This window comes from Sphaerodactylus townsendi, linkage group LG03 (genome assembly GCF_021028975.2).
Source record: "Sphaerodactylus townsendi isolate TG3544 linkage group LG03, MPM_Stown_v2.3, whole genome shotgun sequence".
In the NCBI taxonomy this organism is placed as follows: Eukaryota; Metazoa; Chordata; class Lepidosauria; order Squamata; family Sphaerodactylidae; genus Sphaerodactylus; species Sphaerodactylus townsendi.
The window spans coordinates 179,015,272-179,158,200 of NC_059427.1; the positions used below are offsets into that span (position 1 = coordinate 179,015,272).

Genomic DNA, 142,929 nt, shown 5'->3' on the forward strand with positions numbered 1-142,929 from the left:
CCTGCAGTGGGGAGGGAGGAGGAACCCCGCGCTACTCTCCTCAAGTAGCGCAGGGCTTAAGGTAAGTGGGGAAAGGCCTGTAGAAACTCAAAGGTATTATTCTTTTCAAAGTAATGTAACAGCAACAACAAAAAAAGGTATGCGCCAGCAACCAAGGATTTTCCTACGATGCCATGTGCGATGCGGCTTGCAACTGTTGTATGGGTTTCTCCTTCCTGCAGTCTAGAATGGTGTGAGCTTGGACAGGAGGGTGCATAATATAGATGTTTCTCCTGGGACTGAAATGGCAGGCTAGTTAAAGTGACATCTGGCTATCCCGTTTATGGCCCAGAAAAGAAGCTACTGGCTGAGAAGAAGAAGAGTTTGGATTTAGATCCCCCCTTTCTCTCCTGTAAGGAGACTCAAGGTGGCTGACAAGCTCCTTTCCCTTCCTCTCCCTACAACAGACACCTTGTGAGGTAGGTGGGGCTGAGAGAGTTCCGAAGAACTGTGACTAGGCCAAGGTCACCCAGCAGGATTGCAGAAGTGTGGAAACCCATCTGGTTCAGCAGGTAAGTCTCTGCCACTCAGGTGGAGGAGTGGGGAATCAAACCCGGTTCTCCAGATTAGAAGGTGCTTCTTGACTCGCTGTGCCGCCTTCTTCCCTTTGGTGTCTCCGTTCTTGTTTGGGTAAGCATTCTCAGCCGTCTTTCCTTGCAAGCCAGCACTTCATCTTGGCAGCGAGGACTTTGTATGTCTCAGAGGCAGCCAGCTGCCCTGAGTAATGCTCTCCAATCTCATCCTGCTACATATGCGTTGGTTTGATTCAGTCCTTGGCCCTGGACAGACAGCGAAGCATTATACCCAGATGGTTGGGTCCTTCTGCTCCACAGTTTCCTAAGCAGAAACCATAAAAAGAGTTCTCCATCAGGCACATCTCAGGGCAAGTCATCCCCCACCCCCCACCATCATGACAATCTGGTGTTTGAGAATAAGGATGTCCATCCTTTATCACAGGAATAAACCAGTTTTCACATTCTCAACACACACTCCCCCCCCCCTCCCAAGCCTGGTATTGAAATCACCAAGTCGGTTCTTGTACCAAAGAACAAGCTGAGCATTAATGCTTGTATGGAACCCTTGACAGATGACAGGTTCTATTCACACTTAGGTATTTGGCATAAGAATATTTAGGGTCTTTTCACACGGAGGTTTCTCCATGATTTTGGCTGCTGAGCTTCCTTAACAGTATTGCTTTTTTCTGCTTGTCTTTCAAGGGCTGCCTTGTCCTTCTTCAATGCTTTTGCAAACCGTCTTTGACCCAATATGGAAAGCACAGAGGGACATGGAAGAATCCTCAGAAAGAAAACAAATGGGATATTATATAGAGGTCTAATGCTAAGATTGACACTCAAACCACAGGGAAATCATCTGCGAGGAAAGACCTCCAGTCCTGTACCTTAATCAGTCTCTTTGCTGAATGTTTCCTTAAACCTGCTGGTATTTGGATCCCCCCCCCCCCCAGTTGCATCCAGAAGAAACTACCACAGGCTCAAATGAGGCAGGATAATTCTACCCTGGTGGTGGAAAATGCCGTCAAGTCACAGCTGACTTATGGCAACCTACACAGTTTTCAAAGGTGGCTTGCCGTTGCCTACTTCCGCATCATGACCCTGGTATTCCTGAGAGGTCTTCTATCCAAATACTTACTAGGGTCAAGGCTGAGAGTGTGACTGACCCAAGGTCATCCAGCAAATCATTCACTTTCCACGGCAGAGTGGGGATTTGAACCTGAGTCTCCCAGATCTTTGGGCGTTTCCCCACTGCACATGATCCCCCCTATGCCGCCTGCTGCTCTCAGCGCGCGGCATCCCTGGCACACGCCCGGGCGTCCCCATGATGCCCTTTGCAAGAGCGCCAGGGATGCCTCAGCTGAGGAAAACGCTTGTGTTTTACTGATGGCAGCGTTAGGAAGGCTGATAGCTGTCGCCGCCCTCTGCGTGAAGAAGTGCTGGGGGACCCCGTGCTACTCTCCTAAAGTAGCACGGGGCTTCAGGTAAGTGGGGAAAGGCCCTCTGACACCTTAACCATTACAATGAAATACAAATACAATTCACTCTCTGCTGCACACAACGAGACAACCAATAAATGTTTATGAAATTTATAATGAAGTGTCAACAGTGCAATCAAAACAATAATCCCCAATTATATAAAAATTGCAATAGAACTCAGAACACAGGAAGAAAGGCACATCTCAATTCAAGACAACTTCTCTTGATATTCTAATATCATCTTTCAGACGCTGAGAGTCAAGTATAATTAGTCCAATTGTAGGATAATTTTCAGCAATTTTCAGTCTAGCTGGCATAAGAAAGTCCAAACCACCATACAACAGATGGGACTCTCCATACAAGCTCTAATAGCCATGGGAGCTGATAGGGCCCGTATACAGGTCAAGCAGAGAATTTTTGATATTGAGAGACAAACAGATCTCCTAAAAACACCTAAGTACATTGCACCGGAACACCTAAGATGGCAAGTAACAACAGCACCATATCTGTTTTTCCTTGAAAACAGCAACACAAGAAGAGCTTTCTCATTGGCCAGATGTAATTCTCTTCCCTCCTCGCTGTTAAAGGGGAAATACAAGAAAATCCCTTATGAAAAGAGGCGCCCTCTAGGCGAAATAGATACATTAGAACACATGTTATTTAGATGTCCCACTTTTGAAAAGCCCCGAAAGGAAATCCTCAGCCCAGCCATGACAGGTCTAATAGGCCTAAACTATAAAGATGTACTGGCCTACATATTGACAGGTAGGGACCAAGAAAAATTACACGGACAACCTTGGCCCGTTTTTGTTCTTTAATCTACAAACACAATAAGAGACATCTGCCGGCTGAATAGTTTAGGGAGGGAAAGACTGAAGAAACTGTGATCCTTAGAAGATATGGTCGGAGGCCGGAGTTTTCTAGCAATGTCACTATAGGTTTTAGCAAGACTGCACAGGCACTTTACAAGTGTAATTATATTAACTTTTTAATCTTTTGACATAATCAAATGTATTTTATCTACTACTTGCTTTTTCGCGAGTTGACCTTTTAGTAAACGGTCACCGACTGTGTATAAGCGCACTTCTCAGTTTGTATTAATATGTGCTGGTCTTTGACTGCAATAAAGAATTTGATTGAGTCCAATTGTAAACAAGACTCTGGAAGCCCAGCACGAGCAGTTTTCAAAATAAGAAGTCCGCTTTCAAAGGATTTTTCTTCAGGCAAAAAGCCTCCTTACCAACGTAGCTCGAGTTGGATCGCATTCCTATGCTTTCTTGAGTCTGAGACTGTAAACCATGCTTATAGCCAAAGTGCCTTGTGTTGAATCACATTCCTATGTATTTCTGGCAGAAATGCCACAAGGAGTCCTGGAAAGCAAATGTGCTTGGCTTCCAGAGTCTTGTTCTCAATTTGGAACATCTCCTTTCGGAGGAGAGCAACAGGCCTTCCTTCTCCATGCCTTTGGCCTCTTACCGTGATCTGCTGGAGGTAGGACGCAGCGTCGTGAACGGTGACAAAAATCTGTTGTGGGTGCAGGTGATGCATGAGGCCACACAAACTTAGGGTTCGCAGGACATTTGCTGGAAGGAGAAGAGGAAACAAAGGGAGCTGTCATTGTGGGCTGGCGTCACATTTTTCAAGTGGGCGACTGGCATTCGCAAATGAGTTGCCATCAATCAAAAATCCGCAGATAGCGTTTTCCTAACACAGAAGGCTTCCCAGTGAAGACCACTCACATATTTATCTATGAGGCATCAAGTGATGAAAAAGTCAGGTGTGATTTACAAGCAGGTGTGAATTGTCCCTTACTCATGCCACAGACCGCCCACCACATTCAAGAACCTTCTCTTGGAGGACTTAAACAGATGAAGTAAAGAAGATAACTGTTCATAAAATGCAAGCAGCCAGCTTGTGCAGCCTCAATTTGCCTCGTGGCTGGGCACAGAAGAGAGTGTGTTTAACCCTTTAACCTCCACTCAGTCCCCATGTTGTTCACTTTTTAAAGGAGTGAACACATCTCCCTGCCCCCTGCCCCCACTTGGTGGGGAGGAGCTAGTTTTGAATACCAAAACAGAGGTTGAAACCCCCACTCTCTTCCCTCTTACAATATTCAGCACAGCAATTTAAGAGACGAGTGAGACCAACTTTAGTGTGGGAAAGAAGAACGGTGTCGCCAGCATAAAGTAACGTGGGCACGGTTTAGCGCTTAGTTTGGGAACATGCCTTCTGGAGGGTTGGCACTAGATCACTAAGGAATATATTGAACAAAGTGGGGGCCAATGTACAGCCTTGTTTGACCCCTCTGGTTGTGATGATATTTTCTGTGAGCGGTCCTTTTGTTGCGGCTCTTATTCTACAGCTAGTGCAAGTGTATAGCTGTTTTATGAGGAACAGTAGTCTGGGGTCAATATGTAACGCCATCAATTTTCTCCACAGTAAGGCTCTAGATATGGAGTCAAATGCCCCTTTTAAATCCAGGAAAGCTGCAACACTCTCTTCCCTATATAGTGCAAACTGAGGCTGCATTTTTCTACCTGCATTTCAGACAGAGCAGTGTAATCTCCACCTGGTGGTCACTTTGAGCCTTTCGCCTGCATGGAGACAAAGGCTGGCTTCACACATAAAATATTTCAGGGTGTCCCCGATTGAAAGGATACAACTGAAAATAAAAACTGCAAGAACTCAACTACATAGAAGAGTGGAGTTCCAGAATCCAAACTGTCTCTATATAATGCGGTTCTTTAAAAACAGTCATTTCCCCCTCCCCAGATCAATATGGATGGAGGCATGAGAGGGGATGACCCCTGAGAAAGGACTCACAACCCCATAAATTGTTTCCCTGATCTAAAAATGGTCCTATTGAGCTGCTTTAACTTCTAGTAGGGAAAAATGACATGAATGTGATTGCCATCCTCCAGGTCGTTGCTGAAAGCCAGTGTGGTGTAGTGGTTAAGAGCAGGTGGATTCTAATCAGGAGAACTGGGTTTGATTCCCTGCTGCTCCCCCTGAGTGGCGGAGGCTTATCTGGTGAACCAGATGTATTTCTGCACTCCTACATTCCTCTCGGGTGACCTTGGGCTAGTCACAGTTCTTCAGAACTCTCTCAGCTCACCTCACAAGGGGCCTTTCCCCACTTACTGTTTGCGGCGCGCTACCCGCAGCGCGAGTCATTTCTGGTGCAGGGTCGTGTTCCCCACTGCCCCGCGGTCATGAAACGTGCCGTTTTATCAGCGCCAGAAATTACTCGCCCTGAGGGGGTGGGAGAGCGGCAGAGTAGGGCCAGCTGCGTTGTCGCCGCCCGGACTCGTGGGGAGCGCCGCTGGACCCCGCGCTATTTGGGCAGAGTAGTGCGCAGCAAACAGTAAGTGGGGAAAGGGCCAAGGTGTCTATTGTGGGGAGAGGAAAGGAAAGGAGCTTGTAAGCCACCTTGAATGTTTTATTACATCACGCTGTAATTTTTTCTCTCTTTCTCACAATACTAGAACCAGGGGGGATACATTGAAAATGCTGGGGGGAAGAATTAGGACTAATAAAAGGAAACACTTCTTCACGCAACGTGTGATTGGTGTTTGGAATATGCTGCCACAGGAGGTGGTAATGGCCACTAACTTGGATAACTTTAAAAGGGACTTGGACAGATTTATGGAGGAGAAGTCGATTTATGGCTACCAATCTTGATCCTCTTTGATCTGAGATTGCAAATGCCTTAACAGTCCAGGTGCTCGGGAGCAACAGCCGCAGAAGGCCATTGCTTTCACCTCCTGCAGGTGAGCTCCCAAAGGCACCTGGTGGGCCACTGCGAGTAGCAGAAAGCTGGACTAGATGGACTCTGGTCTGATCCAGCTGGCTTGTTCTTATGTTCTTATGTTCTTATCATTTACTTTCTTCTCAAGCACATGCAAAAATACAACGTTGCCTTTAAAAAGTCAAATGGGGAAGGGACAAGATCACCCACTCACCATTGCAAGCGGCTAAGTGCATCTGCACACCTGCTTTTTGGCATTCAATGCACACCTGTAAGGCAAAGCAAGCCATTACTGGGAAATCTTAGAGATGCCTTTAATTATAATCCACCCTCATAGGTCCCTCACAACACCTCCATGATTGTCTGAGGATCTGAGATGGTGTGCTTGTCTCCCCTATAGAATGTCATAGCTGGAAGAGCCATCCAATCAAAGGATCCCTCCAGACTGATCAAATGGTGGCTGTTTGCAGCTGGAGAAGATCCACTCTTTATATCACATTAGGGCTGCCAGCTTTGGGTTGAGGAATACCTGGAGATGTTGGGGGTGCAGCATGACGAGGATGGGATATGAGGAGGAGAGGGTATAATGCCATAGAGACCACCTTCCAAAGCAGCCATTTTCTCCAGGAGAACTGATTCCTGTCACTTGGAGATCAGACACAATGGTGAGATCTCCTGGAGGCTGGCAAGCCTATGGCCCCTTCTGCACATGCAGAATAATGCACTTTCAATCCACTTTCAATCCACTTTGCAGCTGGATTTTACTGTGCGGAATAGCAAAATCCACTTGCAAACAATTGTGAACGTGGATTGAAAGTGAATGATTCTGCATGTGTGGAAAGGGCTTATGTCACATCCTGGCATTATGGGCTACTTCCTGTTTTTTATTTTCACCCAAATCCTTGGATTTCTAATGAATAAATTAAATAAATAATCACCTGTCCCAATACTGATCCTTTGGGGGACTCCGCTCCTCACAACTGTCCATTCATCTTCTTGTAAGTACACAAGTTTAACTTGAACAGCAGTCGTATTTTATATTGAGCCAAGGCTGATAGAGCCCAAATCAACACTGATTGATTCATTTCTGGGCCAGGTGAGACACAGGTGAAGAGCTCTGAGGTCTGACTACACATAGAATCATAGAGTTGGAAGAGACCACAAGGGCCATCAAGTCCAACCCCCTGCCATGCAGGAACACACAATCAAAACACTCCCGACATATATAGGTAGGTTTCCACCCTGCAGGGAAAAGTGGCTCTTTGGAACCATTTTGACTGGGCAACCTAAGCAGTTGGGAAGGCTTAAGTCTTACTCTTCCCTGAATTGACCCCCTGCAAAGCTGACAAAAGTGTCAATCTGGAACAAGATTTGGGGTGGACAAAAGGCAGAGGGGTGGACAGTTCAATGTGCAGCTAGATCCTCTTCCTCTTCCTGGCATCCAATTTCTTTTTGCCTTATGTGACCCCCACACAACAAACCTTCCGTACAAAAGAGTAAGCTTAAGATCTATTTGCACATGTAAAAGGAGTTGACAGCCAGTGAGGATATCACCTTTGGAAAGATTTTCTATTTTATTTTCCTCTGTAAGGAATTAATGGAGCACATCCTACCACTCCACTGAGCAAAGTTTATTTATTTATTGCCCTGACTTGACTGGCCCAGGCAAGTCTGATATGGTCAGATCCTGGAAGCAGGGTTGGCCCTGGCTACAGTCACCAAGACATTTCAGGGCCATTATGCAGAGGAAGGCAATGGCAAACCAGCTCTATTAGTCTCTTGCCTTGAAAACCTATGGGGTTGCCATGTCAGCTGTAACTTGGTGACACTTTAAACACACACAATCATTTATTTAAAAGTTTGCACCCAATCCTTTTGGTTCAAGTCTGAAGTCCTCCTCCAACATAAGGGGTTCTTCCATTGGAGAAAGAGCCACTTAAAGGAGCTCATTTTAGCTTGGAATAAGAGTCCCTGGAGGATGGCTGAATTTACCCCAGTGCTCACAGTTAAAATCCACTGGCAGTGATTGTAGCAATGGCTATTAGCATAGGCTGATTCCGCACGGGCCAAAAACAGCAGTGTGAAAACGGTGTGAAAACAGTATAAACCCTTTTACATCATTTTAAACCCTTTTACACCATTTTCACACTTCTGTTTTTGGCCCATGCGGAATCAGCCATAGAAAGTGAAAGAGGATCAGGCAGCCTCATGGAGAAAAGGTCTATTAACTGGTACTAGCACAAAGTGACCAAAGGGAAGCTCTGAAAACCAGTGCTCACAGACAACAGCAAGGAAAGTCCTTGGCCTCTGTGGTCTGTTTGCTGGCCCTCCAGGGCAGCTGATTGGACAACTGTATGAAGCTGGCCTAGGGAAGTGGTGAGCTCCCCTTTCTCTGGAAGTCCTCAAGTAGCAGTTAGAACAGAGATGCTCTAGGCCAGGGGTAGGGAACCTGCGGCTCTCCAGATGTTCAGGAACTACAATTCCCATCAGCCCCTGTCAGCATGGCCAATTGGCCATCCTGGCAGGGGCTGATGGGAATTGTAGTTCCTGAACATCTGGAGAGCCCACCAAACACTACCAACAGCTCAGCTCCCTCGACCCAAAGGAGAAGAAGAAGAAGAGTTTGATTTATATCCCCTTTCTTTCTTTCTGTAGAGGATCTGGGCATTGATTACCTTTCACTCTTCATTAACAAAACACCTGTGAAGTAGGTGGGCTGAGAAGCTGTGACTAGCCCAAGGTCACCCAGCTGGCATGTGGAGTGGCCAGGCTAATCTGGAATTCCCCAGACAGCCTCCATTGAAGCCAGGGTGGCAGAGCTGGGCATCAAACCCGTTCCTCCCAGATTAGATAATAATGCTCTAACCCTCCCACGCCACTGCTCTCTCAGCTCCCATCCACCTCACAGGGTGTTTGTTGTGAAGGGGAAGGACAGTGTGTAAGCCCTTTGAGTCTCCTATAGGAGTAGTTCTCAAGTCACTAGAGTTGATAACTTCAAAGGAAGAAGGGTTTTATCAGCCCGCCCGCAACAAGACCCAAGGGTGGGAAAGGTCAGTTGTTTTGAGAAAGAGCTCTGCCGCTTTCTCACTCACCTCATCCGCCAATTCCTCTGTCCCAGGCCAAATCCTGACAGATCGCATCTCCACCGGAATTTATTTAATTTATTTCATTTCTTTGATCCCCCCCGCGGACAAGTCAAATTCCAGCTTCCATCACTGAAGACACAGATGCATTATTCGGCAAGAAAAGACCAGCTGACTCTGGTAGGGTTTTCCATTCATTTGTTGGATTGCTCAATAAACCTGACAGAGTTCCACTTCTACTGTAATTGGACGCCATGAAGGTTCATTCTCTCCCTTCCCCGCCACTTCTCCAGGTACCGTCTGATGAAATCGATATATAAAAATTTGTTCAAATGTTTCGGACCCATGCTGCATTTATCATCCTTATGGGGCAAGGACCACATTAGCGTAAACAGGTATTTAGGCATGCCAAGCTAATGGAAGGAACAAAGGAAGCCGTCATTCCCGATACAGGTAGACTGGCTGGCTCCTTTTCATCTCAAAGTTACCGGTCAGTGGCTTCTTTAAGGCTACCGCTAGAACTCATCTCTTGTTTTTTTCCAAACCACCACCCATCTAGGAATGCATTCCCGTTCTTCAGCCTTGCCATCAGAAGTCCAAACCCGCGCCTTGTGTGTGGTGTAGTGGTTAAGAGCTGGGATTATAATCTGAAGAACTGGGTTTGATTCCCCCACTCCACCTGAGTGGTAGAGGCTTATCTTGGTGAACCAGGATATGTTGCCTCACCCCACGCTCCTTACAGACCTTGCTAGTCACAGTTCTCTCATGAATCCTCCTCTCAGCCCCACCAACCACACAAGGTGTCTGTTGTGGGGGGAGGAAGGGAAGGGAGCTTGTAAGCCACCTTGAGACTCCTTACAGGAGAGAAAGGGCGGGCATAAATCCAAACTCTCTTCTTCTTCTTAATACCGCCTTCTCCCTTTGCAATTGAACCTTTAGGGTTGCATCCTGCAGACCCATTTTGCTAGCAGAGATGCATTCCTCTGTGAGAAACCTTCTGCATGCAAGGAGATGTGTGGGATAGCCTCCCCCTTCACTCTAATCGCCATCCAGTTCCCTCACATTAAACTTCCTCCACAAGATTCACTTCTTTTTGCAATATTATTTGTGAATTAATAAATCAACATGATACATTAGGTGTGCATTATATATGTTTGTTTTGTAGTGTGTGTGTGTGCATTGTATGTTGAACTGCCACACAACTGATGCATTTAACCCGTACAATGCACACACACCATACAAAGGAATATGATAAATAATCTGATGACTCTTTTATGAATATGGCCATTTGTGGATTTGTGGTCTCCTCTGCATTGAGCATACATTCCCTTAGAGCTGTATTCTAAGAGCAGCAGTGGCGTAGTGGTTAAGAGCAGGTGCATTCTAATCTGGAGGAACTGGTTTTGATTCCTGCCTTGCCAATTTGAGCTGTGGAGGCTTATCTGGGAATTTGTGATTAGCCTGTGCATTCCCACACACACGCCAGTTGGGTGACCTTGGCTAGTCACAGTTCTTCTGAGTTACTTCTAGCCCCACCCACTCCTACCTTCTGTTGTGGGGGGGAAAGGAGTTTGTAAGCTCCCTTTGAGTCTCACAGGAGAGTAGTGGGGATATAAATCCAAACTCCTCCTCCTCCTCCTCCTCCTCCTTGCCTCCTCCTTCTCCTCCTCCTCCTCCTCCTCCTCCTCCTCCTCCTCCTCCTCCTCCTTCTTCTTCTTCTTCTTCTTCTTCTTCTTCTTCTTCTATTCTCAGTTACGCACATGTTTCCCCTTGTCAGAACTCACTGTGCACTTAGATCTGACTCTCCCCACTGTTTCTGAAACGGGCCAGAATGCAATTTTTTCCCTTCCCTTGGAAAGTGAAGGAAAACAAAGTGGATTCAGACTTCTAGAACAGGAGTGATAGACCCCCCCCCCCAACCCTGTTTTTTTTAAAAAACAAACAAACCTAAAGCAAATGGAGCAGCCCAGGCAGAGTTTGCTCACACAATGGGGGTATCTGTGTGTGTGGACAAAATGGCTGCTCAGCTCCACAGTCCCTAGACCTAGAGTGAACAGGAAAACACAGGAAAACACCACAGCAAAGCAAGCAGCCGCAAGGAAAACACTGCATGCAGAAATGGCCTATCATTTCAGATTTCAGAATCATTATACTGCTTGTTTTATGACTTGTTTTGCAATTTATAATTCCTCACACACACACACACACACACACACACACACACACACACACACACACACACACACACACACACACACACACACACACAATTTTATTGCAGCGTTTTCACCTCCAACAAAAGAGGTTTCACTCCAGGTTCCTTCCACTCAGGATGCATGGCCAGAGCAGGGACTTCATAGTGTGGAGTGTGAGCACCACAATTTTGTGAGCACCACATTGTATGAGCACATTGTGTGAGCACCACCATTTTGGAACAGCTTCCTGTTGGGTGTTTTCAATTTTACGTAATTTCACACTAGAGGTGCAAATGTGGAGGTTCCTGTTTAAGCACTTATAGGAGGAAGAAGAAGAAGAGTTTGGATTTATATCCCCCCTTTCTCTCCTGCAGGAGACTCAAAGGGGCTGACAATCTCCTTGCCCTTCCCCCCTCACAACAAACACCCTGTGAGGTAGGTGGGGCTGAGAGAGCTCCGAAGAACTGTGACTAGCCCAAGGTCACCCAGCTGGCGTGTGTGGGAGTGCACAGGCTAATCTGAATTCCCCAGAGAAGCCTTCATTAGCTCAGGCGGCAGAGCTGGGAATCAAACCCTGTTCTCCAGATTAGATACACGAGCTCTTAAGATCCATTTATAAATTAAATATGATCTTGGGAAGATGCTCAAAGTTCTTGGGGAGAGGATACCTTGCACTCCTAAATTTGCAGGTGATTTTTTTAAAATGACTGCTTCTACAAGAAACCTGTCAGATTTCAAGCATCTATCAAATTCTGTCTAGCTTTTCTACCTGTGTAGCCCTCTTCGCTCAGCCTTTGGAGACAAGCGAGGGCAACCAAAAAAATAGTAATACCCTTGGCACAAAATTGCTCAGAGGGGTTCGCACACACCTGATGCATAGTTAACGCATTTTTTAAAAAAAAAAAAACTCTAATAAAATAATGTACTGTTTTAAACTCCTTTTTGCCCTGATTTAATGGTTCATTTAAAGCTTTATCTAATTGAGGCTGTAAGTGATTTTCACTGATTGCAGGAATGGTTGATTGCATTGATTTAATGTTGTCGAAAGGAATAACCACCTCCATACCCAACACACACACGAGACTTTTTGTGCAATTAAAACAGAGAATCTCTCACCCTTAAGCAGTTTTATTGCTAGGGTTGCTCCGAAGTGGCACACAACGGCAAAACCCCTCTGAACTCTGGCTGTCTTGAAAACCCCATGGCCAAGTGGCCATGCTGGCAGGGGCTGATGGGAATTGTAGTCCATGAACATCTGGAGGAGGTTGGTCACCGCCCCATGGGTTGCCCTCCTGCTGACTCTAATTTGACTTGACTTCACTTTACAAACACACACACATATCCACCCATTCACAAACTGTGCAAATCAGGACTTTTTCAGCTCTGGTCCGTTGACCCCCCCACCCAAACTTTGTTCTGGGGTCAGTACAGCCTACAGATCAGGGTGGGAGTCTGAAATTAGGGAGGGAATCACTGTTCTCTTCTGAAGCCAACAGCAATGTCATTTATTGGTGGAAATGCAAAACTGCATACAGTCTATTCAGTCATATAAGACTCTTTTTTTAACCAGTGTGTGTCCCCTGCAGTTAACGAAGAACTGGTTTAGGGGCTCTGAGTGGCTTACTTTATTTTGGAACATTTAGATTTTGCTTTTCCGTAGATATTACTCCCAAAGCCACTCACATTAAACAAAGCGTAAAAGCCACCAAAACCAAATAACAATAAAATTTAAAATGCTTAAATCAACCAGGGATAACATTTCTAATCCAAAGATCTTCCAAAATACTTTTAAAAGTTTAAAACTAAGGCCCAAAGAACCTGAAGCAACTCTTAATATATAACCGTTCAAACTTCAGTCAGACTTTAAGTATTTGAGAATAAGAATGTTACCAACCTAAACGAGTCTGGTTTGATACCAAAATTGGAGTTTCGTTTAGCATTCCTTTGCCTTTGGGATGAAACTGGAGCTGTCTTTCCTCCTCAATCAAAGTAGTTAAATCCTGTAGTAAAATAGATGTTAAAAATCAGCATCCATTTGTGAATACTGTGGTGTAGCGAGGGACTAGCCATGGCAAATCAATGTATAGCCGAAGGCAGTGGTGGGATTCAGCAGTTCGCACCAGTTTGGTAAAACTCGTACCTAATTTTTTGTTCAGTTCGAGAACCGTTGTTAAAACTGGCTACTACAGTAGTTAAAGTTCCACAATCTCCTCCTCCCAGGGTGGAGGGGCTTAGCAGTATGGCGCGGAACTGTTGGCTCCACCTCCACCCCACAAGAAGTTCCCTCTGCAGGTAAGGGCAGAGGGTGGCCACAGCGGAGGGGTGAGGGGGGGGCTGCAAACTGGTTGAAGGCTTTCAATGGCGTATCACTGGTGTTGTGTAGTATCTGACAGGACAGAAGTTTAGTAGCATTTTCCGAAGATGCCACAGATGCAGGCTAGCCACAGATGCAGCCATCAGGAGAAAATGCTACTAGAACACAGCCATAGTCCAGAAACCACATTAACACTCCTTAAATGGCAAATCACCTGAATGTCTCTTGCCTTGGAAACCCAACCAAGGGGTCACCATAATTCAGATGTGACTTGACAGCAAAATAATAATGATAATGATAATGATAATGATGATGATGATGATGATGATGATGATGATGATGATGATGATGATGATAATAATAATAATAATAATAATAATAATAATAATAATAATAATAATAATAATAATAATAATAATAATAATAATAATAATAATATCTGGGAGATCAGAGGCCATGAAGTCAGGAAACCTTTAATGACACCCCTCAATAGCCTGACCCACCCCTCAAAAGTTGTTGTGAGGATACAAATGGAAGAGAGGAGAATTCATATAAGCCAATATCCCCATTGGAGAGAAAGGTAAAATAAATCTTCACCGATAATAAAGCTAAGAGATGGAACTGGACGATGAACCTCCACCAATATGAGCAGGACCATAAAGTGAGTCCTGGTTCTATCATTGGCAGAGGGACATTCCATCTCGTCTGGCTGCGAAAGCCCTCCAGACTCTCCACCCCACCCCGGGTAGCCCCCCCCAGTCCTCCAATCAGTCCCCTGCCCTTGCCCTATCTAGGCTTGCTGTATTGTTTACCCTACAGCGGGCTTTACTGCTAGTGAATATAATAAAATAAACAGATAAATAGAAAGGGTGTAAAAACTACACATGCCTCAAGCATAAAGATAAACTGAAATGCGGAATGTAACAAAGAATACAAGCGGATGAAAAATAAAAATGCTCACTGCCAATCAGCACAAAAAGAAATGAAAGACACCCATACTGATACATCCCAACTGAGAAATCTAACCTAGGATGAAACTGTGCAGATGGAGAGGCGGGGCTATGCAAATTGACCAGGTTTGATTCCCAAGAGTCGATGTCACTAAAAGTGATTTCCTCACTGGCGATTAATCCTGGGATAGTCACCCAAAATATCCAGGGGCCCTCGAGATCTCCTCACAGCCGAACACAGATCAGTCTCATTTCTTGCGCCCCCCCCCCCCATCACGGGATTTTCCTGGACCTGCTTGTATATGCACCTTTTTGAAAAAAACACTCCAATGGGAGGTAATCAGAGATGGGGGCTACACATTTGAGAGTCCATAACTTTGGCCCCCATGAGCCAAACTTCACCAAATCTGGGTGGTATCATCATGAGGGTCTCCTAAAGACACTCTGAAATTTTGGTGCTGCTAGCTTAACAATTGCACCCCTGACAGCAGGCACCCCCCCCCACCCTGCTGGGCAGGCCTAGATGTGTTCACTAGAAACATGCTGCAGCGAGGATGTTGGAGCCTGGATAAAACTGTGCCAATTCTTTTGAACCTGTTCATTTCGCACATGCAGAATAATGCACTTACACACTGCTTTCAGTGCTCTTTGAAGCTGTATGAATAGCAAAAAATCCACTTGCAAACAAAGGAAAGTGGTTTGAAATCGCATTATTTTGTGTGTGCGGAAGGGGTTGGTTGTACCTAGATTAAATTTTCAGTGGGAATTCGGCCTGAGATCATTGGGGGTAGCCTTCAACTTGATGTTTTCCTGGAGGGCAGTCCTCTATGTGCAAATGTGGAAAGTAAAAATGAAAGACTCTAGGAGCTAACTTTGCTGGTAAACCCCACAGGCAGGTGATTCAGCCAACCCTGAGAGGGACCCCACCCCACAAACGTGCAATAAGGGATGAGCAAACATTCCCTGCTTTGTTTCCTACCGTATTCATTTACACTAATGTCAAGCATTTCATTTCTCCACTGGCACTGTTGGTTTTGTCAATTTGTTTGTATTGTGACCGTGTGCGGTACATTTTTATAAGTCATTAATATGTGCAATGGATGTCTAATAAGATGCAGATTGGTGCAGGAACGGGGTTGGATCCCAAGCCAAATTTCAGCAAAATGGAACGGCAGGTGCAGTTTTTGCCAGTTTCCCCCCTCCTGCTGCTGACCTTCTCCATCATGCTGTGTCCCTCCCCAGGAGCACAATTTTTGGGAACATTTTGGGCTGTAGCAGGAGGCTGCAGGCAAGGAAAGTCTGCTCCACTGACAGACATCTCTTCCATCAGTGAAATCGTTCCGCCTGATCAAAGCCAATAGGAACAAAATCCATGCAAAGAAGCAGGACACTGAGAAAATAAACACTTTTCGTTTTGAATCATACCAGGGAGAAGTGAACTCAACACAGGGTGTTTTTTTTCAGGTTAAAACAAAAGGGATGAGACATTCAAGACCATCCCCAGCTCTGGTGCGTCCCTTTGCACTCTGCAAAACCCACAACCACATACTGTTGTTGTTAACTGCAGGAACCAGAACACATTTTTTTCTTTTTGTATTTCTGTACTGCACGCCGCACAGTGCTCGCCGGGGCTGAGTTTGCAGCCGCTTGTGAGGCCTGTCAATCTCTTCTTAATACAGCCTCCCTCGGCGGGCTCTCTGATTTATTGGGAGCTTGAACTGAAAATCCCGCCGTGGGTTTCTTTAGACTTTGTTCCTCTCCTGACCCCCGGGTTTCAAAAAGCTCTCCCTCTCTTAACGTTTGGATATTGTCACTTGCCATTGTTGTGAATCTGGTAGGGAAACGGAGAAAAAGACTCTTCTTCAAGAGGTGGAAAGAGTTTCAAATTGTTCTTTGCAGGAACAGGGTCTCTCAAGGAGCTTGAGACCTGGAAACTCAATCAAGTGATCAATAAAACAAATATCATAGCTAAGGGAGGCAACATTGAGATGTTGAGAAGTCCCAACATTGCTATTTTTGCCTCATTTCAAGTTTCAGATGATGTTGTAGGTTTCAGTCCGTCTCACGTTCATTGTTTCTCCACTTTATGGAATGCCACATTGTGCAATGTTTACTCCACTTGTAGGCCATTAATAAGCAGTTGATAGAAAAATATAGTTGGAACAATGCTGTTTTTTAACAGAAAAAAAATCCAGCATGAAGCAGCAGCAAATGGTAGTGGGAGGTACCCCAGATTCTTTGCTCACCAGGAAGACACAAAAGCGAAATGATACTGGAATCAAAACAGCAAGAATGCAGAATTTGGCCTTAACCCTGAAGCCCCAATCCTGTTTCTAGTTACTTCAGCCCAGCTCTATAACTTCAAAAAATAAAGTAAGGGAGTTAACTGATGGGCTTAATTTGAACAGCTGTGAAAGAAACCCAAGGGAGAAATGACCAATCTGCTATAAGGGACTGTGGGTGATAGAAGTAGAAATAAAATCCAGAGGATGCTTGTATTTTATCTTATTTTTGCCTTTTAATTCATTGTGCCTCTCTGACCTATCCACCAAGTAAACTGAGTACAAAAAAAACTTTTGACTGGACCCGGAACAGGGGAAAATATGGTGCCAGGGTGGAACATGTCTACTTAAAAGAGTTTTGAAGTTTGATGCTACCACTGTACTTTTGTTGCTAGCTTCTATCTCTAGCATAGGGCTACAGACAAGAATCTTCCTTTCCTTCCTTCCTTTCCTTCCTTCCTTCCTTCCTTCCTTCCCTCTTTCCTTCCTTCCTCTCTCTTCCCTTCTTCCTTCCTTCCTTCTTCCTTTCTTCCTCCCTCCCTTCCTTCCTTCCTTCCTGCCTGCCTGCCTGCCTGCCTGCCTGCCTGCCTGCCTGCCTGCCTGTCGCTCCCTCCCTGCCTCCCTCCCTCCCTCCCTTTCCTTCCTTCCTTCCTTCCTTCCTTCCTTCCTTCCTTCCTTCCTTCCTTCCTCCTTCCTTCCTTCCTTCCTTCCTTCCTTCCTTCCTTCCTTCCTTCCTTCCTTCCTATTCTTGTGTCAGATTTCGATTTCGAATAATTCCTTTAATGGCATATAAATAGTTTAACCTTAACATTGCAAGATAATAACAGCCTTTACAACTTCTTGACGAAATAAAATGACACCATTAAAAAAATTTAGCTAACTGCTTCCAACAGTCTATAGTTGCATGTTTAAAAAGATATATAACCCTGTTTATCTGTAATGCCTTCTACCCATGGCAGGAAGGGGATTATGTGTTTCTTCCCATCTATCTCATAAAAGGGACACCAACAGCATATGAGATACTGTTTCCACAGAACCTATGCCACACTGGCATTTCCTTTATGTGTTCCAAGGTGGCGTCCATACAAGAAGAAGGCAGGCATTACACCTAGCTAAGGTGATTGCTCTAATGCCAATCGGCCTCAACCATAGAGATAAAGGTACTGGCTACAATTAATCTATCCATTATGGTATTCCCAGAGAGATCGGGAATATGCTTTGTGTCTTCTATTCCTGTTCTCTGATATTATTTTCCTTTTTTTTCCATCTATTCCCTCCTTCAGGTAAGAGGACGCCCCAGGGTGTGTTGTTACCCTGCCTATGGAGTGCTCAGGCGCACAGCCTGTCTGCACTGTGGGGAACCGTTTAGGGGGGGAAATCCCAGTGCTTATTATGGCATATTCACAATGCAAGCTCTTCATTTGAATCCAAAATCATCTCAAACCCTGAACTGGCTTGTAAGGAGGCTAGGAAGTTTCAGGATCACTCGCGTCGCAGCCCGGGCTTCCAGGGAAACTTGGCAGGCTGGACTGCATTTTCCATTTTAATCTTGCAAGTCAACCTGACTCGACTCTGTTTTATAACGGAGTAATAAGCAAAGCAATGGATGCTTTTCACCATTGCTAAGAGCTATTTTCCTCTCCTCGATTCTTCCAAGCAGTTTTGTCCCCACTCTGTTTTGCTGCACGAAATGCGCTTGAGCAGGGAAATAGCCACAGGTGTGCTCTCTGTATGCCATTGCTGGTAGGAGCTACTCGAAATGGCCCTCATTGAATGTGTGGAGGAGAGAAGTCCCCTCGGCTGGAAAACCTGAAAGCTTTTATGCGGTACATGATTGTGCAAATCCACCCTGTGGCATCGGAGTATGAAGCCTGGCCTCCCACCCTTCTCCAAAGGAAGGTTATTTATAGTTTTCATTTTCTAACAGTGTCTCCTTCCCGACCTTGAAGCCGTGCTTATGAAAAGTAATTCCACTATCATTTATCAATTAGCTGGCTGGGGTGGGGGCTGGGGGGGTGGGAGTGGCTTTGCAATACGACCTGAACATTTATGATATTCTTAAAAACCAAGAGGTGATGCTTAACTAGAATATCTGATTCTGTCTCTCTCCAGGTTACTCATATACACGTCCATTAAGTATGGAAGCGCCTCTTAATCTAGACTCAGGTGTTGAAATATGATGGGGGCGGGAAAGGAATCACTTTTGCCGTTTTGAATGTGAGTGTGTGGCCATGCCTCAGAACTGGTGTTGTTGAGATGATTTGGCCCTGTTGATGTTCTTTGATTCTTGTCTGAGCGCTGCGTTTGGTGGTTCCTATGTAGACTTGCCCATAGCTACATGGTATGCGGTAGACTCCTGCAGTAGCTAGAGGATCCCTCTTATACTTTGCTGAACGTAGCATTTGTTGAATTTTCCTAGTGGGTCTGTAGATTGTTTGTAAGTTATGTTTCTTCATCAGTTTTCCTATGCGGTCAGTGGTTCCCTTGATGTATAGTATATGTATATGTATACATATGTATATGTATGATGTATGGAGAGAATGCTGCTAGAACACGGCCATACAGCCCGGAAACCGCACAGCACTCCAGTGATTCCGGCCATGAAAGCCTTCGACAATACATTGAAAAAGTCATGCTTTATCCACTTTCGGAAACCACGGGGATGATCTGATCTGTAGCACAATGAGTGCGGGAGCGGGGAAAGCATGTGCATAACTGAGAATCTGACCTGAAGGGAATATATACTCACTATCTGCAGGGCAGACCACAAGTACATAATGGCCTATATTTTCTTAAATCAAATCCAGCTTTAGACAGTCTCTGTCTGTCTGTCTGTCTGTCTGTCTGTCTGTCTGTCTGTCTGTCTGTCTGTCTGTCTGTCTGTCTGTCTGTCTGTCTGTCTGTCTATCTATCTATCTATCTATCGAGTTTTATATGCCGCCCTACCCCCGAAGGGCTCTGGGCGGTGAACAACATAAATATATAACATATACAATTAAAAACCCATTAAAATAAACACAGCGGTCAATATATTAAAACGGGCGGCCAGTACAAAAAACCCTGATAAAACCTCCCAAAGAGAGGGGGGAAAGGGTCCCATAGATGGTAAGGGACCCCAAACACAGGAGAGTAAAATGGGGAACTTATCAGCGGCTGGACACTCCAAAAGCCCGGTGGAACAGCTGTGTCTTACAGGCCCTGCGGAACTCGCCAAGGTCCCGCAGGACCCGGACAGCTGGAGGAAGAGTGTTCCACCAGGCAGGGGCCAGGGCTGTGGGGCGTCCGCCCGAGGAGGCCAGCTGCATCAATGAGGGTTAGACTATGTATAAACTGTTATTCAGCATAAATGTAGGGGGGGGAAACAGTGTTTCACCGATGCATAGCATGTGCTACTGCACATGATGTGCTTTGGTGAAACATCACAAAAAAAAATTCATTAAGCAACAGGTACATGCAACTGTGCATTCAGGACTACTCCATCCACCTACCTTCTTGTATCAATAGTATAAAGATAAGGAAGATGCACATGCAGCGCAAACACACTCTGTGGAAATGCTGGAAATAGAAAAACCTGAATAACTGAGATTCCTAATTCATTGGTTCTAATTTCGAGACAACGCCGCTTCGCAGCAGCGGTAACATATAAACGGAGCTTAATTGGCTTTGAAACAAAAGCAATGCAAATAGGAACAAACAAATTCACAACACCAGCAACAAAAAAACTGGTGAACAACAAAACCTCACACAAACAACATATGGAAAGAGACAACTAGGCAACAATTCTGCACCAGAAAACAGATAAGGGCAAAACATGCTTTAAATTAAATGTAGAACAAAATAGCAATGTACATCTGCTTCATTGGCACAATTTTTTTCAGAATGCAGAACTGAGGCCCCTTCTGCACATGCAGAATAACGCACACTCAATCCACTTTCACAATGGTTTGAAAGTGGATTCTCTGCGCCCACAGTAAAAAATCCAGCTGCAAAGTAACTGGAAAGTGGATTGAAAGTGCATTATTCTTGCATGTGCGGGGCCTTAGTGTCTCTGTGCACGATTCTAGAGGTCATACAGAATTCCGATGTAAATGGGATTTCATTTTCAGTGTTGTTCCCTGGTTAGTACTTGGATGGAAGACCACCAAGGAATACCAGGGTTGTTATGCCGAGGAAGGCAGTGGCAAACAAACTTCAGTTGTTATTCGCGACACGCAGGAATAGTGCACTCCAAACCGTTTTCAGTGCTCTTTGAAGCTGTGCGGGATAGCAAAATCCAATTTGCAAACAGAAGCTGTGGAAAGTGGTTGGAAAATGCATTGTCATGCAGCGGAAGGCCAAAGTCTTTGCCTTGAAAACTCTATTGGGTTCTCATCAGTTTGCTGCAACTTGACAGGACTTTACACACACACACACACCCCACACACATGCACAGGTAGTAGTTTAGGGTAACCAGAAGTGGTGGCTATTTACTGCTTATGTTGATGGGAAATAATTTCTACTCCAGTTGCCCGAGGATCAGAATGCCCTCTGTCACCTGCACATTACTAAACGACGTTCCTAAAATACAGCCACTTCCCTCTTAAGATTTTATTTCAGTAGACAATGAAAAAGCCACAGGTGTACAAAACAATCCAGAAATCTATTGATCTTCCCAATGGAGTGCTCAAAACTGCAGGGAGATACAATATGCCCCATGAGGTTCCCTCCCCCCCCCAAAAAAACTGATCCAAACAAAAATATTTAAAGAATGTAGGAAAGGTAACCCTCCTGTTGATCCCCTGTTCATAAAAGATACCTTTCACAAACGTTACTGACCCACGAGGTGATGTCACATCATGATGTTTATTAGGCAGACTGTTTTCAAGGTGGTTTGCCACTGCCTTCCCCAGTCATCTACTTTTTACCCTTCTCATATCCCCGGAGGGGATCTACCTCTTCACAGATGCTTTTGGGGTAGCAAAATATCTCAGATCCACAATTATATATGTTAAATGATGGTCCTTTCAGCACAGACACTTTAAAACGTTTGGAGGCAGGAAACAGAACGCTTCCTCTGTGGAGTTCTGCATTGTTTCTACACCAAAACATTTTATTTTCAGCCTCAAAACGTTTTAAATGGGTGCCCTTTTAAAACAATTCTTTAGTTGAAACGTTTTCAAACTGGGTTTCACTCTGTCTGTGTGTGATTCTTTTTTTTTAAGATTGTGGTGGTCCCAGATGTTATGGACTATTATTCCCATCAGCCCCCTGCTAGGGATGGCCAATTTCTGGCAGGGCTGGACATGGGAATTGTAGTCCATGACATCTGAGTGCCACCAGCTCACCACTGTTTTAAGATACCCCTACACCTCTCTGCCTTCCCGCCTTCCCTCCATGCTATTTTTTTAGCTCATTCCTGCCTCTCACCTGGTTTTCCAGGTCTTTATTTGGGTGGAAACGAATACCATTGAAGGAGGGGACTGCAAAGATGCAAAGAATTGCAGTAACTCTTGCCATGTAAACATAGAAACAAATATTCTTCAACAAAGCAGAGGGAAGAGGAGAAATAAATAAAATGGCGTTTCGTGGAAATCCCCATTTGGAGGGGATGCGTATGGCTATACATCGTGGTAAGTCATGATATATATATAAAAATAAATAAAGGTTCGCAAAAGGGTCATCTCCTAGTTAGCAGAAGTTTGCCAACACAGCAAGGCCGGAGACAGTAAGTCTAGGGTGAAGTAGCAGCTAACCTTTAACATGATTGCGAGTTCATCCAGACTTAGACTGGTTCAGAATCATGGTGCCCAGATGTCTTCATGGATTACCTTTCCATCAGTTCTCGCCAGCATGGCCAATTGGCCATGCTGGCAGGGGCTGATGGGATTTGTAGTCCATGAACATCTGGAGAGCCGCCGGTTGCAGACCCCTGCTCTAGACCAATGAGAGGCTGTTGCTGGGGCGGGGGGGGGAGGTATCCTTTTTGAATGTATAAGTACCAAAGCATTGTATATGCTAAGTTCAGAGATAGAGAGAGTTGAGTTCAGAGTGTGTGTGTTCAACTTTGTTCTTGCTGAAGAGTTCTGTATGGCTTTATAGTCTTGTATAGAATAGACTTGTGTAACCGTGCAACTGCTAAAGTAAAACCTTCCTATGGAAAGAACATCTTGCGTGGAGAGTGTTCTTTTCCAACAGTGGTGGGAGGCTGCAGTGAGTGCAAGAAGACTACTAGGCCTTCTCATCTTACCAGAGTAGCTCCGTTTTAAACTCTGCTGATATATACATCGTGGTAAATCGTTGAAAACATTTTACAAATGTCTTCGGGGACTCGGTCATAAAGGGACAATTTCTGCTTGATGAGGAAGCGCATTTTCGGGTTCTGGGTGTCTGGGTATTATGAAACACAACGTCTTTTGCGACTGTGTGTGCGTGGAACGTTTCTCTACTCCAAGAAGGCAAATTAGAATTTGGCATGAATGTGGTATGAAAATACCCCAGCATACAATTTGGGGAAGTTTTTCCCCCCCCCTGAGCACGTTAGCAGCGTTAATTAAGAAAACCTCAACGGTGTCTTACAAACTGACATCCTAATATACAAATGACTTCCAACTTCTGGTGATCACGGCATCTCGAAGACACTAAACCACCATTGCTGGGAGAAATGGGGGGTTTGTAGCAGATGTGGGAGGCTAAAGAAGACCAGATAGACTTCAGATGGGAACATGGGAGTCGAGTTCAAAGATTCACAATCAAGATAAAAGAGGATGGGGGGAGATTCTAGTTCTTTGTGTGTGTGTGTGTGTGTGTGTGTGTGTGTGTTTGCTTGTAATATTTCTTATTTTAAACAGATATGCCAGGGCATAAAACAAACTGCAAAAAAAGCAACATGCAGCAGCCTAAAATTATCTCCCTAAAATTGTCCTCAGGCCAGAAGCAGACCACAGAAGAAGAAGAAGAAGAAGAAGAAGAAGAAGAAGAAGAAGAAGAAGAAGAAGAAGAAGAAGAAGAAGAAGAAGAAGAAGAAGAAGAAGAAGAACATGAAGAAGAAGAAGAAGAAGAAGATGATGATGATGATGATGAAGAAGAAGAAGAACATGAAGAAGATGATGATGATGATGAAGAAGAACATGAAGAAGAACATGAAGAAGAACATGAAGAAGAAGATGATGATGATGATGAAGAAGAAGAACATGAAGAAGAAGAAGGAGGAGGACGAGGAGGACGAGGAGGAGGACGAGGAGGAGGACGAGGAGGACGAGTAGTTTGGATTTATACCCCACCTTTCTCTCCTGTAAAAAGACTCAAGGTGGCTTACAAGTTCCTTTCCCTTCCTCTCCCCACAACAGGCATCTTGTGAGGCAGGTGGGGCTGAGAGAGTTCACCCAGCAGGAGTATAGGAGTGTGGAAACACATCTGGTTCACCAGATAAGCCTCTGCCACTCAGGTAAAAAATTGAGGAATCAAACCCGGTTCTCCAGATTATATTCCCCTGCTCCAGAGGTGGGATACAGAAGAAGAAGAAGAGGAGGAGGAAGAGGAGGAGGAGGAGTTTGATCGGTATCCCTTCCTGTAAGAGACCTGGGGCTTACAATCTTCTTCCCCTTCCCCCCTCACAACAAACACCCTGTGAGGTAGGTGGGGCTGAGAGAGCTCCGAAGAACTGTGACTACCCCAAGGTCATCCAGCTGGCATGTGCTCAAGCTAATCTGGTTCCCCAGATAAGCCTCCACAGCTCAAGTGGCAGAGCAGGAAATCAAACCCGGTTCTCCGGATTAGAGTGCACCTGCTCTTAACCACTACACCTTGCTGGCTCCCAACAGCTGCAAAAGATGGAACTCCCTCAATTAAGAGCCTAGGTAAAAGAAATGCCTTGGGGCGGCACCCAAGGACAGAAAGGTAGGTGCCATGTAGGCCTCCCATCTGGAAACATCTTTGGGGAGGAAGTAATTCCTTAGCCTCCAGGAACACTAGCGTGGGTAGTGGTTACAAGCAGCTGGACTCTAATCTGGAGAACCAGGCTTGATTCCTCACTCCTTGACATGACGCCTGCTGGGTGACCTTGGGCTAGTCACAGTTCGTTTAGAACTCTCTCAACTCTACCTACCTCACAAGGTGTCTGTTGTGAGAAGAAGAAGAAGAAGAAGAAGAAGAAGAAGAAGAAGAAGAAGAAGAAGAAGAAGAAGAAGAAGAAGAAGAAGAAGAAGAAGAAGAAGAAGAAGAAGAAGAAGAAGAAGAAGAAGAAGAAGAAGAAGAAGAAGAAGAAGAAGAAGAAGGGAAGGAGTTTGTAGGCAGCTTTGAGATTCTTCAATCAAGAGTAAAGCAGGGTATCCAAACACCCTTCCTTATCCAGGTGCTGTAGGCCCTACGGGTTCCCACCAGCGTTTGAATCCTGTCCTTTCTCAACCTCTTTATCCCATCATTTCTTCTGCCCCTCACTGATAGAAGTAAGACCCTTAGAACCTGGGCTGGGTATGGCCCATCAGCAGAGGTGGGATCCAGCAGGTTCTCACCAGTTCCCGAGAGTGGGTTACTAATTATTTGTGTGTGCCGAGAGGGGGTTACTAATTGGGTCCGCTTTTCCATTAGAAATTCCATTAGGTCCAAAAATCATAAGTCCCGTTTGCTCTATGTGGCTGGTTAGTCATGTAGAAACGGACTATCCTCCCATTGGGCTGTTTTAAAAACATGTTTTAGAAGATGGTAAAGTTCCTTGTTTAAGGAAAGTATCCTCCTTTGATTTCTAGAAACAAAATTGAGTATTTGAAAGTATTTGGCATTTGACAGGCAGTCAATTAGAGGAGAAGTAGTTGTTTCTGTTGGCACTGTTAGACCTAGAATGAGTTTAAATTATGGACAGAAAGATACCAGCTGGAAATTAGGAACTTTTTTTTATAGGAAGAGTTTTTTACAGTAACAGAGAAATTATTAATGCCCCGCCCCCAGAATGCCCGGCCACGCCCCCATTGTGCCCCACCTAGCCCCATTGGTGCTACGCGACTGTTTGAGTCCCACCATCATGGGAACCTGTTACTAAAATTTTTGGATCCCACCACTGCCCATCAGTGCTGCCCTTCACACACCCACAGACCAAAGCATTCCTGTATGAAGATTCTAAGAGCAACTTGGACAGTGTGCGGCATAAATAGAATCAACACATCATCCCGGCAGAGGCGAAGCGCCAAGGGGACAGGGTGTGTGCATGTTGGTGCTGAGCGCATGGGCGCAGGCACAGGGCTTAATAATAGGTTCTGGACACAGCTCCCCTCACTCATGGTTCTGCACCTGGCCTGGGTTGCACAGCGTGGTGGGCGGCACAAACAACCCAGAGCGTCAAGTGCATCAAATGTTTGGAAGCTCTGCAGAAACCTTTCCTACTACTTATTGCTGCTCTGTAGCCCAGACTATTTTCACCTTGCTCAAATTTGCAGCAGCCGCCACGCTGGACAGCGACAGCCGTCGTTTCCATGAGGAGGATGACCTGTGGAGGAAAACCTTTGTGTTTGATTGAGTGTAAATAAAGGAAAGGGAAGAACTCACCCATCAAGTAACCGAAGTAAGTGCACTTCATCGTGGACTGACAGCCCATTATGGTCCATAGGCTTCAGGCCCTTCAGAGAGCAAGAGAGACAGAGAGAGAGGGAGAGAGAGAGAAAGATCAGATTACTGGGAAGTTCCAGCTACGGTCAGGCCCAACTGCCTTTGCTATGCAGAGCTAGTGTTCTGCCTGACTACCCAGGCAACCAATTTATCTGCTCCTGTTTACACAGCAGCACCCGTGTCTGTCTAATGATTATGTTGCTTTTCCTGAGAGCTAGCTGTTATTGTACCAAGGGAAATACATGAAATGCATTAATGTCACAGAGCAGACCCAGGATCGCAGGAGAAAAACACTAACTTCCCAGTAGAAATATGCACTTTCTGACTTGAGAACTGAGAGAGAGAGAACTGAATTTGGACTTTCCCCCCAAATATGATCCTGCATATGAGTTGAAACTGTTGCCTGGAGGTAAACCCAGAAGCAGCCAAGAATTTAAACAAGAAGGCAGAGAAAAGAAATTCAAAACTTCAATCAGGGTAAGGCATGAGAAAAAAAAGTTTGACTCCAGTGGCACCTGTAAGACCCAGGGAGTTTTATTCTCAGCGGGTACATTACCAAATTTTGCTCAGATGCAGTAATTAAACCAAAACCTAGTTATCACATAACCCTCCCACTGAAGATGGAACTGCAGTCATTTCCCCCCCTCCCAACTAACAAGATTCAACATATTATCATGCAGACAATCGAAGGAAACATTTTTCCCACCATTGGAAAGGACTGAAAGAAAGATTCACAATTGTTGTCGAAGGTTTTCACAGCCGGAATCACTGGGGTGCTGTGTGGTTTCCGGGCTGTATGGCTGCAGTTCTATAGTGCATTTTCCTCTCCTGACGTTTTGCCTGCACCGTGGCTGGCATCACAGAGGATCTGATGTAGTGGTGGAACGGTGCCATGGGAGTATACATATACTTGTTGGATGTCCAGGGTGGGGAAAGAAACCATTGCAGCAGGAAGGAGGTTAAGAGCTCATGTATCTGGACCTTGAGGGAACTGGTTTTGATTCCCAGCCTGCCACTTTGAGCTGGGTGGAGGCTTATCTGGGGAATTCAGATTGGGGCCTGTGCACTCCACACCAGCTGGGGTAATCTCAAGCAAGGCCCAGCTTCTGAGCTTCCTCTCAGCCCCACCCACCTCACAGGTGCTTTGTTGCGAGAAGGGGGGAAGGGCAAGGAGATTGTAAGTCTCCCTTTGAGTCTCCTGCAGGAGAGAAAGGGGGATATAACCAAACTCTTCTTCTTCTTTCCTACTATCAGATCCCTCTAGCATTTACAGCCACAGATGCTTAAAAAGTCAGGGAGAGAATGCTGCTAGAACATGTGGCCATACAGCCCGGAAACCCCACATACAGCACCCTACTCACAAATTGTTGTTGAAATTCAACCTGTAAATAGTGGAGAGAACCTCTATGTGTCCCCCTCTTGAGGTCTTTCAAGAAGGGTAGAGGGCAGAGAGCTACTAGGGGCATCCACCTTCCAAAATATGGATGTGGCAGGCAGGAGGGGATTCCTCCGCCAAGAATTCTACCAGTATTCTAACGGCTTGCAGGGCTAATGGAATCCAATAATCCACCATAATTAATCACACCTTGCAGCTGTTCTTGGTAGCTACCCTAGGTTTGTTCCGCAACTCACTAATTCTAGGCTTAAGTGCAACTCTGTGCTTTCTCTTGAGGTACCAAATCACAGAGCTCCAACATTCTGATAATGTTTTATGTGCAAATATGCCCTATTGTTGCAGGGGTTACTGCCAAAATGCACGGGAGAAAATGTACCTTGGATTGCAGCAGCCGACAAGTGCAGAAAACCAGCAGCTCACTCTGAAGTCTGAAAGAAAACCTCCATAATGCCGCTTAATGGTTTTCTAAAGGACCTAATCTGTAGCTTAAATGGTTGGTGACAAAGAGCCTAGAAACGCCACTGCCTGCAAGGTTTCTACCTATCTTAGTAATGCGCTGGGCTCAGTTGGAAGAAGTTCACAGCCTCTAAATACCCATCTGTCAGGGCCATTCTCCCAAAGTCAAGCTTGGCTGGAACCAAGAAAGATTCAGTTTTAAACTCCGCCACAGTAACTCCACTTCAAATCAAGTCCCTGATTGCTAGATAGATGAGGAGGCAGTGCAGGGTTTAGAGGTTGGCAGAGCTCGTGTATCTAATCTTGGAGGGAACCGGGTTTGACTCCCCAGCTCTGCTGTCTGACCTGTGGAGGCTTATCTTGGGAAATTCAGATTAGTCTTTGTATACTCCAACACACGCCAGCTGGGTGACCTTGGCTAGTCACAGCTCGAGCTCTCTCAGCTCCCACCCACCTCACAGGGTGTTTGTTGTGAGAAGTGCAGGAGATTGTCAGCCCCTTTGAGTCTCCTGCAGGAGAGAAAGGGGGATATAAATCCAAACTCCTCCTTCCCCTTCTCCTCTTCCTCTTCCTCCTCCTCCTCCCTCCTCCTCCTCAGCTCTCTCTCTCTTCTCTTCTCTTCTCTTCTTCTCTCTTCTTCTCTCTCTCTTCTTCTTTCTTTCTCTTCTCTCTTCTTCTTCTTCTTTTAAAACATTGGCAATTTAGTTGTCAGTGTTTGGCCCCAAAGTCTCTGTGACCTTGGGATGTACACCCCTGCCTTTGAGCGGTTTGCCTCCCCAGAAACTGTAGATTGCTAATGTCCTGCACAGTACGCTTGATCTTGGATGGTTGTCAGGCTCCTCTCTGTGGCAGACTACTGCTGTCTCCATCTGAGCAACCTCTCGCTTCCAAAACTGGAAACACAACCCTGGCCCTTTTTGTTTCTCCCCACACTCCTCATCCATCCATTTTGTGTTACAACCCAGCAGGTGCCTCAGTGTTGCCTCGAAAGCCAACCACAACCCCACCCTCACCATTTCCGAGACTTGTGCTGTTCAGTTTTCCTGTTTTTAAAAGTCTTTTAGTGGCTTCTTCAGAATGTAATTCTATTTCAGCAGAATCAATACACAATCGCAAAGCTGTTGTTATTTCATTACTGTGGTTTTTTTTCCGGCAGAAGGATAAATTTTCTCTCCCCCTCTCCCGTTTTTGGAATGTATTTTGACGCACTGTCAGCACAATGTTCTCGCTGCAAGACCAAGCTGAGCTGTGTCAGTAGATACCTCCCCCCCCCCCATGTGGAGTCCAGAAACCATGAAAAGAATCCTGCCAGGTCATCCTAAAGTCCATCACGGCCAGTCTACTGTTTCCAGTACTGGCCAGTCACAAATAGTCTTCATAAGAACGTAAGAAGAACATAAGAACAAGCCAGCTGGATCAGACCAGAGTCCATCTAGTCCAGCTCTGGTGCCACTGCAGGTGGCCCACCAGGTGCCTTTGGGAGCTCACATGCAGGAGGTGAAAGCAATGGTCTTCTGCTGCTGCTGCTCCTGAGCACCTGGTCTGCTAAGGCATTTGCAATCTGAGATCAAGGAGGATCAAGATTGGTAGCCATAAATCGACCCTCTCCATAAATCTGTCCAAGCCCCTTTTAAAGCTATCCAGGTTAGTGGCCATCACCACCTCCTTGGGTAGTATATTCCAAACACCAATCACACGTTGGTGTGAAGAAGTGTTTCCTTTATTAGTCCCACTTTCCCCAGCATTTTCAATGAATGCCCTGGTTCTAGGTATTGTGAGAAAGAGAGAAAAATTTCTCCCTGTCAAATATTTTCTGCCCCATGCATAATTGTATAGACTTCAATGATATCCCCTCAGATCGCCCTCCAAACTAAAGAGTCCCAAACGCTGCAGCTCTCCTCATAGGGAAGGTGCTCCAGTCCCTCAACTGATCCTTTTGTTGCCCTCTCTGCACTTTTCTATCTCCAATATCCTTGAGATGCGGCCACCAGAACTAGACACAGTAATTCCAAGCGGTCGTGATCACTGTTTTATATATATGGGCATGACAATCTTTGCAGTTTTATTCTCAATTCCTTTCCTAATTATCCCCAGCATTTTGTTTTGTTCCTAGCATCCACCATTCTGGGGTATACTGTCTCTGAATATGGAGGTTCCTTTTAACTCTCATGGTTTAGACAGCTGTTTACATGGTCATTTCTATAGATTGACATCTGACAAAACAAGGTATCTACTTAGGGCCAAACACTGTTGGTATTTTGTAAGAGTCTGGCCCACTTCAAACGTGAAAGGGTGAACTGTGTGCATGCTAATTTGTTTCTGAGGTCATAGCTTTATGACCAGTCTATATTGATTGCTAATTGGTCAGGCCTGTCTGGCATTACTTATGTGGAACTAGTCATGTAGACAGAAAGTTATAAAGTGAAATCTGTTCTTTGTTTGGAGCACATTGCAGAAGCCATTGCATCAATTATAGCACCTGGTGGGCTACCATGAGTAGCAGAGAGCTGACCAGATGGACTCTTGGTCCAATCCAGCTGGTTTGTTCCATGTTCTTGCTGCTCTTAAGACAGCAAAGAAAGAAGAAGGAGGAAGAAGAGAAGAAGAAGAAGAAGAAGAAGAAGAAGAAGAAGAAGAAGAAGAAGAAGAAGAAGAAGAAGAAGAAGAAGAAGAAGAAGAAGAAGAAGCAAAGAAGAAGAAGAATAGTAGTTTGATTTATATCCCTTCTCTCCTGTGGGAGACTCCAAGGCTGGACAATCTTCCTTTCCCTTCCCCTGTGAGGGTAGGTGGGCTGAGAGGCTCCTGAGAAGCTGTGACTAGCCCAAGGTCACCCAGCTGGTATGTGGAGTGCAATAGGCTAATCTGAATTCCCCCAGGATAAGCCTCCACAGCTCAAGCGGGCAGAGCTGGGAATCAAACCCAGTTCCTCCAGAGATCAGAGAGTGCACCTGTTTCCAACCACTGGGCAGCCATTGCTTCTCTGTTTCTGGCCTTTGAGCAGCTCTGCGGCTGGGATGAGCGCTCCCAGACCAACTCCTGCTACTGTCCCACTCATGTGGGGAGGGAGTTGCTGCAACATATGATCAACAGTTTTGGCCTTTCACCAACTGTCTTCCTGTCTTCTTTCTCCTGTCTTCACAAAATCCTTGAGCCCATCAAGTGAGATATTGTCTGAACGTGGGAAATTGACACATGTCCATGTTGTCTCCTCCTGGTTACCAATGGTCTCTGTTTTTGCACCATATTGGGGGAACGCTAGGCGTCTCCCATCTGTAAATGTGGAATCCCCTAATGGTGCAAATATCCTCCACATACCATTAAGCTGCTCATAAACAGTGAGGGAGGGGAAACATGGCTCAGACCCCAAACGGCACACCTGTAGTCACCTCTAGCATGGGATCTGGAAACACACATCTGAACATGGGTTCCTGAGGTCTTGGGGGGGGAAAATGTTACCTGCATCTGGAACAAAAATAAAACAGGTACCCAGATGACCCACGGAGGGGGGAAAGCATTCAAGGCAAGGTGCCACCACTGAAAAGGTCCCATTTCTAGTCATCGCCCAGGTGATTTCTGGAAGTGGGGTACAGAATACAAGACTTGGAGGATGATCTTAACTGGCAACAACCCCATGCTCAGAATGGGTTGAACCAGAAAGTGGGTGGAGACTCAAAGCAGCAGAAGGCTGCAGAGCTCTTTGAGGAGACAAGGCTACCACACTGACCTTGATTTCTATAAGCCCTTTAACACCTTGTTAAGTAATTTTTTGTGGCTGTAATGGGTGAGAGTTCTCCTGGAAACCTTCACCATGTTGGAATGCTGCTCACCAAGCCCTTGAGTCTTCTAGGAGCCAACCCACTTGCAAGAAGAATTGACTTGGCATTACAAGACTGTAACTAGAAGGGACTTAAAATGCAACCTTGAACAGGACCCTGAAGTGTGATGTTAAATGTTGATAAGCTTAATGTTATGTGTTAAGAAAGTAAACCATTTTGTTTTTTTTAAAATTGTTGTTTCAACTTCACCCCAAGTTCTGCCCCACAGAACACACAGATAGAGGTTACACAAGCTGATAGTAGTATGGGAGGAGACAGTTCCTTCAGGTACCCTGGCCCCCCAAGCCATTTAATGCTTTCCAATTTCTTAAACCAGCATTTTGAATTGCATTTGGAAACAGATGGTTAATCATTGGAGATCTTTCTGCAGGGGTGGATGTGATGCCTGTAACCAACCCTAGCCCTAGTAACTTGGATGGGATCAGAATATGGATCACTGTGACCAGATCAGCTTTAAGAAACAGTCATAACTGGAAAACCAAGTAGAGCTGATAAGAAGCCAAGGCAACCTAAACCATTGGTCAGGAAGCAGAAACCACCAAGCAACAAATTGGTTCTTCTCCTAGAGAACGCAGCCTCCAGGAGGAGCTGTCTCTGCCGCTTCCTAAGTAGGTTCTCCATTGACCAATGGAACCCCAGTCTTTCTGGATTGAGCTTCAGTCCTTCATCTCTCCCACTACCTCTCCTGGTACCTATTGTGGAGAAGAAGAGCTATGGGCCAAGCAACAGCCCCTCAGCACCACCCTTCTGAAATCCAAAGATCAAGTAAGAAGAACCGCTAAGGTGCCCCACAATCCCAGCTCAGTCGCTCTCCCAGAAAGATGTTCAATGGCTGATGGCAACTAAAAGCCACTGAGATGCCAAGGAGAGAATCAAATAGGGACACACTCCCTCTCCACACTTTGGTTGGCAAAGGTCATCAGCCAAGGGGACCAAGGGCCATTTCCACCCCAAACCTGTGCCCCCGGGTCCAGCCCTTCCCTCATTAATTCTCCTCTCGCCCCGGAGATTCAAGGAAAAGACACTCACCTGGGATGAGGATCGTCTGAAGGGGCCGTACTTCCACACCTTGAGCTGGATACTCCAGTGGAGAGTTGGCTCGGACAATAAGGAGTTGGTCGGCTGGGGAATGGGACCTGGGTGGAAGTGAGAGCATAAGAACAAGCCAGCTGGATCAGACCAAAGTCCATCTAGTCCAGTTCTCTGCTACTCGCAGTGGCCCACCAGGTGCCTTTGGGAGCTCACACGTAGGATGTGAACGCAATGTCCTTCTGCGGCTGTTGCTCCCGATCACCTGGTCTGTTAAGGCATTTGCAATCTCAGATCAAGGAGGATCAAGATTGGTAGCCATAAATCGACTTCTCCTCCATCAATCTGTCCAAGCCCCTTTTAAAGCTATCCAGGTTAGTGGCCATCACCACCTCCTGTGGCAGCATATTCCAAACACCAATCACACGTTGCGTGAAGAAGTGTTTCCTTTTAATAGTCCTAATTCTTCCCCCCAGCATTTTCAATGACTGCCCCCTGGTTCTAGTATTGTGAGAAAGAGAGAGAAATTTCTCTCTGTCCACATTTTCTACACCATGCATAATTTTGTAGACTTCAATCATATCCCCCCTCAGCCGCCTCCTCTCCAAACTAAAGAGTCCCAAATGCTGCAGCCTCTCCTCATAGGGAAGGTGCTCCAGTCCCTCAATCATTCTTGTTGCCCTTCTCTGCACTTTTTCTATCTCCTCAATATCCTGAGGAGGAAAGAGTAAGGGCGGCCGGCGGTTCTGGCTTGAAAAGATGTTTCTGGCGTTGGCGAGCATGGCAAGGAAGCCTGGCAAGAACAGCCATTCCCACTGAGGGGACAGCCTGTGCCCACTAAGCATCTCCGCACCGTATGGCAGTGTGAGGACACGGGAAACAATGGATGAAGATCACAGCTTATGTCCTGCCACCACGCCCAGCAGAGACTGAAGCTTTCTTCTAGAGCCGCTCCCACTGAAAGAAAGTGCCTTAATCTGGAGCAGGGGTAGGGAACCTGCGGCTCTCCAGATGTTCAGGAACTACAATTCCCATCAGCCTCTGTCAGCATGGCCAATTGGCCATGCTGGTAGGGGCTGATGGGAATTGTAGTTCCTGAACATCTGGAGAGCCGCAGGTTCCCTACCCCTGATCTGGAGAAAGGAGGGTAACGTTGATTCCCAGTTCCTTATTCACATTTCCTAGTTCTTATTTGTGAATCCAAATCTGTCTTTGGGGCAAGGCGAGAGAGGGCAGGGGAACGGGAAGAGTGGTAGCAAGGCAAGCCACCACAGCCTGGTCTTTGGGGCAAGGAGAGGGCAGACAGGGAAATGGGGAGGGTGGTGCCGGCAGGGCAGTGGGGGGGCAAGGTTACAGCTGGAAATCAGTCCTGAGCGCCAATGGGTGGGAAATGAGTCGTTCATTCACTCCATTCCTTAGCAAATTATGACTGAGGATTTCATTCAGTTTATAGGCCACCCTTCCTCTTATGGGCTCAAAATGGCTTCCAACCATAAAAACACAGTAAAACTTTTCATTCAACACAACACTGACAACATCCAGTGGGTTTATAATAACTGATTTATGCTGTATAAACTGCCATTCACACCATGCAGCCAGTGAAAAGAGAGGAGGGAAATATAAAAAGGAAAAGGGGGAGAGGCCTGCTAGATGGCCCTGCAAAATTGTACCAAGTCCTGCAGGGCCCGAATCTCACTCGCCAAAAGCATTCCACCAGGCCACAGCCAAAGCTGAGAAGGCCCTGGAGGTGAGCAGGAAACATTACACACCTATTCACCCTAGGGCCGTGGTGGCGAACCTTCGGCACTCCAGATGTTATGGACTACAATTCCCATCAGCCCCTTCCTGCATGGCCAATTGGCAGGGGCTGATGGGAATTGTAGTCCATAACATCTGGAGTGCCAAAGGTTCGCCACCACTGCCCTAGGAAGTACAGATAAGGAACTGGGAAGCAGCTTCAGCTTCCTCTCAGCAATGTCGTAGGAGAGCCCAAAATAGTTCCGTTAATTCGTCTTCAGTGCCTGCACTTGCTGTTAACATCCCAAAGGTAAGCATGCCCGTTATGATTTCCTGCGTGAGTTTATATTATTTGATCGTGTGTTCCTGCACTGCAGGGGGTTGGACTTGATGGCCCCTGGGGTCTCTTCCAACTCTATGATTCTATGATTCCCCCTTCTTTCTCTCTCTCTCTCTTGCAAATTCAGCCTCCAGGACTGCTTTACTAAGGAAGACAACAGCATGGAAAAGGGAAAGGGAAATTTAACTCTTTCCTTCTTGCTGGAAAAAGCCACCCAAGCTGCTTTTCGCTCCTTCCTTGCGGTCTCTGATTCTTGCAAAAGGAATCTGGCTCATGCCGTCAGACTACTGCTGCAACTGTCTTTGTGGTCTGTTAGAGCAGCTGAGAGAGAAAAGAGATCAGATGGTCTCCTCACTGAGGTCTGATGGTGGAAAGTGCCATCAAGTCACAGCTGACTTATGGTGACCCCACAGGGTTTTCAAGGTAGGAGAAGAACAGAGGTGCCTACAGTAACCTGGGATGCCCTTAGACGTCTCCCATCTAAGGATCAACTCTGCGTAGCTTCTGAGATCTGACAAGATCAGACTAGCCTGGGCTGTCCAGGACAGGGCCACTGAGGTCTATGGAAAGGTAAACTTGCTGAGGTCTAGTATCTTAAGACCAACATTAAGCAGTATAGATCCGTCATTGAGTGATAAAAACAAGAGGCTGTTTTACCATTGACACTGATTTACAGTACAATGGAACCTCGGTTTTCATTGCCTTCGGTTTTCATTGCCTTCGGTTTTCATCGATTTTTTCAGTGAAAAATTTATCTCGGTTTTCATCGATTTGCAGTAAGGTGTAGGGGTTTGTGGAGAAAAATCACCCGGACAAAGCTGTTGCAGGCCATGTCTGCAACTTGTTTAATGACAATGTCTTGCGCCATTTCAGACAAATCTTAAAGAGGCATCAGAAACAGACCTCTTTGGACAGCTTTCTGGTGCGACATTGGTCCACTGGCTCTGAAGCTGGTCCTAGTGTTATTGTTTGTTACTGTTTTCAGCATTAAACACTATGTTTATTCACCAAAAATGTGTTTTGGTATGTTTTTTGGAGTGCCTAGAACACATTAATTGGATTTACATTGATTCCTATGGAAAAGTTTGCCTCGGTTTTCATCGGTTTTGGTTTTCATCGATTCTTTTTGGACGGATTACCAACGAAAACCGAGGTTCCAGTGTAGTAGTTTTGCCTCTGTGGGCTCCTAAAATGAAGAAGGAAATTCTTTCTCATAATATTGAGGACATTTTTTTTTCTATTGGCACTGGACTACTTAAAATATCATTTGTTTTGCAGTATACCAATATCTAAATCACAAGAGTGCTATTCTTCAAGTATTGTGGAATGTCTGGGAAGTCATCCAGAAGTGAATTTCACATGGTACATGAAAGTCCAAAAGAGCTCTCTGAAACTCCTTTGAAGAGCCCTGCATTGAAGGCCTCTGTTTGAGACACAGAAAAGCGATGGAAAGATCCCAAGTCATTATCAGATAAACACTCTCCCCAAAACTGTTTCAGCAATATGGCTAGCCAGCTGCCAGCATCAGAAAGCACTAGAAAATCTCTTGCTTATCTTAATTTCTTGCTTGCACATTTGACCAATTGAGACTGTGGAGAATTTGTTCGTACTCCTCAAGAGCCAAGACTTCAGTATATACCAGGAAGCTTTGGTTTTTGTGAACTCTGCTAAAGTTCAGAAGTGATGTTGTGAACCATCAAACCATAACACAAAATACAATTTATCACAATGTTGAGACCTGGATTTGTCCTGGAAGCCTTCAGAAATTAGAAAAACGTTTTGTTGAGGGTAGGGAAAGAGCCAGGAGATAGAGAATTTTGCTAGAAATGCTTGGTTCTCTTGTGAGCAGAGTTGTGAAGTATAATACCGATTCTTAATTATGCTCACTGGCTCACAATTAGCTTCCAGTGTGATGGGAATTATAAAAACTGCAAGACCACAGTTGAGAAATATAGCTAAAAGTACAGTTGTACAATCACAATTGGGAAATCAGTCATCCGGATGAGTGACAAGCTGTTTGAACCGCTGAGGTTGTTATTTTGCAAGAATCAGTAGATACATTTGCTTATGTGTATGAAAGGTCAATATTGTAAGAGCTGCCCTAGGGATATATGACATACATAGTCGCCCATTTGCTGATTATGCTTACTTGACATAAAAATATATATAGTTCCATGAGTGACCAAGTTATGCTGAATGTATTTTTTAAACATATATAGGAATGTGCTGATTTGCAAAATGTTAAGATTGTGAGCCTGAGTGGACAGCCCTGCCCAAAGAAGCCTGCTAAGCAACTTTATTTTGTTTTCACACGGGAGGCACCTGAAGGTCTTAGATCAGGGGTAGGGAACCTGCGGCTCTCCAGATGTTCAGGAACTACAATTCCCATCAGCCCCTGTCAGCATGGCCAATTGGCCATCCTGGCAGGGGCTGATGGGAATTGTAGTTCCTGAACATCTGGAGAGCCGCAGGTTCCCTACCCCTGCTCTAGGCCCATCAATACAACATCAATACAACAACCTTTATTAGGCATATTAAAATAGGCTCCAGAGCATTATAGAAATTTCTGAAGTACAAATCAAAAGTACATTCAAAACACAGACAGATAAACTGTATCTAGCATTGGACGTTACTTAGAGAATTCTGTCACTTGTAAAAGAAATTTTGCTACTTTTCCCAAGGACATAGCCTCTATTGCTATTCAGTAACAAAAGCTCCACAACAAATTTGTATCAGAGTCTCTTTCAGATTTGTCTAAGACCTGCCCAGGAGAGGAGGCTACAACCCACATATTTCGGACAGTCAAGTATAATGTGAGTAAGAGTCTCCACTTGGTTTTTACAGTGGGGACAGACCCGATCCCCTGGAGAGAGGATAGATAGAGTAGCGACCCTTTGTAATGGCCGATGGAAAATTATTGCATCTGGCCTTATGTCATAATCCATCTCTATTGTGGGGTTTAGTTAGTATGGATTCAAGATATTTGGCTACTTATGTGCCCCTGTTCTGGTACTATTCCGACAGAAAGGGGTGAGCACGATTTATTTGCTTGGCCCAGCAAGATAAGGTATTCCTGTTCTAGAAGTCTGCTTTTTAAGGTTTGCAGAATCTCTCTGGGTGACAGCATACAGAGATCTTCAAGTATTAAACCTAGAGAGTAGATTTTTGATTTAAGAAGATGCTCTAGGCCAGGGGTCTGCAAACTATGGCTCTCCCGATGTTCATGGACTACAATTCCCATCAGCCCCTGCCAACATGGCCAAGTGAACATCTGGAGAGTCATAGTTTGCAGACTCCTGCTGTAGGCTGATGGTCAGAATGATTCTAGCCAACTCTGTGATTCTGGGATGCTGCACTAAATGCAGCACTGGTTTTCACAGTGCCAATGGCCATTTATGCCCTTGTGGTCTCCTTCGCATTGGGTGTACATTCCCTTGAGGTTGAATTCTCGGTTACACACACGTTTCCCCCTCTCCCAAACTCACCACGCCTCAGAGTATTCCGCAGTTTCTGAAACATCTGAAAGTGTGACTTTTCCTCTCCGTTCACAGGGAAAGTGAAGGGAGAAAGCATGCGTTTGACTTGCATCAGGGTTTTTCACTCTTCCCTGCCTTCCCCTGCCTAACCAACAGCAGTTTCTCCCACTGTTTGAGGCAGCCATTCAGAGCAATTGGAAAAGCTTTTTAAAAAAAACCAGTAACACCCCAATTAACACTGCCACTCTATCGCTGGAGCAGCAGACTGGTGAAAGCTACGTGAAATTTACATGGTCTAGCAAAATAACGCTGGACTCAAGACGGCACACACATAGACACAAAACCAGCAGAGAGCAATCTCCCCAGCTCAGAGGCGTAGCTGGGCCAGACTGTGCCCGGTGCACATTCTATATTCCCCCCATGGTCCCCCCGCGGTGCCCCCCTTCCCACACTTACCTTAGTTCTTTTCCTTTTTCTTGAACTTTTTCAGGCTGCAAAAGGCCTGTTCACAGTAAAAGCCCACAGTAGAGTTCCATATACTTCCCAGGAGACAGCAGCGAACTAAAGGTCTCCTGAGAACTATGGACTCAGGCTATTTTTACTGCAAACAAGCGTTTTGCGGCGCTGTTCATATCAAAATTCAAAAAAAATGAAAGGAATGAAGGTAAATGTGGGAAGCGCGCTCCGCCACGGGGGGGGACTAAGATAAGTATGGGAAGAGGTGGGGGGCACCACGGGGGAGGGGAAAGGGGAGGGGCCTGGGGGCGATTTTCTGCACCCCCAGGCGTGCGCCCGGTGCACAGTGCACCCCATGTTCCCTTGTAGCTCCACCACTGCCCCAGCTGGAGGTTGCACAGAGAGAATTGGTGGGTAAAATGGCAGACTGGCTCTGTTGAGGGCACTTCACAGAAGGAGAATCCTGTTTAAACAAAACATATTTAAAAAATGGGAAAAGCCCACTATGAAGCCAACAGCTGTGGGGCAAGCGCAGAATGCATAAAGGGCCAATGAATGTAACAGGGAGAATCCATGCCATGTGGATGCAGCCATGATTAGAAGGAAGAACATCTGGTCAGCAGGATTCTGGAGCTTCATAGCGCATTCTTTTAACTGGAAGCATTTCCCCTCCCTCTAAATGTACAGATTTCCCTTTGATACCTGAATAAGGAGACGTGCCCCAGCTGAGTCAACAAAGGCCACTCCACTGCAGTCAAGAACCACGGCCTGTATAGCTGCATCTGGAAGCACAAATGAGATGGACCACATTATCAGCCACAATCCAAGGTGGATCCACAATCCTGCATCCAGTAGCTAAAGGGGGAAGTAAGTCGTGCCACTCTAAACATGCTCTGAGGTGCATGCTTCTCCAACCAGTTTTGATGTCTAGGAAAACTTTTGCAATTGCGGAATTCTGTCTCAAAGACTCGTCTCCTCCCCAAAAGCCACCTTTTGATTCAGCCCAACACAAAGGTCTCAGTCCCTGAATTAGTGACTGGTGTCACTAATTTAGTGAACTGTGTGGCTACTACAGTGAGATCTTGTGCTGAATTCAAAAAAGGAACAGATTTTATTCCCTCTTGACTGCATGGGAAACGCTAACCTGACAGATATTTGACCAAAATGAACAATATAAAGTAGGGGTAATGGTGGGCCATATATCTCCCTTTCTGTTTAGTCCATTCTCACAAGATGGCGGGATGCCTTCACTCGGTATATAGGTCAGTCCTTTTCTGTGCCTCACATCCTCCTCTTATGTTCTACCAATGGACTGGGTCCCATGCAACATTTCCATTTTTGTCGACGGAGCACAACCTTCTTGTCGTCTTCTTCCTTACTGATGTCCAAAATGCCCACCAAAATGTTTGTGTGTAGGGGGTCCCCTGTTTTCATGAAGTAGTATTTTGGAAGCATTTTGGAACTGTACTGGGAGGAGGAGGAGGTGGAGTTTGGATTTATATCCTCCCTTTCTCTTCTGTAAGGAGACTCAAAGGGGCTTACAATCTCCTTTCCCTTTCCCCTGCCCACAACAAACACCCTGTGAGGTGGGTGGGGCTGAGAGAGCTCTGAAGAACTGTGATTAGCCCAAGGTCACCCAGCTGGCATGTGTTGGAATGCACAAGCTAATCTGGTTCACCAGAGAAGCCTCCACAGTTCAAGTGGCAGAGTGGGGAATCAAACCCAGTTCTCCAGATTAGAGAGCACCTGCTCTTAACCACTACACCATGCTGGATCTCTAGGAGAGAGTCAAGAAAGTTGCCATCCATGGATGGAAGGATTTGTAGAAAATACTAGTGGTTTTCAGTCTGACCTTATTCTCCTCCAGCTCCTGACATCATGATTCCAAACTCTCCTTCAAAACAAGACATACAACTCTGCAAAATTCCACATTTCCCCACAACTATTCTGCTGCTCAACAGTGGAGGATGTGACATGCTTGTTTGGTACACGTGAAGGCAAAAGGGAGCGTAACCCCTATGTTCAGAATGGGTTGACCCAGAAAGGGGTGGAGACTCAAAGCAGCAGAAGGCTGCAAAAACTGGTGAAGTTGGAGGAAGCAAGGCTACCAGGCTGGGACCTTGATTTAATTCTTTATAAGCTCTTAACACCTTGTTTCAAGGCTTGCTATGTATGTAATTGATGGGAGTTCGTTTGGGGACCTTCATCATCTTGGATCCCATTCACCAAGCCTCTGAAGTCTTCATAAGCCAACCACCAGCAGGAAGAATTGGACTGGGCATTTATCAGTAGATTGTCAAGATAAGGACTTGAAATGCAACCCAGAAGGACTGTAAATTGTTAATGTTAAATGTTAAATGTTAAAAGTGTTATTTGTTAAGGAAGTAAACCATTTTGTTTTAAAATTTAGCTCTTTGCAACTCCTTCCAAGTTCTGCCCCACAGAACCCACAGTTAGAGGTTACAGGAGCATTAATTATTTTCCCTGTCTGCCATTTTTTCTACTCCAAATCACCTCCCACTGCAAAGATCAAGTGCATTTCACCAGGGTGATTCTCCAGGTGTAGGAAGAAAAGAATTTTGAAGTACCTGAGCCAGGCTTCTTGTCTATGACAGAGATGCTGCTTTCCTAGGGGAGGGGAAAGAAACAATTAAACTTCACTCAGGAAATACATGAAGAAGCTTCCCTATTCTATCTCCAACCCATGACCTGCTTTACATGATCATTTATCACGGAGTATCAACCCCACTTCTGTTTTGTTAATAGACTGCAGCTGATCAGAGGGTGAAACACAGCCAGTAACAAGATTGGGGCTGCATATGGGGTTTGGATTCAAATCCTTGATAAGATCACCTAAATAATAGCCACAAGTAGAATTCACAGTCTGCTAGAAACATTTGCGTTTTCCATAATGTAAAAAGGGAAAGTGCTTGTGTGATGCTGGTATCCTTTAACAGAAACTCCAGATGCGTCTGGAGGTCTTCCTTTATAAAGCAGTTTGGGGTGGGGAAGGCATTATTGGCAGGGGCTATAGAGTCTGGGTCTTCAGTTCTGCGTTTTTAATCCTTTGTGTATCATTAATGACTTTCACGGTGTTTCACGTTTCATATCTTTTTACTCCATAAAGCGCCTCAAGGTCTCTGACAGTTTATCAAAACAATGTAATTTAGAGAACTGAGCACATACAATCACGCACAACTATTCATAAAATCAACTTTGAAAGCTAAACGAATCCTTATGTGGGAGATCTGTCAGTGCTCTTTACCCCTGCAAAGCCACCCTGAACCATGAGGGAAGGCAGGGTATGAATGTTTTAATAAATAATTAAAGTGATTGCAGAGGTGGGTTCTGATATAAATTGGGGCCATGGTGTCAGAATCCTTAGTACCCCCCTCCCACTAATCCATCTCAGTCTCCCCCCTCCCCCCCAGAATGTTACCACAGTGCTGATGTGCATCTTGATATCTGGGCCTTCATCCTCCCGTGACTCTCGCTCCTGACTTAGCCCTACTAGACGGCTCAGGGTATCGCGGAAGAAACTGCGGTTCCCATAATAGATGGGGGCCTGGTAGCTCAAAATCTTCACCCCGGAGATCTCAAAACACTGCAAAGCAAGGATGGGGTAGACAGAAGGGACGTGAAATGCCTAACTGTATAAATGCCTCTGAGACACTATGCTTCACAACCTGCCACTCAGGCACAATATTTTGACATACATTTTTTTAATATTGCTTGTTAAAGTACGCTCAGTGAAAGAATACTTCTATGAAAAATAATCTAAGGTTTTGAAAAACAGTTGGGGATAGCCTACTGTGCTTCCCTGAATCAATGACAAAAGAAAAGGGAAATAACCCAAAATGAATTGAACCAAAAGAATTAAGACAATATAAATGACAATATTTTTAAGTAAAAAGCATATCTTTAAACAAATACAGGAATATATATATATTTATTACAATATTCCTTAAAAACAAATATCCTGGCCCCAAATAATAGCTTCACAAATGTGCACAAATGTAATGGACCAATGTTGATCCTGACCAAATTTATTTTGGCCAACTGGCCTTCTTCAGTGGTCAAATAATGTTCATATTCATCATCCAAGAGGATCAGACATTAAAAAATAATACATTCAAAAGTTCAAAATTAGACCAAGATGAAACGTAGTAGTAATACCATCAACAAAGGCAGAGATATAAATCAAAGGCCTCTTGATCGGTATCTTGCTGCCATGGTCAGATAGACATATCCTAGATGGTAATTCAATTGTGTGCCTTTCTATACTAGTCAAAAAATGAAGTGATGTCTGGAGCCAATATTCATATATTTGTGCCCTCTGGTTTGTATTTAATTTCTACAGTTTGTACTTCATTCCTTTACATCGAAAACTCATTTATCCTCCAGTTAATGCAAACCAGTGGTGCTGACAAGCATTTAATACAGACCCGCTCTGCATATTTTGGAAGTCCTCGGTTGTCATTCTTTTATAGAAACAGAATTCTGCACATATTTAATGATATGGATATGAAATCCTATATAGATGTCAAGTTACTGTACTTCTGGGATTTCCAAAAAACTTGACAGGCAAAAATTATTTATGAGATTTATGAGCGGGCGCGGGAGACGCCTTATGACAGACGTGCTAAAGCGGAATTTTATTTACAGAGCATCAGAATGCTCTTTTTCACCAGTGTGCACTACTGGATATATTGTTTTCTCTGATCCTACTGTTAAACTGTTAGGCACAGGGCTAGGCCCTGTGCTCAGAGCTAAGGCTCTGTCCGGTTACTCACAAATAACCATCCATAAGCTTCTTCAGCGTTCAGAGTTTTATTGTTTCAATTTTGCGCAGAAGAGGGAACCCAGACTCTCTGTTAAAAATCAAACAGGGAGCCGGTTCCAAGCGCTGCCGCCTGTGTAACATAATTTATAGTTACAAAAACATACCTCCCCGCTCCTTGCTCATTGGGTTGAGTTAAGTAGACGTACAGACCTGGTCATCTTATCCCACCTCTTACCACACCTTTCCATCTCATATTTTTTAATGTAACGTGAGTCTAAAACACTTCATGTACAAAGTTTCTATAGCAATCAAGTCTTCTGCTAACTCTTATCTATTTGTGAATTGCTTGCTAGCTCCCTCATCTCTGAGAGGCCTCGTTTCTCTCAACTTAGAGCCTGTGTCAGGCTGCTCCCTGGCACCCCTCCGCATTCCTCCGTGTTTACCTGATTTTCAGCAAACTCAATTCCAAGCCTCATCAGGGATGTTAGCTAAGATGATTTTATATAACGTGCCTCACTCTTTGTGCAGGCTAACTTTTAAGGCTACCTATATGTGGCTATATGGCTTAAAACACTATAAACTATATATGTGTACATATCAAAACCTTTAGTCAATAAACAGATTCTTGATTCTTGATCAGTAGCGTGTATTGAAAGGCAACAAAGCACCCAGCTTGAGAAAGCCAGTTCTGCTAGACCTGGCTTTCGCTAGTCCCTTTATCCCCAAGGAGTCCCCCTCCCGTATTTCCGAAGAACGAGTGAAAAAAGTTATTTTGGAGCTTAGCAGCCCCAAGGTCGGTGATAGGAAGAGATACAGCTACCTGGCTTGTTTACCCCCACAGGGTAACAGACACATCCTGTTTTCCCCTGGGAGTAACTTGCCAGGGTCAGCCTACCTATCTGCGATCATGTGAAGCCATAAAGATCAAGACAGAAAGGAAAGTGCCATTACATATACCAGACTGGTGACATACATCTCGTAACAATTACACTGAAGTGGAAGTACACCTTCGTCACCCAGATGCCACCCCTGTCAATATAATTTGTTGCAGAATCATTAAGCTAGGAATGGCCCTCAATCGCCAGGCGCAATTCCTGACACCTACTCACTCAGGACAGTCATAACCAGGGGGCATCCATTGAAAATGCTGGGGGGAAGTATTAGGACTGATAAAAGGAAACACTTCTTCACGCAACGTGTGATGGGTGTTTGGAATATGCTGCCACAGGAGGTGGTGATGGCCACTAACCTGGGTAGCTTTAAAAGGGGCTTGGACAGATTTATGGAGGAGAAGTCGATTTATGGCTACCAATCTTGATCCTCTTTGATCTGAGATTGCAAATGCCTTAACAGGCCAGGTGCTCGGGAGCAACAGCCGCAGAAGGCCATTGCTTTCACCTCCTGCAGGTGAGCTCCCAAAGGCACCTGGTGGGCCACTGCGAGTAGCAGAAAGCTGGACTAGATGGACTCTGGTCTGATCCAGCTGGCTTGTTCTTATGTTCTTATGTTCTTAACCAGCCTGGCTCTGGTCACTACACCATTTGGATCTTAAAACAATTTCTCCAGTCATAAAAAAACCCCTGCATTGTCAGACTTCATGGCTATTGAGGTACACTCAGTCCAGTAAAAGTCCTCTCAAGTTGCCCACCTCTCTGACCTATACCCTCAACATTCAGTTTTCTATTAGGAAGAGGCTGAGCTGTCCCAGAGGAAATTGGGAACGCTGCATTTGTTCCCAGTGACCAGAAGAATGTGCTGCTTTTGTGGCTTGGCACCTTTGCTGCATCAGCCATTTCCTGCATTTACCTGGCGCTTCCTTCTGTTACCAACCCCCAGAGGGAAGAGCCTGGTAATGCATATCTATCATCAACTGAACCAGGGACTGCAGAGTCTGCTAGATCAGGCAGGTATCCCTACAGCTGCATGGCCTATGTTTTGTTCAGCCTTACCTTGCTGTTGTCCTTGACAGGCCTGTAGATCTCCGTATCAGCTGCTCTGCCAAGCACCAGGCATTCGGCCCTGTGAGCAACACCAAGAATAAAACCGGGCTTGAATGTGGGCAGAGCTTCCCCAACACCTCCAACAGGCACAGGCGCTTCAGGAACCATAGGGCGTTTCCCCACTCACCCCGATCCCCCCTATGCCGCGCGCCCTGGCGTCCCCACGACGGCGCCCTTTACAAGAGCGCCAGGGATGCCGCGCACTGAGGGGGCACAACAGCGGCAGTCGTGGGGAGTGCCCTGGGACCCCGTGCTACTTGAGGAGAGTAGCGCGGGGCTTAAGGTAAGTGGGGAAAGGCCCGTAAGCTGCTCCCAAGCGTCCTCTGCACAGGCCCATTCTGAAGTTAACTTTGCAACATAGGCTCTGCTTGCACTATGGCCTCTTCCTGCACTGCTATATTTTCAGTGATGAAATGTGTAACCTCAGTGTTTCCTACTGCAAGGAAAATGTGTGTGCTGTTCTAAGAGGAAAAACATTACCAACTTGATCATAGCTCGATAAATCTAATGGATTCTATCAATGAAGTAGGCAGACAATGCTAAAATACCTCTGTTCATCTCTTTCCTTGAAAATCCTATGGCATCACTAGAAGTCAGTTAAAACTTGATGGCACTTTTCACTGCCGCAGCTAACAATTATAGCAAGCCTTTATTGGCATAGACAACAGTACAACAATAATAAAAAACGGATTAAAAGGCATATACAATACAGGAAATAAATGTTAGGTTGAAGGAAATCTACTGGCGTTTAGTAATTTCCAGGAGAAAGTCTGCCACTATCATACAGAGAGAAGGATCAGGATTGTCCAACAAGTAGTGTAATCTAATTAAATTGGGGAGATCGGGTAAATGTAAAGGAGTAAGATTCACATACTTGATTTCCTTGAATCTGAGACAGTGTAGTAATTGGTGGGCCAGAGATTCAACTGAGCCATCGTTACATGGGCACAATCTTTTAGCCTTTTCTTGCTTATTAAATCTGCCATGTAACAAGGCAGAAGGCACAACATTAAACCTGGCGAGCATTATGGCTCTCCTTTGAGCAGGGTTTATTAAGCAATACAGGTAGTGTGCCAAGTGGCCCCGTTCAAATGGGAGAGTAAAAAACAGGGGGGAGCACGTTTTCTTGGCTGCGGTGATTAGGGTAGAGAACTCTCTATCCAATAGTTGACCTTTTTATTTTCTATAAGCTTCTGAATAGGACAAAGGGCAAAGTGAATCCACTGACAGTCCAATAGAGGCCATTTTTTCTTCCAACCCCTGGTTTTCCATAATTGAAGAAAAAAATGGCCACAGCTAACAAGCCAAACCTGGTCTATCGCTTAATGCTATAGCAACACATCAGTTATAATTTTAAAGTCTCCCCCAAAGTCCTCTGGGGACGTGGAAGGGAGCTGAGTCCAATAAAGTATGAGGGAAAACCTCACACTTACAGACACTCTATTGCCACTGTGAATGCCTCTGCTTGGGAGCCATACAGAAGCAACCCCATTTCTTGGGGTATCACCACACCATGCAAGAACCTTTCTGCATGGACCAATAAACCCAGGTGAGAGACAGGTTATATGAGCCCATCCTCGCCCGGGCCGTTCACATGGACAGTCAGCCATGTGAATGGTATACGTGCCTTCGCATGGAGGAGTGTTTTATTTTGGGTCCCTGCCTCCCTGCAAAGTGCAGCTCCGCAGGGAGGCAGGACTGCGCCCCAGGGTCATGTTATGACCCTTTCACCTGCGTAGCTGCGCAGGTGGGAGTTGGGGACTGTGATTCTCTAGTTTGATTGCAGCCCTTGAACGTGCCTCACAGCTTGGCCGTGGCTGTGTGGCACATTAAGATAAAAGAATAAATGAAAATGCGATTCTCAAAAAAACTACCCTGCAACCAATAGCACAGGTGAGGGGCAGGTTAGATTCATGTTAGGGGCAGGAACCATGCGAAGTTCCCACCCAACACGGGTTTTAACCCGCCCTTCACCCATGTTTGTTGGTCCGTGCGGAAAGGCCCTGGGAGAAAGGGAAACGGTATGCATAATCAGTGCAATATGTTAGAAACTAAAGAGGAATTTCATAGGGATTTAGCTATGACTACAAGTGTGACTACAAGGAAGTGGATATTGTAAATGGCCCGCGTTTTCATCAGCTTCAGCTTGAAACTACCTTGTGGCTCTCCAGCCATTCTCAGTCCCAACAAGTAGGCATCTGATTCTATTAGGTAATCTGACATGGGCCAGAGGACCGGGCCCAGAGGGAGGGGGTTGACATGCAAGTACCTTTGTGTGCGGCATACCACAGTCATCATGGAGAACACCACTCCCACCGCCAAGCCGAGGTCTACATTGATCACAACCACTGAGAGCCACGTGACCACCCATGCGGCCTATAAAAGACCAAAAAAAAGGTGTTAAGAGAGACACAGGGAAAAGAAAGAAATGCTTAGAAGTTTGAAAGTATAAACCTGAGACAGCGGAGCACTCCACAGAGAAGCAATCTCGTGGTCTGTCCCAACTGTTGATTCTACCCAGGGAAGGATTTTTCAAATTTCAGAGCAAAAGGTAAAAACATAGAAAGCAACATGGCAGCCACCATGCAGCTATGTTATGTTTCCTTGTTGGAGTTTTACAGATTTAATGTTATATTTTATTTAATGGTTTACTTTTTAAAAGTCCTTGGTAATTAATAACAGGGCAGGTAATCCCTGTAATCCAACTGGAAGACTTATATTTGTTTTGGAATAGTAGAATATCTATGGGAAGAGCAGAAAGCCATTAAAGCATTTAGTGGAGATAAAGTTGACACTTTTCAGTTGCTTTGTAGATTTGAGGGGGGGGGGGTCACAGTGGCTGATCTACATTCGTCCTATGTTTTTTCTCTCAGCTCTTTACAAGGGTTCATAGTTTGCAGCCAATATTTATGAGGCACTTGAAATAGAACACGACTGGGAGACGGAGCAAGATTTAGTAACAGAATTAGAATTACAGTCCTGATTTCTGCTAAATAGCCGCTTGTGGGAACTCTCCCAATTTATTTGGGGTAGATATCTTGTGACACTATAGAATGCAGCTGTGATATGAATATATAAAGGAACCTGACAGAGCTCTCCACCCAAGCTCTATTATCAGTTTTGACCCTGACATGGGAGTCCAATTTTTTGCTGTTCCACCTCAGGTTCAATTCACTACTTTGCAGTGGCGTACCTAGGCAAACTGGAGCCCTGGGCAAAACCTGAGTTTGATGCCCCCCCCCCCCATGGGCAGCCGCCCTCCCCCACCGTGACCAAACAATGATTTTTTTACACCAGGTCGTTTCAAAGTCACCATCACATTATAGAACATCCCCCAACTCACAAATCTGAACACAGCAATGGGCCATGCCACACAGCAGAAATATTTTTTTGAAAACAATTTCAAAATGCTTTCAAAATGTTTTATTACTGCTATGAAAACATTTTATGGTGTTGTATCCAGTCCCCCCAATTGGGGGAAACAGCATCACTTTCAATGGTTATTTCTAAACCTGGGGACCCCCCAGATTCTCCCTTTAAGGTGGATTTAAAAGGAGAATCTGGGCTCCCTAGCAAACAAAGTGATGCTGGAATCCACCCCCAAACAGCATCATTTTCAATGGTGTTTAAACTAGGGAGCCCAGATTCTCCTTTTAAATCCACCTTAAAGGGAGAATCTGGGGTCCCCAGTTTAAACAACATTGAAAGTGATGCTATTTTGGGGTGGATTCTCCCCCACCCTGAAACAGCATTACTTTCAATGTTTAAACTGGGGACCTCAGATTTTCCCTTTAAATCCATGGCGAAGGGGGTGGGTTTAATAATAGTAATAGTAGTAATAGTAGTAATCGTAGTAATCGTAGTAGTAGTAGTAGTAGTAGTAGTAGTAGTAGTAGTAGTAGTAGTAGTAGTAGTAGTAGTAATAATAATAATAATAATAATAATAATAATAATAATAATAATAATAACAACCACCTTTATTAGGCATTGTGAGAATAAAAGAAAGAAAAAAAACAAGCATTGGCAGGAAGGGGGTGGATTTAAAAGGAGAATCTGGGGAAATTTAGGGGGTGACTGCTGTCAGGGGTGCAATTATTAAGACAGCAGCACCAAAATTTCAGTGTATCTTTGTGAGCCCCTATTGATGATACCACCCATTTTTGGTGAAGTTTGGTTCAGGGGGTCCAAAGTTATGGGCCCTCAAAGTTGTAGCCCCATCTCCTATTAGTTCCCATTGGGACTCCATAACTTTGGACTCCCTTAACCAAACCTCACCAAACCTGGGTGATATCATCAGGAGAGTCTCCTGAAAAATCCCTGAAATTTTGGTGCTGTTAGCCTAAAAACTGCACCCCTGAAGGCCACAAACGGAAAAAACACTGAAAATACAAAAAAATCCCACAAAGGAACCTGCATTTTTGGCGCCCACCACAAGGGGCCCCCCTGGGCAACTGCCCACTTTGCCTAATGGGAGGAACGCCTCTGCTACCTTGGAGTGTGGTGGAGTCTCCTTCTTTGAAGGTTCTTAAAGAGAGGCTCGATGGGCATAGATACTGATACTGACACTGAGATTTGGATTCTGAAGCTGTGGAGTTATTGGATGTTCAAACGGTTTTCACTAAGATGTAATTTATGTTTTTATTGGGGTTTGTTTGTTTGATTTGGTTTTGATATTAAATTGCACACTGCTCAGAACCCTTAGGGGATGGGGCGGTATATTAAATCAAAATAATAAATAAATTAATAAAATCTGTCAGGAGTGCTTTTGATGTTATGTTCCTGCATTTCAGGGAGTTGGGCTTGATGGTCCTTGGGGCCTCTTCCAACTCTATGGTTCATGCAACCACTTCCTTTTGCCACAGGCAATTTTTAAAATCCCACCTGGTGAGATCCTCATGGAGCTTGGCTTTATGAAAGTCTCTATTGCTCCATAACAATAAAGAGTTTTTAAAATCTGGTCTCACTCACCCAATGGCTAAAGAGTTTTCCTTTTTAGAATTCCACATGTTTCCAGTAGAGGAGATATTGATCTGTGTGGCCCCTGTCTGCACCCACAGCATAAACATCAAAGAGTCCTGTGGCACCTTAAATTCCAACAAACTGGAGAGGCATCAGCTTTTTATAGGCAAAACTATACTTTGCCAGACGTATCATGCATCTTGGTTATTTTTACTGCAACAGGTTTGACCCTAATAAATGGAATCTAAAATCCTATAATTAAAAAAGTAAATTATATCTAAGAATATATTCAACCTGTGGGCACTTTTTGAATTTTGAAAAGGCAGTGTGTGCTATTACAAAATGACTGCCATGGGGTACTGGAGCCAGCCCACAAAATGACTGCCATGAGTTACTGTGACCAAACCGATTCATGAAGTGCTTGGGTCAATCTACAGAACATTGTGAGGTTGCAAGCCAAGCATTATCCCACAAAGGCGGGCAATGCTTCTGAACAGATGCCCCCTTCAGACCCAAAGGCTCTTCTGAAAAACCTTCTGCATCAAGTTAGCAGGGAAAAACTGGGATCTACCCTTTGCTTTGGGGGAAAGACATTGTCTGGATTTAGACTGCAAAGGGAAGGAGTTGCTCTCTGAAAAATCACAGAAAGAGGTGAGAAAGGCTGCCTCTATGGCCAAGCCAAGAGTGACTGTCTGGATTCATTCAGTACTTTGAGAGTCTTCATATTTTCCATTCAAGACTGTCTGGATTTTATTCACAAGATTCAAGAAGCAAGATGGCACTGGGTAAACTCTGGGGGACACCAGGACAACCCCGGGCATCCAGAGATTACTTGTCTGTTTCAATTGTAAAACACTGACATTTATGTATGCACTTTTTGGGTAGAGAAGAAACACACACATGGCTTGATTTCTAACAGTTATTGTCCCATTCCCTGCTTACAAAGTCAACATGACTGATCCTCCACAGCTCAGGCAGGTCCTGGAACTGCAAAAACATCTGACGAAGGCTGGTGACATTGATACATGCAAGGACAGCCTAGACAGAAAAGAGAGGCCCACTGTAATATTCATGCATTTTTTAATCACATCCATCCTCCCAGAAGCCCACGGAGATATCCCTGGTTTCCCTCCTCTTAACTCTACAACTGAAGTTAGGCTGAGAGAAACTGCCTAGTCCAAGGGCACCGAAGGACCTTAGTAAGCAAACAGAATCAGAACCCAGATCTCCCCAGTCCTAGTTGGACAATGTAATCACTTCCCCCCAAAAAGGAGCTGAAGCTTCCCCTTACAAAGCCTTTATGTTTGTTGGTGAATGACATTTGGTGAATGACACAAGGACTTTGTATCAGATAGTTTTCTAATCTGGAGAACCGAGTTTCTAATCTGGAGAACTGGGTTTGATTCCCCACTCCTCCACCTGAGAGGAAGAGGCTTATCTGCTGGTGAACCAGATGTGTTTCCGCACACCTACATTCCTGCTGGGTGACCTTGGGCTAGTCACAGTTCTTCGGAACTCTCTCAGCCCCACCTACCTCACAAGGTGTCTGTTGTGGGGAGAGGAAGGGAAAGGTAAGCCACCTTGAGACTCCTTAGGAGAGAAAAGTGGGGTATAAATCCAAAACTCTTCTCTCTTCTTCTTTTGTGCCTTCCAGAAGCATGCAGGCTATTTTCTGCTTGTGACTATAACGTTTGGGGAGAAGCAGCTTCAGCATTCCTTACTGAACCATTTCTACATCCTTCAACTGTTCCACAGAGTTACCATCAACTCTGCTGCAGAATCTCACGTAGCTACAAGTAATTTTCATGACAGATCCAGCAGTAACTCCTTGCACGATTTGCAAACATGAAAATGGGGTTGGAAGAAGACTGGAAGAACTTTAGTTTAATTAACAACTTAATTAATTTATAGCCCACCTGCCTCCCTAAGATTCAAGACCTATTGGGGGTGAAAAGTTCCATCAAGTCACAGCCTATGTACGCAGGTGCGTAGCGCCAAGGGGATGGCAAGGTGTGGAACGTTTGGGGTTTGGAGGGGCGCGGGGCGCACACACTGGGCACACTTCCCCCTCGCTCCATCTCTGTATATACGGCAACCCTATAAGAGTTTCAGTGCAAGAGACAAACAGAGCTAGTTTCTCTGTGTACCAACCCTGGATTTCCTCAGTTGTCTCCCATATGCTTAGTTTCCAGGATTTTATGAGATTGGCCTAGCCTGGCCTCCCCAGGTCAAGGCTAAAACAGATCATACCAATGCAAAACAGTGCAAACAAATAGGACGAGGCATCCAAAAAACAATGAAATAACTTCTCCCTCCACACAAGCTAGAAGGGGTTGGAGTGCATCTGGAGGCATGAAACTCCCATCGGATGTCTACTAAAAAGTTCTGTGTCATCCATCAACAAATGAAAGGACTTTGTAACGTGTATCAAAGTTTTCACTTTATGAAAGAACTCTGCAACACAATGCGCCATCAAGACATGAAAGGCCTTGTGGTGCAGTGGAGAGAAATTAGCTAAGCACTAGGGTCAGAGGCATTATCTAGGGACAATGTAGCCCAGTGCAAAATCTGAGTTTTCCGTGCCCCCCCCCCCCCATTGGTGGCCGCCCTTCTCCACCACGACCGAACAACTTTTTTTGCACCAGGTCTTGAAGTCTGTGTATGGACTAGGGTGAAGGAGGAGGGGTGAGGGAGATGATTTTTCTGGGGGGAAGGAGGAGGGGTGGGGCGGGGGGCTGCAGCCCGGGGACATTTGACCCCGTATGTCCCACTCAGTGGTACGCCCCTGACTAGGGTAAGAATGTTTTCAGGAATAACCAAACAAGGTCCAGCATCTACTGACCAGATTTTGGGGGGACTGGTATGAAAGAGTTTGAAGTCAGTTGCTCAGTCCTTGCTGCTGAGGATGGCCCGGCATGTCAAAGGCGCATTGTCTGCTTTTCAGCGTAGGCAGAACAATTCTACGCAGAGCCAGAGGCATCTCAGCCCACCAATTTCATTGGCCTTAGATGGGTCTGTATAAGACTGAATGGAAACCTAGCATCCATTGTCAGTAACGGTCTAGCAAAGATCTATCAAAGAGGATAGGCCTTTATTTTAAAAAGAGAGAAAGAAATATCCCTCAAAGGCATCACGAGGCCGCCCTTAGAATTAGATGCAAAAATTGGTTAAAGTTTCCTGCAAATCGCTGACAGGCACAATTATTCTCGGACTGGGGGATAATGAATGGCCTTCTGGATCCTTTCTATCCCCATCCCCCTTACTGGCTCACCTTGGGCAAGTAGTAGAACAGTGGTCCGATCCACATCAACACAACCAGGACCACAGCACTGGTGAAAAGGCCAGAAAGCTGCAGGAGAGGAAAAGAGGAGAAGTTATATTGGAGTTGAAAGAAAGGCCACGGAAAAACAAACTTAGTACTCCGTGGCCCCAGGGAGGCAAAGAACACTGGTGAGTGTGTGCGTGGGGAGTCCTGTGTTGAACCAGTTACTCTGAATTCCCCACTATGCTAAGAAGAAAAAGAAGAACAGTTTGGATTTATATCCCCCCCCACCCCTTTCTCTCCTGTAAGGAGACTCAAAGGGGCTTACAAGCTCCTTTCCCTTCCTCCCCGCCACAACAAACACCCTGTGAGGTGGGGCTGAGAGAGCTCCGAAGATCTGTGACTAGCCCAAGGTCACCCAGTTGGCATGTGTTGGAGTGCACAAGCTAATCTAGTTCACCAGATAAGCTTCCACAGCTCAAGGAGAAGAGCGGGGAATCAAACCCGGTTCTCCGGATTACAGTGCAACTGCTCTTAACCACTACACCTCACTGGCTCTAAGTACTTTAAAGAGAAGAACATCTAAATTGGAGCCCCTCCCCAGACTTTCCTTCCTGCCATACAGTCATGACAATCAGCACCCCAAATTTTCTTTTGCCATGCTGTTACCATTCTGCAACCACTGTGTGTTTAGGAACTATGTGACAGCAGAACTAAACTAAGGACGTTCTTTTCCCTGACATCAGATATCCATGTACATGCTGTCCAGTCACAGATGACTTGGTTACACCTACTCTAGCAAGGGGCTGTTAAGGCAACTGAGAAGCAGAGATGGTTTGCCATTGCCTGCCTCTGCAAAGTCTTCCTTCCAAGTCCAGTCCCAGCTTAGCTTCCAAGACCTGATGAGATTGGCGCTATAGTCTGCAACCTGCGGCTCTCCAGATGTTCATGAACTACAATTCCCATCAGCCCCTGCCAGCAAGGCCAACTGGCCATGCTGGCAGGGGCTGATGGGAATTGTAGTTCATTAACACCTGGAGAGCCACAGGTTGCAGACCCCTATGCCATACTCAAGGCCTTGTGTAGTATTGGACCCACAGATCTTCGAGACCGCATCTCCCCACATTGCCCTCCAAGGCCCCTCCGTTCATTGAAGGGGAACCTTTTGTAGACCCCCAGACCAAGTGTTAGGCACAGGGCAAGGCCCCGTCCTCAGAGCTAAGGCTCTGTCCGGTTACTCACAAATAACCATCCATAAGCTTCTTCAGTGTTCAGAGTTTTATTGTTTCGATTCTGCGCAGAAGAGGGAACCCAGACTCTCCGTAAAAATCAAACAGGGAGCCGGTTCAAAGGGGCTGTTGCTTGTGTAACATAATTTATACCCTCTTACAAACATTCCTCCTTGTCTTCTTGCTCATTGGTTTGAGTCAAGTAAACGTACAGACCTGGTCATCTTATCCCATCTCTTATCACACCTTTCCTTCCCATATTTCTAATGTAACTTAAGTCTAAAACACCTCATGTAGAAGGTTTCTATAGCAACCAAGTTTTCTGCTAATTCCTATCTGTTTTGTGAACATTTCGCTTAGCTCCTTATCTCTGAAGAGGCCCCTATTTCTTTCAACTCAGAACCTGTGTCAGGCTGCCCCATGAGTTTCATTTCTCTATGCCCGTTGTGGCGAACCTTTGGCACTCCAGTTATGGACTACAATTCCCATCAGCCCCTGCCAGCATGGTCAATTGGCCATGCTGGCGAGAGGCTGATGATCCACACTGTATCTAAGATATAAGGTTCCTCCCTACTCTATGCCCTTTAACTCACCCCTTTCGCATTTCTTCAGCAAACTCAATTCCAAGCCTCATCAGGGATGTTAGCTAAGATGATTTTATATAACATGCTTCACTCTTTGTGCAGGCTAACTTTTAAGGCTACCTATATGTGTCTATATGGCTTAAAACACTATGAACTATATATGTGTACATATCACAAGGGATATCCGACTGGCTTCTACAAGAGCCAGGGCTTTTTCAGGCCGGGCTCCAGCCTGGTGGAACAAACTTCCAGGGGATGTCAGAGCCCTGCGAGAGCTTTTGCAGTTCTGCGGGGTCTGCAAGACCTGGCTGTTCCACCAGGCCTTTCCCATCTAGCCAGCCAGATCAAACAAATTATAGTCATCTTCTTTCAGTCTCTGGTGCGGTGTGCAGCAAGGGGAGAAGGATGAGTTGGAAGGGATTATGCTACCATCTACTTTTGTAATAATCCTGTAGTGTATATTGTTATTGGCATTTCGTACTATTGTTTTTAATTTTTGTACGGTTCTATTTTAAATGTTTTATGGATTGTTATTGATTGATTGTTGTGACCGGCCCTGAGCCCTGCAAGGGTAGGGTGGGGCATAAATTCAAAATAAGCAAATACTACATCCCAAACATGAGCTGTAAGGACCAAAAAGTTACGCTGGCTGATTATGCAGCTATTAAAAGCACTGAGTTTTGTCATAAGAAGAACATAAGAACATGCCAGCTGGATCAGACCAGAGTCCATCTAGTCCAGCTCTCTGCTACTCGCAGTGGCCCACCAGGTGCCTTTGGGAGCTCACATGTAGGATGTGAACGCAATGGCCTTCTGCGGCTGTTGCTCCCGATCACCTGGTCTGTTAAGGCATTCGCAATCTCAGATCAAGGAGGATCAAGATTGGTAGCCATAAATCGACTTCTCCTCCATAAATCTGTCCAAGCCCCTTTTAAAGCTATCCAGGTTAGTGGCCTGATATCACCACCTCCTGTGGCAGCATATTCCAAACACCAATCACACGTTGCGTGAAGAAGTGTTTCCTTTTATTAGTCCTCATTCTTCCCCCCAGCATTTTCAATGAATGCCCCCTGGTTCTAGTATTGTGAGAAAGAGAGAAAAATTTCTCTGTCCACATTTTCTACCCCATGCATAATTTTATAGACTTCAATCATATCCCCCCTCAGCCGCCTCCTCTCCAAACTAAAGAGTCCCAAACGCTGCAGCCTCTCCTCATAGGGAAGGTGCTCCAGTCCCTCAATCATCCTCGTTGCCCTTCTCTGCACTTTTTCTATCTCTTCAATATCCTTTTTGAGATGTGGCAACCAGAACTGAACACAGTACTCCAAGTGCGGTCGCACCATGGCTTTATATAAGGGCATGACAATCTTTGCAGTTTCATTATCAATTCCTTTTCTAATGATCCCCAGCATAGAGTTTGCCTTTTTTACAGCTTGTCCACATGGTTCAGCAAGGAAGCCCATCTTGCAAATCACAATTGGGACTTGGATCCTTATTGCTTGTAGTAAACACTCAACACTCACAGAATAAGGCCAGGGCACATTTCACCCATTCCCCACTCTCACTGCAGACCCTTCTCTAGCACACTGACCCGCCCCCTTCCATAATGTTCCTGGGAGTTGATGGGAACACATTTTCAATAGGAAGAAGAGCCTGAAGCAGGAGGGAGAAGAAGCTGCTGATTACGCAGCACACTTCTGCTTGCTCTGGGCAGTTTCCAAACCCCCACGTTTGCCAAGTCATTTCCCCCTCCACATGTGCATCGGTACAATCCAGTAAAATAACTCCTCTCTGGACCAGCACTGGACCATCCTGTGGGTGCAGGGACAGAGAGAAAGGAAGTTTCTCTGGTGAAGTCCTGCCAGAGGAAAAAGTCTGCCTTAATTCCAACATGCAGCTGCTCTTGGGTTCATTAAAGTTTCACATCCAGCCATAGACCCATTGAAACCTTCCTGAGCTCTGGTCAGCACTCTTAATCCACCGTTCTAAGCAGCAGAAACAAATGTATGAACTAACATTTTCTAGGCCAGGAGTCTGCAACCTGCGGCTCTCCAGATGTTCATGGACTACAAATCCCATCAGCCCCTGCCAGCATGGCCAATTGGCCATGCTGGCAGTCTTCGAGAGCCAGGATTTGTAGTCCATGAACATCCTGGAGAGCCGCAGAGTCCTGAACCCTATTCCTAGCAGAGACGTGCTCCTCCCATTGGGCAAAGTGGGCAGTTGCCTTTCGGCAAACCACCTTAGTGGGGGGTGCAAAAACTGCACAAGTTACGTTTGTGGGATTTTTTAAATATTTTTAAGTGTTTTTTCTGTTTTTTGCCTGCTGGGGGCGCAGTTTATAGCAGATGCCCAGCACCAAAATTTCAGAGATTTTTTCAGGGAGACTGTCCTGATGATATCACCCAGGTTTGGTGAGCGAGGTTTGGTTTAGGGGAGTCCAAAGTTATGGACTCCCCAAGGGAGAATGCCCCCCATCCCCCCATTGTTTCCAATGGGGAGCTAATAGGAGATGAGGGCTACACCTTTGAGGGTCCATAACTTTGGACCCCCTGAACCAAACTTCATCAAACCTGGAGTATTATCACTGCAGTGGAAGTACCTCCACAAAGGTACTCTGAAATTTGGTGAGATATATTAATGTAGTGCACCCCTGACAGCAGGCACCCCCTGACAGCAGGCATTTCCCCAGATTTTCCTTTTAAATCCACTCCCTTCCTGCCAATGCTTGTTTTCTTTCTTTCTCAGGTTTTGTCCAGGGCTCCAGTTTGCCTAGGTATGCCACTGTGTTCTAGGCAAGGCAAATGCATAGGAAAAAAAGCAGAGTTGGCCAAACCCCAAGAAAAAAACTTGCCCAATGCAAGGAATGAGGGCAAATTAATTATTCGTGATAGAATGTAATATTCCTAGGTTACAGACAATAATCAAAGGTCCATACAGTTCTCAGCTTCACCATACTTTGAGCTAATTTCCCAGTAAATGTGAATGAATGGAAATATAACAAGACGTTTGGATTGACTCTATGGATACATGACAGTATTACTGCATTTCCAGCAATTTGGCGGTTGCCTACATATTGGCACGTTAAGCAAGAATCGTATGGACCTTTGATTATTGTCTGTAACCTAGGAATATTACATTCTATCACGAATAATTAATTTGCACTCATTCCTTGCATTGGGCAAGTTTTTTTCTTGGGGTTTGGCCAACTCTGTGCTTTTTTTTCCTGATTGTATTCTTGCCTGTGTTTCTTTCTTTCAAGGCAAATGCATAGCCAAAGTATACATTTGAATCCCTGTGATATGGGTCAAACAGGACCTGAGGCCGATGGGGATTCCTCAGAGGAAGAGGGGTGCTGTATAGCTAGGCTGGAGCCCGCAGAAGGCAGCCAGCAAGGCAATGAGGTAGGCACAGCATCATGACCCAGTCCTGAGCTGTCCAATGAAAGACAGGCAAATGGTGCCAGCCTTCTAAGATTACCTGCACCTTTGGAAGAACGTAGGGAGAGGCTGGGAATGGAGCTGCAAGCTAGGTGGTGCCGTGCTCATCTCCTGGCCCAGCGTCATCTGGCAGCTGACAGAGAAGAGGTTGCAGGACTGGCGTAGTGGCTAAGAGCAGTGGCTAAGAGCAGGTGCACTCTGATCTGGAGGAACCGGGTTTGATTCCCAGCTCTGCCGCTTGAGTTGTGGAGGCTGATCTGGGGAATTCAGATTAGCCTGGGCACTCCCACACATGCCAGCTGGGTGACCTTGGGCTAGTCACAGCTTCTTGGAGCTCTCTCAGCCCCACCCACCTCACAGGGTGTTTGTTGTGAGGGGGGAAGGGCAAGGAGATTGTCAGCCCCTTTGAGTCTCCTACAGGAGAGAAAGGGGGAATATAAATCCAAACTCTTCTTCTTCTTCTTCTTCTTTGACTGAAACCCTGAAACTCGACCATGGGCCAAACTTCATTGTTTGTGTAATTCTCCTCTCTGCTTTGAGCAATTCTGCCTCCTGGGAAATCCCTTGTTGGGCTCTTTCGCACGTGCAGAATAATGCACTTTCACAACCGTTTGCAAGTGGATTTTGCTATTTCGCACAGTAAAACCCAGCTGCGAAATGAATTGAAAGTGGATTGGAAGTGCATTATTCTGCATGTGCAAAAGTGCCCAAGTTGTTACTGTTTCTAAGAACCAAGGAAGGCACTGTAACCTGATACTTGCAACCGGCAGACCAGTACACCTTAAGGCTTTTGCCACCCGAGGGAGGGATAGGCTAACGTGATGAACGAAATACATTTGAGGTGAAATAATACGCAAACACTTTATTGTGGTAAATAAAATTGGCCATAGCCACTTGAACTTATTGGCAAGAAAGAACAGATGAGCGTAAGGCACAGCATGGGGGTCTAATCTAAGAGCTGGGCAGCCAAGCAGGCTGTCCCCAATGCCCGTTTCCCTCAAACCCGGCTGTTTGAGGAAAATAGGCGATAACCCTGAGTTAAAGGGAAGCAATGAAGGGGGGAATTCCAGACAGGCGGTGGGCCGCATTCTGAAGATTCCCCCATTTGCTGAAAGGGGGCGCAAGCGGTCTCGGCCGAGGCCTGGGCTGCCAGACCCCTGGCTTACTCCACCCCTACCTCATAAGGAGGTTCCCAAAAGGGGTCAGCGAGCAGCTTACCCCAGGCAAGATCAGTCCTGCATGCGCAAATCGCCAGATGGCTGTGACGAGAAGAACATTTAAAATGAAGCCCCTCAACCCCTGCCAGCAGTAAGGGAGTGGTGGGTGGGACGAATTCGGACAGCGGGGAAAGAGGGGCCTGCTTGTGTCTGTCCCCGCCTTATATAGCAAGGGGGCGGCCCGGGCAGCTGACGCCGGGATTCTGCGGCCCGGCGCCAGCTGCCAGCCAGTCAGCTACGTGGGGCCGCACTGACCTCATTCCCTTGGGATGGGACCCACCCCCCCCCCCCACCCCGTCCAAAGCAGAGAGGGAAGGAGCAGCCACGCCACCCCTCCCCTGCCAGCAAACAGCGGCCACGGTAAGTCCCTGCTGCCCCCATGGTGGTAGAAAATGCTGTCAAGTGACAGCCAACTTATGATGACACTGTACATTTTTTTCTAAGCCATAGATGAGCGGAGGGGGGCTGCCATGGCCTGCCTCCACATAACAACCATAGAGTTCCTTGATAGCCTCCCAATCAAGTACTAACTGGGGCCAACCCTCTTAGCTTCTGGGATCTGACATCCAAGACAGGGAGCTAAGGTTTATACCTGTGTGTATCCACCAGCAGTCTCCAAGATGTTGGTTGTAGCCAGTGTGGCTGAGTTGGGGAAGCAGGTGAACAGGGAGGAGACCAGGTTTGAGAGGCCATGGGCCAAGAGTTCCTGTAGGAGAAGACAAGAAAATTAAGACAAGGAAGTCAGGTCCATATCGGGGGGAAGTCTCCTGACAGAAGACGAGAGTAAGAAGGGACAAAGGAGGAGGAGCTCTTGAACTATACTACAACAGGTGTTTAACCTTGTTTTCCTTTGTGACTTCCCTTGATAAAGGACCTGATATCTAGGGCTACCTCACAGAACTCCAGTTTCTAGGGTTCCCTTCAATGGTGGGATCCAAAAATGTTAGTAACAGGTTCCCATGGTGGTGGGATTCAAACTGTGGCGTAGCGCCAATGGGGCTGGGCGGGGCACGGCGGGGGCGGGCATTCCTGGGCGGGGCTGTGGCAAGGACGCAGCTGCTGCGCCAGTCCTTGGGCAGGAAATGAATGCACGCAGGAGCAGGCTGCCACGCACGCCGGTGCACCTCCTGCTAGACTGCTTCAAGTTCTGTGCGCTACTGCTGAGAGGAGGGGCGTAATTAAGGCAAAAATCCCGTGGCAAAATCACCAATTAGTAACCCCCTCTCGGCACACACAAATAATTAGTAACCTACTCTCAGGAACCTGTGAGAACCTGCTGGATCCCACCTCTGGTTCCCTTGCATTGAGGGTGAAAGATATAAGGAAAAGAGGGATTATAACAGGCAAAGATATCTAGGGCTACCTCACAGAACTCCAGTTTCTAGGGTTCCCTTGCATTGAGGATGAAAGATATAAGAAAAAGAGGGATTATAGCAGGCAAATCAGTGCTACTTTGTTTGCCCTGGAGCTAAAATGGTAGAAATGTGGTGGTCAAAGTGCAAAAATAAGAGGCACGTTTGATGTTTCAGAGAACTACACCAAAGGGAATGTTCAGACAACACCCCCAAACTATGAGACACCTGATTTCCTCTGGGGTGCAAGAAATTGCTAAGAGATGACAAAAACAAAGGCAAGTCATACTTAGGCTCAAATCAGACGTAATGTTCTTTAGTGAGTCCCACCTGAGTTCCTGACCCAAGTCACTTTCCCCACAGTGACAGTGGGAACTTATTCCCCCAAGTCTTGCAGGATCTGATGAGGATTGGGACCACAGATCCAAGTGCCCCCCCCCATTATTTTTCCAAAACCAAATGGACCCAGAGGATGTTATTTGCACTTTTGTAGGGCTGTATGTGCATTGATTAATCCATGGGGCAAAAAGAACTCCGCCGGCTGTTTCTGGGGAACCCAGACCCGACTCACTAAAAAAACTAATGTTTATTTGGACCTTATAACAGAGGCGTAGCTGGGCCAAACTGCATCCGGTGCGCAGTCTATATTTTCCATCCCCCGCGGTGCCCTGCCCCCCCCCGCAGCGCCCCCCCCCCGCCCACACTTGTGAACCCCAAGGTCTCCTGGGGACTGTAGTTCCTCAGGCTGTTTTTAGCCTGTACTGTGAACAGGCCTTTTTTCAGCCTGAAAAAGTTCTAGGAAAAGGAAAGGAACTAAGGTAAGTGTGGGAAGGGGGGTGGGGGAAGCACTGTCGAGGGGGCGCCGCGGGGGGCAGGGGGAGGGGTTTGGGGGCTATTTTCCACCCCAGGCATACGCCTGGTGCATGGCGCACCCCCTTGTCCCCCTGTAGCTTCGCCACTGCCTTATAATATCCCAAATATGGCTAAAAGAATGCAGTGACAACCATGGTTACAGAAAAGACTGGAGTAATATACTCTCATTCGCTATTGAGAGATACCATTTGCAGAGGACAAAAATAATATGAACAGGGCAGTAATGGCGTCATCCTAACCCTGACCCATTTATCTAGCTTGGGCTAACCAATACAGGATTGCAAAATAAAGGACTGCCGTGCTAGTCTGTCATACCAAAATAAAACCAAAGTCCAGTGGTACCTTTCAAATGCTCATATTGAAATCAATGTTGTTAGTCTTTAAGGTGCCACTGAGATTTGTTTTACTAACCAATACACCCCAGCATTCAACTCTTGGTCCACAGAATCCTCGCTGACGTGTCGTTCTTGTGTTCCCCTTTCCCTGTCTCTTTAGTGACCACTGGGAGGGGGGTCCCATGAGCTTTTACACAGGCAAAAGGTGGAAGAGAGACACCTTTTCATCAGCAAGAATGTTAGACAAAAGCCACCTACCCTGTTTCCCTGAAAATAAGATCTACCCTGAAAATAAGACCTAGGATGATTTTTCGGGATTTCTGGAGGATGAAATACAAGCCCTATTCCAATACAAGCCCTATTGAAATACAAGCCCTATTCCAAAAATAAGCCCTAGTTACAGATTCCCCGGCGCAACTGATCTGGTCACGTAAGGGGTGCAAAATCATGGGGGAAAAAACCAAGACATCCCCTGAAAATAAGCCCTAATGCATCTTTTGGAGCAAAAATTAATATAAGACCCTGTCTTATTTTGGGGAAAACACAGTAGGATACGAATCACAGTGAATCTGAGCAAAATTTGAGTCCAATAGCAACGAAAGACCAATGTGATTTCTGAGATTATAAGTTTTTGAGATTCAAAGTTTCCTTGGCCAGACCTTTGAACCTCGAAAGCTTAAGCTCTGGAAAACGTGTTCTTTTAGTTGCAGCTGGTTTCAAACCTTGCTCTTCCACTACACACCAACGCACCTACCTAGCTGAAACAGTGAATCTGGTGAGCTTGATCCAAAAAGTTAGTAGGATCCAGCAGCCCTAGAAGTCAGAGACCACTGACAATCCTGCCTGGGTGGTCAGATTATGCCTCCAGATTATATTTCCATTGGAAGTGTGGTTACAGGGAAGATGACGAGAAGTTGAGACTCTCTGAGCGCAGGGAGTGGTGGGAATGGACCTAACAAAGAAAGGGGGCAGAATCCGCAGCTGAAAATGCCCAGGTTCTACCACCCCACCCTGAAGCAACCCTAGCTTTCCAGGCTGAGGCACACACCTGGTTGGGATCAATGGTATAGTGGTGCTTCTCAGCGTAGATCATGGCCAGAGACACTGAGATGGCGTAGGCCACGAAAGTGAGGGCCACCGTGTCACCCAGCATTTGGGGCAGCAGATGCAGGTCTGGGAGCTGGGGTTGTGGGAACCTGCACAAAAGAATGGGGGGAACGGGAATCACTGTGGGTCCGTGACACAAACCGTTCCCAACCTCCCTACCGATCTTGCCCCACCCCTCCTCCACCAGACTAGGTTGGCCTCACTGTTATCTCAACACCGGGGTTCAGGCATTAGAAGTCAAGCCAGGAAGCTGAACTTCCTTCGCCAGGCCAAAATGACAGCTGTGACTCTCCCTCAACCAGCATGGAGAATGGGGAGGGGGAAAAGAGAGAGACAGGAGGGACCCTTACCCTGCTGGGAGGTGTCCAACAATCTGTACGTTGTAATGGGTGTTGAGGGATGAGGCAAAACAAACGCCAGTGGCCAATAGTACCTGCCAGGAATGAGAAATACCAGAGGATTAGCCTGCAGAAGCATATGCCACATCCATTTTAATACCACCCTCTCTTACCAGCACTTTAAAACACCTGCTGTAATATTTACCCAGATGGCACACAGTTTAAACGTGCCCTAAAGGGAGCCAGCGTGGTGTAGCGGTTGTGGATTCTAATCTGGAGAGCTGGGTTTGATTCCGCGCTCCTCCACCTGAGTGGCAGAGGTTTATCTGGTGAACCAGATACGTTTACGCACTCCTACATTCCTGTTGGGTGACCTTGGGCTAGTCACAGTTCTTCGGAACTCTCTCAGCCCCACCTACCTCACCTGGTGTCTTTTGTGAGGAGAGGAAGGGAAAGGCGCTTGTAAGCTACCTTGAGTCTCCTTACAGGAGAGAAAGGTGGGGTATAAATCCAAACTCTTCTTCTTCTAAAGTATGGTACGTAGCCCTCATCGGTTGTTTCCACACTGGCTGTTAAGTCTGGAACGGATATCATTTTTCTCTCAGTTTCAACACAGAATCCAGATGTCATAGGCAACTTACCACATTCCAGAGTTTCGCCTGTTGTCTTCCCAACTTGTTTCTAGACCACATTTGTGGTGATACATTAAAAAAGGAACTTAAATTGCAATCGCAGTGCCACGCTGTCCAGTGTGGACAATCAACGTAGGAATGAACTTTTTTAGGGCTACGATCTATTTGATATTGAATCATATTTCAATTATCAGTTCTTGTTCAAGAAAAGTTTGTAGCAAAAATCTAATTACTCTTTGCAACCAAAGCAAAACCACATCTTTCATTTTAAAAAAACACAAGTTTTTATGGCTATGAACAAAAGAAAAAAGTATTGTTTTTTCTGCTGGACATATCAGCTGACTGTCAGAGTGATGTAGTGACTCAAGCTATATCCTTCAATTATTACATTCCAACCATGAGACTCATTCTATTAAGTTTCAGAGATGGGTTAATCGGAGATGGGTCTCTATCCCATTCAACATGACTACAATTATTTCCCCATCTGTTATATCCAACATTCTTCTGCCCTTCCTGCTTACTTCCTGACATTCTTAATAGTGCAGATATATGAATTCTTTGACAGCTTCCATCTTGGAAGCAAAAGTCGGCAAAGGAAATTGACAGGATTTGCAACGTTTCTTAGTGTAAAATGTGCATATTCTCTGCCCAGGAAACCTGGTGCCAAAAGATAGAACAGGGCTAAGATGCCGCACATACCATGATGATCTCTCCTGGAATGGGGACCCACATCCGGTTACGGTAGCGGCTGTTGATCTCCTTGATGGGCACCAACACAGCCAGGCAGAGGCCTGAGATCAACAATTCAGCTATGTTGGTTAAGGAAAAGGCTTCCACCACAGACACCAGTGTCTAGGCATAATACACAGACAGTAACATATGATAACAAGCAGCAGTCAGGCCTTCTATCAAAGGGTCTGAGGAGAGGTGTACCGGCAATAAATGGTGCCCAAAACAACCCCCTCGTGCCCCCTCCAGCGCCCCCCCCATGCCTCACTTACTTCAGCCAGCAGAGCAGGGCAGCAGCAGTCTGGGGATGCTTAATGGGGCCAGGCCTGGTGGGCCTGCGAAAGGCTCCTAGCCCAGACGCTCCTTCAGCCGGCGGAGGAGGGCGGCAGTGGTCCTGGGCAGCCTGGAGGGGCTAGGCCAAGGGGCGCCAAGCGAGCCTGCAGCAGGCTCCCAGCCAGGGGTGCCTCTCCATGGGAGGGGTCTGGGCAGGCTGACCAGATCGTCTCACGCTTTTGGCGGGACAGTCCCGCCTTCAAACAATTTGTCCCGCGTCCCGCGGGTAATTTAAATTGTCCAGATTTTTGGGAGGCTGCAGCACTGCCTTCTGGGGCGCAAGGCAGTCTGGGCAGCTTCTCCCGCTACGTCAGAAGCTTACGGCCTTCCTCTGGGGCTTGCTACGTTTCAGCCCTGTGACAAAATTCTCCGACCCCGGCCGCCTACCCCCCGTCCCAGTTCACAAAGGTGACCATCTGGTCACCTTAGGTCTGGGGGCGATTTTACGTGCCCCAACACGTGATCTAGTGGGTGGCACCCGGGGTCAATTGACCTCCCCATGTCCCTCTGGCAGATACGCCCCTGTTGCAACTTTGGGAAGGAGGGAGCAGCTAGGCTTACTGAGGCTTGCAAGGAGCAATGAACTAGGCAAAAGGAAGTTAATCCTCTGACTCTCAACACTGTTTGCTAAAAGCACCCTTAGATGATGGTGGTTGCCCCCACAGAAAGACAGAGGGAAACCATGGCCACATGGCTACATATACTGCCAAGTGCAGCTGAATGCATTGTCAAGATTGAGAAGCAGTGCCCCAGGACGCCCCCAGTTCTGCATCCTGCTTCATATGATAACATACCTTGAAGATGGTGAACCAGCCATCAGGACGCGTGAGGGGCAATCCCAGTAAACTCTGGAGCTGAGATATCACTACATGCAAAGCGGCACCGCTGGTAAAGGCCTTGACCACGGGCTCCGAGAGATAGGTAGACAGGAAGCCCAGATGAAAAGTGAACATCGCTATCTGGGGATGAAAAGCTAAAAGTCAGCTTTAGGGGCACGAAGCATGGATGTTCCCAGAACTACGGCTGGGTGTTTCTTGCAAAATTCCCCAAGAAAAGCCACAGAAAATTATATTGGGTGCAGAATTTTGCTTCCTGAAAGCTCAACTTTCAGGTTTCTAGTCCTTACATTGTAATGATTTGGGGGTGGGGGGGTGGGGGGAGGTGCCAATGGCTTTCAGGAACTGGTAAGACAAAATTCACGGAGGATCGCTTTGTCAGTGACTATTAGCCATGCCAGATAAATGGAACCTCCATGAACAGAAAATATATGTATTTCTAAATACCAGATGCTAAAGGCAGTCAACAGGAAGTGCTTCCTATCCTGCATGTAAGCTTCGAGAGTGGCATCTACTTGGCCACTGTTCAGATTTGTTTTCTTCTCAGCCAAATGCAGAGGTGGGATCCAGCAGGTTCTCACCAGTTCCCGAGAGTGGGTTACTAATTATTTGTGTGTGCCGAGAGGGGGTGACTCATTGGGTCCACTTTTCCGTCTCCACACCCTCGCCTCCCCCTCTCTTCTTCTTTCTCGTAGCCCGGAGCTTGTGGCTAGTAAGAGGAGGGACCCTTTAACTACTGTTGGGTCCAGGGGACTCTTTAGTTGTTTCTGTTGGAAATAGACGATAGGACTTGCTATAATGAGTTTAAATTATGGACAGAAAGATACCAGTTGGAAATTAGGAACTTTTTTTTTACAGTAAGAGTTTTTTACAGTAACAGAGAAATTATTAATGTCCCGCCCTGGAATGCCCGGCCACGCTCCCATCAGGCCCCGCCCAGCCCCATTGGCGCTACGCCACTGTTTGAATCCCACCACCATGGGAACCTGTTACTAAAAATTTTGGATCCCACCACTGGCCAAATGCTTCCCAAGATATCACAAACATACCATTATTTCGAGCTTCTCGGCCAAGCCGCTTATTGGAGTCTTTTAGGGAAGACCTCTCTGCTTCATTTGCCTGTGCTCCCAGGAACCCCATCAAGTTCTGGTAGGGCTACTTGACTCACCATGAGGAGCCCTGTAAGGAAGGCCATGGCAGCAGCGACCCCGATGCGCTGCCCCTCAAGCAAAGCTGCTTCAGCAGGATCTGTGTCATTGGACTGCAGAGGCACCGGAACCAAACGCTCCACCACAGAGCCTGTCATTAGACTGACCACAGCAAATGTGCCTGTGAGTTAGAAAGAGACAAGAGGGGTGGAGTCATGGCTCAATGCTAAAAGTATCTGCTTAGCATGCAGAGGATCCCAGGCTCAATCCCGGGCATCTCTGGTGCAGTGGGGTAGTGTCGTGTAGTGGTTAAGAGCAGGGGAACCGAGTTTGATTCCCCTCTCCGCCACCTGAGTGGTGGAGGCTTATCTGGTGAACCAGATGTGTTTCCGCACTGCTACATTCCTGCTGAGTGACCTTGGGCTAGTCCCAGTTCTTCAGAACTCTCTCAGCCCCACCTACCTCACAAGGTATCTGTTGTAGGGAGAGGAAGGGAAAAGAGCTTGTAAGCCACCTTGAGTCTCCTTGCAGGTTGCTTTCTATGATACCTAGCGAGCTGGATGAACTAAACAGACTATTGTTCTTATTAAATAATTCTGATGCTACATTCTGTGAAATGGCTGCGAACTTTCTGCTGGAAATATCCCACAAGCAACAGTATGTATGAATCAACTTAAGTTGTTATATGTTGCAAGTTTGTATTTTGATGCGATTTAGATGTGATTTTATACTTTTTATACTGTTTATGCCAAATAAAGGCTAAATGAATGAATAATCTGAATTCCCCAGATAAGCCTCCACAGCTCAGGCGACAGAGCGGGGAATCAAACCTGGTTCCTCCAGATTAGAGTACACCTGTTCTTAACGACTGTGCCCCTGCTGCTATATCGGAATACTGAGATTAGTGCAACCCAAGCAAGAACCCACAAGACTTGCAAGAACCCATCCATCTTGTCCCTCCCTTACTGGGGCACCCGCATGTCCCTTCCTCCGTCCTGTAGAACTGCCATCTGCTTGGCAAATGCAGCTCTGGATCCATATTTTGCCTTCTTTCCCCCTCCCACTTGAAACTGACCTCATGCCTCAGGGGGGAAATTTCATCCTTACCCCTCCTCTGTAAGTGAGCCACTCAACCGGAGTTTCATCAATGCAGCCTCGACCTACTGGACTAATGTATCAGCGGCAAGAGGAGGGGCTCGGAACCTGGCCCCATAGGTGAGCTTTACTGATTTGTATTGGTTCCAGGTTCAGAATGATGAGTGTGGATCAGCATGAGAACATTACATAAGAACATAAGAACATAAGAACAAGCCAGCTGGATCAGACCAGAGTCCATCTAGTCCAGCTCTCTGCTACTCGCAGTGGCCCACCAGGTGCCTTTGGGAGCTCACATGCAGGAGGTGAAAGCAATGGCTGTTGCTCCCGAGCACCTGGTCTGTTAAGGCATTTGCAATCTCAGATCAAGGAGGATCAAGATTGGTAGCCATAAATCGACTTCTCCTCCATAAATCTGTCCAAGCCCCCTTTAAAGCTATCCAGGTTAGTGGCCATCACCACCTCCTGTGGCAGCATATTCCAAACACCAATCACACGTTGCGTGAAGTAGTGTTTCCTTTTATTAGTCCTAATTCTTCCCCCCAGCATTTTCAATGCATTTTCAGCATTAGTCCTAATTCTTCCCCCCAGCATTTTCAATGAATGCCCCCTGGTTCTTAACGACTGTTACACCAGGCTGCCTCCTCACAGAGTCCTGTGATTCACTCACCTGTGGACACATGACGCCCTGTGCCAAACAGCATGTAAAGGAGAGCCGGGAAAAATGAAGTGTAGAGTCCATAGACTGGGTCCACGGAGGCGAGCAGAGCAAATGCCATTCCTGTGGGAAGCAACCGCAGGAAAAGCCACGTAAGAGACTGGATGGGCTTCCCATGATTTAAGAATAGGAATTCTGACCTGAAAAACACAAGCTGACCTCGACCCCGCTGCCCGGCTACGAACCAACGGAACTGTCATGGAAAGAAACGATGTGCCCCACCCACGTGGCTGCGCATTATTTATTTATTTTGTTGTCAAGTCACAGCTGACTTATCCTGGCGTAGTGGTTAAGAGCAGGTGCATTCTAATCTGGAGGAACCGGGTTTGATTCCCAGCTCTGCCGCCTGAGCTGTGGAAGCTTATCTGGGGAATTCCGATTAGCCTGTGCACTCCCACACACGCCAGCTGGGTGACCTTGGGCTAGTCACAGCTTTTCTTCTTCTTCTTAAGGTGTGCAAGGCAAGAGACTTTGCCGTTGCTGGCCTTTGTGTCACCTACTATTCTAGTATTCCTTGAAGATCACCCATTCAAATACTTCCCAGGACTGAGGACGTTTGACTGGCCCAAGATCACCCAGCAAGTTTCCATGGCAGAGTGAGGATTTGAGCCTGGGTTTCCCAGATACCAGTCCAACGCACTGGCGTAATGCCCATTGGGCAAGGTGGGCAGCTGCCCAGGGCATCACCTTGTGGGGGGCATCAAAATGCTGGGTTCGTTTTTGGGTATTTTAGTGGTTTTCCATTTTTGGCCTGCAGGGGGCGCAGTTTTTAGGTTTTTAGGAGACTCTCCTTATGCTACCCCCCCCCCCCCAAATTTGGTGAGGTTTGGTTCAGGGAGTCCAAAGTTATGGACTCCCAAAAGGGGTGCCCCTATCCCCCATTGTTTCCAATGGGAGCTAATAGGAGAAGGGGGCTACAGTTTCGAGGGTCCATAATTTTGGCCCCCCTGAATCAAACTGCACCAAACTTGGGGGGTATCATTAGGGCAGTCTCCTGATGAGACCCTGAAAGTTTTGAGACTGTGCCTTCAGAAATGTGCCCCCACAGCCTGCAACCCCCATTGACTGCAATGCAGAAAACTCAATGCAGAACAAAGATTCTTGGGCAAATTTCTAGGATGTTCCTGCAGGGGGTGCATTTTTGGATGTATCGGCACCAAAATTTCAGGGTATCATCTGGAGATGATGGAGTGGCCGCCCATGGGGGGGGGGGGGCATCCAACTCAGGTTTTGCCCAGGGCTACAGTTTGCCCAGGGCTTCCTCGTTACGCCCCTGGTCCAACGCCTTACCACTAGACCATACTGGCTCCCACTCATTATATACATTACTGGAAAAGAAGGAACAAGAGCAATTCAGAATAATGGAGGAGGAGGAGGAGAATTTCTATCCCCCCTTTCTGTCCTGTAAGGAGACTCAAAGGGGCTTACAATCTCCCTTCCCTTCCTCCTGCCCAGAACAAACACCCTGTGAGGTGGGTGGGGCTGAGAGAGCTCCAAAGAACTGTGACCAGCCCAAAGTCACCCAGCTGGCATGTGTTGGAGTGCACAAGGTAATCTAGTTCACCAGATAAGCCTCCACAGCTCAAATGGCAGAGTGGGGAATCCAACCCGGCTCTCCAGATTAGAGCGCACCTGCTCTTAACCACTACGCCACTCTGGCTTTCAGAATAAAAATGGAAAACCATATTATCAGGACTATTTCCAGCGGGTTGTTGTCCTCAGCTGGTGGCTGAGTCAAGAAGCCTCTACAGAGCTGCCAGTGCCACTGCTGCCCCAAATCAGACCCAGGCTTCAATAATGACAGCACCATCACTGAGGTCGTTTCCCCACTTGCCATGACCACCCTTTGCTGCGCGCTACTCTCAGCGCGCGTCATTTCTGGCGCGCTCCTGGGCTTCCCCACAACCCTGCGCTCTGCACGGGGTCATCAAAAGGCACCGTTTTGAGGAGCGCCAGGAATGACGCGCACTGAGGGGGCGGGAGAGCGGCAGCGTTGGGGCGGCTGCGTTGTCACCGCCCCTGTAGTGGGGAGTGCAGCACTACTTTGGTAGAATAGCGCGCAGCAGACGGTAAGTGGGGAAACGACATGAGATATGAATCTGAGCAGAGATATAAAGGGAAGGGCAGCTGGCGAACATTCCCGGTTATATCTCCACACCCGACAAGGCTAGAGACTTGCTCTTTCAAAACAAAGAAAGCTAGGAATTCAAAACATCGTAGTGGATCGTGGCCGTACATCACTATAATGCAGCGCAACTCTGATTACTGATTTTTTTCAAGCCCAAAGAAAGCCCCCCCCCAGTAGCACAAGTGTGTGTAAAGCGTTGTTAAGTCACAGCTGACTTATTGTGACCCCGGAAAGGGGATTTCAAGGCAAGTGAGAAGCAGAGGCAAAGGCAAACTCTATGCTGGGGATAATTAGGAAAGGAATTGAGAATAAAACTGCAAAGATTGTCATGCCCTTATATAAAGCAGTGGTGCGACCGCACTTGGAGTACTGTGTCCAGTTCTGGTCGCCGCATCTCAAAAAGGATATTGAGGAGTTAGAAAAAGTGCAGAGAAGGGCAACGAGGATGATTGAGGGACTGGAGCACCTTCCCTATGAGGAGAGGCTGCAGCGTTTGGGACTCTTTAGTTTGGAGAGGAGGCGGCTGAGGGGGGATATGATTGAAGTCTATAAAATTATGCATGGGGTAGAAAATGTTGACAGAGAGAAATTTCTCTCTCTCACACACAATACTAGAACCAGGGGGCATTCATTGAAAATGCTGGGGGGAAGAATGAGGACTAATAAAAGGAAACACTTCTTCACGCAACGTGTGATTGGTGTTTGGAATCTGCTGCCACAGGAGGTGGTGATGGCCACTAACCTGGATAGCTTTAAAAGGGACTTGGACAGATTTATGGAGGAGAAGTCGATTTATGGCTACCAATCTTGATCCTCTTTGATCTGAGATTGCAAATAACTTAACAGACCAGGTGCTTGGGAGCAACAGCCGCAGAAGGCCATTGCTTTCACCTCCTGCATGTGAGCTCCCAAAGGCACCTGGTGGGCCACTGCGAGTAGCAGAGAGCTGGACTAGATGGACTCTGGTCTGATCCAGCTGGCTTGTTCTTATGTTCTTAGAGGTGGTTTGCCATTGCCTGTCTCTGCAGGGTATTCCTTCAGGTTTCCCTTCCAAGGTCTAACCCTGCTTAGCTTCCAAGATCTGATGAGACTGAGCTACAGAATACTGCCTTCCATCCCCTTCAGTGCCATAGTGGGGAGAAAATGCAAGGGGAAAAAAAGGCTGATGTGCACAAAACTCTGGTACGGAGTTGCTAGTGTGAATAACTCTGTGTTCACAGTAGCAATGACAAGGAAAATGGAGAATATTTGTTATGTGGATGCAGCTTCAGGCTCTGAGGACTGTGCTATTATCACCAAGCCGCTTCCAACTCATGGCCACCCTATGAATCAACGTCCCCCAAAACATCACATCATTTAGAAGAAGAAGAAGAGTTTGGATTTATATCCCCCCTTTCTCTCCTGTAGGAGACTCAAAGGGGCTTACAATCTCCTTGCCCTTCCCCCCTCACAACAAACACCCTGTGAGGTAGGTGGGGCTGAGAGAGCTCTGAGAAGCTGTGACTAGCCCAAGGTCACCCAGCTGGCGTGTGTGGGAGTGTACAGGCTAATCTGAATTCCCCAGATAAGCTTCCACAGCTCAGGTGGCAGAGCTGGGAATCAAACCCGGTTCCTCCAGATTAGATACACGAGCTCTTAACCTCCTACGCCACTGCTGCTCCTCCTTACAGTCTTGCTCGGGTCTAGTAGACTGAAAGCCGTGGCTTTCTTGATTGGGTCAATCCCTCTCATGTTGGGTCTTTTTTCCTGCCGCCTTCCACTTTTCCTAGCATTATTATCTTTTCTAGTGATTCCGGTTTTCTCATCCTGTGACCAAAGGACGATTGCCTCTGTTTAGTCATTTTTGCATCTAGGGCAATCATGGGGAATGCTAAAAGAAGAAGAAGAAGTTCTTCCAACCTGTAAGAAACCCTTTGAGACGGATGTGACAGCGGGCATGTTCTGAAATCTGTAGATTGGAGAGCGCTACTCTTTTTGGAGTCGGAAAAAATTGTGTGACAGCACAGGACTTTATGCCGTCTCAACATAAAATGGGTTCTCGAGAACAGAGACCTATTGAAATGAGTGTCTCAAATATTTTTTGGCAAGTCTCTTGGAAGCCTCTTTCTTTTCCTCTGTCAAAGTCGGAGGTGGCAGCCCTGACAAGGAAACTACTGATGCATGCTCCATTAAACCCAGCTAAGGCTCAGCTGCTGATGGAGGCAGAAAGGCTCCACCTTAAGGGAGGGAGAGATCACGGGAAAGCATCCAGTAATTGTTGGATTTTTTTCCCCCTGCACCTCTTCATAAGTACTGTAGCAAAAGAACCAGGGAGATAGCAGACAGAGAGCAGCTCCTTAAGAAAGTCAGCGTTCACAGTAGGAAACAAGCAAAAAAAGAGGAAGCGACAAATTCTTCAAGGACTGGAAAAGTATGTGAATCCGGGAGGGGTGGGTGGGTGGGTTGGCACCATTTGGAGGAACAGATATTGGGGTTTAAGGGGAAGGTGGATAGAGGATACTGGAAGGCATGGACAAGGTCAGATAAAGTTGCGGGGAGGCAGAGATCAAAAACTTAAGACGTACACAAAAAGGGGGACTGAGATTAAATCCACAGGAAGGGCATGGAGTCAAATGGGGACTTTTCAGCCCCAAGGAAATCTAGGCTTGTATCAGAGCCTGGGGTGAGTGGTTGGGGAGGAAGGCAGGGAATAGAAGGCGGGGGAGCAACTGGAAATCTCTGAACTTCTTGCAGGTGGGAAGCAGAAGTCCAGTGTGAGCAGACAGGGATCACAACAAAGATCTGGGAAAACCTGATCGAGCAATTGCATTTACAGGGACATACAAGGAAGGAGGATGATGCCTAAGAGTGACACGTCCCCTCTCCCCAAATTTCCCACTATCGCCATTTTTTTGCTGATGCCCAGAAGGGGCAGGTCTTTCCAGATGGGGAAGAATCACCCCTCTGTTAATTTTCCAAGAAATGGTTTTTGCAGCAAAGGATTTGCTTTCCTAGACATTGCTTTAAGATGTGTCTTTCCGGATACCGACTGACCCTGCAAAGTCTCTGCACCCATACGCCCCAAACTCACCTTGTGGAATGTGCACAATGCCCACAGTTAGTCCTGCAAGCACATCCCCCAGAAGCCATTTCTTGAGCTGGTACCTGGGCAACCAGCTTGCAATGGGAAGCCTGCCTCGGAGGAAGTGCAAAGCAGAGGCCCTGGAGCAGTGGCAGCAACGGGCCAGCCTGCCTCTCAGCACCTCTCGCAGGCTGCTCTCCGGCTCTTCTGGGCCCCCGTAGGCCTGCTGGAAGCGCTCCTCCGTGTAAATGCCCCGGTACAAGGCCAGGCTGCTCATGCTGATGGCTGCCGGCAAGATGTTCACAGGCACCTTTTTATCTCCAGCTGGGCTCAACTTCCCTGCCCAATCACAAGGCTCGGCTAGCTGGGATTCTCCTCCCTCTGGGAAGCGGCAGAGAAGGGGGTCTGGACGGGAAGGGGGAAGGAAGGTCAGGGTGCTAAGGGTCAGACGCTGGGCGGCGAGACTCCACTGGCGCTGTCCAAAAACAGTAGCAGTGTAATATCTTTCCTCGAATCAAGCAAAATGTGAAGGCGCCAGCTTCTGAGCTCCTCAGAAGTCTTTCTCAGGCTGGATTCAGTTTGGGTGGCTCACAAACTGTGCAGGCTGGTCAGTCCACACCGTATGTGCATTCGGGCCTTACACTTCTGATCTAATCTGGTAGTTTGTATTATTTGTTTATTTTTAAGCTGCTTATTGAACTTCTGTTGTTAGCTGCACATCTCTGGCAGCCACAAACATTGGACTGGGTTCTAGCGACATTCCACTGACAAAAGAAAGATCTTACTTGATTCCTGTCCTCACTGGAGACAGCTGCATGGCTGTTTTGTCTGCTAGGGTCCCCTAACCCCTGGCAATGCTGGGGGGGGGGGGCAGATCATAGGGGGCTGTTAATGAAGGGGAAGTTGGGAAGAAACAGCTTCCTCCAGCAAACGTTTCTAAGATTCCATCTTAATGCCAAGAGAGGCAGTGTGGAGTAGTGGTGAAGTGAAGCAGACTCTAATCTGGAGAATTGGTTCAGTTCCCCACTCCTCCACATGAAGCCTGCAGTGTGACCTTGGGCCAGTTTAGTTCTCTCAGAACTCGCTCAGTCCACATAGAGGGAGGCTATGGCAAACCACCTCTGAATGTCTCTTGCCCTGAAAACCCTACAGGGATACCATAAGTCATAAAGTGTGTCTGGACAGCATACCTACACACACTTTAAAGACTACAAACACTTTAAAGACACCTGGCTTGACAACACTACATGCGAAAGAGATCTGGGAGTTTTAGTAGACCATAAACCAGTGGTTCTCAACCTTCCTAATGCCACGACCCTTTAATACAGTTCCTCATGTTGTGGTGACCCCCAACCCTAACATTTATCCATTTTACAGATGGAGAACACTGATGCAGAGAGTCTTAGGAGACCACCATGAAAGGGTTGTTCGACCCCCAAATGGGTCCCAACCCACTGGTTGAGAACCACTGCCATAAACTAAATATGAGTCAGGAGTGTGGTGCGGCAGCCAAGAAAGCCAATGCGATTCTGGGTTTTATCAATAGGAGTATAGTGTCAAGATCGAGGGATGTAATTGTACCTCTCTATTCTGCATTGGTTAGACCTCACCTGGAATATTGTGTACAGTTCTGGGCACTGCAGTTCAGGAGGAATATTGACCGGCTGGGTCCAGAGGAGGGCAACCAAAATGGTAAATGGTCTGGAGTCCATGCCCTACAAAGAGAGGCTTATGGAGCGGGGATGTTTGGAGAAACGTAGGTTAAGGGGTGACATGACAACCATGTTTAAATATTTGAAGGGAGCAAGCTTGTTTTCTGCTGCCTCAGAGACTAGTAGGACATGGAGTAATGGATTCAAGGTGAAGGAAAAGAGATTCCACCTAAACATTAGGAAGAACTTCCTGACCGTCAGGGCTGTTTGACAGTGGAATTCACTGCCTCGGAGAGTGGTGGAGTCTCCTTCTTTGGAGGTTTTTAAACAAAGGCTGGATCAGCATATGTCGGGAGTGCTTTGATTGTGTCTTCCTGCTTTGCAGGGGGTTGGACTTGATGGCCCTTGGGGTCTCTTCCAACTCTATGATTCAAATATATTGTGGTATGATCTTCTCTGGGCTGGAGTTTCACTTTTCAGGTGCATGAGCAGGCGTGCTTCAGGGTCTGGTAGGGAAGCATGATTCATGGCAAGGGATGCTGCAGAAGCTCAGATTTAACAAACTGTCCTGGGAGGAATTCTAGCTGCGTTAGTTTGACTGATAGACTGGCAACTGAGCAGTTGCAAGCAATATTGACCGTTCTTACCAACTTCCCCACTAATATTGGAAAGTAGCTTCGTTCGGTAGTGGACTAACACTTTGCGTTAGTACTAGTTGCTTCAGACACACAACCAGAATGCCATATGGGCAAGATGATAAACTTTCACCCCACTATCACTAATCTGGCTACATAGCATCCCATAATATCTAAAATATGTAGTGATGTACAATGCAACCCACTCCTCAGATAAGAACATAAGAACATAAGAACTAGCCTGCTGGATCAGACCAGAGTCCATCTAGTCCAGCATTCTGCTACTCGCAGTGGCCCACCAGGTGCCTTTGGGAGCTCACATGCAGGAGGTGAAAGCAATGGCCTGCTGCTGCTGCTGCTCCTGAGCACCTGGTCTGCTAAGGCATTTGCAATCTGAGATCAAGGAGGATCAAGATTGGTAGCCATAGATTGACTTCTCCTCCATAAATCTGTCCAAACCCTTTTTAAAGCTATCCAGGTTAGTGGCCATCACCACCTCCTGTGGCAGCATATTCCAAACACCCATCACACGTTGCGTGAAGAAGTGTTTCCTTTTATTAGTCCTAATTCTTCCCCCCAGCATTTTCAATGAATGCCCCCTGGTTCAGTATTTTAAATAATATTTTATTTATTGTATTTTAAATAATATTTTATTTATTGTATTTTAAATAATATTTTATTTATTGTATTTTAAATAATATTTTATTTATTGTATTTTAAATAATATTTTATTTATTGTATTTTAAATAATATTTTTGTGTGTTTTAATTGAAGTATTTATCATTTTAACTGTACTGCTAATTAAATGTTTCATGAAGATCTTGACTGGGTGAGAAGGAAGCATTAAAATGTTTTAAATAATAAAATAACATATTGTCAAAGGCTTTCACGGCCGGATTCAATTGGTTGTTGTGGGTTTTCTGGGCTGTGTGGCCGTGGTCTGGTAGATCTTGCTCCTAACGTTTCGCCTGCATCTGTGGCTGGCATCTTCAGAGGTGTATCACAGAGAGAAGTGTGTTACATTCTGTGTCCAGAGAGAAGGGAAAGTTTAGTGGGGTATACATTGTCCATGTCCCAGGGTGGGGAACCAATCAGTAGGTGTTTGGGTGGAACTTGCTATCTGGTTCACCAGAGAAGCCTCCGTCACTCAGGTGGAGGAGTGGGGAATCAAACCCGGTTCTCCAGATTAGGACCCACCTGCTCTTAACCACTACACCACTCTGTATCCTGTCCTCATCTTCCAGACTAGATTCAAGGTGAGTCCATTTGGAAGAGGTACAAGTGGGTGCTGCTGCTACCTGATTCTGCAGCCCCTTGGAGGCAGGGCAGTACTGTGTTGCTGTCAATGTTCTACAAGAGCTACAGAGGCTATAGAGGCAGGAGGACTCCTATATCTCCAGATGTTATGGACTACAATTGGGGGGGGGGTGGGGGGGGGGGGGGGTGGGGGGGGGGGGGGGTGGGGGGGGGGGGGGGTGGGGGGGGGGGGGGGTGGGGGGGGGGGGGGGTGGGGGGGGGGGGGGGTGGGGGGGGGGGGGGGTGGGGGGGGGGGGGGGTGGGGGGGGGGGGGGGTGGGGGGGGGGGGGGGTGGGGGGGGGGGGGGGTGGGGGGGGGGGGGGGTGGGGGGGGGGGGGGGTGGGGGGGGGGGGGGGTGGGGGGGGGGGGGGGTGGGGGGGGGGGGGGGTGGGGGGGGGGGGGGGTGGGGGGGGGGGGGGGTGGGGGGGGGGGGGGGTGGGGGGGGGGGGGGGTGGGGGGGGGGGGGGGTGGGGGGGGGGGGGGGTGGGGGGGGGGGGGGGTGGGGGGGGGGGGGGGTGGGGGGGGGGGGGGGTGGGGGGGGGGGGGGGTGGGGGGGGGGGGGGGTGGGGGGGGGGGGGGGTGGGGGGGGGGGGGGGTGGGGGGGGGGGGGGGTGGGGGGGGGGGGGGGTGGGGGGGGGGGGGGGTGGGGGGGGGGGGGGGTGGGGGGGGGGGGGGGTGGGGGGGGGGGGGGGTGGGGGGGGGGGGGGGTGGGGGGGGGGGGGGGTGGGGGGGGGGGGGGGTGGGGGGGGGGGGGGGTGGGGGGGGGGGGGGGTGGGGGGGGGGGGGGGTGGGGGGGGGGGGGGGTGGGGGGGGGGGGGGGTGGGGGGGGGGGGGGGTGGGGGGGGGGGGGGGTGGGGGGGGGGGGGGGTGGGGGGGGGGGGGGGTGGGGGGGGGGGGGGGTGGGGGGGGGGGGGGGTGGGGGGGGGGGGGGGTGGGGGGGGGGGGGGGTGGGGGGGGGGGGGGGTGGGGGGGGGGGGGGGTGGGGGGGGGGGGGGGTGGGGGGGGGGGGGGGTGGGGGGGGGGGGGGGTGGGGGGGGGGGGGGGTGGGGGGGGGGGGGGGTGGGGGGGGGGGGGGGTGGGGGGGGGGGGGGGTGGGGGGGGGGGGGGGTGGGGGGGGGGGGGGGTGGGGGGGGGGGGGGGTGGGGGGGGGGGGGGGTGGGGGGGGGGGGGGGTGGGGGGGGGGGGGGGTGGGGGGGGGGGGGGGTGGGGGGGGGGGGGGGTGGGGGGGGGGGGGGGTGGGGGGGGGGGGGGGTGGGGGGGGGGGGGGGTGGGGGGGGGGGGGGGTGGGGGGGGGGGGGGGTGGGGGGGGGGGGGGGTGGGGGGGGGGGGGGGTGGGGGGGGGGGGGGGTGGGGGGGGGGGGGGGTGGGGGGGGGGGGGGGTGGGGGGGGGGGGGGGTGGGGGGGGGGGGGGGTGGGGGGGGGGGGGGGTGGGGGGGGGGGGGGGTGGGGGGGGGGGGGGGTGGGGGGGGGGGGGGGTGGGGGGGGGGGGGGGTGGGGGGGGGGGGGGGTGGGGGGGGGGGGGGGTGGGGGGGGGGGGGGGTGGGGGGGGGGGGGGGTGGGGGGGGGGGGGGGTGGGGGGGGGGGGGGGTGGGGGGGGGGGGGGGTGGGGGGGGGGGGGGGTGGGGGGGGGGGGGGGTGGGGGGGGGGGGGGGTGGGGGGGGGGGGGGGTGGGGGGGGGGGGGGGTGGGGGGGGGGGGGGGTGGGGGGGGGGGGGGGTGGGGGGGGGGGGGGGTGGGGGGGGGGGGGGGTGGGGGGGGGGGGGGGTGGGGGGGGGGGGGGGTGGGGGGGGGGGGGGGTGGGGGGGGGGGGGGGTGGGGGGGGGGGGGGGTGGGGGGGGGGGGGGGTGGGGGGGGGGGGGGGTGGGGGGGGGGGGGGGTGGGGGGGGGGGGGGGTGGGGGGGGGGGGGGGTGGGGGGGGGGGGGGGTGGGGGGGGGGGGGGGTGGGGGGGGGGGGGGGTGGGGGGGGGGGGGGGTGGGGGGGGGGGGGGGTGGGGGGGGGGGGGGGTGGGGGGGGGGGGGGGTGGGGGGGGGGGGGGGTGGGGGGGGGGGGGGGTGGGGGGGGGGGGGGGTGGGGGGGGGGGGGGGTGGGGGGGGGGGGGGGTGGGGGGGGGGGGGGGTGGGGGGGGGGGGGGGTGGGGGGGGGGGGGGGTGGGGGGGGGGGGGGGTGGGGGGGGGGGGGGGTGGGGGGGGGGGGGGGTGGGGGGGGGGGGGGGTGGGGGGGGGGGGGGGTGGGGGGGGGGGGGGGTGGGGGGGGGGGGGGGTGGGGGGGGGGGGGGGTGGGGGGGGGGGGGGGTGGGGGGGGGGGGGGGTGGGGGGGGGGGGGGGTGGGGGGGGGGGGGGGTGGGGGGGGGGGGGGGTGGGGGGGGGGGGGGGTGGGGGGGGGGGGGGGTGGGGGGGGGGGGGGGTGGGGGGGGGGGGGGGTGGGGGGGGGGGGGGGTGGGGGGGGGGGGGGGTGGGGGGGGGGGGGGGTGGGGGGGGGGGGGGGTGGGGGGGGGGGGGGGTGGGGGGGGGGGGGGGTGGGGGGGGGGGGGGGTGGGGGGGGGGGGGGGTGGGGGGGGGGGGGGGTGGGGGGGGGGGGGGGTGGGGGGGGGGGGGGGTGGGGGGGGGGGGGGGTGGGGGGGGGGGGGGGTGGGGGGGGGGGGGGGTGGGGGGGGGGGGGGGTGGGGGGGGGGGGGGGTGGGGGGGGGGGGGGGTGGGGGGGGGGGGGGGTGGGGGGGGGGGGGGGTGGGGGGGGGGGGGGGTGGGGGGGGGGGGGGGTGGGGGGGGGGGGGGGTGGGGGGGGGGGGGGGTGGGGGGGGGGGGGGGTGGGGGGGGGGGGGGGTGGGGGGGGGGGGGGGTGGGGGGGGGGGGGGGTGGGGGGGGGGGGGGGTGGGGGGGGGGGGGGGTGGGGGGGGGGGGGGGTGGGGGGGGGGGGGGGTGGGGGGGGGGGGGGGTGGGGGGGGGGGGGGGTGGGGGGGGGGGGGGGTGGGGGGGGGGGGGGGTGGGGGGGGGGGGGGGTGGGGGGGGGGGGGGGTGGGGGGGGGGGGGGGTGGGGGGGGGGGGGGGTGGGGGGGGGGGGGGGTGGGGGGGGGGGGGGGTGGGGGGGGGGGGGGGTGGGGGGGGGGGGGGGTGGGGGGGGGGGGGGGTGGGGGGGGGGGGGGGTGGGGGGGGGGGGGGGTGGGGGGGGGGGGGGGTGGGGGGGGGGGGGGGTGGGGGGGGGGGGGGGTGGGGGGGGGGGGGGGTGGGGGGGGGGGGGGGTGGGGGGGGGGGGGGGTGGGGGGGGGGGGGGGTGGGGGGGGGGGGGGGTGGGGGGGGGGGGGGGTGGGGGGGGGGGGGGGTGGGGGGGGGGGGGGGTGGGGGGGGGGGGGGGTGGGGGGGGGGGGGGGTGGGGGGGGGGGGGGGTGGGGGGGGGGGGGGGTGGGGGGGGGGGGGGGTGGGGGGGGGGGGGGGTGGGGGGGGGGGGGGGTGGGGGGGGGGGGGGGTGGGGGGGGGGGGGGGTGGGGGGGGGGGGGGGTGGGGGGGGGGGGGGGTGGGGGGGGGGGGGGGTGGGGGGGGGGGGGGGTGGGGGGGGGGGGGGGTGGGGGGGGGGGGGGGTGGGGGGGGGGGGGGGTGGGGGGGGGGGGGGGTGGGGGGGGGGGGGGGTGGGGGGGGGGGGGGGTGGGGGGGGGGGGGGGTGGGGGGGGGGGGGGGTGGGGGGGGGGGGGGGTGGGGGGGGGGGGGGGTGGGGGGGGGGGGGGGTGGGGGGGGGGGGGGGTGGGGGGGGGGGGGGGTGGGGGGGGGGGGGGGTGGGGGGGGGGGGGGGTGGGGGGGGGGGGGGGTGGGGGGGGGGGGGGGTGGGGGGGGGGGGGGGTGGGGGGGGGGGGGGGTGGGGGGGGGGGGGGGTGGGGGGGGGGGGGGGTGGGGGGGGGGGGGGGTGGGGGGGGGGGGGGGTGGGGGGGGGGGGGGGTGGGGGGGGGGGGGGGTGGGGGGGGGGGGGGGTGGGGGGGGGGGGGGGTGGGGGGGGGGGGGGGTGGGGGGGGGGGGGGGTGGGGGGGGGGGGGGGTGGGGGGGGGGGGGGGTGGGGGGGGGGGGGGGTGGGGGGGGGGGGGGGTGGGGGGGGGGGGGGGTGGGGGGGGGGGGGGGTGGGGGGGGGGGGGGGTGGGGGGGGGGGGGGGTGGGGGGGGGGGGGGGTGGGGGGGGGGGGGGGTGGGGGGGGGGGGGGGTGGGGGGGGGGGGGGGTGGGGGGGGGGGGGGGTGGGGGGGGGGGGGGGTGGGGGGGGGGGGGGGTGGGGGGGGGGGGGGGTGGGGGGGGGGGGGGGTGGGGGGGGGGGGGGGTGGGGGGGGGGGGGGGTGGGGGGGGGGGGGGGTGGGGGGGGGGGGGGGTGGGGGGGGGGGGGGGTGGGGGGGGGGGGGGGTGGGGGGGGGGGGGGGTGGGGGGGGGGGGGGGTGGGGGGGGGGGGGGGTGGGGGGGGGGGGGGGTGGGGGGGGGGGGGGGTGGGGGGGGGGGGGGGTGGGGGGGGGGGGGGGTGGGGGGGGGGGGGGGTGGGGGGGGGGGGGGGTGGGGGGGGGGGGGGGTGGGGGGGGGGGGGGGTGGGGGGGGGGGGGGGTGGGGGGGGGGGGGGGTGGGGGGGGGGGGGGGTGGGGGGGGGGGGGGGTGGGGGGGGGGGGGGGTGGGGGGGGGGGGGGGTGGGGGGGGGGGGGGGTGGGGGGGGGGGGGGGTGGGGGGGGGGGGGGGTGGGGGGGGGGGGGGGTGGGGGGGGGGGGGGGTGGGGGGGGGGGGGGGTGGGGGGGGGGGGGGGTGGGGGGGGGGGGGGGTGGGGGGGGGGGGGGGTGGGGGGGGGGGGGGGTGGGGGGGGGGGGGGGTGGGGGGGGGGGGGGGTGGGGGGGGGGGGGGGTGGGGGGGGGGGGGGGTGGGGGGGGGGGGGGGTGGGGGGGGGGGGGGGTGGGGGGGGGGGGGGGTGGGGGGGGGGGGGGGTGGGGGGGGGGGGGGGTGGGGGGGGGGGGGGGTGGGGGGGGGGGGGGGTGGGGGGGGGGGGGGGTGGGGGGGGGGGGGGGTGGGGGGGGGGGGGGGTGGGGGGGGGGGGGGGTGGGGGGGGGGGGGGGTGGGGGGGGGGGGGGGTGGGGGGGGGGGGGGGTGGGGGGGGGGGGGGGTGGGGGGGGGGGGGGGTGGGGGGGGGGGGGGGTGGGGGGGGGGGGGGGTGGGGGGGGGGGGGGGTGGGGGGGGGGGGGGGTGGGGGGGGGGGGGGGTGGGGGGGGGGGGGGGTGGGGGGGGGGGGGGGTGGGGGGGGGGGGGGGTGGGGGGGGGGGGGGGTGGGGGGGGGGGGGGGTGGGGGGGGGGGGGGGTGGGGGGGGGGGGGGGTGGGGGGGGGGGGGGGTGGGGGGGGGGGGGGGTGGGGGGGGGGGGGGGTGGGGGGGGGGGGGGGTGGGGGGGGGGGGGGGTGGGGGGGGGGGGGGGTGGGGGGGGGGGGGGGTGGGGGGGGGGGGGGGTGGGGGGGGGGGGGGGTGGGGGGGGGGGGGGGTGGGGGGGGGGGGGGGTGGGGGGGGGGGGGGGTGGGGGGGGGGGGGGGTGGGGGGGGGGGGGGGTGGGGGGGGGGGGGGGTGGGGGGGGGGGGGGGTGGGGGGGGGGGGGGGTGGGGGGGGGGGGGGGTGGGGGGGGGGGGGGGTGGGGGGGGGGGGGGGTGGGGGGGGGGGGGGGTGGGGGGGGGGGGGGGTGGGGGGGGGGGGGGGTGGGGGGGGGGGGGGGTGGGGGGGGGGGGGGGTGGGGGGGGGGGGGGGTGGGGGGGGGGGGGGGTGGGGGGGGGGGGGGGTGGGGGGGGGGGGGGGTGGGGGGGGGGGGGGGTGGGGGGGGGGGGGGGTGGGGGGGGGGGGGGGTGGGGGGGGGGGGGGGTGGGGGGGGGGGGGGGTGGGGGGGGGGGGGGGTGGGGGGGGGGGGGGGTGGGGGGGGGGGGGGGTGGGGGGGGGGGGGGGTGGGGGGGGGGGGGGGTGGGGGGGGGGGGGGGTGGGGGGGGGGGGGGGTGGGGGGGGGGGGGGGTGGGGGGGGGGGGGGGTGGGGGGGGGGGGGGGTGGGGGGGGGGGGGGGTGGGGGGGGGGGGGGGTGGGGGGGGGGGGGGGTGGGGGGGGGGGGGGGTGGGGGGGGGGGGGGGTGGGGGGGGGGGGGGGTGGGGGGGGGGGGGGGTGGGGGGGGGGGGGGGTGGGGGGGGGGGGGGGTGGGGGGGGGGGGGGGTGGGGGGGGGGGGGGGTGGGGGGGGGGGGGGGTGGGGGGGGGGGGGGGTGGGGGGGGGGGGGGGTGGGGGGGGGGGGGGGTGGGGGGGGGGGGGGGTGGGGGGGGGGGGGGGTGGGGGGGGGGGGGGGTGGGGGGGGGGGGGGGTGGGGGGGGGGGGGGGTGGGGGGGGGGGGGGGTGGGGGGGGGGGGGGGTGGGGGGGGGGGGGGGTGGGGGGGGGGGGGGGTGGGGGGGGGGGGGGGTGGGGGGGGGGGGGGGTGGGGGGGGGGGGGGGTGGGGGGGGGGGGGGGTGGGGGGGGGGGGGGGTGGGGGGGGGGGGGGGTGGGGGGGGGGGGGGGTGGGGGGGGGGGGGGGTGGGGGGGGGGGGGGGTGGGGGGGGGGGGGGGTGGGGGGGGGGGGGGGTGGGGGGGGGGGGGGGTGGGGGGGGGGGGGGGTGGGGGGGGGGGGGGGTGGGGGGGGGGGGGGGTGGGGGGGGGGGGGGGTGGGGGGGGGGGGGGGTGGGGGGGGGGGGGGGTGGGGGGGGGGGGGGGTGGGGGGGGGGGGGGGTGGGGGGGGGGGGGGGTGGGGGGGGGGGGGGGTGGGGGGGGGGGGGGGTGGGGGGGGGGGGGGGTGGGGGGGGGGGGGGGTGGGGGGGGGGGGGGGTGGGGGGGGGGGGGGGTGGGGGGGGGGGGGGGTGGGGGGGGGGGGGGGTGGGGGGGGGGGGGGGTGGGGGGGGGGGGGGGTGGGGGGGGGGGGGGGTGGGGGGGGGGGGGGGTGGGGGGGGGGGGGGGTGGGGGGGGGGGGGGGTGGGGGGGGGGGGGGGTGGGGGGGGGGGGGGGTGGGGGGGGGGGGGGGTGGGGGGGGGGGGGGGTGGGGGGGGGGGGGGGTGGGGGGGGGGGGGGGTGGGGGGGGGGGGGGGTGGGGGGGGGGGGGGGTGGGGGGGGGGGGGGGTGGGGGGGGGGGGGGGTGGGGGGGGGGGGGGGTGGGGGGGGGGGGGGGTGGGGGGGGGGGGGGGTGGGGGGGGGGGGGGGTGGGGGGGGGGGGGGGTGGGGGGGGGGGGGGGTGGGGGGGGGGGGGGGTGGGGGGGGGGGGGGGTGGGGGGGGGGGGGGGTGGGGGGGGGGGGGGGTGGGGGGGGGGGGGGGTGGGGGGGGGGGGGGGTGGGGGGGGGGGGGGGTGGGGGGGGGGGGGGGTGGGGGGGGGGGGGGGTGGGGGGGGGGGGGGGTGGGGGGGGGGGGGGGTGGGGGGGGGGGGGGGTGGGGGGGGGGGGGGGTGGGGGGGGGGGGGGGTGGGGGGGGGGGGGGGTGGGGGGGGGGGGGGGTGGGGGGGGGGGGGGGTGGGGGGGGGGGGGGGTGGGGGGGGGGGGGGGTGGGGGGGGGGGGGGGTGGGGGGGGGGGGGGGTGGGGGGGGGGGGGGGTGGGGGGGGGGGGGGGTGGGGGGGGGGGGGGGTGGGGGGGGGGGGGGGTGGGGGGGGGGGGGGGTGGGGGGGGGGGGGGGTGGGGGGGGGGGGGGGTGGGGGGGGGGGGGGGTGGGGGGGGGGGGGGGTGGGGGGGGGGGGGGGTGGGGGGGGGGGGGGGTGGGGGGGGGGGGGGGTGGGGGGGGGGGGGGGTGGGGGGGGGGGGGGGTGGGGGGGGGGGGGGGTGGGGGGGGGGGGGGGTGGGGGGGGGGGGGGGTGGGGGGGGGGGGGGGTGGGGGGGGGGGGGGGTGGGGGGGGGGGGGGGTGGGGGGGGGGGGGGGTGGGGGGGGGGGGGGGTGGGGGGGGGGGGGGGTGGGGGGGGGGGGGGGTGGGGGGGGGGGGGGGTGGGGGGGGGGGGGGGTGGGGGGGGGGGGGGGTGGGGGGGGGGGGGGGTGGGGGGGGGGGGGGGTGGGGGGGGGGGGGGGTGGGGGGGGGGGGGGGTGGGGGGGGGGGGGGGTGGGGGGGGGGGGGGGTGGGGGGGGGGGGGGGTGGGGGGGGGGGGGGGTGGGGGGGGGGGGGGGTGGGGGGGGGGGGGGGTGGGGGGGGGGGGGGGTGGGGGGGGGGGGGGGTGGGGGGGGGGGGGGGTGGGGGGGGGGGGGGGTGGGGGGGGGGGGGGGTGGGGGGGGGGGGGGGTGGGGGGGGGGGGGGGTGGGGGGGGGGGGGGGTGGGGGGGGGGGGGGGTGGGGGGGGGGGGGGGTGGGGGGGGGGGGGGGTGGGGGGGGGGGGGGGTGGGGGGGGGGGGGGGTGGGGGGGGGGGGGGGTGGGGGGGGGGGGGGGTGGGGGGGGGGGGGGGTGGGGGGGGGGGGGGGTGGGGGGGGGGGGGGGTGGGGGGGGGGGGGGGTGGGGGGGGGGGGGGGTGGGGGGGGGGGGGGGTGGGGGGGGGGGGGGGTGGGGGGGGGGGGGGGTGGGGGGGGGGGGGGGTGGGGGGGGGGGGGGGTGGGGGGGGGGGGGGGTGGGGGGGGGGGGGGGTGGGGGGGGGGGGGGGTGGGGGGGGGGGGGGGTGGGGGGGGGGGGGGGTGGGGGGGGGGGGGGGTGGGGGGGGGGGGGGGTGGGGGGGGGGGGGGGTGGGGGGGGGGGGGGGTGGGGGGGGGGGGGGGTGGGGGGGGGGGGGGGTGGGGGGGGGGGGGGGTGGGGGGGGGGGGGGGTGGGGGGGGGGGGGGGTGGGGGGGGGGGGGGGTGGGGGGGGGGGGGGGTGGGGGGGGGGGGGGGTGGGGGGGGGGGGGGGTGGGGGGGGGGGGGGGTGGGGGGGGGGGGGGGTGGGGGGGGGGGGGGGTGGGGGGGGGGGGGGGTGGGGGGGGGGGGGGGTGGGGGGGGGGGGGGGTGGGGGGGGGGGGGGGTGGGGGGGGGGGGGGGTGGGGGGGGGGGGGGGTGGGGGGGGGGGGGGGTGGGGGGGGGGGGGGGTGGGGGGGGGGGGGGGTGGGGGGGGGGGGGGGTGGGGGGGGGGGGGGGTGGGGGGGGGGGGGGGTGGGGGGGGGGGGGGGTGGGGGGGGGGGGGGGTGGGGGGGGGGGGGGGTGGGGGGGGGGGGGGGTGGGGGGGGGGGGGGGTGGGGGGGGGGGGGGGTGGGGGGGGGGGGGGGTGGGGGGGGGGGGGGGTGGGGGGGGGGGGGGGTGGGGGGGGGGGGGGGTGGGGGGGGGGGGGGGTGGGGGGGGGGGGGGGTGGGGGGGGGGGGGGGTGGGGGGGGGGGGGGGTGGGGGGGGGGGGGGGTGGGGGGGGGGGGGGGTGGGGGGGGGGGGGGGTGGGGGGGGGGGGGGGTGGGGGGGGGGGGGGGTGGGGGGGGGGGGGGGTGGGGGGGGGGGGGGGTGGGGGGGGGGGGGGGTGGGGGGGGGGGGGGGTGGGGGGGGGGGGGGGTGGGGGGGGGGGGGGGTGGGGGGGGGGGGGGGTGGGGGGGGGGGGGGGTGGGGGGGGGGGGGGGTGGGGGGGGGGGGGGGTGGGGGGGGGGGGGGGTGGGGGGGGGGGGGGGTGGGGGGGGGGGGGGGTGGGGGGGGGGGGGGGTGGGGGGGGGGGGGGGTGGGGGGGGGGGGGGGTGGGGGGGGGGGGGGGTGGGGGGGGGGGGGGGTGGGGGGGGGGGGGGGTGGGGGGGGGGGGGGGTGGGGGGGGGGGGGGGTGGGGGGGGGGGGGGGTGGGGGGGGGGGGGGGTGGGGGGGGGGGGGGGTGGGGGGGGGGGGGGGTGGGGGGGGGGGGGGGTGGGGGGGGGGGGGGGTGGGGGGGGGGGGGGGTGGGGGGGGGGGGGGGTGGGGGGGGGGGGGGGTGGGGGGGGGGGGGGGTGGGGGGGGGGGGGGGTGGGGGGGGGGGGGGGTGGGGGGGGGGGGGGGTGGGGGGGGGGGGGGGTGGGGGGGGGGGGGGGTGGGGGGGGGGGGGGGTGGGGGGGGGGGGGGGTGGGGGGGGGGGGGGGTGGGGGGGGGGGGGGGTGGGGGGGGGGGGGGGTGGGGGGGGGGGGGGGTGGGGGGGGGGGGGGGTGGGGGGGGGGGGGGGTGGGGGGGGGGGGGGGTGGGGGGGGGGGGGGGTGGGGGGGACTACAATTCCCATCAGCCCCTTCCAACATGGCCAATTGGCCATGCTGGAAGGGGCTGATGGGAATTGTAGTCCATAACATCTGGAGTGCCAAAGGTTCGCCACCACTGGTATAGGCTCATCTTGTCAGATGCTGGAACCTAAGCAGCAGGGTCAGTACTTGGAAGAGAAACCTCCAAGAATGACACTGCAGAGGAACCTGTCTCGAAAGCCCCTTACTGGGGTAACCCATAAGTCAGCTGTGATTTGACGGCACTTGACACAAACACACCTCAAGCACACTTCCCCCCAGCCAAGATTCACCATGTTTTTTGCAACCTTTTGGGTATCACAGATCTCTTCCTCAGGCAGAATATGAAACAAAGCCCTATTAAAAATATTAGGAGGGGGGAAAAACCTGTTTGTGCCCTCCGTGCAGCTTAAGGGGATGATGTAAAAAGCTCCCTCCAGACTAACTTGTTGTGAGCCATGGGCAAAAAACATATAAGAACATTGGGATAAAAACACCATCAGGGCTGTCCCTTTGATGATATAGGCCCTTTCCCCACTCACCTTTGCCCGAGGTTTGCTGTGGGCAATTCAGCCAGCGCTGCTGAAATTTCACTGGCAGCGCACCCTGAAAGCTTCACTCAATCTCACAGCTCTGTGAAGGGTTTCCGCCAAAAGGCGCCATTTCAAAAGGCGCCAGGAATTCCGCGCGTCGAGGGGGCGGGAGAGAGACAGCGTCGGGGCAGCTGCGTTCTCGCCGCCCCTGAAGTGGGGAAGGGAGCTGGACCCCACGCTACTTGAGGAGAGTAGCGCGGGGCTTAAGGAAAGTGGGGAAAGGGCCATAAATATCCAAGGTTTTCAAAATCTGTCTCCAGCACTAAATGGAACCCAGAGTTTTCTTTCAGAAGAGGGGCTGTGGCTCAGTTGTAGAGCAGCTGCTTGGCATGCTGAAGGTCTCTGGTTCAAACCCCGGCACTCCAGTTGAGAGGACCAGGTGGTAGGTTATGCGAAAGACGTCTCAGCCTGAGACCCTGGAGAGCAGCTGCCAGTCTGAGTAGATAAAGCAGATCTTGGCGGACCGAGACTATGATTCAGTGCAAGGCAGCTTCATGTGTTCTTCATGCATTTTAAGGCAGATAATTGAAATACGGGATATATACTAACTATATCTCACTATGTTGGATTCTATATTCTCTCTATGGCCGTTTCCCCACTTTTAAAAATGACCTCGGTTTCATCCGGCGTGGACCTTTTCAGCGCGGGGATTGTGTTCCCCGGCTTCCCCACTGCCCCGGGGTCATCAAAAGGCACCGTTTTCAGCAGCGCCAGAAATGACGCACGCTGAGGGGGCGCGAGAGCGGCAGAGTCGGGGCGGCTGCGTTGTCGCGGCCCCTGTAGTAGGGAGTGCCACTGGACCCCGCGCTACTTGGCAAGAGTAGCGCGCAGCAAACGGTGAGTGGGGAAAGGCCCTGTGTACTATATTATTTATGGATACACTGATTCGTGAGGGACAAAAAAATAATCTTAAAAGTCCCTCATAGGAGCTGGCATAGCATAGCGGCTAACATAATGAGCTGCAATCCAGGTCGTCCCAGGTTCCAAAGTCACCTTTGCCAATAACTCTCTAAGAAAGCCACTGCATCTAACATCAGCATATACAATCCTGAGGTCAGGTCCAGGTCCACCATGAGGCCTACCAGTCAGACATGCCCTGATGTATTCTTCACTGGGAACTCAGTATCCAGGCGCAGATGGCCCAATTCAAATTGGGACCACAGGCAGTGATGGGATTCAAATAATTTAGCAACCGGTTCCGATGGTGGGATTCAAATAATTTAACAACTAGTTGTTTACAATCGCCATTTTAACAACCAATTCTGCGAACCTGCTGAATCCAACCACTGACCACAGGGTATGGGAAGGTGCCTTCCCACTGCACCATTTCCTGTCCCCAAAAGTCCCTAATAGGAGTGTTATTTGTCTCAGAGGGTAAGCCTTTGCGTTAGGGTTGCCAGCTTCCAGGTGGGGCCTGGAGGTCTCCCAGAATTACAGCTGATCTCCAGGCAACAGAGATTAGTTCCTCTGGAGAAAATGGTTGTTGTGGAGGGTGGACTGAATGGCATTATATACCAATGAGATCCCTCCCTCCCCCAAACTCTGTCCTCCCCAGGCTCCATCCCCTAAATCTCCAGGTATTGCCCAGCCCAGAGCTGGCAAACCTACTTTCCCCAGGAGGCCTCAATGGGGCAAACAGTGGCCCGTCAAGACATTTCTAACAGTATGGAGAAGGGCAAGGCTGATACCCTTTCGCTTAATGTGCCATGGTCCCAATTCATATCAGATCCTATAGGCCTGGGAACTGAATTCTCAGTTGGGAGCTTGTAGGCATGTATCAATTGCACAGACCTTGGAAGAACCCAGCCCCCCCCCCCCCCAACATACACCACATAGTTAAGCCTAGTCCACCCACTGTAATATGAACAGAATAATACTAAATATTTGCCTACCAGCTTCCCCTACAAGGTTGGTGTAAGGATTTCATCAGGATAATATTGGAGATTGCTGGCAGCATCTTGGCCCTAAATAAAACCCCAAAACAACAGCCCTGAAATGCCTTTCATTAAGGCCAATGAAAATAAAGTTAAACAACATGCAGACTGTTGAGTTCTCCAGAACTGTCCAACAAGTTGGGTGTTTTTAAAAAATCAAGGGAGGGGGAGTTGTTTGAAACGCTGTTCTTAAGCCTCTTGTCTGTATTCCATGGGGAATTCCAGGCAGATTTGTATAGATAAATATGGTGCTGAGCAGAACTGGTATCGGTTTGTACTTTCGAAGAAGAAGAGTTTGGATTTATACTTCACCTTTCTCTCCTGTGAGGAGACTCAAGATGGCTTACAAACTCTTTGTCCTTTCCTTTCCCCACAACAGACGCCTTGTGAGGTAGGTGGGGCTGAGAGAGTTCCCAAGAACTGTGACTAGCCCAAGGTCACCCAGCAGGAATGTAGGAGTGCAGAAACACATCCGGCTCACCAAGCCTCTGCCACTCAGGTGGAGGAGTGGGGAATCAAACCCAGTTGTCCAGATTGGAATCAACCTGCTCTTAACCACTACACCACGCTGTCCAGTACAGTACATTACACTACACTTAGCTTTGTAACTTTATTTTATTTTTCTGTGATTTAGATAGGAATAATTTCTGTATTAGATAGAAAATAGGATTTGTTCTGTGTTTGCGTAAAGTCTCCTCCCCTCAAGGCAGAAATGCTGGTGACAGCCCGGCCCTGTCCGGTCCTGCCCCACCTTAGCATTTCCTTTTCATTCACAAACCGAGACCAGACCTGCAACAAAGGAAACCCCAGAAGACGGACATCAGCCTGCCCTGATCTCATCACCCAGCAGATAAGGGGTGCTGCACCCTTAGGTTTCTCTTTCCTGATCTCATCACCCAGTAAATCTTTGTGTTTTTCCCGCCTTGGACTTGACCGCTCCTATGTCAGCGCCTCGCTCTGAATCCACGGCGAAATTCAAGAAGGGACTGCCCTCTGGAATCTGATTGGTTCTTCTTTTGTTAATCAATGGTGGTGGGCTGTACTGTGGTCTCCCGGTATTCCTGGGCGGGAGGAAGTGTTTAAAAGGCCTTGTAAAGCTGCTAGGCAGTGCTGTCGCTGTAGATCGGAGGTGCTGACACTTAGGTCGGCATCACAATAAAGAGTCTTTTACTGTTTTACTATACTCGCTGTGTTGGGTCCCGATTTCTGTTCCTCCGCACTACCAAGAGCTGAAATCACAATGAAATCATTAAAGTTACCCTGGTAGCACGGTAACAAGTATGGTAATAGTAGTTGCATGAGGATGTGGAAGGTAAAGACCCATGTTCAAATCCCTGCTGTGACATGGAAACTTGCAGGGTGGTCTTGGGCCAGCCTTACAGGGCTGTTGCATGGATAAAAATGGAGCAAGAGAGAATTATGTGCACTGCTTTGGGTCTCCATTGGGGAGAAGAGCAGAGTATGTCTAAATTAAAAAATTCTGGCGAGAAGGAGCCAAGGCAGACTTCAGCTGATACGATCCAAAAGAGTTGCTGCTCAAATCTCTCTCTAACATCAACAGATGTCAGAGGAAAGGAAAGGAAAGCTTGACAGTTGTTACAATATGCATGCAAAGGGCTCTGAACACTGAAAGAACTATATAAATGCGAAACATTGCAATTATCTGAGCAGCTATGATGTCATCTCTAGTGGTTACAGCAGGGAAAACCTATTTATGAAAGGGAGGGGGGGAATATATTTTCATGCCTTCCCCTGTGCTCTTTTACCTTCACTCAGTGCTTTTACCCACAACTCTTGCTCTTTCATTCATCACCTTTTCTTCCCCCCCCCCCTTAAAAGCTCATATTCCATTTGGAGGCACAAAGGGCTCTTTATTGGTTCAAAGGCCCTTCACCGTTGCCAGCTGCTGGGGCCTTTGGCCAAGGAAAGTCTGCCAGCTACAGAGATGGGGGTGGGGGGGATGAGACGGGAAGGAAAGTGGCAGGCTCATCCTGTCATCTGGGCCAATCGTCCGAGGCTATAACTGGTGCCTCCAGCCCTCTATCAGCACGTAGTCACTAGGAGCTCTGCAGTGCCTCCCTGGTTTCTTGACCTTCATTGTCCCACTCCCACCCTGCCAGCCAGCTTGTTCAATTCTTCAGAAAACCCACACCCCAAAAAACCTTGCCGTACAATAGGCTGAAAGTTACAAGGCAAGGTAATTTGTCAATGTGTCCAGCGGGACACCCGTACAGCTATAAATAGCAACGTAGCTGAGGCAAAGCCAAAGTTCCTGATGGAGACCTTAAGTGAGCAAGGGGGTAAAAACAGGAAGCGGAGGGGAAAGTGAGGGAGGGAACCTCCCGAATTCTGAGGGTTGGGATTTTACTCAACTGCTTCTCCTGAAGTAGCGAGATCAAAAGGAAGCAAATAATAGGGGTTTAATAGATAAACAGGAAACCTGACACAGGCCACAATAAATTCTTTATTAGGGGGATATTTGGTTCCAAAAAAAGTTCCTATCTGAAACAGCTGCTGCAAAATAGCTCCCATTCTTGACTGTTTGCCACTTGGCATCTGAGTCTATCAGGGCCTGAGCTCACATAGGAGGTACAATACCTCCAGGCAGGGTCTGGAGATCTGAAGAGAAACCAGGAATGAGGATTACTTGATATATTTTTTCTTCCTGAACATGGGCACACACACCATAGAATGATTCATTCTGACCTTCTAGTTGTTGTGGGTTTTCCGGGCTGTGTGGCCGTGGTAGAAACAAGATCTACCAGACCACGGCCACACAGCCTGGAAAGCCCACAACAACTAGTTGAGTCCAGCCATGAAAACCTTCGACAATACATCTTGATCTTGTTTACACAGGTAAAATGTGATAAGTTGATAAAAGGTTTTTTCCCCTAAGGGACCTCAGGGTCCCCTGGAATAACAACGCAGCTTCAGATGACACAAATCAGCTCCCCTGGTGAAAATGGCAAATTTGGACTCTATGGCATGATATCCCACTCCACCTCTCCAAACCCCATTCTCCCCAAACTCTACTCCCAAATCTCCAAGAATTGCCCAGGCAGTCCAAAAACATCCTACAGGATGGGTATCCCCTATGCCAGGGGTGTGCAACCTGTGGCTCTCCAGATGTTAATGGACTACAAATCCCATCAGCCCCTGGCCTTGCTGGCAGGGGATGATGGGAATTGTAGTCCATGAACATCTGGAGATCCACAGGTTGCAGACCCCTGCCCTATGCAGTAAGAGACCTTGGCAGCCAAGGATGCCATTTTTGACATTTCTATGACAACAGTAATGAATATAACAGCTTTGAGGTAGAACAGTGATGGCGAACCTATGGCACAGGTGCCAGAGGTGGCACTCAAAACCCTCTCTGTGGGCATGCACAGAGTTCATCATGTGGGGGGGAAATCACCCCCCACACCCATGCACACATCTAGGCTGGCCTGGGCCACTGGGCTCAATTATTAGCATTAAACCTAAGACTTAGTTTTGGGGAAGCAGTGTAGGTTAAGCGCTGTTAAACCCACTGATTTTCATGCAAAGAACTAAAGCGCAATCCTTTACCTGGGAATAAGCTTGGTTGCTGGCAATGGGGCTTGCTTCTGAGTAAACCCTCCTAGGGTCGTGATTCACCCATTGGAAGAGTTGCATGGTTGCTTCAAAGCAAAGCCACCAACTACCACCAAGCTTACTCCAGAGTAACGCACGCCTCAGAGCCAACCGTCCGTTTTTTCTAAACTAAAACCTGAGTATTCAGGTTAAATTGCCACATTGGCACTTTGTGATAAATAAGTGGGTTTTGGGTTGCAGTTTGGGCACTCAGTCTCGAAAAGGTTCGCCATCACTGAGGTAGGAGATACCAACAGCTGCCGAGCTCAATGGCTAGGATCTCACTGAACATTTCTGCTCACAGAAGGATTTCTGTCTCTCAGTGGAGCGTGATTCATCCCCCCCCCCATGCCCACAGCCTAGAATGTTAGGCCAAAATGCAGTTTCTGAGGTACATGGGGCAGCACAAGATGTCTTGTGTGGGAGGGCAGAATCAGCCAAAATCACCCCTTCATCTTTCAGCTGAAGTGATCACTGAGATCTAACCCAATGATGCTCCCTGGGATCTGCACACTTGCAAGATGGTTGTAGGATTCCATGCACCTACAAGATCTCAGCCCTGCCTTTGCACAACAGACTGTACACATGCAGAATAAACTAAGCATTTGGCAGCGCACCAGAAGCATTATCTTGCTGCCAAGACAGCATGCAGAGGACTTCAAGAATGACTAGGCACACCAAACACTTAAAATCATGTGCATAGTAAAATATACAACCAGCCAGCCATGTATGAGGCTTTTTTTCCCCACAGCAAGCATAGACTCAAGAGTTGCATAAGTAGGCTGCATAGTGAAGGGACTAATTTGTACACCAACTTGTTTTGCAGTAACATGATCCTTCAATCTACTTAGAGGAGGCATGAAATCAAGGGGGCTGCCTCTCACTTTCACTGCTTGGTAAAGTGCAGCGGTGGGATTCAGCCGGTTCGCACCACTTCGGCAGAAATGGTTGTTAAAATGGTGCTTGGAAACAACCAGTTGTTCAATTATTTGAATCCCACCACCGGAACCGGTTGTTAAATTATTTGAATCCCATCACTGGTTAAGTGCATCTATTTAAATTACAAACAGTAGGTGCTGCAAGGAAGTTATTGACTAGTAGTGAAGGTGGGGACTAGGGCTTTGGAACAATTTTTTTAAAAGCCTGTGCAACAAATTAAAAAATAAAAATAAACGTGCCACCACCTGTACAGATCCTGTTCTGAGATCTGCACTCAGTCTATCAAACAGCCAGCGTGGTATAGTGGTTAAGAGCAGGTGCACTCTAATCTGGAGGAACCAAGTTTGAGTCCCCGCTCTGCCACTTGACCTGTGGAGGCTTATCTGGTGAACTAGACTAGCTTGTACACTCCAATACATGCCAGCTAGGTGATCTTGGGCTAGTCACAGTTCTTTGGAGCTCTCTTGGCCCCACCTATCTCACAGGGAGTTTGTTGTGAGGGGGGAAGGGAAAAGAGTTTGTAAGCCCCTTTGAATCTCCTTACAGGAGAGAAAGGGGGAATATAAATCCAATTCTTCTTCTTCATCATCATCTTGAGTCTATCTTGTTACTACTCAGGTTTTTTTTAAAAAAAACCACCTCTGTCTGAAAGTACCAATGCAGAAATACGACAACTTCTGCCCATAGAAGAAGGCACATTCTCTCATACAGGCATCTAACAGGAAATGGAATCATGTTTACTCCAAATACACCGCTGACACCCACACACACCCTGTCTTCCTGATGGGGAGGTACAGACTTTTACCACCAATTGTGGTCAATAAAACAAAGGCTGTATATAATTATTTCCATGTAACAATGGGAACAACTTCCCTGCAATTTCGGTTCTGGAGCAAGCCGTGTACTGGAGAAAACAGATCTAAGAACAACTCTGGGTTGAGCTCACTGGACATGATCTTTGTAAAAGAATAGAGACTTCAACACTCCTGATCTTCAAACCCAGGTAGGAACAGCACAGGAACAAACTGTTACCGCCCAAGAAAATAGCCAAAATATTTTCTTGTCAAGTTACATGGCTCCACTGGCTCCACATCAGGACGCAGAGACCTGTGGGGTTCAGAAGCCTTCATAAGACTTGCAAAGGACGTAAACATGTAATTGTGCCAATGCTATATGGTTTCCCTCTTGCCTCTGCCCTTATAAGATGTAATGAAAATGCCTCTAGAGTTGAATTTATGATTTGCCGTTGTTTAGGATTTTATTTATTTATTTTTATTTTATTTATTTGTTCCACTTTTATACCGCCCTCCCCCGAAGGACTAGGTTCCCCAATTAGCTTAAGGTTTTATTGTTAAGTTAGGAGGTTCTTATGTACTTGTATTGTATTGTTTTCCCTAATGTTTAAGTTTAAGAAAAGTCACTTTGATATTTGTGCTATTGGTAAAAGCAGTAGCCTGTAGAAGCTGATATTAAGGGACAAGGAAGTCAGCCCTGGAATGCAGCTTAGGCCAACACCCAGCCAACTCCTTAGCAAGGACAAAGACACCCCCCCCCCCCTGGATTTGCAAATTAAACTCTGCTGGCAGCACCCAGAGGTCCCAGCCATTGGAAGACGTGCAGGGACCACCATTGGACAATTTGAGCCCTCCATTGTTACAGAGATGAGATGCGGGAGCCTCAGGAAACAACCATCTGATAAAGGAGTGAGCCCACCTAGATTTTCTGAATGGACTTTATCTGCTCTCCCTTCAGCACCATTGCGAGATCTCGCGGGAAGACGTTTGACAGCGGGATTTCGTAATCCCATTCAAAAGTTGTAATTGTATCTTCCTTTTGTATTGTTGTTTTCTTATTGGTGTTTGGTAAGGGATTTGCCCCCTTACCTCCCCTTTCTACCTGCCCCCTTGCCCCTTTTGATGTGTGTGAATAAAAGTTCTTGCGCTTGTTTGCAAGGTGCGATTCTCCTGCCCGAGCTGTGACCATCACCTTCAAATAAAATCCTTTTGCTTTGAAGAACGCCGGCTTCCTGCGCCTCATTACGTTGCTGAGCTGAAATCACTTATTGTTACCCGAGCCACAGCGGTAACAAAACCACATGTAATGCCGGAGTTCCACAATTAGAATTAGGAATGCTTGAACAGCCACCTGTTCATAGCCCAACTCCTGTTTGCCAGTCTTAAAAAGGGACCCAATTTTTCAATAGGCTGTTTCTTTCAGATTGTCAACCCATTCACAGCTTTTGTGTAAGCTGCTTCACTTTATCATTTCTTCCAACAATGGCCATTGTTAGGAAGTAATGCCTACTTACCCTATGGCCATTTGTTTCGCAGTGGGGTTTCCCCGGGGTTTTCTGTTTACACAGGAACTCTCCTCCTGCAAAGTGACCCTAGCCAAGCTAAGGCACCATTTTGCCCATCCACTGCTTCCTTGTTGTTTCTGTGCAACCTCTATTTGGAGAGTTTGCCTGCCACCTTTTTTGTCTGTGTTGTAGTCTAGCTAATTCGCTAGACCATGTTAATTTGTTGCCAATTTCACTGGGTCTATTCCTCTAGCAGTAGATCTTCAGTGTTAGCATTTTTAAAGCCCTTTGATTGCTCTAAAATAGTGATCTGAAGAGCAGGTGGTGTGAGTGGGGGAAGGTGGGAAGGAGTGAGAAAACCCAAAGAGAGCTTAACGCATGGTGATCTCCTTCGCTTTCCCTGCAAAGGGGTAGGAGAAAGTCACACTTTCAGGGCTTTTGGAAATTGTGGGGATTCCCTAATCTGAGGGGGGGGGCTGCCGAAGAAGGGGAAACATGTGAGTAACAGAAGAAGAAGAAGAAGAAGAAGAAGAAGAAGAAGAAGAAGAAGAAGAAGAAGAAGAAGAAGAAGAAGAAGAAGAAGAAGAAGAAGAAGAAGAAGAAGAAGAAGAAGAAGAGGAGGAGGAGGAGGAGGAGGAGGAGGAGGAGGAGGAGGAGTTTGGATTTATATCCCCCCTTTCTCTCCTGCAGGAGACTTAAAGGGGTTTACAATCTCCTTGCCCTTCCCCCCTCACAACAAACACCCTGTGAGGTAGGTGGGGCTGAGAGAGCTCCGAGAAGCTGTGACTAGTCCAAGGTCACCCAGCTGGCATGTGTGGGAGTGTACAGGCTAATCTGAACTCCCCAGAGAAGCCTCCACAGCTCAGGCGGCAGAGCTGGGAATCAAACCCGATTCCTCTAGATTAGATACACACGCTCTTAACCTCCTACGCCACTGCTGCGTATGCTCAATGTAAAGGAGAACATATGGGCATAAAAGACCAATGTAAATATAGTTAGGATTGCTACTTCCAGCCATACACCTGTGAGTCCTGGTAGCTTTTGAGGCGGGGTGGGGGGTGGGGTTGCAGTTTAAAGCCTATGGATGGGAAGCACTGAAGATTATGTGACATTGCTGGATAGAAATGACATCACAGTACCTACAATATCTCTCAACCCCCCCCCCTTTTTTTTCTTCTATTGTTCAATTGATTGAGTGCGGGCAACTGAGGATGGAGATGAGAGGCAAATGGTAAAATGAAATACAATGGAACAGATTTTTAATCTACGCATGTTTTCACACAGCCTGATTGAGTTCTAATCCCCCAGCCCTCTTGCTTCTCTATCACTCTGCTCAGCAGGAAACTATTTAACCAGCCTGTTAGATCTGCCACAGATCATATAAATCAATCATAAAGCAACACTTTAGAAAACCCTTATCATTTGAGGCTGTCAAAGCAGTTTTCAGCAATATTAACAGCTATCAATCTGTTCGGAAAAGTAACATTTTTGTGCATGCGTAGTGAAAAACCCTGCCACAAACCTGTTAGACCGATATTTGAGTCTTTTTGTGTGTGTTCGAACTGAACAGAGGCAGTGGCTGGTTCCTAGCCAGTTGTTGCAGATGAACACAGAAAGTTTAACTGCTGAGCATGCTTTGTGCGCAGCATCCTAAACTGGAACACCCAATTAGCCTAGGAAGAAGTTAGGGAGGATTCCTCAATAGGGACTGAGTCTGTAACAACGGGGAAGGGGGAGAAAGTAACTTGTGTCTTTTCCCCAGGCAAAACTTCCCCTATCTGGGGTGCTTTACCTATCTTTTTTCCCTTAGCTGTTGTGGGGGGAGCGTTTTTTATTTAGGAAACGGTGCTAGAAAAGTGGTAGCTCTCTGGTTCAAATTCTACCACCATTTTGTCACACATGTTCCTTTTAGGGTCAAGATATTACGAGTCCAATGACAGATTCTCCAGCAACACACAAGGTACGACGCTGAAGTATGCCTCTCGTGTGTGTGTGTGTGTGTGTGTCAGGGGCTGATGGGAATTGTAGTCCATAACATCTGGAGTGCAAAAGGTTCGCCACCACTGCCTTAGGTAAATAATGCTACTTAGGTCTGTGTGAAATGTGGGATAAAGGCAGAAGGCCCTTCTATCTCCCACTAGTGGTCTTAACTTAGGTCGATTCCCTACGGTCAATTAAGCGCGTGATACTCACGCAAAATAACCAGGTTTCCTGCAGAACTCCCCACTGCCTGATCGACGAACAAGGATTCATCTGGTTCTGGCGCCCCCCGCACGTGTTATTTCAGAACCTGGAAGAAAGTAGACCTTTTGAAAAATGCCATGATGAATCTGGATCAGACGGGAGCAGTGTGGAGTATCGGGTGTTTGAATCTCCTGCCCTTGGGAGTGACGTGGAGCCTCCCACCCAATCAGGATGCAGTGGGCTGTGCGCAATGTGCACGCAGCCCTTTTTAAAAAAAACTTCACGCACCTGAGATCCACGTGGATACGCAGATACAAACAACGGAGGGACAGTTTTGGTTGTAAAAAACATATATGGCAATACAAAGCAGCTCTACAAATCACATCCACGTGGATGCGACGGTTTGTTTATTTAAAGAATAAACACTCATTTCTTTGTGTCGGTCGGTGCATGCTCACACAGACGTGGCTCTGACAGGAAAAAATTAAAAAGCATGCCTGCCCAGCAGCAGCAGCAGCAGCCGCAGCAGCCACCGCCAATCAGGATAGCCCCTGAGAGGAACGAGTGTTCGAGTGGGGAATCCTCCATTGCTGCAGCCTGAGGATGGTTTGGGGGGCACAAGCTGCAGTGGGGAGCATGAAACCGGGATGAAAAGATGCCAATTCTTTTCAAACCTGGTTCTATTTACATTCATATTCTCCGTGAGGAATCGCCCTTAGAATGGCATTTGCAGTCTGTTCGTAAGGATTTTCGTGTGAAAAAAGAAAACAAAATCCTAGCTGTCTAATGCATTAAGCAGCTGTTATAGAAGAAGTGTTTGGGTTTATATCCCCCCTTTCTCTCCTGTAAGGAGACTCAAAGAGGCTTACAATCTCCTTTCCCTTCCCCTCCCCCCAAACAAACACCCTGTGAGGTGGGTGGGGCTGAGGGAGCTCCAAAGAATGTGCCTAGCCCAAGGTCACCCAGCTGGAATGTGTTGGAGTGCACAAGCTCATCTGTTCACCAGATACACCTCCACAGCTCAAGTGGCAAAGCGGGGAATCAAACCCATTTCTCCAGGGCTCTTAAGCACTACATCGGAATAAGGTTGCCATGCCTCAGGGTTTGACACTGAAATTCTGCAGCTTCAGCCTTCTTCTTAGCTCTGATCTGGATGGCCCAGGCTAGCCCAATCTCCTCAGACCTCCAAAACTAAGCCGGGTCAGTCAGCCCTGGTTCGTACTTTGATGGGAGAGCACCAAGGAAGTCCAGGGTTGCTAAGCAGAGGCAGTCAATGGCAAACCACCTCCCAATGTCTGTTGCCTTGCAAATCCTGCACAGTCATCTGAGACTTGGCAGCCCAAAAATTCTTGTTAGTGTCTCCAGAGGAAATTCTAGCATTTCAGGATGAAAGAACATTTTTTCTGCTTGATTTGGGAGTTTTAGCAATCGGTTTCACACATGCCAGGCTCCATCCTTAACCACCACCAGGCACACATAGACTGCACCCAATTGTAGTGAGGATCATCTTTTGATCCAAGGATGGTGGTGGAGGAGGAGGAGGAGGAGGAGGAGGAGGAGGATGTATATGCCCCCTTTCTCTCCTGCAAGGAGACTCAAAGAGGCTTACAGTCTCCTTTTTCTCCCCCCTCCCCCCGACAAACACCCTGTGAGGTGAGTTCCCACTGAGAGAGCTCCAAAGAGCTGTAACTAGTCCAAAGTCACCCAGCTGGCATGTGTTGGAGTGCACAAGCTAATCTGGTTCACCAGATAAGCCTCCACAGCTCAAGTGGCAGAGCAGGGTCATAAACCCGGTTCTCCAGATTAGAGTATACCTGCTCTTAATCACCACACAACGCTGGCTCCCTTGAGAAATAAAGTGGCCTGCTATGGCCCATCCCCACCCTCTGATCCTCTAACAAAGTGGGTGCAAATAAACCTGCGAGCCTTTGGAGCTACAGGCTTGCCCTTTATATGCTGGAGTAAAGAGTTCCCAAAGAATAAATTGATGCTTTCCCAGGGAACTTTCTGACCCGAAACACCTCCTCTGGCTGAATGGCCCTTGAAGCCCTCGCTGGACCTGGTTCACGCACCACAAGAGCTCTTCAGCTAGAACGTAGTTGGAAGAGGAGAAAAACAGAATGGGGGAAGGAATGGAGGGATGGAGGGACAAACAGAAAGAAAGCAAAAAACAGAAAGCAGACGTAAGAATTAAAAGTGCAACACCGGGGCAGGGCTGGATTAAACATGATTCTGTCAAAGCAAAGGGTTATCCCAGCACAATTAGAGTTGTTCTGCTCACTTCTTTGGCTGTCTACAAGGCTCCTTTGAAAATTCCCCATAGCAAAGTGAAGGAGAGTCATTTCTACCTCACTCACCATGTGACAGAGTAGCTGTAATCCAAAGCAGGTAGACATTTTAGCAGAAAGAGTTTGTGGATCTCCACCTGCAGGTGCCTGCTGTTCTTTCAGCTCTTTTTCTACTGCCTACAGAACAGAGCAGGATTCCAGCTTTGTTCCCCAGTGGCTGGGGAACAGAGAAACCTAAACACTCTCGCTGCAGATTTCACAGAGGCATGAGATATAGTATGTTAAACAATGCTGAAAATGGCCTTAAATAAGGGCGTTTCCCCACTCTCGAGGATCCCCCCTATGCCGCGCACTGCTCTCAGCGCGCGGCATCCCTGGCGTGCGCCCAGGCATCCCCACGACCTTGCGCTCTGCGTGGGGTCATCAAAAGGCGCCATTTACAAGAGCGCCAGGGATACCGCGTGCTGAGGGAATGCAACAGCGGCAGCGTCGGGGCGGCTGCGCTGTCGCCGCCCCTGTCGTGGGGAGTGTCGGGGGACCCCGCACTACTTGAGGAGTGGAGCACGGGGCTTAAGGTAAGTGAGGAAAGGCCCTAAGATAATATACTATCCACAGAATACATTAAATAAGATAATTCATACAAACAGATAATACAGACTATCCACAGAATACATTAAATAAGATAATTCATACAAACAGATAATACAGACTATCCACAGAAGTACAGATCAGTCCTGTTCCTTTTACAAAAGAGCATTCCTGACCCATATTGTTTTAATACATCTTTATTATCCTTGTAAAAAAAGACCTCTTGAACAATTCTGTTTTACATAATTTGTAGAGTGACAGAAGCAAGAGAACTTTCCTGATCTTTTCCACATTCTCGGTTTTGTCACGTCTCTGTTTCCTCGGGTATTTTTTTCCCAGATCTACATTTTTTTTGCTCCTTCTAGTGGTTGATTCGACATCAAATCAGTTTATATCCATTGCAAAACGCTGCAGTTTAAATTTGAGGATTTGAGAGGCTGAAGAAACAGGAATTTGGAATCAAGGAAACTGAGGCTAATTACACACATTTGGTTTCCTTTGTGTCCTTCGGGTCGGATTCTTTGTTACCGCTCTTCAGAACTCATCACGCTCTCAGTACAGAGTCTCCCTGCAGTTTCGAAGACTGGTTAAACTGTGACTTTTTAGGGGAAAGGCCGCAGTGGTGGGATCCAAACATTTTAGTAACAGGTTCCCATGGTAGTGGGATTCAAACTGTGGCGTAGCGCCAATGGGGCTGGGCAGGGCACAATGGGGCGTGGCCAGGCATTCCAGGGGCAGGGCATTCCTGGGCGGGGCTGTGGCAAGGACGCAGCCGCTGCGCCGGTCCTTGGGTGGGAAACGAATGCACACAGGCGAAGGCTGCCACGCACGCCGGTGCACCTCCTGCTAGACTGCTTCAAGTTCTACGCGCTACTGCTGAGAGGAGGGGCGTAGCTAAGGCAAAAATCACGTGGCAAAATCACCAATTAGTAACCCCCTCTCGTCACACACAAATAATTAGTAACCTACTCTCGGGAACCTGTGAGAACCTGCTGGATCCCACCTCTGGAAAAGGGAAAGCAAGGGGAATCAACATGTGTTTCACTTCCTTCACGTCTCCTTGCTTGCATTTCCCACACACAGACACACACAACAGCAGTTAATCCCCATTGGACGAACAAGGAAGTGGGGGGCAGGCCAAAGCTGGGGACACTTTGCAGTGGGAGAATCCCATTAAAACAAAACAAAACAAAAAACTGCAGGAAAAACTTACTGTGAAGCACACAGCAGCCAAGCCCTTTATACTTAAAAGTTCTTCAAATGCAGAAAAGCCCAAAGTCAGGCCATTCCACAGACAGGCCACAACAGAAAACTGGGATATTGAAACAGTCCTTGCGTAAAACTAAGGCCCCTTCCGCACACTCAGAATAATGTGCTTTCAAACCACTTTCAATGCATTTTGCAGCTGGATTTTACTGTGCAGAATAGCAAAATCCACTTGCAAACAATTGTGAAAGTGGATTGAAGGTGCATTATTCTGCATGGGCGGAAGGGGCCTAAGAGAGGCAGCGTTGGCAGCATCTCAGCCTCAGATGAACAAAAAAGTATGGCTCATCAGTTTCCAGAAGCTTTCCCTTTTCTGCAGCCTGGGAGGAGGGGAGAGGCAAGCCTATGACCGTCTTTATCATCACTGGCTGGATCCAAAGCAAATGGACAACATGGTACTGGCAGAGCGATTAGGACTCACTAGATTTGGGCTGCTCCTGGGCACCCCCGAGAGACTTGCCAACCTTCTGGAGGGGCCTGGAGATCGCCCAGAACTACAACCGATCTGCAGACTACAAAGGTCAGTTTCCCTGGGAAAAATGGGCTGCTTCGGACAGTGGACTCTTTGGTGTTATACTCCCTTGTGTAGTGTAGTCATTAAGAGCAGGTGAACTCTAATATGGAGAAGCTACTCCAGCACATGAGCAGCAGACTCTTGTCTGGTGAACCAGATGTGTTTGCTGCTCCTACACACAAAGCCTGCTGGGTAACCTTGGGCTGCTAGTCACAGTTCTCTCTGAACTCTCTCAGCCCCACCTACCTCACAAGGTGTCTGTTGTGGGGAGAGGAAGGGAAAGGAGCTGTAAGCCCCTTACAGGGGAGAAAAGGGAGGTTTAAATCCAAACTCCTCCTCCTCCTCCTCCTCCTCCTCTCCTCCTCCTCCTCCTCCTCCTCCTTCACCTGAGCTCTCCCTCTTTCCCAAAGCCTACCCTCCCCAGGTTCCACCCCCAACATCTCCAGGTATTTCCCAGCCTGGAGTTGACAACCCTAGGCCAGTGGTGGCGAACCTTTGGCACTCCAGCTGTTATGGACTACAATTCCCATCAGCCCCTTCCAGCATGGCCAATTGGCCATGTTGGAAGGGGCTGATGGGAATTGTAGTCCACAACATCTGGAGTGCCAAAGGTTCGCCACCACGGCCCTAGGCTAACAGCCCATTGGAAACGTCCATAGTAAGCTAAAAGCCAAACAATTCCCAGGCTGCTTGCTTATGTGTCGGTGAACTATTTCCGAAGATGAATCCCACTCCCCATTCACTCATTCTATTACAGTGTTGCAAATCAGAAGTCCCCCAGTGTGGTGCCTGTGGGTGTCATGGCACCCGCCAACTCCTTTTCTGGCACCCACTAACTGTTTTGCCAAAAGCCCTACTTGGCCTGCCCTCTTCCTAAAAACACTTTGTGGGTGCCAGAAAAGAAGAAGAGTTTGTATTTATATCCCCCCTTTCTCTCCTGTAAGGAGACTCAAAAGGCCTTATAATCTCCCTTCCCTTCCTCCCCCCATGAGGTGGGTGGGACTGAGAGAGCTCCAAAGAACTGTGACTAGTCCAAGGTCACCCAGCTGGCATATGTTGGAGCGCACAAGCTAATCTGATTCACCAGATAAGCTTCCACAGCTCAATTGGCAGAGCAGGGAATCAAACCTGGTTCTCCAGATAAAAAGAAGAAGAATTTGGATTTATATCCTCCCTTTCTCTCCTGTAGGAGACTCAAAGGGGCTTACAATCTCCTTTCCCTTCTCCCCTCACAACAAACACCCTGTGAGGCAGGTGGGGCTAAGAGAGTTCAGAGAAGCTGTGACTAGCCCAAGGTCACCCAGCTGGCGTCTGTGGGAGTATACAGGCTAATCTGAATTCCCCAGATAAGCCTCCACAGCTCAAGTGGCAGAGCGGGGAATCAAACCTGGTTTCACCAGATTAGAGTGCACCTGCTCTAAACCACTACACCACGGTTGCACAAAGCTTCTGACAGACCACTGGATATTTGAGTGGCTGTGCACGTATTTTTTAAAGTTGCTTTGGCAGCAGCTGCCACCATGCTACAAGGGTCTGTACTTGCGTTACTGAGGCTAAGCTGTGGCAGCCATTCGGTTGCTACACCCACCATGGAATGCCAGATTTTCAAATGTGCCCACAAGCTCAAAAAGATTGGAGGATTCTGATGCAGATTAATACAACTGCCTACTTTTCGGACAGCCTCTGTAGTTGTCTATATGATCTGCAGCAATTCGGAGGCAACCCTTTTCACAGTACAGGTTGCGGAAGGGCACAATATGGGGCTACAAACCAGGGCCGTAATGAGGCAAACTGTAGCCCTGGGCAAAACCTGAGTTGGATGCCCCCCCCCCCCCATGTGCGGCCACTCCACCACGATCAATTTTTTTTGCACCAGGACATTGGTGCACCAGGACATTGCATTTTTAGACATATCAGCAACAAAATTTCAGCGTATCATCAGGAGACTGTCCTTATGCTACCCCCCAAGTTTGGTGAGGTTTGGTTCAAGGAGTCCAAAGTTATGGACTCCCAAAGGGGGTGCCCCATCCCCTATTGTTTCCAATGGGAGCTAATAGGAGATGGGGGCTACAGTTTTGAGGGTCCATAACTTTGGCTCCCCTGAACCAAACTGCACCAAACTTGGGGGGTAGCATAAGGACAGTCTCCTGATGAGACCCTGAAATTTTGGTACCACTAGCCTAAACACTGCACCCCCTGCAGGCCAAAAATGGAAAACCACTAAAATACCCAAAAACGAACCCTGCATTTTGATGCCCCCCACAAGGTGGTGCCCTGGGCAGCTGCCCACCTTGCCCAATGGGCATTACGCCCCTGCTACAAACAGTGGTGAGATTCAAATAATTTAACAACCGGTTCTGGTGGTGGGATTCAAATAATCTAACAACTGGTTGGTTCTGGTGGGTTTTCCGGGCTGTGTGGCCGCGGTCTGGTGGATTTTGTTCCACCAGACCACAGCCACACAGCCCGGAAAACCCACCAGAACCAGTTGAATCTGGCCGTGAAAGCCTTCGACACAACAACTGGTTGTTTACAAGCACCATTTTAACAACCGGTTCTGCCAAAGTGGTGCGAACCTGCTGAATCCCACCACTGGCTACAAACCAACATGGCACAGCCAGATTTTTGCTTCTGTTCATTGCATCTGACCAAGTGAGTTCTGACTCACAAAAGCTCAGTCTAGAACAAATGTTATTAGTATTTCAGGAGCCGCTGGACTGTTCTGTACAGCCAAAGTGTCCAACTGAAGAACTGGCAACTCTACAACAGGATGGGACTGTCGTCCTGCCATCCGGCAGGCCCAGTGAGCTCCAGACTCCCGGCATCTTCACTCTGACCTGTATTTCCCAGAAGCCTCATCAGCAAGTTGAATTAACTGTCCAGCGATGGTTTTACTTTTGGATTGGCACATTCCCTTCCACTGTCTCCACTGGAGGCCTGGATTTCCTGTGTAGTGAAGCAGGAAAACAAAGCCCGGACCTCTCAGCGCCAAACCCACCCACTTTCCACCCATAAACACACTCGCTTTTTCATGAACCCAAGACCTCATCACCGGCCTGTCAATCAGAGGTTAGTCATCAGATTTTTTTAAAGGGCCAGCTGTAGGAAGTGAGAGCAGAGGCACCCAACACAGTCACTCTGTGAAAGGTGGCAGTTCCTTTGTCTCCTCGGCACCTCGTTTTTGAATTTGTTCAAAATGGTGGAATGGAATGTTTAATTTCTATACTGCCCTCTCCCGAAGGGCTCAGGGCAGTGCACAACAATATAATGATACAATACACATAACAATAACAATCATAACATCAGCAACAGAAGCAATGAACGGCAGATCAATTTTTAAAACGCAAACACTTCAAAACATCAATAAATAGAACAAATCAAACAAAACACAAAATATTTTAAATAAAATGATTAACAATACGTTGTGTGTGGCAGGGGGACTAGCTAGGAAAATAAGAACTGGGTGTAGTGGTTAAGAGCAGATGCACTCCAATCTAGAGAACTGGGTTTGATTCCCCGCTCTGCCACTTGAGCTGTGGAGGCTTATCTGGGGAATTCAGATTAGCCTGTGCACTCCCACACACGCCAGCTGGGTGACCTTGGGCTAGTCACAGCTTTTCGGAGCTCTCTCAGCCCCACCCACCTCACAGGGTGTTTGTTGCAAGGGGGGGAAGGGAAAGGAGATTGTCAGCCCCTTTGAGGCTCCTTACAGGAGAGAAAGGGGAGATATAAATCCAAATTATTATTATTCTTAAACACGTGGGACACCCAGTTCAGCATTCTGACTTCCACGATAAGCAAGCCAGAAATTGTAGGGAGTTTTGCACGCAGGACATGATAATGCAGTGTCCATCCTCCTGCAGATACAGTCCAGCATCTGAGGGTCATAGAAGTCCTGCCTTGGAATATTGGGGGTTACATTTTCACTTACAACAAAAGTTGTAAGTTTTTTGTAAACCCCAGTTATTTGTTATTTATTCCGTTATTTATTCAGTTATTTGTAAACCCCAGGTGTGTTGAAGAGTACACACAAATACCCACGGTTGAGTCACTCTCAACAGAGGCAAGGTCTTCCACTTTGCGACAATTACCCCCACATCTTGTGTCCCCAAATATATTGCTTGACTTTTTGTTCATGAGTGAACGGTGGCAATTCTCTTAACTTGGGAAATGGTGCAAAGATGCTGGAGGCTCAGTCCCTGTTATGGACCAAGTAGTAGGTCGTGTGAAACACTCCAAGGTCCTACCTAGACAGACACTTTCAGTCTCAGTAGGCAATAGTGACTTTGATCGTCCACAAGTGTGATTCCACATAGGGTAGCTTTATGAGTTTAAAGGGAACCTCTTTCACACACACACCCTTTTCTTGGTTGGCAGCAGGTGTTGCCTCTCAGGGATCTATACTGTAACAAATATTACACCCATGCGTATCCAACTCACTAGGTGAGTATCATTTTAACATATTCTTACTATCATAACCAGCCGCTGAGTGCCCCCTCCCTCCCCCTAGGTTGGAATCCCAATGTCAACGGGATCCATTATTAAGATCTATGGGTCCCTTATACCATCGGGGCCATTACCCCCTCTTGCTAAAGGGATCAGGTCCAGATAGGACGCCATCTTGATATATTATAACTGCTGTTTTTATTATAACTGATGGATGCTTATGATGTTTTTATGTGATTTTATGTTGTACACTGCCCAGAGCCCTTCGGGGATTGGGCGATATATTAAATCAAATAAATAAATAAATAAATAAATACATAAATAATAATAATAATAATAATAATAATAATAATAATAATAATAATAATAATAATAATAATAATAATAATAAATATACAAAAAATGTTTAGTAAGTACACCGTCAGGTATGGCTATAAAACCTCTAGATGAGGTTTTTATTTCGGCAGTCCTTTGTCAAGCCAATAATTGTTGTACAAAGTATTCTTTTTCTTACTCCTCTAGGAGCACAACTGTTTTTTCTTCTTTAAATAGTCCTTCTCTCTGGATATCACATGAGAAGAGCCATTTAAAGAAGAGCCATTGAAGTGAAACTTGAAATTCAGTTTGGAAACTATTTAGTGTAAGAAAAAACAGTTGTGCTCCTAGAGGAGTAAGAAAAAGAATACTTTGTACAACAATTATTGGCTTGACAAAGGACTGCCGAAATAAAAACCTAATCTAGAGGTTTTATAGCCATACCTGATGGTGTACTTACTAAACATTTTTTTGTATATTTATGATAGTAAGAATATGTTAAAATGATACTCACCTAGTGAGTTGGATACGCATGGGTGTAATATTTGTTACAGTACCTGTTGTACACCTGCCTTGATTATTATGGTGGATTCTCAGGGATCTATAGCAGCTCAACCCACAGAATTTAATGAAAAGTTTTAATAACTGAGTCTGTACCTTTCTGCAAAGCAGAGCCTCTTGATTTCCAGAGCTCTCTTGAGTGCTGTTTCTTGATCGTGCTAGGATACAGAAAAAAAAGATTGCAATCATTACATTCGAATCACAGCCCTTCTCCAAGATGCTCAGAGAAGCATTTTATTTTCACAACATCCCTATGCGGGCAGCTAATTTTGTCCTAGTCACCCAATGAGCCCAGTGTCATTTTGAAGCTGGCTTTTATGTGTTCATCTAATGCAGGGGTAGGGAACCTTTAACACTCAAAGAGCCATTTGGACCCGTTTTCCACGGGAAAAGAAAACACTTGGAGCCGCAAATAATTTTTGACATTTAAAATAAAGATAACACTGTATACATTGGGGTTTTTTACCTTTTACTCCACTCATTCTGAGAAGCACATGGATGCACCTGTGGCGCTTCCCCTTCCCTCCCCGGGCCTTCAGGTGTGGGCTCCTTCCCTCCCTCCCTTTCCTGGGGCTGACTTCCCCAGAGGTGTTCTTCTTCCCTGCTGGCCGGAGGGCCAAGAAACAGTTTTGCCCACAGGGCTCTTAGTGACGTAGGGCTGCCCGCCCTGGTACTCCAAGCACTCACTCACCCAGGTCCCCGGTGGCTTCCCTCACTGGACTGGCTGTAGTTCCTTCACTAGCAGCCAGTTGTAGTTAGCCTGCAGTCTGCGCCCTGGCCAGTTAGCTTCACTGAGCCTTTGACTGCTTCTCCCACTTAAGCCAGCTCCCTGGCTTGCCACGTAAATCTCCTCCCTTCCTGAGATTTCTCTCTCATTAGACAGTCCCTCTTCCCTTCCTGGAGATTCCTCTCTCACTAAACCGTCCCTCTTCCCTCCTTCAACAGGCTGCAGCCGCAGCTCCTGAGCTCTTGGGCTCCCTTCCTTAAATAATCTTTCTTGCTCCAAGGTCTCCCCTCCCCAGCTGCCGCTTCTGAGCTGGTAAGCCGGCTCAGCTGTGTTTTGGGCGGCCAGAGTCTCTGCTCTTTCCCCCACTTCCACATTCCTGGCTGCTGGCTGGATGCAAGGTCTCCCCATGGCGACGCCGCCTCTTTCCTGATCGCTGGTAGAGATGCAGGTGCGGGGAGGGAGGGGCGTCCCAAATGCCGGGACCGCCAAGCACCCGGACCTTCTGCCTGCCGCTGCAGGGGCGGGCAGGATAGCCAGCGGCACCGGCCTTGCCGCTGCGAGGCGCCCGCTTTCGAACAAGGCCGGCGAGAGGGGAAACCAGCGGTGCTGCCAGCCGGCCCGTGGGCAATTGGTGCGCCGGGCAAAGGATGAAGCCGGGCGTTCGCTCATGGAGCCGCGAGTAAGGGCAGAAGAGCACATCGGCTCTCGAGCCACATCTCTCGGCTTGCAGAGTTCCTCCCCTGATCTAACCCAAAATCTCCATATGGTTTGCAGTGCTGGCATCACTGAAAGGTCACCTTCAAGTAAATGAATCAACTCAGTTTTGCCTGCCGATTTCGGCAACACGTCACTTTCCCTTTTTTTATTTTCAGGGAGGCAGCTCTGAAGTTTTGGAGACTCAAGATGAGAACTGCCACCTATGTGCTCATTTTGAGCCTCTACGTGATGGTCCACCAAGAGCTGTATAAAGCTCCTGTCTTTATTATGAGTACCGGACCTCATAAACAGGAAGACTGCAAAGTAACCACTAGGCCACACAATACATGCACGCGGTACTCTGGGTGAGGCTTTCAGCACAGGGCCTTCCAAAGAATTGTGCCAAAATCAGATCCTGGTTGTCTACCTCCATGAGGCCGATATTTGTCCCAATCATATTCATTCACATGTCGTGCTGTAACTAAACACTCTTCTCCCTGGGGGAAGGTCACACACATGACGTGGCCGCTCGAGGGGCACAGAACCTCCACGTCCCCCAACAGGAACACAGGCAGTTTTGATCTGCTCCCCCTGGCCACATCAAACAATTTCCAGCTGAAGCTCTGGTTGTCTTTTTTGTTTCTCCCTCAATGAATATTCAAGCGTTTGCATTTGCCAGCAGGAAGAATCAAGAGACCTGTCTTGTAGGAGGGAGAGAGATTATTCTGTCTCTAATAAAACAATTTGGGTTTTGACTTCCAAAAGACCTTAAGACTCGTTGACTGCAACAGGAACGAAAGCACCATAGCAGGAAGTGGTAATATCAGATTGCTCATGGCCAGCAGGCCATTCTTACGCCAGACAATTTGATACTAAGCCCCTTCAGGGTCAGGATCAACAAAAGAGGCAGGCTAGCTCCACCCTACCACTAATTGAGGATGGTGTCTCACGGACCAGTCCTACAGGGGATCCTTTCTACTGTGGATTTTACTAGGATACGGCTAACGGATGAACGCTCTGACGGATGGTTCAAGCCTGGTGAATCTTGTAAGATCTCAGAAGCTAAGCAAGGTCAGTCCTGGCTAGTATTTGAATGAGAGACCACCAAGAAGGAATACTAGGGGTACCATGCAGAAGAACACAATGGCAATACACCTGTTAGCATGATCTGGACACAGAAATCCAAAAGGGGGTCAGAGCGAAAAGATTCTCCCCTTAATTTAACTTACTGAGTCAAGTATCCTGTTTGTTGACTGACAGGTACCTGAGCCGAACCGCAAGCTAGCTTGTGATAGCCACATCCTATGACAGTTTCCAAGAAGATGTCTGCCTCTCCTGCTCTTTGCAAACTAAGAAAAGTTCTTTGTTCTGTAACATTCTGGGTAGCCCCCACCTCTTGTCCAACATGAGTTGCTATGCAGAATAAGTATTAACCTTGCTAAATTAGCTTTTGCCAGACGGAACTGCTTGCCATACAAGGTAGTGCTGGTGACATGGAGATTGATAGGTTAACTGAGCTAACTGCGCCCACTTGTAATCTTTATAAAAGTTTATGCACGCCTTTGATCTGAGTCCTGAATTCTCAGGTACCCAGATAGCTATCTGTTGCTGTTATCAGGCCTGAACAAAATATCTTCCTGGTTCAGAAACGGTCGTCCAATTGCTGTTTGACCTTGTCCTGTTTGTGACTGCTGCCTTGGACAGAGGTAACACACCTGCGTTAGTCTCTTGCCTTGAAAACCCTCCTGGGGTGACATAAAGTTGGCTACGACTTGATGGAAGTTTAAACACACAACAGATGTACAGCATCTACTATGTACCTCAGGAAAAGAGCTCTCTGACTTGCAGAATCACATGCTGAAATGAACGTTCGTCTTTAAGGTGCCACCAGACTCAAATGTAATTTGCTACAGCAGACGAATATAGGGTTCTCAGAGGGAGAAATTCTGGAAATTTGGAGGTGGAACCTGGGGAGGTGCCTCAATGGGGTATGAGAACATAAAATCTGCCCTTTTCTCCGGGAGAATTTATCTCTTTAGTCAGGAAATCAGTTTTAATCCCAGGGGATCTCCAGGCCCCCACTGGTAGTTGGCTAACCCTCCAGAAGCATTAAGGGCAGTGGTGGGATTCAAATAATTTAACAACTGGTTGTTTACAAGCACCATTTTAACAACCGGTTCTGCCGAAGTGGTGCGAACCTGCTGAATCCCACCACTGATTAAGGGGTGGTAGATTGTCAAGAATGTAGGTTATCTTTATCCACCACTGCAGCCATCTTTTAGTATTTTAGCCCGGGTTTGATTCCCCACTCCTCCACCTGAGTGGCAGAGGCTTATCTGGTGAACCAGATGTGATTCTGCACTCTTGCTGGGTGATCTTGGGCTAGTCACAGTTCTTCGGAACTCTCTTAGCCCCACCCGCCTCACAGGGTGTCTGTTGTGGGGAGAGGAAGGGAAAGGAGCTTGTAAGCCACCTTGAGGTGGATTCTGCATGGGCCAAAAACAGTGGTGTGAAAACGGTGTAAACTCCTTTACTCCATTTTAAACCAGTTTACATTGCTTTCACACCGCTGTTTTGGCCCATGAGGAATCTGCCTTACAGGAGAGAAAGGTGGGATATAAATCCAAACTCCTCCTCCTCTTCTTCTTCTTTTTCTTCTTCTTCTTTTTCTTCTCCTCCTCCTCCTCCTCATCATCATCATCTTGGGCAGCAGGAAAACACTATTGTCTTTTGCTCGAAACCTATCCCAGAATGTTCTTTGAAAAATTAGCTCTAAGAAAATGTCTCTCCAGCATAGCCTCAGGTTTGGCCATGGCTAGCCATCTGTGCGAAACCTGAACATCAACACTGCCATGGCAGGAGATAACTTTCTGTGGAACACACACAAAAATTATGAAATGTGAAATCTTTATTGTCAGCCTACCTCTGCTCACACAAGTTCAGAAACATTCCTTCTGCTCCGCCACAATCCCCAGCCCCTGACAAGCAAGATGGAGTTGAAGTAAACACTGAACAAGCTTTCAGTTCATCAGATCCAAAACATGTCAAGCATTTTAGTGAAGCAGAAGGAATATTGTAACACTGTACAGAAAGCGTGAATTGATAATAAAGACATCATGTTTCATCAGTTTTGCGTGCCATGGCTATTTCCCAAAGGCAGCCTACCCCTTAGTGTTGTTTTAAAACTTCTACACCACCCTGAGCAACTTTTTTAAAATAAAAAACAAACGGTAAGCTATGCGCTGAAAAAGCTGTTGAATTAAAAAGTTCAGCTAAAGGCAAGTTACTGTCCCTTATTTATTTATTATTTATTTATTTATTTATTTATTTATTTATTTATTTTTCTAATTTATATCCCGCCCAACCCCCCGAAGGGCTCTGGGCGGCGGACAACACAAAATTCAAATACAATAAGCATAAAAACAATATAGAAATTAATCACTTCCGGGTCAACCCCCAAGGACACCAGCCGTGAGACGTTTCGCGCGGCATCCCAACCCTCTATTTTCGATTATCCCCCCAAGGTAAAGCACCAACCTTGGTCCCTTCGATAGACAAAAGGGTCAGGGGAAGCCTGAGGGAGGAAAATAAAACTCCTGTCACAGCATTGAGAAACCCGGCGAGACCGGAGTTTCAGGCGGCGCTGGAGGCGGCGGCGGCGCTCCGGGAGGCGGGAAGCGGCGACGAGTATGAGAGTATTGTTACCTTGCTGATTACAGGAATGAATGCCACTAATAAACAAAAAACCAATGGTAAATTGACTATGGAGACTATGACCCCAGAAAAAGCAAATGGGGAAATACATCTTAAACTAGAGAAACTATTGGAAATGACTATGAATCTTCAAAAATCATCTACCTCCTTCCAGGAGGAAACTAAAAACTTCCAGGAGGAAACTAAAGATAGATTTAATAAACTGGATGACCATTATAACAAATTGGGAGACGAAATACAAGACATTAAGAAAGATCTAACCCAATTAAAAAAAATGGAGACAACAATAAAAGAAGTACAAATTGAGGTTAAAGACACAAAAGATTCTGTGGCCGCCCTAGAAAATCAAAATGAGTCAATGAGACAAGAGATAGAACGTATGCGGATTCAGATGGCTTTAATAGAATTAAAATCAAAGGAGAATACTCTGCGACTGAGAGGAATTCAAGAACAGGACAACGAAGATTTAAAAGGAATTATTACCAATGCAATAGCTTCTTTTCTCAAAATAAGAGAACTAAAAGTAGAAGAAAACATTGAAAAAGTTTTTAGAATTAATTCTAGGACGGCCAGAACAAGGAGAACCCCAAGGGATGTATTGGTCACCTTCTGGAAGAAAACGACAAGAGATGAGATATTACAGAAACATTCAAAAGATAGATTTAGAATACAAGGCCAAGAAATAATAGTTTTGAAAGAGACTCCCCAATATATTCTGGATAAAAGACAATTATATAAAGCATAAAAACAATATAGAAATTAATCACTAAATAACATATTTAAAATGCAGCAAATTAATACATGATACAGCAATGCCCGCAAAGTCCCTCTTAGACCCTCCCGAGGGGGAAAGAAAAAGAGTGGGTCCTACAGACGGAATGGACCCTACCTATAAGATGAATAGGAGGGAGAGGGAGGGGGGGCACTTTCAGTGGCTGGACACCCCAAAAGCCCGGCGGAACAACTCCGTCTTACAGGCCCTGCGGAACTCACCAAGGTCCCGCAGGGCCCGGACCGCTGGAGGAAGAGTGTTCCACCAGGCAGGGGCCAGGGCCATAAAGGTCCTGGCCCGAGTGGAGGCCAGCAGCATCATGGAGGGGCCAGGGACTGTCAGCAAGTTGGCCTCTGCTGAGCGCAGAGGCCTAGTAGGGACGTATGGGGTAATGCGGTCCCGAAGGTATGAGGTTGACTGTACAGTGGGGCTCTGCCCCAAGCAAGGATATGTTTCCTTTGCAACAGGGTTTTCATTGCAAATACCATCACACTTACGGCACTGCAGATCCTGGAAGCCCCATAGTTTCTGAGAGCAGGCCAACCTCAATGTTTCCCCTTGCTTTGGAGTTTCCGCTCCTTCCAGTCTTCCCCCACACCCAGCCCACTCCCCACAAGCATTTCTGGGGGATCAACGGGTGGCTTATTTTTTTAAAAAAACCCAAAATTAATATTGAGTCGTTGCAACACCACTGTAAAAATATTGATATATACCGGTTTGTGCCTCCCACCTCTTCTTCCTTCTCCCTTTTCCCATCCCACAGGCTCCTATTGCTTTCTTGGGGTGAATAAGATCAAGGGCTTGCCCAGTTTACATTGTTTTCACACCACTGTTTTTGGCCCATGAGGAATCTGCCTTACAGGAGAGAAAGGTGGGATATAAATCCAAACTCCTCCTCCTCTTCTTCTTCTTTTTCTTCTTCTTTTTCTTCTCCTCCTCCTCCTCCTCCTCCTCCTCATCATCATCATCATCTTGGGCAGCAGGAAAACACTATTGTCTTTTGCTCGAAACCTATCCCAGAATGTTCTTTGAAAAATTAGCTCTAAGATAATGTCCTTCTCCACAATCAATGCTCAATTGTGCCTGGCCATCTCCATCTCCCTGCACTGCAGCAGAGGGAGGCTGTGCCATGGAACATAAGAACATAAGAACAAGCCAGCTGGATCAGACCAGAGTCCATCTAGTCCAGCTCTCTGCTACTCGCAGTGGCCCACCAGGTGCCTTTGGGAGCTCACATGCAGGAGGTGAAAGCAATGGCCTTCTGCGGCTGTTGCTCCCGATCACCTGGTCTGTTAAAGCATTTGCAATCTCAGATCAAAGAGGATCAAGATTGGTAGCCAGAGAGCGACTTCTCCTCCATAAATCTGTCCAAGCCCCTTTTAAAGCTATCCAGGTTAGTGGCCATCACCACCTCCTGTGGCAGCATATTCCAAACACCAATCACACGTTGCGTGAAGAAGTGTTTCCTTTTATTAGTCCTAATTCTTCCACCCAGCATTTTCAATGAATGCCCCCTGGTTCTAGTATTGTGAGAAAGAGAGAAGAATATTGATGTAAAATCTAAAGAACTTTTTAAAAAGAAGTTGTCAATCTTGCAATTGATGGGAAGTGACCCAGAAGTGAGGGCAGCCAAGCCATGCAGCAGGCACTGAGGTACTTTCTCCCTTTTAAACAAGGAAGGAGGAGGAGGAGGAGGAGGAGGAGGAGGAGTTTGGATTTATACCCCCCCTTTCTCTGCTGTAAGGAGACTCAAAGGGGCTGACAATCTCCTTTCCCTTCCCCCCCTTACAACAAACACCCTGTGAGGTGGGTGGGGCTGAGAGAGGTCAAAAGAACTGCGACTAGCCCAAGGTCACCCAGCTGGTATGTGCTGGAGTGTACAGGCTAATCCAGCTCACCAGAGAAGCCTCCACAGCTCAAGCGGCAGAGCAGGGAGTCAAACCCGATTCTCCAGATTAGAGTGCACCTGCTCTTAACCACTACACCACACTGGCTCTCAGCGACCCCACTGAGGAGAGAAGAGCATCTCAAAAACGTCCCCATGCATAATGGGCCCTTCGTCTCACTTCCTCTTAACCTTTCCTTTTCAGTATGGACATCTTTAAATCCCTACCTAACCATGACGTTCGTTGGGTATTTGGGGTTAGTCACTGTCTCTCAGCTTAACCTATGTCACTTAGGACCTGCATGTACAAAAACCATGTGGGGAAATTGCATGGGATTGAGTGAAAAAGCTGGCCAGATCCAACCAAACACACGTGCCATGATATAAGAACAAGGCACTTGTTTCTCAGTGTAATAAACAGATGGTTGCTTTTTCTTTTTAAGCATAAGCATTTTTTTATTGTCATTGTGCACGCACAACGAAATTTACAGCAGCATTCCTCGATGCACACAATTTCAGACTCATACAATTTCAGACTCATGCAATTTCAGACTCATACATCATCATCCTCCACCCATCCCTACATAGCCCCAAATACATCAATATGAAGCAGCGGAGTTTAGCATAGCCACAGCTCTAGAGTAGAAGCTGTCTCTAAGCCTCTTTGTCCTAGTTCTGAGGGCCCTGTATCGTCTGCCAGATGGTAGCAGTTTAAAAAGAGAGTGTGCTGGATGAGACGGGTCCCTTAGAATATTTTGGGCTTTATTTAGACTATTTATTTAGACTTTATTTAGACTTTATTATTCTAGTTTTATTTTAATATTTAATTTAAATATTATGATATGTCAATAAAGGCTCTGAAACAAACAACCAAAAACCCAGATGATTGCTCTGGCCCTGACTTGTGCTAACAGTGATCTAAAGAGTTCAACAAAACACAAATTCAGCTTCCAAAGCAAAATGTGCCGCCTCTGTCAAAGTTGGCAAATAGAGAGAGGCTCCTGAGAGCTGAACTGCAGGGCCCCCTGCAGGAATGATCATGCCTCTGCTGTTATTTATTATTTCATTGGGCCACTTGCATATGACAGGATTCTCCACTTTGCTTTCATCAAGGACAGTGAGGCAGAGATTGCATGCTCGCTGGTGACAGAACTCCACATGTGGGAGTTTTCTAAACACTTTCTTATGCCCCCCCCCCCATTTTCGTTTCCTTTTCCTGTTTATCCTTTCCTTTTTTTATGTTTCCCCCTGACTTTCCCTCTCCACATAAGCTTTGAAGTGATACCGGCATGAGCTCTTAAGCGAGTGGCCTTCACAGCTTTCACAGAAACTTCCTGTCCCGCTTTTGTTCTTTTTGCATGCATACGTTGTAGCGGCTCCAGCAAAATTTGCAATAGATGCATGGCAATAGGTTGCCCTATAACACCGTAATGCCGTAGATATTATTGACAATAATATTTTTCCAAACCCATCTGGTAGCACAGCATGGAACAATATGGGGGGACAGTGATATCCACAAGGATCTAATTGCAGGAAAACTGTGCCAGTGTAGGAAGCACATTTCCAGGACAGGAAGATGCACATTTTTCCTTCCAGAAGGTACAGTAGGTACAGTTAGGTGGGGGGAGGGGGAGATGCTGTCTCGGGGTAGTTAGCTTTAAGTTATTATTGGCACTGAACGGAGTATGTTTATTCTTAGGTCATGCTGAAATCGATAAGTCGCCATCTTTGTTTGTTTGCTTATGTTGTTATTATGTAGTGAGGATATTGTACCTGTTGATTTTGCTGTTTAGATATTATAATATTGAGATGTTGTATTATGTTAAGAACATAAGAAAGAGCCTGCTGAATCAGACCAGAGCCCATCTAGTCCAGCACTCTGCTACTCACAGTGGCCCACCAGATACTTGTGGGAGCTCACATGCAGGATGTGAAAGCAATGGCCTTCTTCTGCTGCTGCTTTCGAGCACCTGGACTGCTAAGGCATTTGCAATCTCAGATTAAGGAGGATCAAGATTGGTAGCCATAGATCAACTTCTCCTCCATAAATCTGTCCAAGCCCTTTTTAAAACTATTGTGGTGTTATGACTTGCTGTTATCATTCATGCCTGTTGCTGTATGATTGCTGATATTTTGTTGATTGCTGATGTCAAGTTGTTATCTTATTATTATATTATTATGTATATGATGTGGTTATATTTTATGCTATGTGTTATTACGTTTTTGCTATCTGCTATTCCGTTAAGGAATGTCAATATTGTTGATATGTTACATTGCTGTTCATATTTATATATTGTTCATATTTGCTGTTTGCTGTTCATATTTATTGGTCTGTTATTCTATTGTTATCTGTTGGTTGTTAGCTGCTCTGAGCCCTACGAGGGAGAGCGGGGTACAAGTCCAATGAATGAATGAATGAGTGAGTGAATGAATGAATGAATGAATGAATGAATGAATGAATGAATGAATGAATGAATGAATTCCAGTGTGCTTGGGAGGCATTATTTCCAAAAGGATTGCAGTAATGCAGGGTTAGGCATGAGCATATTGAAGATGGGGGGAATCTGAAAAGAGAAGATTACAGCTTGATACAGTGTGGAAGCTCCCAGAAATGTATTCCTGTTTAAAAGCCCAGGTGGGAGAAAAACTCCATAAGGATGCAACCTTGCTTGTGGAAGGTGTGTCGAGCTGCAAGCAACTTATGGTCACCCTGTAGGGTTTTCAGGGCAAGAGATGTTCAGAGGTGATTTGCCTTCCTCTGCATAGTGACCCTGGACTTTCTTGGTGGTCTCCCATCCAAATAGTAACTGGGACTGACCCTGCTTAGGTTCAGAGATCTGGTGAGGTAGGACTAACCTGGGCCATACAGGTCAGGGCAAATGAAACCTTACATGGATATCAGAAACTCGGCAGCATTTATGGATATGTAAAATCTACCCTATTTCCATGGGATTTTCTGCTTTTCCACCCAATGGTTTTGGCTAGCTGTGTACATTCAAGAGTGCTTCAGACACCCTAGCTTGTAGTAACCTCTGGTGTTAATTGGATATGCACTAAAAGTGTATATGGTGAAGCGTATCTAAACGTGCATGCCCGCTAGTTAATCCAGCGGCATGGGAGGGGTGTGTGGTGACCACAGGGGACTGAGGCAATAGCATCATTGGGGGTGGGACCTGAAAAAAAATGAGCACCTTCCCATCCACACAGCATGCAAAAGCACTGTCATGGCAACATTCTCCTAAAAGGTCACACCAAACTATATTTGGGAATGATTGCAGCAAAGCAGGTGATTTGGGGGTGGGTGGGTGATGGCATGTGGATGCCCCAACTCCCCCCCCCCCCAACTCAAACATGAAACTGTATCAGAACTTCTATGGCAGTGATGGCGAACCTTTTCGAGACCGAGTGCCCAAATTGCAACCCCAAACCCACTTATTTATCACAAAGTGCCGACACGGCAATTGAACCTGGATACTGAGGTTTTATTTATTTATTTATTGTATTTGTATACCGCCCTCCCCGAAGGCTCAGGGCGGTTTCCAACAAAATAAAAATTTAAAACATCATATATATAAGTTAATTAAAATACATAAAATACATAAAATATTAGACTAGAGATGGCTTCAGCTATTCTATTCCCCCTTTTATGAACCCACGGGAGGCCAGATGTTTGCTTTTTATCGCGGTTGATATCATCCCGGCTGGCCAAACGCCTGGCGGAACAGGTCCGTTTTACAGGCCCTGCGGAAACTTTGTAAGTCCCGCAGGGCCCTGATCTCACCTGGAAGCCTGTTCCACCAGGTAGGGGCCAGAGCTGTAAAAAAGCCCTGGCCCTTGTAGAGTTGCCAGCCGGATCGCCTTTGGGGCCAGGGATGCCAGTAGGTCCGCCTACCGATGAACGGAGGGGCCTAGAAGAGGCGATATAGGGAGAGGCGGTCCCTTAGAGTATGCAGGGCCAAGGTCAGCGAATGGCTTTAAAGGTCAAAACCAAAATCCTTAAACCATGACCCGGTACTTTCGATCGGCAGCCAGTGCAGAAGTTGGTATGGGACCGGAGTAATCTGAAGTCCCTTGCTGTTGCTCGAGGAAAGGAGTCTGGCTGCCGTGATTCTTAATACGAAGTTTCAGTTTCCGGATCATGGCCAAAGGTAAGCCCGCGTAGAAGCCGAAGTTACAGTAGTCCTAATCTAGAGGTGACCGTGGCATGGATCACAGTAGAAGCCAGATCAGAACGGGAGAGATCACGGGGCCAGTTGCCCGTGCCTGCCGCAGATCGGTAAAGCTGCTCTGGGGCTGTCTGGGTGACCTGGACCACCAATGATAGAGATGGATCCAGAGTCACCCCAGGCTCTTGGGCGGACGAAGTTAGTTTTTAACGTCTACCGCCAAGAAGGGTAGGCAGGCCAAAAGGCCACCGGACACTCCGGCCCAGCCACAGGACCTCCGTCTTGAGTGGGATTCAACTTCAGCCGACTTGCACTCAACCAACCAGCCACAGCATCAAGACAACGCTGGAGAGCATCAGGGGCCGAGGTCGGGCTGCCCTCCATTGTAGAACAAGAGCTGGGTAAGTCATCAGCGTATTTGGTGACACCGCAGCCGAAAACTCCGAACTAGACTCTCACCAGGGGTGCATGTAGATATTAAAAGCATTGGGGAGAGTATCGCTCCTTGCGGCACCCTACACACAATGGCTGAGGCTGACGGCTTGGAGATCTCTTACCCCCCGATGCCACCTGCTGTCCCTCGATCTCGGAGGAACGAGATCAGCCAATTTAAGGCTGGAATCTCGGACTCCGATACCAGCGCAGGCGGTGGGACCAAAAGGTCGATGGGTGCTACCATATCGAACAGCTGCGGTGAGATCTAACAACACCTTAACAGCGCCGAATCCGCCTCTGTCCAAGTGTAGTCGGAGGTGGAGCTCCACAACAGTGACCAGCACCGCCTCTCGGGTCCCATGACCAGCGGAAGCCAGGGGACTGGAAGGCGGGGATCCAGTAATGCTGTTTATTGGTCATCCAGGGAATCGCGTGGAGCTGAGCCGCCATGGGGGGGTGGGGGGGGGGGGGGGTGGGGGGGGGGGGGGGTGGGGGGGGGGGGGGGTGGGGGGGGGGGGGGGTGGGGGGGGGGGGGGGTGGGGGGGGGGGGGGGTGGGGGGGGGGGGGGGTGGGGGGGGGGGGGGGTGGGGGGGGGGGGGGGTGGGGGGGGGGGGGGGTGGGGGGGGGGGGGGGTGGGGGGGGGGGGGGGTGGGGGGGGGGGGGGGTGGGGGGGGGGGGGGGGGGGGGGGGGGGGGGGGGGGGGGGTGGTGGTGGGGGGGGGTGGGGGTGGGGGGGGGGGGGGGGGGGGGGGGGGGGGGGTGGGGGTGGGGGGGGGGGGGGGGGGGGGGGGGGGGGGGGGGGGGGGGGTGGGGGGGGGGGGTGGTGGTGGGGGGGGGGGGGGGGGGGGGGTCTTCTTCTTCTTCTTCTTCTTCTTCTTCTTCTTCTTCTTCTTCTTCTTCTTCTTCTTCTTCTTCTTCTTCCAGCCTTCTATCAGTTGTGGATATACATTAGCAAATTTATAACACCGTCTCTCAGCAAGGATGTGAGTCAGTGAGACTATTCATGCATATGTATGTCGATTGAGTCCAAGGAGGCCTTGGATATAAGATACATTCCATTCTTTATGATACTAGGCCTCCCCTCGACTGAGGCCCCACTCTCCTTGTAAATGAGAAGGCGCCTTTCCCTGGTGCAGAAAGTTCTTTGGTGAAGTGAAATTTCACCGAATCCCAGACCAGCTGCCCAGAGCCATCCCTGAGACCTCGTGATGCTTGCAAAGTTCTTCTCAACAGGATAAACAACACGCCGCTTAGACTTGGGGGACAAGCTGCTCCCTCGGCTAGCCTGCGTTTCATCTTGTCTCTTGCCACCTGTGTGATGGAAATTCAAGGAAGCAGCTGAACAGTTCAGATGCAGTTGTACAAAGGCCCGCGAGCCCTGTGCGGATACCCAGTGACTTGTCCAATTTGCTCATGCCGTGTAGGCCCGGCTTTGAAGACACCTGCTTAGCATAACACGGCACCCAGCATCTGAGCAGCATCTGCTGCCATTCCCACGCCATTCAATTAAGGGGGAAAAACAAGGCGGGGAGGCGGGCAACCCCCTCTCTCTGTATTAAGTTGATGACTTGGGCAGCAGAGTTGTGAAGAGGAACCCTGGAAAAAGCAAACACTTCTGATATGGGATGGCAGCACTTGTGGAAACTTTGGCCTCTGTACTTAGTACTGTGGTTCACTTGTCTTTTCTTGGAATGCTGAAATAGGAGCTGTACTCAGAGGTGGGATCCAGCAGGTTCTCACAGGTTCCCGAGAGTAGGTTACTAATTATTTGTGTGTGCCGAGAGGGGGTTATTAATTGGGGATTTTGCCACGTGATTTTTGCCTTAGTTACGCCCCTCCTCCACTCCTCAGCAGTAGTGCGCAGAAGTTGAAGCAGTCTAGCAGGAGGTGCACCGGCATGCGTAGCAGCATGCATTCGTTTCCCACCCAAGGACCTGCGCAGCGGCTGCGTCCTTGCCACAGCCCCGCCCAACAATGCCCCGCCCCCGGAATGCCCGGCCACGCCCCCATCGTGCCCCAGCCAGCCCCATTGGTGCTATGCCACTGTTTGAATTCCACCACCATGGGAACCTGTTACTAAAATTTTTGGATCCCACCACTGGCTGTACTCTTTGCTGTCCCTCACGACTGAGTCAAAATCTTCATCTTATGTTCCTTTTCCTGTCCACAGCGACCATCACTTCAGAGTAGATTTCACAATCCTCACAAGGAAGGATTCCAGTTTGTGACAGATGCCATCTTGACCAATAGTGTAAGCAGAAAAATATTCTTGCCGTCTGTCCTGTAGTACCTCCAAGTTATTCAGGACAATGTTACCCGGTTGTCCCTTTTCCATTTACTTTCACAAAAAAACCATGTTGGGGGGGTTAGGTTGAGAGAGAAGGACTCACCCAGTGTCACCCAGGAAATTTCATATCAGAGTGGAGATTTGAACCCACATGTCTCAGGTTGATTCCCCACTTCAAAAAAGAAAGTAGATATGCACTGGTTTGATTTGCTTCGGGACCTTTTGAGCACAGTTTCATGGTCCCCACTGCAGCTTCGGCGCGTGGTTTTCAAAAAGGTGTACCTCCATGAGGTTCCGAAATACCGCGTGCTGAGGGGTGGGAGGAGCGGCAGAATCGGGGTGACTGCGTTGTCGCTGCTGGTGTAGTGGAGAGTGCTGCAGGACCCTGGGATATTTGCCGTGAGGAGCGCACATCTAATGGTGAGTGGGAAATCAACCTCAGATCCTAATTGAATCATTGCAGTGCACTGGCTCTCTTTGTGCTATTTCTGGTCTTGGATGTCCCTTCTTTTTTTTGACTGTGTAATACTGGCTCTTCACTCTTCCCATCTTTGGCCATGTTAAAGAAACAGCCAGTAAGAGTTTCTCTGAATATGCCCAGGCTGCCGTTTTCTCACAGTAAGCCTAGAAAATTATATTTGGCTCCAGATCCCTAAACCCCACCCCAAATCTAGAATGTTGTTTATAGGGTTGCCAACCTCTAGGTGGCATCTAGAGATCTGCTTTTACAGTTGATTCCCAGAGATGATCAAGATCAGTGCCCCTGGAGCAAATGGCTTTGAAGGATGGACTCTTGCATTATACCCTGCTGGGTATAATACCCTGCCCCAACCCTCCCCAGGCTCCGCCCCCTAAATCTCCAAATATTTCCCAACCCAGAGCAGCTGTGGAAGGACTTTGCCCCGGAAGTTTGTTTACATTTCTTCCTCTTGAGTTTTGTATTTTATCACCAATCTGTGAAGGACTTTGGTTATGGGTAGGTTTGACAGCTCTGGAAAAGGAAATTCCTACGTTTGGTGGTGGAGCTTGGAGAGGATAAGAAGAAGAAGAAGAGTTTGGATTTATATCCCCCCTTTCTCTCCTGTAGGAGACTCAAAGGGGCTGACAATCTCCTTGCCCTTCCCCCCTCACAACAAACCCCCTGTGAGGTGGGTGGGGCTGAGAGAGCTCCAAGAAGCTGTGACTAGCCCAAGGTCACCCAGCTGGCATGTGTGGGAGTGTACAGGCTAATCTGAATTCCCCAGATAAGCCTCCACAGCTCAGGTGGCAGAGCTGGGAATCAAACCCGGCTCCTCCAGATTAGATATACGAGCTCTTAACCTCCTACGCCACTGCTGCTCCTTGTTGCAAGCTGGATATATGTTGGGTGGGAAGGGGAAGTTCTCAACGAGATATAATGCCATAGAGCCCTATTGGGAAAGGTGGGATATAAATCGAAAAACAAACAAACAAACAAATAAAAAATAGAGTCCACACCCCTCAGAGCAGTAATTTCTCTGTGTCCCTCCTGGTGATTGGCAATTATCGCGAGTGTGTTAAAAAAAACTAGCTATGGTTTAGTATTTTTTTCTGAATTTTTCTTTCATTTTGATATTTTGCAGAATTTAAAATTATTTTCAAACCAAATTGCCTTGAAAGATCGGTTAGAAGTGTTTGAAACATTGCGTAACCAAATAAAATGTCCCCCCCCCCCCCAGCTCACAATGGCAAAATAAATCAAAACAATGAGCGAGCCTTCCCAATTTTTTTTTAGATCATTCCAGCTGTATATGTGACTGGGATTTTTTTTTTAAAGGCTTTACCTGTTAGGTGTGCTTTTCCTTTGGGGAAGATCCTGCTTTTAGAGATATGCATTTGACATTTTAGTTATTCTCAGTGGAATAAAGTAAAATCTGTCTGGGGGGAAAACAGGAAAAAATATAACCAATGCAAATCTTTAATACCTAATTTCACAAGTTGAGACCAGGAATTGAAAACAGCTCATTAGCAGATTAATACAAGTAGCTCTGAGGGATGTGGTGATAGTGTCATCAGTCCGATGGGCCCAGAAATGATTTTAAGAGGGTGGAGGTGGCATGAATAATAGATCTGGGGTACCCACAGCATGGGGTGCCTGGCAGCAATAAATTATGCTGTCTGGCCAACTTGCCTGGTTCTGCTCATTAGCAGAGTTAGTGGGGGCATACTGGACTTCTTGCCCTAGCCTAGATGCAGTCCCCGATTCCATTAGTTCCTGCCTTGCCCCTCTTAGCTGTCTCAAATTCTTCTCTTTCAATTAAACAATAGGGTGGTCTAACATTTAGGACCCATCAGTTCCAGCCTTCCGTCAGTGGGGGGCAGAAATAAAATTGGCTGGACTTTATATGTGTCAGGGGGAAAAAACTTTCTGAAGAACAGTCTTTGATGGCAGGATCACAGCTGAAAGGTTGCAAGTGAGAAACAAATTTGATTTTAAAGTTTTATACTTTTTGATTTGGAAGATTTAATACTGCTCTTTGGGGAGGTCGTGGCAGCGGAGTGTTAGGGATGGAACTTGGAAATCTGGGGTGGAGGCTGCATGGAACTGGGTGTGATGTTTCCAAAGCAGAATCTGGTGAGTTTGGGGGTGGTATATGGCAAAACCCCATCCTAGGCTTGCTTACTTGATAGATAAGGGTTTTACCAGGCAGTGTGGGTAACATTACTGAGTGGCTGACAACTTTAGGGAAATCTTTGGATTCACATTCATGAGAACATTTGTTTCATTCGTGCTGTGAATACAATAGTACTTTTTGTGGCCATCAAGTCACTGCTGACTTATACTCCGCTGACTTGAAAACTCTCGAGGGTTTTCAAGGCAAGAGACTAACAGAGATGTGGTTTGCCATTGCTTGCCTGGTATTCCTTGGAGGTCTCCCATCCAAATTCTAGCCAGGGCTGACCAAACTTAGCTTTTGAGATTTGACAAGATCGAGCTACCCTGGGGCTATCCAGGTCAGGATAAAATACTAATAAAAACTATATATTTTCTAGACCCTCTGTGCAGTTGAGTAGGGTTCTCAAGAAAATGGTTTTCCCACGTGCAAATGTAGTCTAAAATGTGATAAAAGGAGTGAGATTGTGAAGGATGCCAGACAAGATAACTGCCCCCAACCCATATGATGATGTCTAATTCTGGGCTAGAACCTAGAGTGTGGATCAAGAAATGTACACAATGGGGCCAGATACAGCTTGGAGGGGTGAGCCTATAAACCACCAGGTTTCAAGAAGAATTTGGAATATTAAAAACACACGGGGGCAGTGGCGGTTAATCCCTAACAATAAAACATTTGTCGCTTTAGGAGAGGAATGCCCACTTAGATCTTGCAAGACTACATCCTAAGATCTCAATGACCGTTTTGGATCTTGCTTGACAAACACAATAATGCTGCCAAAGCCTTCCAACTTCCAAGTCTTCATTTCTGTCAGTGAAAGAAAAGGAGAAACGCTGCTGGGGCACAATAGGTGGGAAAGCTGAAGACTGGGGGTGGAGGATGGGGATAGGTAGGTAGGTAGGTAGGTGGATTGGTTGTTGAGAGAAAGAGGTAGGTAGGTTGGTTGTTGAGAGGGAGAGGGAGAGGGAAGCAGTGAAAGGGCAGAGCGGAGGCTGTGGTGGTGGTTGGGGAGCAAAAATCAAAATAGTATGGAAAAAGATGAGATGCCCTCCATGAAACCTCACTCATCAGCCACCTGTTAACATGTCATATAAAGCTCTACTCTTTCACCTGGTCCCATCCCAATCAGTGTAAGCCTGTGTCCAGTCAGCAGCATTTCCCATTTCAAAATTAGCACTTCTCCGGTTAAACTTAAATCAGAAATTTGCAGCCTGGGAGGGAGATGTCACAGTGAAGAGCGAACTAATTTTGCACATGCTCCTAGGACCGTGGTGGCGAACCTTTGGCACTCCAGATGTTGTGGACTACAATTCCCATCAGCCCCTGCCAGCATGGCCAATTGGCCATGCTGGCAGGGGCTGATGGGAATTGTAGTCCATAACATCTGGAGTGCCAAAGGTTCGCCACCACGGTCCTAGGACTTTCTGAGCAGTTTGGTGTTCCTTTATTTTTTTCCCTACTGATTTTTCATGTTCTCATATAATCATGTATTGAAAGGGACTGGGTTCGGAGTGATTGTGGAAGGAAATAATGTGTGCTAATTTTCAGCCTGCCAACTGCAGCCTGGGGGATTTTTCTGTTTCTTTAGCAGCCCTGTAGGGATAACGAGAAGATCGAAATGTGTTTCTCCTGATAGCGCAGCTGCTGCTTCATTTTCGGGCCTGTTGTTCATCCTCTTTCCCTGCATGCTATAAACGAGAAGGAGATTGAAACCGGGAAGGGCAGCCATGAAGGAGCTGGAAAACATTCTTAATTGTACAAATGTGTCTCTGGCAATCATGATCAAGTTAATTTATTCCATAGTAGTCCCCATTGCCATGTATGGGTGTGAAAGTTAGACAATGAAGAAATCTGACAGGAAGAAAGTAGATTCGTTTGAAATGTTGTATTGGAGGAGAGTTTTATGGATACTGGGGATAGGCAAAAAAAGAGAAACAAGCTTAAATAACTAAACTGAGACTATCCTGCTTTTGTGGTGCCCGATATACCTTTACCAAACATCAAGCCAACGGAAGAGAGTTTTAAGTAGCTTTATTTGCAAAGAAAGGGGAGCCGTCCCCACATGGGCAGTCTCCACCAAAACAGTATATCCATAGCATTTTATCCCTTCTCCCGAATTCACCTCCCCCTCTCTGTTCCCCCATTGGTTAAGGGCAGAGGTGGGATCCAACCAGTTCTCACCACTTCTCTAGAAGTGGTTACTAATTTTTTCTGAGTGCCGAGAAGGGGTTACTAAAGCAACCTCCCTGCCCAATAGGGACTGGAGGTGCGTGTGTGCGGGGCGCCACTGTTTGAATCCCACCACCATCGGAACCTGTTATTAAAATTTTTGGATCCCACCACTGGATAAGGGTACTTAAAGTCACAGCTTTTCGATCCATCTACTCACATGTTTTTCTTTGATATGTTGCCCCCTCTCATATTCTTCCTGTAAGTTCATTATAATACAGTTGTCATCAGAGCAGGAGGAGAAGTTAATATGTATTAGCTTATTAAGCATGTTCAATACGTACAATCTGATACAAGCCTTGCCCTTCAGCCTAATCATCCAGTGGTCTTATCTTGTCCTGCCCTTGCTTTATGACTCATCCCCTTATTCTTAGTGGAAAACACATTTGTTGTTTATCACACTTTGGTCACATTATGAGAAGACAAGAGTCAGTGGGAAAGACAATAATGCTAAGAATAATGCACGTTCAGTCCACTTTCATAATTGTTTGAAAGTGGATTTTGCTATTCCGCACAGGAAAATCCATCTGCAAAGTGCATTGAAAGTGGATTGAAAGTGCATTATTCTGCATATGCAGAAGTGGCCCTGGTTTCTCCTTTGGAAGTTCTGGCCGTTTGAAGTTTAAAGGACAGATCCCCACTAGCTGGTGAGTACTCCCTTCTCCTTCCCCTGACAGGATTTCCAGTTCTGATATTATGAGAAACAATCCACATTTGCAAGATTACACGCAATAGTTTAATAGTCATAGTTTCTTGCGATGTCTGAACTAAGCATATCTTTGATTGTGTCTCCTTTCCTGGATGAAAATAGAAGGTGGGATGACAAAAATATTATTCGGATTTTGCTTTTATGTTCCGTCCTCTTGTAAATTAGCTGTGCTCCTAAAATCTGATTCCCAGGGAGAACTCTCTAAAATCAGTACTCATTTCATTATATGTATGTTTTGTTGCTGTGTATCCGTGCATCATATCGGTAATGCATATCTGCATCCTGTGAGTTACGTGTGAAGTAGTAACGGTGGGTTGAGTAGGCGTGTGTCACTTTTTGCATATCAGTGATTGCAACCCACGTTCTATTTGAGCTGGAAGAGTTTCTTTAATGTCAAAGTGACTAACTGTTCAGGAATTAGTAAGTCTCTTAAGAACATAAGAACATAAGAACAAGCCAGCTGGATCAGACCAAAGTCCATCTAGTCCAGGTCTCTGCTACTCGCAGTGGCCCACCAGGTGCCTTTGGGAGCTCACATGTAGGATGTGAACGCAATGGCCTTCTGCGGCTGTTGCTCCCGATCACCTGGTCTGTTAAGGCATTTGCAATCTCAGATCAAGGAGGATCAAGATTGGTAGCCATAAATTGACTTCTCCTCCATAAATCTGTCCAAGCCCTTTTTAAAGCTATCCAGGTTAGTGACCATAACCACCTCCTGTGGCAGCATATTCCAAACACCAATCACACGTTGCATGAAGAAGTGTTTCCTTTTATTAGTCCTAATTCTTCCCCCCAGCATTTTCAATGGATGCCCCCTGGTTCTAGTATTGTGAGAAAGAGAGAAAAATTTCTCTCTGTCAACATTTTCTACCCCATGCATAATTTTATAGACTTCAATCATATCCCCCCTCAGACGTCTCCTCTCCAAACTAAAGAGTCCCAAACGCTGCAGCCTCTCCTCATAGGGAAGGTGCTCCAGTTCCTCGATCATCCTCGTTGCCCTTCTCTGCACTTTTTCTATCTCCTCAATATCCTTTTTGAGATGCGGCGACCAGAACTGGACACAGTACTCCAAGTGCGGTCGCACCACTGCTTTATATAAGGGCATGACAATCTTTGCAGTTTTATTATCAATTCCTTTTCTAATGATCCCCAGCATAGAGTTTGCCTTTTTTACAGCTTATTGTGACCTCTGCATTATACAGTTGTATACACAATCTATTATTTCATCTATATAACATTTGAGGCACGTTTCATGCAGTTTGGGAGAGGGAGAGTGATAGAGAGAGGGAGAGAGAATTTGACAGTACACAGGCATGTGCTGAATGTCATACATACAGCGATAGCGGATTGAGTGAATAATATGTACATATGCAGAAGAGAGGGAGAGCGAAAAGTGCATTCCTACAGATTGTGTTTGCGGTATTTGAAGTTTCGTGCGTGCCACTTTGTTATGCCGGTGTCCTGTGCGGCATGCTTTGCTGCTCTTCACCATAAGCCCTCCTGCCCCTCCCACCAGCGCGCTCCCCCATGGCTTTCGCAGTCTGTTCCCTTTGCAAGGTGAGCGCTGATGATACTGGCACCTTTTCAGTTCGGAAAGTGATGAAAAATCAAACATGGAAATGAAGGCGGCTGTGTTTGCAGATCAAAGGGCCCCGAATTTACCTTTTGCTTCACTTGATCTTCAAACCCTGCCTGAATCAAAGCTGTCCAAGGGGAGCCAGCAGACAAGGCTTGATGAGGGTGGGGAGAGAAATCTCAATCCGCATTTGCTTCATAAAAGGGGATTTTTTCAGAAGTTTGTCTAACTCTATCGCTTCCGTCCGGCCCAGACGCTTTAGCTGCTCCTCCTGGTTCTGCACAGCTAGACTTACGGAGGGGTGAGGAGCACCTGTTTACTGTTGGTGTTTCTCTCTAGGAAGAGACATCTTTTCATTACTGCAGAGTGTACAGAGGCAAAACGCAGCAGAGCTTACCCAGGTATGCTTGTGTGCTCAGGACAAAAAATACTGTGAGCCAGTTTGTAGTTCCAAACTAAGATAAGGAGGCTTTATTGGAGAACTCCATTCTAGATAGGAAAGTGAAGAGATAAGTTCTCTGGTGTCGCATCCAGGGGTGTAACGAGGCAGCCCTGGGCAAACTGTAGCCCTGGGCAAAACCTGACTTGGATGCCGCCCCCCCCCCCCCCCATGGGCGGCCACTCCACCACGACCAATTTTTTTTTTGCACCAGGACATTGGTACCTGCAGGGGGTGCATTTTTAGACATATCAGCACCAAAACTTCAGCATATCATCAGGAGACTGCCCTAATGATACCCCCCAAGTTTGGTGCAGTTTGGTTCAGGGGGGCCAAAATTATGGACCCTCAAAACTGTAGCCCCATCTCCTATTAGCTCCCATTGGAAACAATGGGGGATAGGGGCACCCCCTTTGGGAGTCCATAACTTTTGACTCCCTGAACCAAACCTCACCAGACCTGGGGGGTAGCATAAGGACAGTCTCCTGATGATACACTGAAATTTTGGTGCCGCTAGCCTAAAAACTGCGCCCCCTGCAGGCCAAAAATGGAAAACCACTAAAATACCCCAAAACGAACCCAGCATTTTGATGCCCCCCACAAGGTGATGCCCTGGGCAGCTGCCCACCAGTGGTCGCATCTCTTTGCGCACATGGTGCAAAATGAAGAAGCATGCGTGCAAGAATGGAGGTCTGTGAGGAGAACGAGGAAGGAAAGAAATTCTCTAAGAGTGGCAATCTACACATCAGAGGAGTAGTGCCAGCGCAGTAGGAAAAAGGTACCCAAGGTTTTGACCCCTCTAGCTAGCCGATTCACTAATCAGTTCCTTTCTGTCATTGAGGCAGGAGATAACGCACAGTCCTTCACTTCCAGTGTGGTGTAGTGCTTAAGAGCTGGTGGATTCTAATTTAGAGCACTGGGTTTGTTTCTCCATTCCTCCACCTGAGTGGCAGAGGCTTATCTGGTGAACCAGATGTGTTTCTGCACTCCTACATTCCTGCTGGGTGACCTTGTGCTAGTCAGTTCTTCAGAATTCTCTCAGTCCCACCTACCTCACAAGGTGTGGGGAGAGGAAGGGAAAGGAGCTTGTAGGCCACCTTGAGTCTCCTTACAGTCTCTAAACTCCTCCCTCCTCCTCCTCCTCCTCCTCCTCCTCCTCCTCTTCTTGCATTTACTACCCCAGGTCACTGATTTTCAAGGGATGGGTCAGGGTCTACAAGTTGGTTGTGTCTTGATAGATTGTGGGGTGTATAACTACAACTGCCACCAGTCTGGGAGACAGATAGAGGAGAAAAAAGATGAGAGCTGAAGAAAATTAACCAGGGGGGATGTAGAGAGGCAGATGTATATGAGACAGCCAGTGTGGTAGAGTCAAAAAGTGTCAGTAGCCACATTGATTTGTAGAAGGGATCCCTCTGAGTGTTTTTAGAAAGAGGGTGAGGCCAGGTGAGGCTTTTACACAACTTGTATAAAGGAGATACCCCGATCAGACGCCTGACAAATGAAGATAGTTGCTTCTGTGCGATGCTTTCTAACTAGTTCAATATGTTCACTTTGTGCGTCTGCAAGAAAATATTTGTAAACAATATTTGTAAACACGATCTCCATTTTTAAATGAATTGTGTTAAACAAAACATCTGCTTGACATGGGGAAGACTTACTAGCAGATTATGCACAACATTCCTCCCCGATAGGAAAGCCAGGATCCAGGGGACCTGGGAATCCCCCAGAATTATAGTTGGTCTCCAGAGATCAGTTCCCTTGAAGAAAAGGGATGCTTTGAAGAAGAAGAAGAAGAAGAAGAAGAAGAAGAGTTTGGATTTATATCCCCCCTTTCTCTCCTGCAGGAGACTCAAAGGGGCTGACAATCTCCTTGCCCTTCCCCCCTCACAACAAACACCCTGTGAGGTAGGTGGGGCTGACAGAGCTCCGAGAAGCTGTGACTAGCCCAAGGTCACCCAGCCGGCGTGTGTGGGAGTGCACAGGCTAATCTGAATTCCCCAGATAAGCCTCCACAGCTCAGGCGGCAGAGCTGGGAATCAAACCCGGTTCCTCCAGATTAGATGCACGAGCTCTTAACCTCCTACGCCACTGCTGCCCCACCCTTTGGAGGGTGAATTGTGTGGAATTGTACCCCACTGAGTTTCTGGCCCTCCTCAGGCTCTATCCCCAGGTCTCCAAGAGTTTCCCAACTTGGATCTGCCAATAATGTCCCCCATCCCCTGCCGGAGACCAGGGGCACTTGGCAACCCGACTCCCTGACATTTTGTGGTTGGCTCAGCCTTCTGTGGCAGACATTTTGTGATTGTGCCCATCACCTTGTGTCAGAATTCCAGAGGTATATGAAGGCTATAGCAATGGTTAGGGACCCCATGGTTCATAGCAAGAAAAGAAAACGTTGATCCCATAACTTGTGCCAGTCTACAGATGTCACAAGTTGTGTTCCCATAGAACAGTGATGGCGAACCTAGGCACGGGTGCCAGAGGTGGCACTCAGAGCCCTCTCTGTGGGCACACACGCACAGGGTTCATCATGCGGGGGGGGGGGGCAGAAAATCACACACCCCACACTCACACACATCTAGGCTGGCTTGGGACGCTGGGCACAACGTCCCACGGAGAGCAGGGAGGACTTGGCTGACGGGCCTGGTGTCTGTGCTCTGGATGGCTGCTGCCCGAGGGAGGGCAGATGCAGAGGAGGCGGAGATGCTAGAGAGGCACAGAGCAGAGCGAGCGGGACTTGCTGGAGGCTACAGCAGGCTGGCCCCTGCTCAAGCAGGTGGAGTGGAGGCAGAGGGATGAGGTGGGGTGGAGGCACTGGAGCAGCGTAGGGCAGAGTGGCTGGTGTACGCAGAACCTTTTGACCCGTGCCCTTCCTGGTTGGTGAAAGCCGGCAGGGAGGATGGTGGGGGGGGGGGGGGGGGGGGGGGGGGGGGGGGGGGGGGGCGGGGGGGTGCGGGGGGGGGGGGGTGGGGGGGGCGTGGGGCCTCCGCCCTCCGGGCGGGGGGGGGGGGGGGGGGGGGGGGGGGGGGGGGGGGGGGGCGGTGGGGGGGGGGGGGGGTGGGGGGCGGGGGGGGGGGGTGAGGGGGGGTGGGGGGGGGGGGGGGGGTGGGGGGGAGAGGGGGTGGGGGGGGGTGGCGGCGGGGGGGGGGGGGGGTGGGTGGGGGGTGGGGTGGGGGGCGGCGCGGGGGGGGGGGTGGGCGGGGGGGGGGGTGGGGGGGGGGGGGGGTGGGGGGGGGGGGGGGTGGGGGGGGGGGGGGGTGGGGGGGGGGGGGGGTGGGGGGGGGGGGGGGTGGGGGGGGGGGGGGGTGGGGGGGGGGGGGGGTGGGGGGGGGGGGGGGTGGGGGGGGGGGGGGGTGGGGGGGGGGGGGGGTGGGGGGGGGGGGGGGTGGGGGGGGGGGGGGGTGGGGGGGGGGGGGGGTGGGGGGGGGGGGGGGTGGGGGGGGGGGGGGGTGGGGGGGGGGGGGGGTGGGGGGGGGGGGGGGTGGGGGGGGGGGGGGGTGGGGGGGGGGGGGGGTGGGGGGGGGGGGGGGTGGGGGGGGGGGGGGGTGGGGGGGGGGGGGGGTGGGGGGGGGGGGGGGTGGGGGGGGGGGGGGGTGGGGGGGGGGGGGGGTGGGGGGGGGGGGGGGTGGGGGGGGGGGGGGGTGGGGGGGGGGGGGGGTGGGGGGGGGGGGGGGTGGGGGGGGGGGGGGGTGGGGGGGGGGGGGGGTGGGGGGGGGGGGGGGTGGGGGGGGGGGGGGGTGGGGGGGGGGGGGGGTGGGGGGGGGGGGGGGTGGGGGGGGGGGGGGGTGGGGGGGGGGGGGGGTGGGGGGGGGGGGGGGTGGGGGGGGGGGGGGGTGGGGGGGGGGGGGGGTGGGGGGGGGGGGGGGTGGGGGGGGGGGGGGGTGGGGGGGGGGGGGGGTGGGGGGGGGGGGGGGTGGGGGGGGGGGGGGGTGGGGGGGGGGGGGGGTGGGGGGGGGGGGGGGTGGGGGGGGGGGGGGGTGGGGGGGGGGGGGGGTGGGGGGGGGGGGGGGTGGGGGGGGGGGGGGGTGGGGGGGGGGGGGGGTGGGGGGGGGGGGGGGTGGGGGGGGGGGGGGGTGGGGGGGGGGGGGGGTGGGGGGGGGGGGGGGTGGGGGGGGGGGGGGGTGGGGGGGGGGGGGGGTGGGGGGGGGGGGGGGTGGGGGGGGGGGGGGGTGGGGGGGGGGGGGGGTGGGGGGGGGGGGGGGTGGGGGGGGGGGGGGGTGGGGGGGGGGGGGGGTGGGGGGGGGGGGGGGTGGGGGGGGGGGGGGGTGGGGGGGGGGGGGGGTGGGGGGGGGGGGGGGTGGGGGGGGGGGGGGGTGGGGGGGGGGGGGGGTGGGGGGGGGGGGGGGTGGGGGGGGGGGGGGGTGGGGGGGGGGGGGGGTGGGGGGGGGGGGGGGTGGGGGGGGGGGGGGGTGGGGGGGGGGGGGGGTGGGGGGGGGGGGGGGTGGGGGGGGGGGGGGGTGGGGGGGGGGGGGGGTGGGGGGGGGGGGGGGTGGGGGGGGGGGGGGGTGGGGGGGGGGGGGGGTGGGGGGGGGGGGGGGTGGGGGGGGGGGGGGGTGGGGGGGGGGGGGGGTGGGGGGGGGGGGGGGTGGGGGGGGGGGGGGGTGGGGGGGGGGGGGGGTGGGGGGGGGGGGGGGTGGGGGGGGGGGGGGGTGGGGGGGGGGGGGGGTGGGGGGGGGGGGGGGTGGGGGGGGGGGGGGGTGGGGGGGGGGGGGGGTGGGGGGGGGGGGGGGTGGGGGGGGGGGGGGGTGGGGGGGGGGGGGGGTGGGGGGGGGGGGGGGTGGGGGGGGGGGGGGGTGGGGGGGGGGGGGGGTGGGGGGGGGGGGGGGTGGGGGGGGGGGGGGGTGGGGGGGGGGGGGGGTGGGGGGGGGGGGGGGTGGGGGGGGGGGGGGGTGGGGGGGGGGGGGGGTGGGGGGGGGGGGGGGTGGGGGGGGGGGGGGGTGGGGGGGGGGGGGGGTGGGGGGGGGGGGGGGTGGGGGGGGGGGGGGGTGGGGGGGGGGGGGGGTGGGGGGGGGGGGGGGTGGGGGGGGGGGGGGGTGGGGGGGGGGGGGGGTGGGGGGGGGGGGGGGTGGGGGGGGGGGGGGGTGGGGGGGGGGGGGGGTGGGGGGGGGGGGGGGTGGGGGGGGGGGGGGGTGGGGGGGGGGGGGGGTGGGGGGGGGGGGGGGTGGGGGGGGGGGGGGGTGGGGGGGGGGGGGGGTGGGGGGGGGGGGGGGTGGGGGGGGGGGGGGGTGGGGGGGGGGGGGGGTGGGGGGGGGGGGGGGTGGGGGGGGGGGGGGGTGGGGGGGGGGGGGGGTGGGGGGGGGGGGGGGTGGGGGGGGGGGGGGGTGGGGGGGGGGGGGGGTGGGGGGGGGGGGGGGTGGGGGGGGGGGGGGGTGGGGGGGGGGGGGGGTGGGGGGGGGGGGGGGTGGGGGGGGGGGGGGGTGGGGGGGGGGGGGGGTGGGGGGGGGGGGGGGTGGGGGGGGGGGGGGGTGGGGGGGGGGGGGGGTGGGGGGGGGGGGGGGTGGGGGGGGGGGGGGGTGGGGGGGGGGGGGGGTGGGGGGGGGGGGGGGTGGGGGGGGGGGGGGGTGGGGGGGGGGGGGGGTGGGGGGGGGGGGGGGTGGGGGGGGGGGGGGGTGGGGGGGGGGGGGGGTGGGGGGGGGGGGGGGTGGGGGGGGGGGGGGGTGGGGGGGGGGGGGGGTGGGGGGGGGGGGGGGTGGGGGGGGGGGGGGGTGGGGGGGGGGGGGGGTGGGGGGGGGGGGGGGTGGGGGGGGGGGGGGGTGGGGGGGGGGGGGGGTGGGGGGGGGGGGGGGTGGGGGGGGGGGGGGGTGGGGGGGGGGGGGGGTGGGGGGGGGGGGGGGTGGGGGGGGGGGGGGGTGGGGGGGGGGGGGGGTGGGGGGGGGGGGGGGTGGGGGGGGGGGGGGGTGGGGGGGGGGGGGGGTGGGGGGGGGGGGGGGTGGGGGGGGGGGGGGGTGGGGGGGGGGGGGGGTGGGGGGGGGGGGGGGTGGGGGGGGGGGGGGGTGGGGGGGGGGGGGGGTGGGGGGGGGGGGGGGTGGGGGGGGGGGGGGGTGGGGGGGGGGGGGGGTGGGGGGGGGGGGGGGTGGGGGGGGGGGGGGGTGGGGGGGGGGGGGGGTGGGGGGGGGGGGGGGTGGGGGGGGGGGGGGGTGGGGGGGGGGGGGGGTGGGGGGGGGGGGGGGTGGGGGGGGGGGGGGGTGGGGGGGGGGGGGGGTGGGGGGGGGGGGGGGTGGGGGGGGGGGGGGGTGGGGGGGGGGGGGGGTGGGGGGGGGGGGGGGTGGGGGGGGGGGGGGGTGGGGGGGGGGGGGGGTGGGGGGGGGGGGGGGTGGGGGGGGGGGGGGGTGGGGGGGGGGGGGGGTGGGGGGGGGGGGGGGTGGGGGGGGGGGGGGGTGGGGGGGGGGGGGGGTGGGGGGGGGGGGGGGTGGGGGGGGGGGGGGGTGGGGGGGGGGGGGGGTGGGGGGGGGGGGGGGTGGGGGGGGGGGGGGGTGGGGGGGGGGGGGGGTGGGGGGGGGGGGGGGTGGGGGGGGGGGGGGGTGGGGGGGGGGGGGGGTGGGGGGGGGGGGGGGTGGGGGGGGGGGGGGGTGGGGGGGGGGGGGGGTGGGGGGGGGGGGGGGTGGGGGGGGGGGGGGGTGGGGGGGGGGGGGGGTGGGGGGGGGGGGGGGTGGGGGGGGGGGGGGGTGGGGGGGGGGGGGGGTGGGGGGGGGGGGGGGTGGGGGGGGGGGGGGGTGGGGGGGGGGGGGGGTGGGGGGGGGGGGGGGTGGGGGGGGGGGGGGGTGGGGGGGGGGGGGGGTGGGGGGGGGGGGGGGTGGGGGGGGGGGGGGGTGGGGGGGGGGGGGGGTGGGGGGGGGGGGGGGTGGGGGGGGGGGGGGGTGGGGGGGGGGGGGGGTGGGGGGGGGGGGGGGTGGGGGGGGGGGGGGGTGGGGGGGGGGGGGGGTGGGGGGGGGGGGGGGTGGGGGGGGGGGGGGGTGGGGGGGGGGGGGGGTGGGGGGGGGGGGGGGTGGGGGGGGGGGGGGGTGGGGGGGGGGGGGGGTGGGGGGGGGGGGGGGTGGGGGGGGGGGGGGGTGGGGGGGGGGGGGGGTGGGGGGGGGGGGGGGTGGGGGGGGGGGGGGGTGGGGGGGGGGGGGGGTGGGGGGGGGGGGGGGTGGGGGGGGGGGGGGGTGGGGGGGGGGGGGGGTGGGGGGGGGGGGGGGTGGGGGGGGGGGGGGGTGGGGGGGGGGGGGGGTGGGGGGGGGGGGGGGTGGGGGGGGGGGGGGGTGGGGGGGGGGGGGGGTGGGGGGGGGGGGGGGTGGGGGGGGGGGGGGGTGGGGGGGGGGGGGGGTGGGGGGGGGGGGGGGTGGGGGGGGGGGGGGGTGGGGGGGGGGGGGGGTGGGGGGGGGGGGGGGTGGGGGGGGGGGGGGGTGGGGGGGGGGGGGGGTGGGGGGGGGGGGGGGTGGGGGGGGGGGGGGGTGGGGGGGGGGGGGGGTGGGGGGGGGGGGGGGTGGGGGGGGGGGGGGGTGGGGGGGGGGGGGGGTGGGGGGGGGGGGGGGTGGGGGGGGGGGGGGGTGGGGGGGGGGGGGGGTGGGGGGGGGGGGGGGTGGGGGGGGGGGGGGGTGGGGGGGGGGGGGGGTGGGGGGGGGGGGGGGTGGGGGGGGGGGGGGGTGGGGGGGGGGGGGGGTGGGGGGGGGGGGGGGTGGGGGGGGGGGGGGGTGGGGGGGGGGGGGGGTGGGGGGGGGGGGGGGTGGGGGGGGGGGGGGGTGGGGGGGGGGGGGGGTGGGGGGGGGGGGGGGTGGGGGGGGGGGGGGGTGGGGGGGGGGGGGGGTGGGGGGGGGGGGGGGTGGGGGGGGGGGGGGGTGGGGGGGGGGGGGGGTGGGGGGGGGGGGGGGTGGGGGGGGGGGGGGGTGGGGGGGGGGGGGGGGGGGGGGGGGGGGGGGTGGGGGGGGGGGGGGGTGGGGGCATTTAGCATTGAACACCTTCAATGCGGATGGTATATACTGGTGGCCCACAGTGAAAAAAGAAAACGGCTTGAAATTGCTAGAGGCACTGTTGTTACTTCTGCAGCGAAGTGCTGCATTTCTCTATGTACTTGCCCAATTAAGGTTGCTGGTAAGAGTTATGCCCAAATATTTGAACTGGTTAATAACTTGTTCTATGGGTCTGTTATTGATGGTCCATGTATGACTGGGGGGTCTTCTAGCGAAGACCATTATTTTGGTTTTTTCATAGTTAATTACCAGTTCGTTCCTCTTACAGCAATTTAAAGAGAGGCGAAAGTGAGACCAACTTTAGTGTGGGAAAAGAAGAACGGTGTGCAGTCAGCATAAAAGTATGAACTGGCACGTGTTTAGCATCTCTAGTTTGGGAACATGCCCATTGGCCTTCTGGAGGGTTGGCACTAGATCACTAAGGAATATGATTGCAGACAAAGTGGGGCCAATGTACAGCCTTGTTTGACCCCTCTGGTTGTGGTGGATATTTTCTGTGAGCGGGTCCTTTTGTTGTGGCTCTTATTCTACCAGCTAGTGCAAGTGTATAGCTGTTTTATGAGAAACAGTAGTCTGGGGTCGATATGTAACTCCATCAATTTTCTCCACAGTAGGGCTCTAGATATGGAGTCAAATGCCCCTTTTAAATCCAGGAAAGCTGCAAAAAAAGTTTTACTGGTTATTATGAATTATGCTTTTGTTAGCTAAGTGTGTTAAAACTGTTACATGATCCAGTGTTGATTTATTTTTTAGTGAATCCAATTTGCTCCGGTCCCTATTACTTCTGCTTGCTTAACCCAATCTTCCCACTCTCCTAAGGGAGTAGTTTTGCATATAGTTTGCCAATTAGATAATAGGAACTTATAGGACGATAGTTTGAAAGGATTAGTAATATCACCCTTTTTTTTGTAGATTGGGACAACTATAGACGCCAGCCACATCTTTGGGATGGGGCCCGTGTTATTTACATGGGTAAAATAAGGAAGCCAGAGTTGTAGCCCACCACTTTCGGGTGAGGGATTTAAGTATTTCTGGTATTATTGCATCAGGACCTGGGGCCTTACCGCTTTTCAAACCACTGAGATTAGTTTACTCACTTCTTGAGGATTAACCTCAGGCCAATCTAGTGGTAGCTCCTCTGGTATTGAAGTGGGATCAGGGTATGCAGTTAGGCTAGCATTGTACAGGTTAGAAAAATAACTGCACTATCGGTCTGGTGTAATATGGGGCACCTGGATACCACTGCAAGTTTGGGCCCTTCTATTTATGATCTGCCAGAATTGCTTAATGTTATTTGGTTAAAAGTGGCTTGGATATAGTTGTTCCCACTGCGTTGTTAAAATTGGATTTTTTCAAGTTTTCCATTGTACCCATAATTTGAAAATTCTTTTTCAGTTGGGTTATATTGCTGAGTAGCTTTTCCTCACCTGTGCTGCGGTAACGTCTATATAATGATCGTATTAAGTTGTTAAATTCAATACAGTAACGATCAAACCATTCTCTATGACCATTTACAGCCTTAGATTTGGTCGAGGAGACGGCTTGAAGTTCCCCTGCTAAATTTAAAACTAGTTGTTCAAAGTGATGTATTCCACATTCTGGTGTGTCAGCCTGTAATTCTATGACTGTTAATTAGCGTGTACAATTTTTGTCCATTTCCCTCACTTCTTTCTTTTGGACGGTGGGGGGGGGGGTCATACCTCACCAAAAAAATCACTCGCTCCTCAAGCTCCTTTTACTTTCTTTCTTTCAAAAGTCGCCTTGAGAATTCCTACTGGGATAAAGGCAAGATAAAAAATTTAAAATTAAAAAGATACCCTCCTTGAAGAAAATTTAAGGTACTCACATTCTCCCTGCCCTCAATGCAGCAAAGGGTAATTTTTAGCAGTAAGGAGCACAAGCCTTTTCTCTTCATGTTGGTGTCATTTTTTTTTTGTTTTCACATCAAAGCCCTAAAGGTTACCATATTCCCTCAAAAGGAAAAAGACCCTGAATTTTATTTAATTACTTTACTTCAATTATACTTCACCTTTTCCCCAATGGGGACTCAAAGCTGCTAACATCCTTCTTTTCTCCTCCGTTTTATTCTGACAATAGCCTTGTGAGAGAAGTTAGGCAGACAGTGCATATTGGTATTCATAAAACGAGTATACATTTTTAATTACCATAATTGTAAATTGTATGAAAATGTAAGACAGCTCCCATTTTTTTTTCTTGGCAATACATTGGGAAGAAAACCTTTTTTTACCTTTTGGGTAAAAACAGTACTTCTTACTTTTTTAAAATATTGGGGCAAGCAAATCACAGAAGTACACATAATGCATCATTCCATATTGTGTATTCTGCCAATGATGTAATTTTCAAGACTTTAGGTGTTATTTATATGTAA

The 142,929-nt window shown here is 51.4% G+C and overlaps 1 protein-coding gene across 1 annotated transcript; it reads right to left on the reverse strand.

The window, feature by feature from the left end:
- Positions 1-493: 493 nt before the first annotated feature.
- Positions 494-75,340, reverse strand: LOC125429467 (solute carrier family 26 member 10-like). Its single transcript, XM_048490596.1, has 18 exons — positions 75,073-75,340; positions 69,827-69,937; positions 68,082-68,242; positions 66,872-67,036; positions 65,715-65,867; positions 64,396-64,478; positions 63,987-64,134; positions 60,971-61,084; positions 53,918-53,995; positions 51,589-51,684; positions 47,957-48,063; positions 45,637-45,706; positions 42,344-42,508; positions 41,493-41,532; positions 39,607-39,686; positions 5,993-6,047; positions 3,507-3,613; positions 494-876 (listed from the first exon to the last, which is right to left on the reverse strand). Exons 1-18 carry the CDS (start codon positions 75,338-75,340, stop codon positions 838-840), a joined length of 2,040 nt encoding a protein of 679 aa, XP_048346553.1. The 3' UTR covers positions 494-837.
- Between the last annotated feature and the right edge of the window lie 67,589 nt (positions 75,341-142,929).

What these genes read in the sequence shown, in the direction of transcription:
- LOC125429467 (XM_048490596.1), bottom strand. Translation starts at nt 75,340, where the DNA reads ATGAGCAGCCTGGCCTTGTACCGGGGCATTTACACGGAGGAGCGCTTC. An exon ending in CTGCTGGTGGATACACACAG is followed by an intron (nt 53,996 to 60,970) that starts GTATAAACCTTA and finishes CCTCTCCTGCAG; the next exon opens with CTTTCTGGCCTTTTCACCAG. An exon ending in AGATGCACATCAGCACTGTG is followed by an intron (nt 41,533 to 42,343) that starts GTAACATTCTGG and finishes CCCCTCCCCTAG; the next exon opens with GAAAGCAGCATCTCTGTCAT.